At 48.3% G+C, this 141,292-nt stretch overlaps 4 protein-coding genes and 1 long non-coding RNA gene across 10 annotated transcripts in view; 3 read left to right on the forward strand and 2 right to left on the reverse strand.

Moving 5' to 3' along the window:
- Positions 1–10,329: 10,329 nt before the first annotated feature.
- Gmps (guanine monophosphate synthase) lies at positions 10,330–44,230 on the reverse strand. Its single transcript, XM_048347224.1, has 16 exons — positions 43,956–44,230; positions 33,907–34,088; positions 32,913–33,027; positions 29,593–29,690; positions 28,208–28,311; positions 26,829–27,022; positions 26,432–26,597; positions 24,430–24,581; positions 23,532–23,705; positions 21,984–22,089; positions 19,841–19,956; positions 17,782–17,907; positions 15,362–15,477; positions 12,622–12,752; positions 11,576–11,748; positions 10,330–10,455 (listed from the first exon to the last, which is right to left on the reverse strand). The coding sequence occupies exons 1-16, from the start codon at positions 43,980–43,982 to the stop codon at positions 10,354–10,356; spliced, it is 2,082 nt and encodes a 693-aa protein (XP_048203181.1). The 5' UTR covers positions 43,983–44,230; the 3' UTR covers positions 10,330–10,353.
- On the reverse strand, positions 39,366–42,792 carry LOC125352042. The gene is made up of 3 exons (XR_007211087.1): positions 42,782–42,792; positions 40,755–40,758; positions 39,366–39,796 (listed from the first exon to the last, which is right to left on the reverse strand). It is a non-coding gene; the product is annotated as an uncharacterized LOC125352042 (long non-coding RNA).
- Positions 44,231–48,513: 4,283 nt separating the features above from the next.
- Positions 48,514–66,175, forward strand: Slc33a1 (solute carrier family 33 member 1). 2 transcript variants are annotated; one of them, XM_048347225.1, is made up of 6 exons: positions 48,526–49,651; positions 53,811–54,001; positions 58,888–59,072; positions 59,383–59,500; positions 62,971–63,186; positions 64,178–66,175. In XM_048347225.1, exons 1-6 carry the CDS (start codon positions 48,877–48,879, stop codon positions 64,343–64,345), a joined length of 1,653 nt encoding a protein of 550 aa, XP_048203182.1. In that variant the 5' UTR covers positions 48,526–48,876; the 3' UTR covers positions 64,346–66,175. The 2 variants fall into 2 exon arrangements, with proteins under 2 accessions (XP_048203183.1, XP_048203182.1); XM_048347226.1 differs by lacking the exons at positions 53,811–54,001; positions 59,383–59,500 and having other exon boundaries at positions 48,514–49,651.
- Positions 66,176–67,788: 1,613 nt separating this feature from the next.
- On the forward strand, positions 67,789–72,969 carry C5H3orf33 (chromosome 5 C3orf33 homolog). Of its 3 annotated transcripts, none has more exons than XM_048346032.1 (5): positions 67,789–67,958; positions 69,499–69,558; positions 70,260–70,407; positions 71,426–71,586; positions 72,173–72,969. In XM_048346032.1, exons 1-5 carry the CDS (start codon positions 67,845–67,847, stop codon positions 72,572–72,574), a joined length of 885 nt encoding a protein of 294 aa, XP_048201989.1. In that variant the 5' UTR covers positions 67,789–67,844; the 3' UTR covers positions 72,575–72,969. The 3 variants fall into 3 exon arrangements, with proteins under 3 accessions (XP_048201989.1, XP_048201990.1, XP_048201991.1); XM_048346033.1 differs by lacking the exon at positions 67,789–67,958 and adding an exon at positions 68,222–68,281; XM_048346034.1 differs by lacking the exon at positions 67,789–67,958 and adding an exon at positions 68,452–68,474.
- Positions 72,970–89,489: 16,520 nt separating this feature from the next.
- Positions 89,490–141,292, forward strand: part of LOC125352045 (1-phosphatidylinositol 4,5-bisphosphate phosphodiesterase eta-1-like) — an 89,468-nt gene continuing 37,665 nt past the window's right edge. For 2 of the 3 annotated variants that reach the window (XM_048347230.1, XM_048347231.1), the window contains exons 1-2: positions 95,854–95,996; positions 101,797–101,921. In XM_048347230.1, coding sequence (XP_048203187.1) covers positions 101,843–101,921 — 79 coding nt within the window. In that variant the 5' untranslated portion in view covers positions 95,854–95,996; positions 101,797–101,842. Of the gene's footprint in view, positions 89,614–95,853; positions 95,997–101,796; positions 101,922–141,292 lie in introns of those variants that run through there. The other variant, XM_048347232.1, reaches the window with a different exon arrangement.

Below are 141,292 nucleotides of genomic sequence, written 5' to 3' on the forward strand. Positions count from 1 at the left end.
ATTCTGTCCAGACCTGCCTTTGCCTTCAAGCAGACAACAGCTGGGGCTGGGAATATGGCCTAGTGGCAAGAGCGCTTGCCTCGTATTCATGAAGCCCTGGGTTCAATTCACAGCACCACATATATAGAAAACGGCCAGAAGTGGCGCTGTGGCTCAAGTGACAGAGTGCTAGCCTTGAGCAAAAAGAAACCAAGGACAGTGCTCAGGCCCTGAATTCAAGACCCAGGACTGGCAAAACAAACAAACAAACAAGCAGACAACAGCTGAGCCCACAGGAGTCTCAAAACATCTTAGTAACAAAGGAAAAATCACATTTAAAAGATATTAAATAGCTTTACAAAGATGATCAGACCCCAAATCCACTGCAGAAGGACCTACTGCTGCTCTGGGAAGTGCAAGTGTGGCAGCCATCGTGACGAACAGGATTACCATCCTCTGGTCAGGATGAACTGGGAGATGGAGCTTGCCTTTTATACTTCCCAGCATCATTTCCTCAGCCTGCGAGTCAGCTGCAGAGATCATGTGTATGTACTACTCATGCTGTGCCAGTAGACGAATGGAAGTTACAGCCTACACATGACTGTCCCTCTAAGGACAGGAGAACACAGGACCTAGCTAGATGTGCTTACTCTGCTGTTTTTATTTAGGAAAGGTATACACACCAGTTGTACTAATGCATGACTCCAATAATCAATGAATCCCTGCTTATTAGAACTTTGCGACACTTATATTATGGTTTGCCTGTATCTTGAGAGGAGATATGAATTAATAAAGTTCATTCTCATCAGTGTATTGTTAAGAAATTCAAGTTATTGAGAGGCTTTGAGGTGGTTAAGAAATAGGCTTACTTTGCTGGCAGGAAAGTCTGAGACTCTTTTGGTTTAGGTTTTGAGTTTGTTTGCTTTTAACTGTATTTTGTTTTGTCTTTTTTTGGTACTGGGGATCAAACTCAGAATGTTGTACTTGCTAGGCAAGCACTTTGCCACTGAGCTACATCCCGGCCCAAAAGAGAGTTTTGTTTTGTTTTGTTTTTGTGGTACTAGGGATCAAACCAGAGTGTTGTACCTGCTAGGCAAGTGCTTTGCCACTGAGGTGCATCCCAGCCCTCTGTGAAACTCTTTTATCTCCAATTAACCACTAAAAAACCTAATTACAACTATGGCTCAGGTTGTAGAGCACTAGCCTTGAACAAGAAAGGCAGGAACAGAATCCTGAGTTCAAGCCCCAGGACTGGCACCAAAAAAAAAAAAAGAAAGAAAGCTTTGCGATTTTTAACACATCAGTGAAAATAATGTCAGACCAGTTCTACCAGAACTGCAAGGGAATCAATTTGTGTCACTTTATGACAGTACAGTTGTGGCATATTATACCAGAGATAATACAAAGCAATGAGTTGGAAATAACCTAACATCCAATAAAAGAGGCTACTGAGAAATGATCAGGATTGTGCAAAAACAAATGCTAGTTGGAAACAGCCAAATGTCCAATATAGAACTGTCAAATGGTCTGATACGTTTCCAAAAGAGCAGGTGTGGTTTTTATCTTTTAAAAAAGTATATGCGTGAAAATGATCTGAAAGGTTACTTAAGTCACTGGAATAACCAATAGGTTTTCCTCACTGTGGTGAATCCTACGGTGAGTTGCAGTGGTCCTAATATTTTTGTAATGAGAAAAGGCAATCGATGAAAGATTTAAGCAATGAAAGAAATAGCATTATACAGGAAAAAACTTGGAATTCTGAATAGCTGGAGTGGATTGTTTGGTTTCTTAATTTTTAATTTATATGCACGAAGCCTTCCCTGTGCTACTTTGTTCAGCGATGTTTTCAACAACTTTTATGTTTTTGTAAACTGGCTGAAAATGAATATTTCTAATCTCCAGTTCACAGTTTACAGTTCTTGTATGCTCTACACACATCACATTGTATAGGAATATTTACGTGCCACAAGACATATTTCCTGCCAAGAAATGATCTCTTCGCTGTTCTAAGTCCACAAAACTAAGAAAAATAACTAGAAAATGAAGTAGCATACAATAAAACACTGAGTTATAGAGGTACAGTTGATGTGTGCTCATTCATGGCACCACACACCACCAAGATTTCCAAGGAAGAGGAAATGGGGCCAGAAGCTGCTGGTAGACATTTGCTGGAGACTCTTGTTTCAGGAGAATTACACTGGTCAGACTGTTTTTCTGGATTGTTTTTGTTGTTGTCTTAAATAAAAAATTTTTAAAACATGACATTTGATTGATACTTGTCAGATTCTTTTCAGAAGAAATGCTACTGCTCAACTTGCCAGAAGTGACTTCCACATATGTGTCATCATCCACGTAGGGATGAATTATCTATCTACTTCTGTGTGCAATAAAGCAACATGATTTACCACAACTGTTCTCACCTCCTGAGCCAGCTCGGTCTCTGTTCTGCTGTTGGCCACTGAGGCAGAATTAAAGTAGTATTGGGGAGTAACATTTGACTCTACTAATGAAAGGTGAAACCTGTACTTTGCTGGATGAGTAGCCTATCTGGGTGTTCAAGCATAGCTCACTGAAGCAGATTCCCCTCATTCACAGTCGTGTTCTCCCAGTGATCATTAGTTGAAAAAACAGATGTTATCACAGGACTACCTGAACCACATATACTTTTGAAACCATTATCACAGGAATGTGTGGCCAAAAGAAAATGTGAAGTTAATGCAATCAATACACACAGTAATTTAAACTATACCACAGCATTCTATTTGTCTGGTTCTCTAATTCAATGAACTACTCTATCTTCAGGCCGAGCCAGGTTTACAAGTCAATGACCCACACAGACACAGGTTTCTCTAAGGACTTGGCAGTCTAAAGAAGATGGGTGTGATGAAGCTTTCTAAATGGTATTTCTAAAATGCCTGGAATACAGCTACTTTTACAAACCACTACCTCCCCAGAAGATAGTGAAACATTATTTATGGTATTAATTTTCACCACTTATGCAAAAAAGGGTTTGCGAGGAAACCTTAGATGGTGTGTGGCATTACAAGTACATGGAACCCATGGTAGGAGATGCCGTGCCACGTGGAAGCAGGAGAGCTGCACGTGCAGGCCTGTCTGCAGAACGCCCACTGCCTCCGCCTTAGGTTCTCTGACACTTTAATGGTCTTTAGGAAGCAAAGGCAGAACTAGAAGGGGGAAAAAGCATTTATGTCCCTTTCTAAGTTATAGGAACCATTCCACTACTGGGATTTGGGGGCATACTCCCTGCGCTAAGAGTAAATACAGATCTGGTACTATCTGAAACATGTCCTTTTTATTTTTGCTTCATTTTGAGTTGCTACTATATTTCTATAGTTAGGAGGAATTGTGACCTTTCTTCCCAAGTTCCTTCATATTGATGTATTTGGTTTGAGTTTGGAAAAAAAAAAAAAGCTAGGTAGTGTGCTCCTCTTCTCAGTAATTATATCTCTACCTCACCTTTCTCTTTTTCTCCTCCAAATAAAGCTCCATTAGTCTTTGGTATAGATGCAAACATTAGAGCACAAATGCAAACACGTTAGTACCCAACGTGTATGTAGGAATCTTAGACAAGTAGTAAGAAGAGGAAAAGGGACAAAAAGGAGGTACGATATCACACCTTTCATTTTCCTCTCAATGGTCAGTGGAACATAAGCGTTTAGTGACTCCCTTCCTCTTAATCTCAACAGTCCTACATTCAGTCTCACAGCTGTCCCTCCTGGCTTCAAAACTAAGTTTTAAGCTTTGCTCTGTTTCAGGAGTATGTTTGCGCCATCTTTAAAAACTGAAGAGGCTGAGAATGTGGCCTAGTGGTAGAGTGCTTGCCTAGCATGATGAAGCCCTGGGTTCAATTCTTTAGTACCACATATACTGAAAAAGCCAGAAGTGGCGCTGTGGCTCAAGTGGGTAGAGTGCTATGAGCAAAAAGAAGCCAGAAACAGTGCTTAGATCCTGAGTTCAAGCCCCGGGACTGGCAAAAAAAAAAAAAAAAAGAAAGAAAGAAAGAAAGAAAAGCTGAAGAAAACACATGCAGATAATCCACATATAGTGGGGCTGAATGAAGTAAGAATGTTTAATATGTTTAAAAACATTTCCAATGTAGTAAAGGAAGAAACCTCCATTTGTCTTTTTTAATTGGGGTTGTTCGTTTAAGGGATGTCTCTCCCAACCCCCAGCAAAAATTAGAGAGGCTCTATCTCAAAAATAAGCTAAGAGTGGTGGCAAATATCTTAGGTCCTACCTACTTGAGGCAATAGAAGGGAGAACACAGCAGGTTGAGGCCAGCCAAGACAATGTCAGTTCTTAGTCTTCTTCATCACTGTACACTGCTCCAATCCACTGAACTGGTTTCACTTTACTTGATCCTCATTAGTTTCTAAAATAAAATCATTCACATATTCTTAGATTTGAGGGAAAACCATAGCTTTTGCTTATAATGAAACTATCTTTTAAATGCATCCAAGATACACCATCCCCTTCACAAGAGAGAATTCTGACTTTCCCTTCAGAGAAAATGGACAAATTATCTAAAAGCATCCTTCAAAAAAAATAAATCACCAGTAATTATGCTGTTCCTCCAGACCATCTGTCACATTGATTTGACAGAGTTTAAACAATACGTAAGTGTGGGCTAGGAATGTGGCTTAGAGTGCTCACCTTGCATGCAGGAAGCCCTGGGTTTGATTCCTCAGTACCATATAAACAGAAAAGGCGGGAGGTGGCACAGTAGCTCAAGTGGTAGAGTGCTAGCCTTGAGCACAGAGAGGCTCAGGGACAGTGTCCAGCCCTGAGTTCAAGCCGCAGGATTGGTGGCGAAAAAAAACAAAACACAACAATGTATAAAGCAAAGAACATTGCTTTCTCCCCACATTCTTAGGTATCACATCCCAGATGTACTTTAATCCCCCGTATTATCTAAAGTCAGGATTCAAGTGTACTTTAAGTGTGAAAGAATCTAAGAGGGACTCCCAGGAAGGACCCAGGGAGGTAAGGAGGTAACAGGGTGACTCTGCCTTGGTGTTGGGCAGACCTGTGGTTGGCAGGGAAGTCCAGAAATGGAAAGCACACTCACCCTTCACACGTCTGCAGGAGCTGTGCGCTGCCTGAGGGGCCTCCATCCACACACCTCTGCTGCTAGGCTTGGTTTTGGATGTTGGCGTTGATTGTTTTGGTCCTGTAACTGAATTCCTTCTTTCCAGGTAAGAAGGCAGAAAAGCAGCCCTGCTGGGACCCAGGAGCCAAGCACCGCCCGCCGGCACCCCCCCCCCCCCCCCCCGGCCCCTTTACACAGCACTCTCAGCCAGGAAATCCAGTGCAGGGCCAATGGACTCCTCTGCATACAAACACATAATGAGGAAACATCGCCCTCTTCTGTCCACTGTCAACAACTGCTGCTCCTTTGCCTCCCCCACCCCCCAAGAGAGCTGCCCACCCCCACCCCCACCCCCCACCCACCCCACCCACCCCCCCCCCAACCTCTCTGCATCTCCCATGGGAATCCCTGGGTTAGAATGCCTGCCTTTTGTGGTGTATGATCCTGGTTTCATCCCCAGTACTGCAAATAGAGGGGGGAAAAAACCCTCAGGGGCTTTAGACATTCTCAGTATATTCTGTGTGTTACTTTTCCTGTGTATTTTATATGTACCTGTCTTGCATGCACTGACTTTTCCTTCCTAACTATTCATAGTGCTTTGTAATCTCTGGCTAATTCTTTCAAGAATAGTCAGTGCTTCTGTTTTGACTTTGTTTGGAGTGGGACGTGTTGAGAATTGAAGCCAGAACCTCACATGTGCTGATAATCAAATGACCACTGAATTACACCTCAAACTCTTTAACGTTATCTCTTTTCTTAAATACAATTACTATCATTTCCCAACTTTCCCCTAATACTACATACTGAAATATTAAGAGTGCTAAGCACATACTGACCTCTAAAAAAGTTTGATAACTTAAGAGAGCTCACTTTAGGGCTTTGAGCTGCAGAGTAACATATGGTTTTCAAGCAGGAATGGAAGGAGCTTGGATCCAGCCTAAGAACAAGTAAAAAGTTGAGTAAGTGCATGCTGGTGACTCACACCTGTAATCCTAGCTACGAGAGGTTGAGATCTGAGGAGCAGGGCTCAGAGCCAGCTCTACAGAAAAGTCCATGACAAATGTAAGGTAAGTTTCGTCAGGTGGGAGATTTTTCAACTGGGTTTCCATCCACTTATGGAAGAGCCCTCCTAGCATGGCTAAGAGGTCATACTGCTGAAACACTAAACCTCTCCAGTTTCTGCCCACCTCACAACTTATTTACTTACAAGTGATACATGATAGGCTCATATCTTCAATTTAAGCTACTTTGGAAATAGAGATAGGTGAACCATATGGTTCAAGGCCAGCCTAGGCAAAAAAGTTAGATCCATTTCAACCAAGAAGCTATGGTGGCTGGTGGCATCACACTACAAGGGAAGAAAAGGTAGGAGGATCATACTCCAAACCCAGGCAAAGACAGGATGGCTACAGGGAACTAAAGGCTGGCAGGCACAAAAGGCTGAGGGCATGGCTCAAGTGGTAGAACACATGCCTAGCAACTATGAGGCTCTGAGTTCAAACCCTAGTTAAGACAAAAAAAAACAACAAAAAGTGATTACTTCAAAACTACATTTAGTCTTAAATAAAGTGAAAGATAATGTAGTCTCCTGCTACTTCACAGTCACCAGGCTACCCCCCAGCTTAATACTTGATCAGGCTCAAAAATAAACCACAAAAACACCTATGACCTTCACCCTAGTAGGTAGTGAACTAGCATTCCCACTACAAAAGGTGGGGGAGGTGGGGTCCTCTGTGACCTTATTACCTGGCCTGTCCGAAAACTCTGTACTACTTACCACAAGTCTTCCAAGTTTCTAAATGAGACCTAAGCTGTGGGGTGGCCAGGCTGAGCACAGGCACCGTGGGAGTTGTCTAGACCACCACCATTCTTGAATGTTTGTAGTACCATTTCCCTGATAGGAAGGCCCTTAACCACTCAGCCTCATTAAAAGAGTGAGTAAATCTCCAATAACTGCCTGCTACAATGTACAATTCAAACAGAACCTACTGAAGAACCAGACCATCTGCCTAGAATTTTGGAAACATTAATTGAAACCTAGCACTGAACTTAAGGCTGTAACCCAGAAAGGCCGGAGCCACAGAAAATGACACACAATGATTTATTTTAGTGATATGGTGCAGAAACAAGGGCACAGGCTGGGTACCGCCTAGGTTTAGCTTCTTCACTTAACATGCAATGCTTGTAATTCTATTGGACCCTTCTGCCTTTGAAGAAAGCCTAGTCCTCTTCTTGTAGGTCTTTATGAAAAAAAAAAAAAAAAAAAAAAACTCAGCTGCGTGCCAAAAGCTCAGGCTTATAATCTTAGCCACTCAGGACTAAGACCTGCAAAGTTGCTGTTCAAAGCCAGTCTAGGGAGAAAAGCTAAAAGACTCCATTCTCCACTTAACCAGCAAAATGGCAGACTTAAAGTTACAGTACAAGTGGCAAAACACCAGCCATGAACAAGAAAGCCAAGTGAGAGTGTAAGGCCCTGAGTTCAAATTCCAATACTGACACACACACACACACACGGAATAAGTAGAAACGCCTTAAAAGAGGTAACAAACTTGATCATTAATACTTTACTTTAAGCTCAATTATTCAATTTTTATATTTTTATAAACCAATCTCAAAGTGTTCCAAGGTGAGTAAGTAACTAGCCAGGTCTTCAAAATATTTAAGAACATACAGATGAGTCACCAATAGTCTACAAAACAAAGTTTACCTGTGAGGTTAAATACAGCTTTTCAAAGAAGTGTTTATGAAGGAAGTCACAATCTGCCTAGGATACGCAATAACAGATTTTATTAGTTAGAAACAAAATCAGTTAACTTTAGTCAAAAATAACTATGCTCTAAAAGTCTGTCTACTCTGGAAAGTGACGGCAGCATTTGTGACTAAGGAACCCACTCTCCTAGGTGGCTCGGTGGCAAGTGGCCAAGTGCAGAGGAAGCTGTGTGGCCCAGAGCAAAAGGGGCTCTGCAGGGGCAGACTCCAAATGCAGGGCACTTCTGAGGTCCAGAAAATAAGTTTAGACTGAAAAAAATGGTGTCACCTAGGTGAAGGTGTGTCCTGGACAAATCACTTTTCCAGTACTAAGGATTATATTAAAAAGATGTTTAGCAGAAGAAATATTACAAAAACTGTTAAGCAATTTTTTTTCCTCAGAGCTTTCCATCTAATGTGTCTTATGACAGTCCAAGACGCAAGGACCAAAGAATGCATGCGCAGAAGCACACTTCTGCTTCTGTCATGAATCGGTACTGATGAGCAGCACGCCCCTGCTTCTATCCTGACCCAGGATCAATCTGTCCCTACTTCTATTGTAACCTACCACTGCTGCATAATCCTCGGTGGAGTAGTGTTACCTGTCCTATACACTCTTTCATATTCCTACTTGAATACAAAACTGTAAGACATTTTTGCTGGAAAAGGAACTTTTTCATGCATTAACATAAACGTAGTGTTTTATAGGTTGTCCATTCTAGTTCTACAATAACACACTACAAAGCTTGCTAAATAAAATCCATGAAGACCACAGCACCACCATATCACTTAAGAGTAGAATCTCTGGGCTGGGGATATAGCCTAGTGGCAAGAGTGCCTGCCTCGGATACACGAGGCCCTAGGTTCGATTCCCCAGCACCACATATACAGAAAACGGCCAGAAGCGGCGCTGTGGCTCAAGTGGCAGAGTGCTAGCCTTGAGCGGGAAGAAGCCAGGGACAGTGCTCAGGCCCTGAGTCCAAGGCCCAGGACTGGCCAAAAAAAAAAAAAAAAAAAAAAGAAGAGTAGAATCTCTTATCTGGGTGGACTGAGCCCTTCACACACCAGAAGGCAGCCTCCGTGCGGAAGGTACAGAGGCTATGACACCAGAGAGGAGTCTGCTAGCCTGGCCATAGCTTCTAAGTGTCCTTGGGACTAGCCAGAATGAAAAGCCAGTTCTGTCCTACATTCTACTGTGCTGTACCTAACACTCAACTACAAAACAATGGAAGCTGATTAATGTAAAAGATCTTCTAAACCAGGTAACAGATGACAACCTGAGGTAAAATTGGTGAGAAAAGGAGAAACAAAAACCCTGCTAATTATTCTGTAAGATTTAATTCTATTTGTTTTTTCATCATGCTTATCTGAATATTGTAAAAGACCTGTCAGAGAAACTGTCACCAAGTCCTGCCCTGGTCCTTGAATCTTCTTATAGCTTAGTGGAAAGGATTACAAGATTAGCTTTTGACTAAGCCTGGTCAGACTTCTAAGCAGTGATAAGTCTGCCTATAAACTAGTTCTATCTGTGAGATGTCAGAACTCTTCTCTAGGTATGGTAACTGTTTTCCCTCTCGGGTTTACAAGCTATGAATGTGCATTTCCACAGCTGTGACCTCAGAGCTCCTGTGACAGCCAAAGAGCGTAACTCTCCCTTGAACTCGGTCTGTTCTACTCTAGGCGTCCCTGGGGAGCTAAAGGAATGCTGTCTGTAGACTGTGGGAGCTGGGAGGATGAAGCTGCCTCCTAATTAGCGGGTAATTAGTAGATGGCATCTATGTGGAACACGGTTTGAGGACCTTTCAGTTTCTTCCTGATGTTGCTATGGTACCACAGGACTCTAGTCCTTTTACAGCAAACTCCTAGTATGTTCCATCTTAGGGCAGCTCTCATCCTAAAGCCCCAGGACTCAGCGCAAGTGTCTGGAACAAGCTCGCCCACACCTGTACCTGACATGTCGTTCCTGCTCTCTAGAGAAACAAAGGTTCTTGCAGGAAAACACGATGTCATACTCAACCACGTGGGGCAGAAGCCGATTGCCATCCAAAGTCACCCATCTTCACCAAGACATCAATTCTACTTTGACCTTACCAGAAACAGTGAAGCAGAGGCAAAGCAGTTCTGATGGGACGGAGCACAGGCACAGTGCTCCCATGACCTACCACACAGGCTCCCAGTTGGTGAGCCAGTTACCCTCACCAGCTCTCAGTGCCTTAGCCACTTATCCCAGTCAGCTCCCAGTCCCTTAGCCTGTTACCCCCAGCAGCAATCAGTCCCTTAGTCACTTATCCCCATCAGCTCCAGTTCCCTTAGCCAATTCCTCAGTCAGTTACCACCATCAGTCCCCAGTCCCTTAGTCAGCTAAGCCCATCAGCTCCTAGGCCACAGGCATCTGCTGTGGAGAACTCAGATGTGAGGGGGCTCCTCCTGACCTTCCCAGCACTCTATGTCAGTAACAAATGGCTTCTAATGAATTTCAACTCCACAGGTGGTACTTTAACAGAAGACCAAGTTTATTACTCCCATTCAGTGGTTCCTGGGGGCTTCGATGTTAAGTCATACATAATTCGAGAAATACCAGGAATCTTCTTAATCTCAGTGACCATCTTTAACACCACCTGTTATAAAAGAAAGATTACCGGTGAAAGAGTTAGCATCTGCTGTATATCAAATCCTGTAAGGCTAACATTTGCAATTTAAAGTTAAAATGTAACCTATTTCACTATTACCTTTCATGTACACCAAATGAGGTCACTTATCCATCTTATACAGTGAACCTCTATCTTGCTATAAAATCAGTACTACTTAAAGTACCATCCACAGACAGTTGCTTGTCTGCAAGCTGAGTTTGTTAACTGGCCCCAACAAGTGTTGAAATCACTTATGTAATCTGTCAATCCATGTATAAATTGCTGTGTTTTAAATTATCTAAGGCACAGGAAGCTCATGTTGGAAATCCTAGCTACTCAGGAGGCTGAGATGTGAGGATAGTGGCTCAAAGCCAGCCTCGGGAAGCAAAGTTTGTGAGACCAACCTCCAGTTAACCACCAGAAAACCGAAAGCGAAACTGTAGCTCAAAGTGGTAGTAGCTTGCTACTCTTGAGCAAAAGAGCTCAGGGATAGTGTCCTCAGTTCAAGCCCCACAACTAGGGGGTAAAAAGAAAAAAAAAAATTATCTAAGGCTTCAACAACACAGCTGAGACCACCATAATATCACATGATGTACTCTAAAAGTCACTGACGGTCTTGTCATATGACTGGCCAGAAATTTGGCAATGCTGATACACATTCACTGAGCCAGCTTTCTAGCTTTAACCAGAATTCGGGGTGGGGGGGTGTGGGGGTGTGGGGTGTGTGTGTGGGGTGTGTGTGTGTGTGTGTGTGTGTGTGTGTGTGTGTGTGTGATGGCCCAACTAACAGGCTCAATTTTACTCTGTTGGCACAACTTTGGGTTGACTACAATGTAAAGTAGGGGTTAGCAGGATTAGATGAAACTACAGATTACAGTGGGTTACTTTCTACATGGTAATTAGATATCTGTAGAGTATATTAAAGGCCTTTTTATGGATTAAGTAGTCAAATATGTGAATATATAAAGTGTGTGTGTGTGTATGAATCTTAGGAATAGAGAACAAGCCCCCCCCCCCCAAATATCAACTTTTGTACTACCTATCTCAATCACTATTAAAATGTCATGAGTACTGAAAATGTACATTAGAAAAGAAATAGATCAATCACCTCCACAGGGATCTCATTGCCAGGAGTTGCCGGTATACCGGTCATGAAGTCACTTGTAATGAAAGTCCGAATAACCACAGATCTCTGGCAGGAAGGTTGCTTCTGTAGTGGGTCCCGATCAAAATGCAACGGTGTCAAAATCACTGGCATCTGGCTGATTTTCCCAACGTACCCTAGAGAAAGAAACACAAGGCACCAATCACCACACCTAGAAAAGCACCCCAACCTAGGGCAGGCAAACCCTACGGACACAAACACAACTTGATCAGTGCAGCAATGTGGCACAGTGTAGGGATAGTTACACAGTCGCCCCCCGCTGTGTCACAGTTCACTTAATGCTGCTTCACTGTACCTGGGGCTGTTTTTTCTTTTGCATACATAAATAGTGATCCCTCACCTATCACGTAACACCTACGACAGGTGAGAGATCACTGTACTCAGTCTACACTGTGAATACGACAGAGCAAGCACTAAGAAATCAGGGCTAGCCTCCTGCAGCCTCCAGTCATACTTTTACCAATTCATCCACACAAAACCATGTTTTAAGTGGACTCTGTTTAAAGACACATTAATATTTATTGTAGGTTCACTAACATTAAACTAACCACAAGTAACACCACAAACCATGTGTCAATTTACTTTATATGTGCTTTCTATCACACAGATTTCCTCCTCAGAAGGAGATCATAGCCTTCTCGTGCTTAGGAACCCACATTTGAGTGCTATGCTTGAGAGCTTAAGGAGCACTTCAGGGAAACCTTCAGCAGCACACACCACAAAACTAACGTGCACCAACTGCACAGTGAAAGGACACTTGAGCGCTGACACAGGCAGAGCCTGGTCCACTTCTGCTGATTCTCTGGTCTGCCAATGGCCACAGAGATAAGTTAGTTCTATGTAGAAAGCAGTGTTAAGGAGCCATTCTTTACAAACAGTAACAGCAACAACCTCCAGAAAAGCAAAAGCTACTTCCAAGTGCTAGACACCATAATGTCAAGCTTCCAACAACAGTCAGTGTGGTGTGAATAAGCCAAACGACAACTTACCAGACTCCCTGAGGATGTTATGGGCCTCGTAATCAGCTTGGCGCAAAGTACTGAGCACCCCAGTTGTCAAGAAGGTGGGAGTGACATCTGTAGGAGGTTCTTTAACTGGTGGGCCAAAGATATAGACAACTCTACAAGGAAAGAGGTAGAAGTAATACAGAAGTCATGTTAACATGAGAAACAAGGCATTTATATTTAGGCTTCTCTCCTCACTTCAACTTCTTCAATCAGGCAGAATATACTATTACAGAATGAGCTGTGGTTTATATGCATAAACCTAAACCCTGTGTTCTCTGTGGCAGTGATAGCACAGGATATGAAAGCATGTGTGATCATGAAAACCTATCACGTGATATGCTAGGCTTTAATGTCCCCAGAACTTCCATATCAACCCAGGACCTGTGGCTGTAAGGAGACATGATGAGGTCAAGATGAAGCATGCTGGATTGGGGAACACCATCACCCAATGGCCACTGCCCTTCCCAAACCAGGAGACCATGGAAGTGCAGACCCCCAGAGCAGAGGGCTGTGTGAACACAGAGGAAGGAACTGGAATTAGGCTTCCACAAGCCAAGGGCTAAGCAGGAACCACCACACATGAGAAATATCAGATAAAGAAAAACAAGAAGGCAGAGAGAAAGAAACCAGCACATAAAAGTTTAAACAAAGAATGAACATCTTGGGCAAAAGCAAAATAAAAGAGACAAAACTGTAAGAATGCTGTGAAACTGGAGCTGGGAATATGACCTACTGGTAGAGTGCTGGCCTTGCATGCATGAAGCCCTGGGTTTGATTCCTCAGCACCACATGAACAGAAAAGGCTAGAAGTGGCGCTCAAGTGGCAGAGTGCTAGCCTTGAGCAAAAAGAAGCCAGGGACAGTGCTCAGGCCCTGAGTTCAAGCCCCAGGACTGGCAAAAAAATAAAAAATAAAAAGAATGCTGTGAAACAAAAATATAATTAAGCAATGGAAATAAATTCAGAAGGAAATTTCTGACACACAAAGTTTACAGAGGCTGGGTGTCGGTAGCTGTTATCCTAGCTACGAAAAAGGCTGAGATCTGAAGATCGTGGTTTAAAGCCTGTGAGACACTTATCTCCAATTATCTACCAAAAAGCTGGAAATAGTGATAATGGCACTAAGTGATATAGCATTGGTCTTGAGCACAAAAACTTAAGGAGAGCACCAAGGCCCTGAGTTTAAGCCTTAGGACTGGCACAAACCAAAGGAAGTTTACAGAGGTATTAGCATTCTTCAGAAATGAATATCCTGGTTTTGAGTATATTGCAGAGTAAGTGTTTCTGCATTTGGGGGCCTTCCAGGAAGCACTGTCTTTTATCTAGAAACATGGCTTCTCTCTTTAATTACATAGACCCTGCTAACAATACTAGCAGGTATGTTTCTAGTTTCTGCAGCCAACTTAAGTAAATGAAGCCTGAAGTAAATATTTTTGGTTGTTAGCTGACTGATAGCTTTCAAGAAAATTGGAAAGTCAACTATGAAATAAGAGCATTAAAAAAAAAGAGCATTTAAATTAGCAATCTGCCACTTAAAGCAAGGGACATTTTTGAGATGCAAATGGAACACAACTGATTGGTTATAAACAGGTTATAAATCATCTGGTAATATATGTAAGAATTTAATGTGCAAATAAAAGGAAAATTTGGTCTATAAAATGTAAACCCTAACTCAAATGGAGCTAATTCTAATACCTGTCATATGCCCCCCCTTTTTTTTTGGCCAGTCCTGAGGCTTGGACTCAGAGCCTAAGCACTATCACTGGCTTCTTTTTGCTCAATGCTAGCACTCTACCATTTGAGCCACAGCACCACTTCCAGCCTTTTCTGTTTATGTGGTACCGTGGAATCGAACCCAGGGCTTCATGCATACTAGGCAAGCACTCTACTGCTAAGCCACATTCCCAGCCCGCCTTCTTTTTTTCTCAGACTGTAATTATGTCAATTAATTTAATTCTGTAACATACAAATCTTTGGTCAATCATCCTAGAATAACACATTATCATAAAAGCAGCTGCATAGCTGTGTGCCAGCTGCTCAAGGCTGAGATGTGGAGGACTGTGGTTCTGGGTCAGCACAGGCAAAAAGACTGTGAGACTTCATCTCAACAAGAAAGGCTGGGCAGATGCAACCACTTCTCACCCATTTATGCAAGAAGTTTAAGTAGGCAGAGCATGGTCCAAGCCAGCCTGAGCAAGGATCAAGTCTACCATAAAAACCACCAGCAAATGTGACTCAAGTAGCAGTTTCTGTCTAGTAAGCATGAAGCCTGGAGTTCAAACCCCAATACATCTAGATAGACAGACAGACAGACAACCAAATAGCATAAGCTGCTAAACTGGAAGATAGGCTGTTATACTTTATACTAAAATAAAAATCCTTTCCATTTCCTTAAATAGCAATTTTAAGTCAACAGAATTACACTGTGATGAAGGATCATAACCTAAGATAATGCGAAGTACCACCTAGCTAACATCACTCAAGCACCGAAAATAGAAAAGGAAAAGAAACGTAAGCCAAGTGCTGAATTATAACCAGAAGTGTAGCTACAAAGAGAGCCGCTGACTCCTATCTACCATCTCTTACTTATACATGTCTCGAGTCATTTGGTCATTCATTAGTATATCCTTCCCTTCTACTTCACCCATGCACCCTCCCCCCATCCCACAGAATATACCTGAACTTCACCCACACATCCTCACCTATCCACCCAGCAGAACACACCTGTTGATGTTGTGACACATTCGAGGTATGAGCCTAGCAAGGAAAACAAGAGATTCCCAGTCAGGCTCATCTTTACTGGAGAGTCCACACACATAGCTGTAGGAACGGCAGTCGCCCTGAAAAACAGAAAATCAACCACTTTTAAGAGTTTTACATGTTCAAAAGGTGGGATGAAAAATATTTTATACATAATGATCCTGTTAAGTTCGTATTTTCCTTTTTTTTTTTGGCGGTACTGGGGTAAATCCAGGGCTTTGTGCTTGCTAGGCAAGCATTCTACCACCAACTGAGCCATGTTTCCTGCTCTTTTAAGTTCTTTCAAGTTAAGTTCTCACTTTTGGCTAAAGCTGGTGTAGGACCACAATCTTTCTCTATCTATGGCCTGGTGCAAAGCTGGGATTATGCGTATGCACCATCACTCCCAGTTTATTAAGTAAGTTGGGATATTACTTTTTCCTGGCTGGCCTCAAAGCCTAATTCTCCTGATTGTCACCACTCAAGTGGCTAGGATTTCAAGTATGAGCCACCAAATGCAGCTCATTTCAAAAAGTACATTGAAGACACTTCTTTAATGATTTAATCAAATCTCAAATTAAAATCCAACATTAGGGCTGGGAAGGTGGCTTAGTGGTAGAATGTCTGCCTAGCATGCATGAAGCCCTGGGTTCAATTCCTCGGTACCACATAAACAGAAGGGGCTGGAAGTGGCACTGTGGCTCAAGTGGTAGTGCTAGCCTGGAGGAAAAGAAAGCTCAGGGACAGTGCCCAGACCCTGAGTTCAAGCTCCAGGACTGGCCAAAAAAAAAAACAAACCCAACCCACATTAAACTGGATCTAAATCAGTTTTGATACAAAGAAAGCATCATGGTACAAGAATTTAGTTAATATATCTCAGAAGTTCACTAGGATTTCAGTTCAAATGCCTGGTCTACTGTGACTGGCCAGCATAATTTGACCACCAAGTTCTACCTACGTTTACTGGTAAAGGATTAAGTGGGAAACAAAACAACTCATAGACATTTACTTACCAACTTGTTTAAAAGTAAGCTAAAAATTTAAACCTGAGTGGATAATGGAGGCAACTTAAATATCCATCAACTGATAAATGGACCAAAAATATGTAGTATCAACACAGTGAAACACTACTAGTTTATGACTACTAGTCATAAACAAGGATGAAACCCTGTCATCATTTATGAGAGTGGAACTGAAGGTCATTACATAGAGTGAAATAATTCAGACATAGACCGTATGTGGAATCATAGAATTTGAGCAGAATGGTGGTTACCACAAGCCAGAGGACAACTGGAGAGCAGGAAAGATGTAGAAGGTTGATAAGTGCTACAAAGTTACAGTTAGATAAGCAACAAGTTCTGGAATCCTACCACACTGACAAGTGACTACAGCTAACAAGTGACATACTATATATTTTGAGAGTTTAGATGGCTGCACATAGAAACTGTAAGCGTATCAAGGAGGCAGGTGTATTTACACAGATTTGAACATTATACAATGTACATGTGGATCCAAAATCAGATTGTATCCTACATTGTAATGTTGGTGTCAAACATTTGAAAAAAGTCAAAAAGTGAGTAACTGGCTCTCTTCTTGAGGTCTACTTATTCCAAATTACTTTATATAAATACAAACTTAAAAAGAAATTTTTATAAAAAGCTTAATAGATACCAGACACAAAAGTACTGTCTCCCATCAGAGGTGAAGCAGAGGCACATTCAACACCAGAACTGGAAGAAAGGAGCATTCAACAGGCAGAAAGCAGTGGTGCTGCGCAAGCTGAGAGCAGCATCGGGGCAGTGTGGCTTCACCCAGGGCCTTCCTGCAGTTAAGGAGAGACTTCTACGTGGGGGGACGGGGTGGGGAATTCTTGGGGCTTGAACTCAGGACCTGAGTGCTGTCCCCGAGCTTTTTTGCTCAAGGCCAGCACTCTACTTGAGCCATAATTCCACTTCTGGCTTTTGTGGTGATTAGTTGGAGATAAGAGTCTTACAGACTTTCCTGCCTGGGCTGGATTTGAATCACAATCCTTAGATCTGAGTATCAACAGGCATGAGCCACCAGGCGGAAAAACTTCTTAAAGTCACTGTCTTTCACACTTTAAACTACAAATTTGGACATGGCCTAAATTACCAGTCCTTTTGAAAGCAAGCCAGATTTGAAGCAAAGAGTTCTTCCAATTTTTACTTTTAGTTAGAGTAGAAAAAAGCATTCCAAGATTATGAGGTTTCTGCCAGAATATTTAGTTTCTGTAGCCTTATACAATCTACAAACATGCTACAAAATTTTGGTCATTTCATTTTTCTATTTAGAGTATAGGCTCGCACAGACCTCCCTCATTCCTACGTAATCCCTAGTCCCAGAGGTGACGAGAGCACTTAGCCAAGGCTAAGTCCCTGACTCACCTGCACACCCACAGTCTTAATTGGCAGCAAGAAGGCGTTCAGTGAGTGCAGACTGGTAATTTGCATCAGCTTCTCCTGATCCTCTTCTGTCGTGCAGGCTTTGACTCTTTGTAATAATGTATGAGGCTGAGAAAACCAGGGATGTTTGGTCAGTTAAGAAACCCGGCACTGGCTCTTCCTTTATCCATTACTATCCTCGAACCTGTGCTCACAGCTCCTTAACATCCTGTGGCACTTCCCTAACTGCCTGTCCTTTCCTAACTCGCTGTACACTACACAAATGCCAAACATGCATTTGAGGCTGCCCTTCAGAGTCAGTAACAGATCAAATTACATACACCAAGACATTACTGTGTCTTTCCTTTGGTTTGAGCCAGTCCCTTCATTCAGCTCACTCCTTTCTCCTGTACTAAAGTTAAACTTTCTATATATCCATTCTTCCACAGTTCCGCAATACAATCAGTCTTTCTGGCAAATTAATACAGGCATTCTTAAAGCTGTACATATTGTTTTAGACTTTAAATAGAAAAGGTCCACCAACACTTTAGTATTTGATAGTGTGTTTGTTTCTTTTACCATTTCCTTTGCTTATTAATCCTTCTTGAACACCCAAGATACTCTACTGGGATGTTTACTTCTCGTGAGATGGGTTCTTTAAAATGCTGGTTCTTAACCTCGGCTGCTCAAATTACTCAGGGCATCAGGTTCCACTGCTGTTCTACTAAATCAAAGATGCTAGGGAGAGGGAACAGACCTCCAGAGCGCCCTAGATAGCTGTTCTTTAGATGTTTAGTGGCAGTAAGTTTTATCAGAAAATTAATTTATTTCAAGGTTTTGCTCATTTCAATGTCATTCTTTGTAGATTTTCTACCATTTCTATGTAGCTGCTTTGTCCCTGACAGTCTATAACTTCACTAGGATATGGCAGCCAGGTGTCATCATCTTTCCTTGAGTCATGTCAAATGAATCTAAGTGTCATCTTTCACCTGCATGGACAAATTTACTGACTTACTAATTCCCAAAATGGATAGTAAAGATGACCTCTTAGGCTGGGAATGTGGCTTTGCTATAGAGTACTTGCCTAGCATGCATGAAGCCCTGAGTTCAATTCCTCAGCACCACATAAACAGAAAAAGCCAGAAGTGGCGCTGTGGCTCAAGTGGACAGTGCTCAGGCCCTGAGTTCAAATCCCAGGACTGGCAAAGCTGACATGTCATTCCTATTTGAAGCTCTTTTAAGCACTCTATTTTTTGCCAGCCCTGGGGCTTGGACTCAGGACCTGAGCACTGTCCCTGGCTTCTTTTTCCTCAAGGCTAGCACTCTACCACTTGAGCCACAGTGCCACTTCCAGCCTTTTCTGTTTATTGGTACTGAGGAATGGAATCCAAGGCCTCATGCGTGCTAGGCAAGCCATATTCCCAGCCACACTAATGTCTTTCAGAAGATTTACCCCTCATTCCCAAATAAGGTCTTCACATCTATCTCCAAGTCCATGATTCTCTTTTCAGCTACTGTTATTACTTTCATTTCCAAATCTACTCAGTCATTTTTAGTAGTCTTATGCCATATTTTTATTATCAATACCTTTTGTTTCTATTTTCTTCACGTATTTCTTAGCTTGCAGTTTTCAGAGCATACAAGTTACAAATGAATGCCCTGTTCACTCACTCAGACTGGCAGGTGCTTCTGTTCTGATCAATTTGCAGCTCAAATGTAGCCCATGAGAAGACCTCTGACTGAATTCCAGACATTCAGAGGCCTAAGGTCTGACAAGTCAGGAGCAGGCCGCTGTGCTTCTAGACCTGATACTTCAGCTCATCCCTAACTCCCAGAATCTCCCTGCACATAAAGGAGGGTTTTATTGTTTTTTAGATATATAGTATATATCCAGTTTTTCTGGAAGGAGAAGTCTTCATTTCAGTCTCTACAACATGTTTTCTTCAGTCATTTCAAGGTTTACTGCTCTGAATTTTCCAACAATGAAATGCTAACAAATTAGCAGGTATAAGAGTACAGAAGTATTCCATTCAGTTACTCATTAGATGTGACAAAGGATTACCTTCTTAACACTTGCAGAAAAATCAGCTACTATTTTCAAAATGTTGTTTGTTTCAGGAAAGTCCTTACAAATATAAGGTTCTTCTGCACATATTACTCGGATTGCTAGGCCGGGACCTGAAATTAGAGCAATACCAGAAAACTCTTAGAATCCTTATAAAAGTAAAATCTATCTGCCATCCAAAAGGGTTTATAAGGTGCTATGGATCAAAGCCAAGGCCTGGCCGCTGATGTGAACCTCAGTTCGGAGCCAGAGGTACAGCTCAGTGGCACAGCACAGGCATGGGCTCAACCTAACTCAACCTCCCGTAGGTAAACCAAGTATGTAATTCCAAATGTAGCTACTGGGATCCTATCCAAAGCACTTTAAAACAATACTCCAAGGGTCTCTTGACACTTGTATATCGATGCCTTCTACTTCCTACTTTTATGTTCTTTACATATATTATTTTCAATTCAGATTATATATGCCAATTTATAACAGATACAAAAAGGAGAACAGTATAATGAGCCACTTTATGTTAAGAAAATGCCTGAGTAAACTAGTACATACATTTTACCAAGTCCTTAACAGGTGATAAAACCACAAGGTATGTAGGAATCTCAGAAAACCTGGAATCACTATTCTGCCATGCAGGAAGTGCCTGATTACAGGCAAATGCTAGCCATATCAATTAATTATTCCCAGTCTCAGTGTCTGTCTTTAGAGATGAATAGCTAAAGGTTAGAAGGTTAGTTTTTAAAGGAAAATAATGAAACCTTACATGGCAGAAAAGGAGTCTAGCTGAAATGACAACCAATGAATGGCACGACAGCACACCCCCTCCCTTCCCCCCCCCCCCCCCGGCTTCTCAAGACTCACCACCATCCTTTGCCAGCACATACACTAAGGACTGGACCTTACATTGCTAGATTCCACAATGTAACACTGCTTATGAGGGGAATACGATGATTCACAGCAAAGGCTCTGATTACTAGGGATAGTCCCACCTCTACACCTTCTATTCTGTATAACTTGGCAAATTAGCCTATCTCTAAATTTCTTCACCGGCAAAACAGGATAATACTAGTTTCTACTGTGAGGATAATACATGATAATATTTTCCAAAGCAGAGTGCGTAGCACATACAAAGTATTTTAAATGTTAGTTATCACTATGTTTTTAGTCTAATTTAATTAGATCTCATCATCACTTAAGTACTACACTGCTAAATCTGAGATTCAAGTCTTGCCAAGCTCAAAATAAAACACTTTAAAGGCCTCAGTCCTAACTTTATCATGTTGAATTTTTTTCTACCTATCAACAGACGACTACTTTTAATCTTTGTTGTTTTTGCTCATGAATTAGATACAGAGCATGGTGCAAAGTGTACAAATAAATGCAGTGGTTAATTCATTCAAATGAATCAGAGAAAAAAAATCTTAAGATTATTAAGCCAAGTACAGTGGTACATAGCTTTAAGTCCCAGCTACCCAAGAGGACTATACCCAAGAGGACTATAGGGCTTAAACATAGGAATTTCAAAGCAACCAACCGTGGAGGGGAGAATCTCTAATATTTTAGAGAACCAAGTTTAAATTGTCAGTTCTTCTACGGAATACACGATACACAGAACCAAAGAACCCATAAATCCTAGCTCTACCCTTAAGAATCATAAAGTAATAATATTATCTATGCTTTGGTTTCTCATCTGTATGCCAAATAAACTTCTGTATACTATCTAAATACAAATACAATGGAAAATGAGAATAAAAGGATGTACATACAGTAGACATTCAAAAGAAACCCAGCGTTCATGGTTCATGTCTGTAATCCTAGCTATTCAAGAGGCTGACATCTGAGGATCCCAGTTCAAAGACAGCCCAAGCAGGAAAGACCTTGAGACTCCTATCTCCAACCTACCACCAGAAAACTGGAAGTGGTTCAAAGTGGTAGAGCACCAGCCTATAGCAAAAAAACTCAGGGAGAGCCCCCAGACCCTGAGTTCAAGCCCCATGACTGGCAAAAAAAAGAATTTGTTCCCCATCCATCATTTCTCTCATGTTACAAACTCCCCAAATGATGTATCATTCAGAATTGGCTGGACTAAAGTAACATGAAGGGCTAAGGACAAGTCAACAAAATCCAACGTATTTTTCTTTACCTGGAAATGGATGCCTGGAAACTAACTCTTCTGGAAGTCCAAGTTCTCTGCCTAAAACTCTCACTTCATCTTTATGAAAATCTTTCAAAGGTTCTATTACTTTTCCCTGTAAGAGACAAAAAGGTCAGCCAACACAGGCTGGTCATCAAAATGGCTTCAAAAACAAAAGGGCAGTAAGTAACTGATTTTTCCTGTTGTTATTTTCCTTAAATGTCAAACTGGGAATGATGGTATATACTTGTAACCCCAGCACACAGCCTAAGGCAGGAGAATGGCAAGTTCAAGGCCAACCTAGGCTATACAGCATGTTCCAGGCCAGTCTGAACTACTCTTACCTAAAAACCAAAACCAAGTCAGACAGATAAAGAGAGACAAAGAGATAGATAAAAGAGATAGACAAGAGAGAGAGCAGATAAAAGAGATAGATAGACAAGAGAGAGAGCAACAAAGATACCCCTCCTCTCAGCATCTGGGGTTGCTCCTCCAATCAAGTGACACACCCATTAAGAAAGTTATCATTCAAATAAAAAGAAATAAATATAGCAAATAATGAGAAGATGTGCAAAATGGTGTAACTATTACAAAAAAACAACAAAAAAAGATAAAAGTAGAACTACCATGTGATCCAGCAATCTGCTTCCTGCTCTGTACTCAAGAACTGTAAACAGACATGGAGTGGTAGCTGTACACACACTTTTTCACTATTCACAACATCCAAAAGGTGGAAGCAATCCACATATTCATAAATGAATAAATGGATGTGTACTTGCAATATTATATTACTCAGTCTTTAACAGGAAATTCTGTCATGCTACAACATGACGAATCCTAAGGACATTATGCTAAGTAAAGTAAGCTAGTCACACAAAAATAATACTGCAGGATTCCACTTATCTAAGGTAGTCAGAAAGTGTAAAAGCCAAAAAGTGGAAACCCAGATGTCCATCCAGTGATGAGTGGATAAATAAAATGCAGTATGTCTACACAATGAGTATTGCTTGAAAATGAAAACAATACAACACGGTGGAAGCTTGAGAATACAGTAAAAGAGGCCACAGTCACACACATTTCTATGAATCAGTTACATAAAGGATATCCAGAATGAAAAAAAATACAGAGACAAAAATAAATCAGGGGCTGGGAATGTGGCTCAGTGGTACAGTGCTTGCTTGGCATGCATGAAGCTTTGGGTTCAATTCCTCAGTACTATATACACAGAAAAAGCCAGAAATGGCGCTGTAGCTCACGTGGTAGAGCACTACTCCTGAGCACAGAGAGGCTCGGGGAAAAGCCCAGACCCTGAGGTTCAAGCCCCACAACTGACAATAAATTAAATAAATAAACAAACAAACAAGTAAGTAGTGAGTGGTTACCCAGGGCAAGCGGGATGGTTGCAGGCGGAGAACAGAGAATGAAGAGTGACTGCTAATGGGTATGACGCTCCTTTGTGTGTTCTAAACTCGGGGGGTGGTGATAGTTGCTCGGTGGTGGATACTGGGAGGGAGGAAGAGAAAAAGTCCTTTGTGGAAAAGTTTTCTAAAGGTTTACCTCTTCTCTCAACTTCCTGATCAGTTCTGTGTCGTTGTGGTGGGTCTTGATGAGTTCAGCCTTGCCGCTGGCGACAAGGGATGCACTCTCAATCAGATCAGGCCGTAAAGTACCTTGAGCAAGGAACACCTCCTCGGGCTTTAAATTCATCTCTCCAATCACTTCATTGGCAATCTAGAACCAACAGAAGAGTATAGTTGAACCTTCAGGAAACTGTGGCATTTCATTCTTCCAGTGCAGTTTCTCAGTGGCCTTTTGTAGCCCAACCAGGAAACTGATCCATCAAACTCTAAATTCCTAAGAACACCTGCTTTCAGATGGCTCTAAAAGTCAGCAAACATTTCCTTCATTAGCTTGAAATCTATAGCTGCTGAAATATTCAATCAACAGTCCCTAATACCAACTGAAAGCAGATAAAACAATAGCTTAGCAACATTCTTCTAAAAATTAAGTTCCTGAGCCAGGTGCCAGTGGCTCACATCTGTAATCCTAGCTACACAGGAGGCTGAGATCTGAGGATCGTGGTTTGAAACCAGCCTGGTCAGAAAAGTACCTGTAAGACTCTTATCTCCAACAAAATACTCAAAAAAAAAAGCTAGAAATGGTGCTGTGCCTCAAATGGTAGAGCACTAGCCTTGAGCACAAAGAGGCTCAGGGACAGCACTCAGGCCGTTGAGTTCAAGACACAGGACTGGCAAAAAAAAATTAAAAAGTTCCTTTTTGTCAATATACAAGCAATATATAGTAAACGTCTGTTTGACTCTCTCTTTCTCTCACACACATCAAAATAGCAATTTTGTTATTTGATACAGTAAAAAAATACAACTACTAAAAAATTCATATATAAGTACAAACATGTTTGAGTGTGTTGAGCACATGTTGAGGATATTAAAAGTACCTTTACAAAAGTATCACCAATGATTTTCCTTTTTTCCTCAGGGCTGGTGGTCATATTTAATGTCTTGCTGATTCTCTTCCGTGGGGTTCTGTCTTCTTCTGATATTGGCAAAGTAGTTGTTCCATTGTAAAAGGAATGAGCAGCATTGATCACTGAAAGAGATGGCAGACATGTTAGAAACTATTTCATTTCTTTATGTTGTAAGTAACAAGTCAAACTACATAAAGAACATGCATTCAGGCAGTGGTGGCTCTTGTCTGTAATCCTAGCTACTCAGAAGGCTGAGATTGGGCTGGTAATATGGCTTAGCGGTAGAGTGCTTGTCTTGTGTTCATGAAGCTCTGGGTTCAATTCCTCAGTACCACATCAACAGAAAAAGGCGGAAGTGGTGCTGTGGCTCAACTGGTAGAATGCTAGCCTTGAGCAAACAGAAGCCAGGGTCAGTACTCAGGCCCTGAGGCCAAGCCCCAGGAATGGCAAAAAACAAAACAAAACAAGAGAAAGCTGAGATCTTGAGAATTACAGTTTGAAGCCAGCCCAGGCAGAAAAGTCCATGAGATTCTTATCTCCAATAAACCATTCCGAAAAAGCCAGAAGTAGCGCTGTGGCAGAGTAACAGCATTCAGCACAAAAAGCTCAGGGAGAATGTCCAGACCCTGAGCTCAAGACCCAGGACCAGCACATACATACGCATAGGGAGACAGACTTAAGGTCTTATTACTATTGGCCTTTAAAATAAAATTAAAGACTTTTTTTTTTTTTTTTAAGATAGAACTGGGCAGTCCCAAACTCCAGAGCAAAAATGATCCTCCTGCCTCCACCACCAAAATAACTGGAGATTACAGGGGCACATTCTCACACCTAGTTGACTATTCTCTCAATCTGCCTTCTCTGTATAAGCCTGTCTAAATAATAAGGTGTATATTCAAACTAATGCAGAAGGGTTTGGTGGTCGCATGCATAAGTGAAGGTATAAAACAAAGAGAGATGGTAACTTTAGAAGAGAATAGAATTGTAGTTGAAAATGGGTGATTTACCAATTTAAGTGTAATAGTAGTAATAATCATGATAGAAATTTATTAGGACCTGTCTTGGACAAAAGGAAATTACAATACAAAACCCTGAAGTATTTCCTGTCCTGAGCTTATTGAGAAAACTGCAATTTATTAAAAACAATGTGCTCACTGTGAGAAAAACTGTCTTTTCTATCAAATTGTTTTGCTTAAAAATTCCTGCTTTGGCCTAGTGACTTGGCTATTGTTAAAGAGTAACTGCTTTGAGACAAGAAAGGATTTCTAAAATGTAAGGTTTTGTCTTAAACTAGTTTCTTTTCAAAATGGAATCATGGCCTGACCCAGACTGTTCAAGAAATAGCAGAGGATATAGGTATGTCCTGAGATTACTTGTGAACTGTTAAATCTTACTTCATCACCTTATGTAAATACATTTTACCCTACTCAAACTAGCCATTACAAACAGATAGTGAGCCTGAGCTCAACCAATTTGAGCAGAAGGGCAGGTCCTTCGGCATTTGGAATAAATACCTGAGTTGACTGCCTGCTATGTGCTTGCTTGCCAGATTTTTTTGGCTGATGCCAACCCCCTTCAGTGCACAAGTAAATATTGCCTTGCTGAGAGACAATTCCTTTTTGTTTCTATTGTGGTGACTCTAATAGTTCTTAGAAAAGTATACTTATAACATCATTTAAGAAACAAGACTTGGGGCTGGGAATATGGCCTCGCGGCAAGAGTGCTTGCGTCCTACACATGAAGCTCTCGGTTCAATTCCCCAGAACCACATATATGGAAAACGGCCAGAAGGGGTGCTGTGGCTCAGGTGGCAGAGTGCTAGCCTGGAGTGGGAAGAAGCCAGGGACAGTGCTCAGGCCCTGAGTCCAAGGCCCAGTACTGGTTTAAAAAAAAAAAGAAAAAAAGAAACAAGACTTGATCTGATTAAAGCAAGCCGTATGTGTACATTAAGTGTTTTGTGGTTCACTAATACCTTTGACTTGAATCCCAAGCTTCTTAAGGGCCTCTTCAACAGACTGGCTTTCCCGTTTTCTCATAAAGCCATTATCAATGTGCACAGCAATGACCTGATCTTGGTTCAAAGCACGATTTAGCAAAGCTGTACAAACGGTTGAGTCTACACCACCACTGAGTAAAACCTATAAGGTAAAAGGAAAAAACGAAACAAAACCAAAACTCAAAGAAAGCACTATCACCTTTATCACTACCTACAAGACCTGTCAGAACTAAAGGTATGTATGGTAACTGAACATCACAGAAGCAATGCACCATATACACAGATAAAACATAAGGGCTATCTTCAGGAATTCAGCCCCGGGTTCCAACATTACTGACATAAGTTTAACACCAACAGATGACAAATGGCTTACCAAAACTTTTGACGTGCCTACTTGCTCTTTGATTTCTCGAATGCATTGAAGTTCTCTGTTTTGCACAGTAAAGGTCCCGCTGCACCCAGCAATATCATATAGGAAATTCTTCAGTATCACTTTACCATTTTCTGTAAGGCCAACTTCAGGGTGGAACTGAGCTCCATACAACTTTTTAGATTCATTTGCTATACCTTTATAGAGAAAACAAGCAAAGTATTTAGGCTTGACATTTTAACCGAGCTGTACAGCTGCACCCCAGGGACTCATGCCTGCAATCCCAGCTACTCAAGAGGCTGAGACAAGAGAATCACAGTTCAAAGCCACCTCATGCAAGAAAGTCCATGAGACTCTTATCTCCAACTAACCATCAAAAATTAGGAAGTGGAGTTGTAGCCCAAGTGGTAGAGCCCCAGCCTTGATCAAAAGCACAAGGACAGCACCCAGGCTCTGAGTTCAAGCCCCAGGACCAGCACAAACACAAAAAAGAGCTTTACTGGCTAATGATAGTGTGCTTGCCTAGCATGCATGAGGCCCTGGGTTCTATTCCTCACAGAACCACGTAAACAAAAATAAGTAATTTTATTTTAAAAGAGCCTTACTGATGAACTCACATTTTTCCTTTAGGGATTTCCAGTATTTTTGTGACTATTTAAGTAGTTATTCAGGTAAACAAGTGTAGAATTCAAACTAACAGAAAAATCAATTCTTATTTCTCAAAGAAGTAGAGGATAAAATAGTTATTATAAAGAGGCAGATAATGCTAGGCCCAAGTAGCTCACACCTGTCATCTTAGCTACTCAGGAGGCTGAGATCTGAGGATCACAGTTCAAAGCAAGCCCAGGCAGGAAAGTCTTCCCGAGACTCTTATCTCCAATTAACCATCAGTAGCATTGTGGCTTAAGTGATAAGAGTGCTAGCCTTGAGCTGAAGAGCTCAGCGACAGTTTTCAGGCCCTGAGTTCAAGCCCAACTGACAAAGCCAAAGGCAAACATGTCTTATGTCCTTGTGGGATTAAGGTGGTTGTGTTTTAATACTTTAATAATGTAAAAGCATTCTTAATTCCTGGAAGTACACAAATGGGCTACAGGACAGATATGATCCATAGATCATGATTTGCCAACCCTGGTTCAGAAAAAAATGTGCTAGGTGCTTAGCCTGTTTGGTAGGTCCAAGACCCAGGAAAGGCATAAAAAACCCAAACAACTGAAAGCACAATATGGTAGGATGATGGAAAGTTCTCAAACTAACGTTTGACAAGTTTATAATATGATGAACATTTTACACCAAACCACTGTATAGCTTGAGTAATCCCTTCTAATATTAAATTCTCTTAATGTCTTTTAATTTTTAATGAGATCTACAGAATTCAGTTTTACCTGCTACAATGTTCCCAGAGCGCGCCACCACTTTGAACCCATCAGCCACTTTGTCCACACTGTCTCCATGTGTGAGCAAGACAATTTCTTCCTTCTGAAGGCCTCTAAGCAAACAAAAGTGCAATGTCACAAGCAAATCCTAATGGAACTTAGGAGGGACAGGTTATTTTGCTTGTCCTATGCGTAGATCAAGAGAATAAAGTGCAACCTGTCATCCTGCACATTATCCTATGTAGAACTAATAAAGAAAACTGAATCTCAAAAAAACAGGAATCGGGGCTGGGGATATAGCCTAGTGGCAAGAGTGCCTGCCTCGGATACACGAGGCCCTAGGTTCGATTCCCCAGCACCACATATACAGAAAACGGCCAGAAGCGGCGCTGTGGCTCAAGTGGCAGAGTGCTAGCCTTGAGCGGGAAGAAGCCAGGGACAGTGCTCAGGCCCTGAGTCCAAGGCCCAGGACTGGCCAAAAAAAAAAATAAAAACAGGAATCCTCACAAGCAGAAATGTCTGCAGTTTCATCATACAAAGAAAAATTCCCCAAATAATAAAATATTAACATTGCAGTTCTAGTGAAATTTATCTTAAGAGACAACTCCACTACAACACCCAATCTAACAGTCTTACAATACTGAAAATATCATTCTAGATACATATGTAAAGTATAGGTACACATGAATTGTAGGTTAAAATAAAAGCTATTAATGAAAATAGCAACCAAAATTTGGCTAAGAGTAAAAAGGCACAAAAAACCAAAGAAGTTAAAATAAAAATTCTATCATCTTCCCATTGGTCTACATCTAGTACAATAATATATAAAATCATTCTTCAAACAGTAGAAAGCAGGAACTATAAATACTGACAGCATAAGACATGGGGTTCCAAGACCACACAATCCTCCAGGCTGATTCACATGAGCCTTTTCACTCCTACTTAACTTCACATCATTCTGTTTTACCGCTTTCTGGGCACTCAAAGTCAAAGCCTAGTAAGGCAAGTACATCGAGTGGCTACAACTGTGCTTTTAATTTTGTGAACTAAAGAACTGGCAACTCCAAAAATAGCATCAACTCTACTTAAGCCTCCTACAAGGCTGGGAATATGGCCTAGTGGCAAGAGTGCTTGCCTCCTATTCATGAAGCCCTGGTTCGATTCCCAGCTCCACATATACAGAAAATGGCCAGAAGTGGTGCTGTGGCTCAAGTGGCAGAGTGCTAGCCTTGAGCAAAAAGAAGCCAGGGACAGTGCTCAGGCTCTGAGTCCAAGGCCCAGGACTGGCAAAAAATAATAATAATAATAATAGATAAATAAAATAAAATAATGTAATTTCTCTTTAAGAAAAAAAAAAGCCTCCTACAACTCTGCTTCATTTGAAGGTAAAATACCTGAATAAGGAGCATGTATTATCCACACTAATGCTGAAGACTCCATCTTCTCTAACATTTTTTTTGTGTACAGTACCGCCAAATACTTTATTCATCATCTGCTCAAAGAGAAAATCCATTGATATTAATAAGAATCAAAACAAAAACTCATTGTTATGCTGACTTACTCATATTCCTTGCTTTCAGAATACCCATTGTTTTCCCCAAAAGAGTCTGATAAACATGTAACTCAGTAACACTGTGTTATTACTAAGTTATTTAGACAAGACTATAAGCCAGGTGCTGATGGCTCCCACCTGCAATCCTAGCTACTCAGGAGGCTGAGTTCTGAGGATCATGGCTCAAAGCCAGCCCAGACAGTAAAGTCCATGAGCCTCTTATATCCAATAAACTACTAGCAAAGGCCAGAAGTGGCACTGTGGCTTAAATGGTAGAGCACTGCCCCTGAGCAAACAGAGGCTCAGGGACAGCATCCAGGTCCTAAGTCCAAGCCCCAGGACTGGGGGGGAGACATGATTATAAAACAAAATTGGGTTAGAAAAGTGGCCTAAAGGGGCTGGGAATATGGCCTAGTGGTAAAGTGCTCGCCTCGTATACATGAAGCTCTGGGTTCGATTCCTCAGCACCACATATATAGAAAAAAGCCAGAAGTGGCGCTGTGGCTCAAGAGGTAGAGTGCTAGCCTTGAGCAAAAAGAAGCCAGGGATAGTGCTCAGGCCCTGAGTCCACGCCCCAGGACTGGCAACAAAAACAAAACAAATGGGCTGGGGATATAGCCTAGTGGCAAGAGTGCCTGCCTCGGATACATGAGGCCCTAGGTTCGATTCCCCAGCACCACATATACAGAAAACGGCCAGAAGTGGCGCTGTGGCTCAAGTGGCAGAGTGCTAGCCTTGAGCGAGAAGAAGCCAGGGACAGTGCTCAGGCCCTGAGTCCAAGGCCCAGGACTGGCCAAAAAAACAAAAACCAAATAAACAAAGAAAAGTGGCCTAAAGTTAACACTGGCAGATTTTCCATTCAGGGTATTTCCATTCATTTGTTAAGAACAGAACTTTCTTTAATGCTTAAGTTAGAGTTTAATTTAAAAGCATACAGAAGTGGAGGAAAATGCCAGAGTAGACAAGGACTACATGATGAAAAAACAAATTCAGACAAGAACAAAGACCATAAAAAGAATCTCTGATCATGTCAAAGCAAGCAATGTCAAAGTCCGTGCTGTGGAAGGGGAGAGGAGAGGCTGGGTACCTGCCTTCCAAGGAAATACACCTGTTCAAATCCCTCACCCCCTTCCCCTTATGCCAACCGCACTTCATTCTGCCCTCCTTAACCCATCTTCTTTTTTTTAATTAATTAAATTTTGTTGACAAGGTGTTGTGCAAAAGGGGTACAGTTACATAATAGGGCAGTGAGTACATTTCTTGTGATATCTTACACCTTCGTTTTTCTTTCCCTTCCCTAGATCAGGTAGGCATATATACAACACCCAGTGTACCAAAATCATATACAGTAGCCACGTTTAACCCATCTTCTTATTCTTACATATGCCCAACGTCCCCACATCAAATAACTACATGTGAGATCTGTTCAAATGTCAAATATGCATTCATGTGGTCACTCCCACTTAGCTTGCGACAGCTGTGTTCTACAACAGGAGTCATTAATGTATGCGGGGTCACAACACACAACACTGAATAACTCAGTGCCCAGCAGAGGTAGCCCTAGAGCTGGTTAAAGGTCAGGTGTTATAATTCATAGTAGCAAGTTATTCAACCCCTTCTATTCTCTGTTCAGGCACAAAAACAGTTTTGAGTTATGTCTAGCCATAAAGAAACCTGCTAAGTATTTCCTAAATGCTAGACTCAGACATAGAACTTTCTCTGCATCAATTGAAGAGTCTAAGTAGAGTCTTAGTAGTTCCTTGCCTCTAGTCTCGTCCATCTTCTAGTCCACATTCTAGAGATTCTCCAGTGTGATCTACTAAAATGTGAAAGTAACTGTATTAGCCTATGAATATATTCTTCACAGGCTGTTTAGCATCTATACAACAGGGATTGGTAACTTTTTGTGATGGAAAAGAGTACGTATGTTCACCTAAGTGGGTGGATGGCAATATTCTATTTCCTACTATAGCTCAAAAGCATCCACAGACAATACTTAAAGGAATGGATATACTTATACTATATGAAAGTACTTGTAGACACTGAAATTTGAATGTCATCACATGCCACAAAAATATAATTCTCTTCTAAAATAACTTTTTGTTTTCAGTTCGTGTAAAATGAGTGGTGGCCCATACTTGGCATGCAGATGGCTGGTCTACAGGATCAAGCTCAAATCCTTCACATCATCAAATGCAAGGCTTGTCACTACACACTTCATCCAATTTTCATTTCAATTCTCATCCTCCCTTCATTTGCTCATTAAACCATTCAAACTAGTATGGTTCTGAAAACACATGACCTTCCCCCAAATCTTTGTCCCTCACAGCCTCAGTGTGGGACAGTCATTCATATGTACTGAATGAAAAACGGATGCTTTCTTCATCTTCAATGAACCTCCTGCACTTCTGCCTCAATAAATTTGTAGTTCACAATTAGAGATAGCTGAAAGATAACCGAAACTGTTGTAACTCTACACAATTTAAGAGTCTACAGTCTACCTAAAAGCTACTTTCTACAAAGCAAAGGGCTTTAGGTTCTTAGGAAAGGCAAATATGTCCTGAGCCCAGGTACTCACACCTGTAAGAGATAAGAGGACTGCAGTCTGAGGCCAGTGAGACCCAATCTCAAAGAACAAGGCAGTGCTGCATACAGCTCATATCTATGTGGGAGGCAGAGGTAGGAAGACTGTGGCATGAGGCTGCCAAGGGCAAAAAGCTAGAAACCCTACCCGAAAAATAACTAAAGTAAAAAGGGGTAAGTGTGCTTGCCCAGTAAGCAAACACCACCTTGAGATCAACCTGTGAACTACCAAAGCAATAGGGAGGGAGATGTTAATAATGCTATTTTACTTGTCTGGTAGATCTGTAGTACTCAACATTAAAGAAAGCCAGAAGGCCAAAATCTATAGTACAACACAAAATGCTAGTGACGGTGTACAAAGAGGACTCTTATTTTAAGCCTTTGACAATGTTTTGTAACAGGAAACACTGCATTTACTTCTTACCATGGATTCCCTATAACAGATCTATACTGTCCCATTAGTATAGTAATTCAGTAATATACAAATATCTAACTAAATACCATCAAGAGAAAAGTAAAATGCAACAAGAGTTACAAAAAGCATCAATGTAAGTCATCAGAGCACATCTTCAAGTGTACCTGCATGCCATAGCAGATGCCAAGAACAGGCTTGCCAATCGTGAATATTGCTGGATCAAACCAGGGGGCATCTTCAGCATACACAGAGTTGGGTCCTCCAGAGATGATGACCGCACTGTGCATGGAAAGAGGGGTCAAAAAGGGACTTCTAAGTGCTCCTCTTAAACAACTTTATTTCTGAAGCTCTTAATACCCTCAACAAGCCTCCCAATGAGCCTGTATACCTTGCTCCCATAAGTCAGGCAATATTTTAAGTTAGCTGTATTAGAAACTACAAAACCATCTGAGCCTATTTTCCTCACCTGCCTCCTAACACTCTTACTTGGCCCTCAAAATTTTACTCAATAAGTTTAAAATAGTTTAATAATAATAGAAACAGTGTTTTAATAATAGCAAGTCGTGAAAATGTGTATTTCTAACAACATACTAAGTTTTCAGACACTTGTTTCTTTTGTCTTGTCTTTTGGGTCAGTGTCTGAAAGGCCTACACTGGCCTAAAACTCTACATGCCTCTGTCTCTGGAGTGCTAAGATTATAGGCATGTACCACTACATGCAGCTAAACATACAGAGTTGAAAAATATCACACTTTAGAGACAAGTCTCTTGGGATACAAGATAAAAGAGACTATTGTATATCTGACTTCTTCCCTGAGGTATCCTAACCAACTATCTGTACATTTTCCTTTGAATGCTTTAGTGTAAATAAATGATCACGCTAACTACATCTAACTCTGACCCACAAACTCTATACAATGTAAAATAGCAGTTGGACAAAAAAAAAATTATATCATGGTAGACTGGCACCAGTAGCTCATTCCTGTAATCCTAGCTACTCAAGAGGCCAAGACTTGAGGATTGCCAGCCTAGGAAGGGAAGTCCATGAGACTCTTATCTCCAAATAACCACCAGAAAACTAGAAGTGGTACTGTGACAAATCAGAAATCCCACAATCTAAACTTAATCTCCTCATACAAACACTAGCAAAAAGTCTACCGGAATCCTTGTTCTTTGATGGCAAATGCAGGTGTTTCCAAAGGAAAGATCTCAGACTGCACAAACAGCTCTCTCACTCTCCGGTCTATGACTTTTCCATACTGAGCCCCAGCATCCAGAATGACAACAGCTCCTTCATAGTGGTGACAGCCATCCTTAAGGTCTCCTCCGGCGCTCTCCAGCTGCAAGTGTAAATATAGCACAAATCACAAAACAACTACATATAAAATGGAACCACAGTCAGCTCCCCAAACACACAGGAAACTGTTGAGAACTTTTTTTTTTTTCCCTGCCAGTCCTGGGGCTTGGACTCAGGGCCTGAGCACTGTCCCTGGCTTCTCTTTGCCCAAGGCTAGCACTCTACCACTTGAGCCACAGCGCCACTTCTGGCCGTTTTCTATATATGTGGTGCTGGGGAATCGAACCCAGGGCTTCCTGTCTACGAGGCAAGCACTCTTGCACTCTTCCCAGCCCCTGTTGAGGACTTTTAAGTAACCAGTTTATAACATGGGTCTTATGGGGAAGACTGTGACGCACAAGCCTCCCTTCACATGCAAACCTAGTAACAGCAGCCATTCGCTGCTGTGTGCCAGTCCCTGGCATGTACATGCCCTCCTGTTCACTGCTGCATGCCAGTCCCTGTGTGTACACACCTCTCCTGTTCACTGATGTGTGCCAATCTCTGCATGTACACATCCCTTCCCCATTCACTGCTGTGTGCCAGTCCCTCACACACAGGAGCTATCGGCTGGATAAAGACATTACTCCACACCGCCAAATAGTCCTGACTGACCCTCATTACACCAGTCAGTCACACAATCACCTTGATTCAGCATTCATAGCCTTACTGTGAGGGAGGTCCTGATGAGGAAACTAAAGGTAAGTTCAGCCAAATTCATTTTATTAGGATTTTTTCTAGGATATAAGAAAAATTAAATACATGCATCTGGCCCACAAGTAGGATTTCAAGGAGGTGTTTTTAAATCTCAGCCTTGCCTAGTATACATTTTTAATGCTTTTTAGGAAAACAGTGGAGCAAAGTGTGAAGCTGCTAACTACTTGTCTGGAACTGCAGTCAAAATATCCACAGCTAGGTGGACAACCTGTTCTGACCCCCCCCCCCCCAAGCATGGTGGGGTGACCAGTGCAGGTGTCTCTCTACCCAGCTCCATTTCTCCCTTTTCTTCCCTCCCTGCTCCCTTTCTTTTCTTTTCTTTCATGTGAGAATGCATCTCAAATTTTACATAATGAAAAGCATTAAAAATGTGTGTACTTTGGAAATCTTCTTAGGAGGATATATAACCAATACAATCTCATTTTAGCACATTTGTGTAAAAGTTGAAAAGTGCATGTGTGCAGGGTGACATACACCAAAATACCATCTAAATTTTTCTTTCTTTGCAGTATTCAAAGTAATCTAAACACTTATAGAACTATTTTTAGAGGCCTTTTTCATTATAAAATCTGAATTTTTAAAAAGGGTATTGGGCATGCCTATAATTATACCTACTCAAGAGGCTAAGATCAAGGCCAGCCTAGGCAGGAAAAGTCAGCTGGGACTCTTATATCCATCTAACCAGCAAAGTAGAATGACTCAATAGTCTTTATATAAACAAAACTATTTTTTTTAAGTCAGTTATGGGGCTTGAACTCAAAGACTGGGCATTGTCACTGACCTTCTTTTGCTCCAGGCTAGCACTCTAGCTCTTGAGCCACAGCACCACTTCTGGCCTTTTCAGTTTTATGTGGTACTTAGGAATCAAACCCAGGTCTTCATGTATGCGAGGCAAGCACTCTACTACTAAGCCATATTCTCAGCCCATAAACAAAACAAAAAAGCGTAGTTGTTACACAATTGCTTGCTTCATGTAATAATGAACGTGTGATATGCCCTTAGGAAATGGTGTTTATACCCAAGAAAACTCCAGAAGCCATGAACCATCCTGTGATACAGTAACACAACACTACTTTACTTTGTCATTACTACTAGTCAATTGTTCCATGTTGCCTGAATCATGATCATTGACTTTTTGTGTATTTGTCTTATTTTTAGTGCATGTGTAGGGAGATGTTACAAATCACACACTCAGGAAGGCTAAAGCAAAAAAGTGACAGGTTATGTAGCTTCATAACAATTCAAATAATCATCTCCCAACCCAAACGTGCATAAAAGAACACAAACAAAAAGCTCTAATCACTTAATTCATCTGAGGGCACCTCACCCCTTTAATCTGACTGTGATATGCATACTACTGGAATTGCTTCAATTAACTGCTGCTGTTAGGTTGTGTGTTTTCACCAAGTCTAGGGAATCCAGATCTAGAGACATAAGGTGCCATTCTAGCCACTGTCACTGATCCAGTTAAGAACTGGACTAGGAGAAAACCACTGATGCTAAAGATAATTCACAGCAGGTGTTTTCTTCTACATCTGATTAGTGTTTCCATCTTTTAACTAAGCAGACATTTCTCCTGGGTTTTCAGCCACCCAGACCATACTACATATTCACCTGGACTCAAGTCCTGAGGGGGAAGGACAATCTGAGAGTATGATCTCAATCAGTGAATGGGAAGCAGTTTGGCTCTAACTCAAATATTTCTACATCCTCACCCTAGAACATGCTCATATTTACTTATACTAGCCATGAAATCAGCTGCAGAAATCTACCTTCTCAGATAAACTACAGTTCCAGTTACTGCAATCTATACATTATAAAAACATGCTGAGACAATAAAACCATGCTAGACGCCGGTGGCACATGCCTGTCATCCTAGCTACTCAGGAGGATGAGATCTGAGGATTGCGTTGTCAAGCCAGTCTGGGCAGGAAGGTCCACGAGACTCTTATCTCCAATTAACCACTCAAAAGCTGGAAGTGGCACTGTGGCTCAAGTGGTAGAGCGCTAGCCTTGAGCAGAGAGGCTCAGGGACAGCTCCCAGGCCCTGAGTTCAAGCCCTATAAACAACCAACCAGCAACAAATAAACAAATGACTAAGAAAATTTGAGTGTTAGCTAAAATCAAGCTACATGATCTTTGCATCTCACTATACAGCCCAGGCTTCCTGGAACTTGAAATCCTCCTGTTTCAGTTTCCAGTGTGGGAACTGCAGACATGTACTGCCACACACAGATTTAAAGTCTCTAAGTGCTTTATTATAGCCAGTTTTTCCTATCCAATAATAAGCACTAGCCAAGTAGGCAATTTTTTTCCAATTTTTATTATCAAACTGATGTACAGAGAGGTTACAGTTTCATACATTAGGCATTGGATACATTTCTTGTCCAAGTAGACAAATTTAAGCCAGTGCTAACCTGTATATTTCTACAAGTTGGCAGAAGATTCAATGACATCTGTCACAACGCTACCTACCACAGGAGAAGGCAAGACTCTGAACTGTACGCAGAACAATGGTTTCTGTGCAAGCTTTTCACAATGACCTTGAATTGTCCTCACTGATTGATATGTTCTTTCTACCAGCAATATGTCTTCTGAAAGTGAATGCAAGCATGTACATGAGTCTAACCTGTTATCATGAACAAGGACCAAAAGTTCTTTGTAAAAATGCAAACGGGTGGTATGAAGAAAGCAAGGGGGCGTGGGGTGAGAAAAGGAGGGTGAAAAATGAGGAAGGGGATAACAAGTATGACAAGAAATGTATGCATATTCATTACCTTAAGCATGTAACTATAACCCCTCTGTGTATCATCTTGACAACTAAAAAAATGCAAACAGGTGGAAACAAAAACTTAACACCCAAGGGGCTGGGAATGTGGCCTAGTTGTAGAGTGCTTGCCTAACATCCTCAGCACCACGTAAACAGAAAAAGCCAGATGTGGCACTTTGGCTAACGTGGTGGAGTGCTGCTAGCCTTGAGCAAAAAGAAGCTCAGGGACAGTGTTCAGGCCCTGAGTTCAAGCATCCAGGACTGGCAAAAACAAAACAAAAATTTAACACCCGAAATTTAACTTTCTTTAGTTCAGTGTCCAAAAAACATTTACGTAATTATATAGCAATTTTATAATAAACCCCTCACACACGCATTTCTATCTAGGAATAAATTTACTCCAAGTGAAGAAGCTCTATAGCAAAAATTACAAAACACTGATAAAAGAAGTTGAAGCAGATGCCAAGAAAATTTTTAAAAAATTAACAAGTACCCTCCCCCCAATATGGGGATGGGGACAGAGGGAATCCCATGTCACAGATGAAAAAATTCTGTAAAAAATGTCATACTTCCCAACGCAATTAACAGATTAAATACCAATGACATTCTTCACAGTACTAGGGGGGAAGAGATCCTAAAATCCACAAGGAACCACCAAAAAAAAAAAAAAGGGACACTATCTACTTCAGAGAATATTACAAAGTTATCAGACTTGAAACGTGGTGTGTGGGTACAAAAACAGGTATATAGACCACAAGAACAGAACAGAAAACCCAGAAATACATTTATGCACCTAGAGCCAACTGATTTTTTAGGAGACTCATTGGACAAGAGCCCTCAGTAATTGGTACTGGGGAAAAACCTGATATCCACACTAGAAGAATGAAACTGGACACCATCTCTTACCAGTTGAGGCAATCAAATCAACTCAAATGGTTTGGGCCAGAAACTGTGAAGCTACCAAGAACACAAAAAAGGACAAAGCTTCAGAGCACTGGAATGACAAGGATATTCTTATACGAAAGCCCAAAGCACTGGAATCAAAAGCAAAGTAAACAAATGGGATTTCATCAAACTAAAATGCTCTGCATAGCAAAAGAAAAAGAAAAAAAAATCTGAGTGAACAGACAACCTACAGAATGGGAGACAGAACCATCTGAAAGAGTTCAGAAGCAGCACATACAAGAAACTCCAAAAACAAAACAGAAAAAAATAACAAAAACCGGGGCTGGGGATATAGCCTAGTGGCAAGAGTGCCTGCCTCGGATACTCGAGGCCCTAGGTTCGATTCCCCAGCACATATGCAGAAAACGGCCAGAAGCGGCTCTGTGGCTCAAGTGGCAGAGTGCTAGCCTTGAGCAAAAAAGAAGCCAGGGACAGTGCTCAGGCCCCGAGTCCAAGGCCCAGGACTGGCCAAAAAAAATAAATAAAAAATAACAAAAAACTATTAAAAAGAAATAGATATTTATAGGTAGATACTACAGGACAGTGGTTGAAGGCATAGCTCAGTTGGTATAGCACTAGCCAAGGTGTCAGGTATAAAGTAGGAAAGGAAAAGAAAAAGGATAAAGAAAGATAATACAGGACAGAACAAAACATTTATTAAGCATGTGCTGAGTGGCTTGTTACAGACCAAGAACGAGTACGGGTACCAAAATCAGAAGCAATGGGGCTGGGGATGTGGCTTGGTGGTAGAGGGCTTGCCTACCATGCATGAAGGCCCAATGCAGGTATTACCTGAGTTAATTCTTCCAGTTTTGGAAGTGATGGTAGAAATACGAAGCTGCTGCTGCTGCTGCTGCCACCAGCCTCTTATATACCTATCAGGTGCCTGAGAGTACCACACCAGCTCCTCAGTGGGCAAGTCCTGTAGTATACTGACTACCCAAGTGGGACTCGAACCCACAGCAACAAAGTCACCAACACTGAATCGGGCTAGGAGTCTTTAGCTGCACAGCAACTGCTCCCCACCATCAGGATAGTGGAGGAACAACCCTGAGCTTCAGTAGGGCTGGGTTTTTAAAGGCAACTACCGTGCACAGGCAGCAGCTTATGTGAACGCAGCAAGCAGGTGTAGAGAAGCAGAGGTAGCTGATTACAGATTATTAAAATTCTGTTAAACCAGGAAATACTGAGCAGAACACATTCCAGGTTTTCCTTTTTGGATGTAAGACCAGACCACATTCCAAGTTTTCAGGCTCCTCTTGAGGTTTACTGGTGTTTGACTCCCTAATTTACATTAAGTCTCTATTTCTGGAATTTCCCCATCCCCAATAGGGCTTTTAATTGGGGGGGGGGGGGGGCAGGGGTCATCACAGGCTGGATGTCACAGTCCCTTGGCCATCATAAGAGGAAATGTAGGAGCTGGGAATATGACCTAAAGAAAGAGTGCTTGCCTCCTATACATGAAGCCCTAGGTTCGATTCCTCTGCACCACATATATAGAAAAGGCCAGAAGTGGCGCTGTGGCTCAAGTTGGCAGAGTGATATCCTTGAGCCAAAAAAAAAAAAAAGAGGAAATGAAATTATTTGTAAAATGTACTCAGAAAGCGATTTAAGCCAGGCACTGGTAGCTCATGCCTGAGTCCTACCTACTCAGAAGGCTGACATCCAGAGGATATCAATTCAAGGCCCAATCCACCTATCTTCAAAATAACCATTAATATTCAATGCATATCCTATGAAACTAGAAAAATTGAAGGAAGGGTTTGGTGTGGGAGAGATGGGGGGGGGGAATTATGAAAGAAGTAACATTTTGATCAAGATGCACTCTGTATTTACAAACTGACATGTTGAATGGTAACGCCTTTGCACAAATACTTAAAAGATAATAAAAATACAATAATTTTAAAAACACTAAAAATTAGAGCTGGAAGTGTGGGGTCAAGTGATAAAACTTGATTCAAGTAAACTTCAGCAATTAAGTTTAAGGAAGCTGGAGGCCCTGAGTTTAAACTCAGTACCACTAAAAGAGAAAAAGGGGCTGGGAATATGGCCTAGTGGTAAAGTTTTCGTCTCATATACTTGAAGCCCTTGGTTCGATTCCTCAGCACCATATATAGAGAAAAAGACAGAAGTGGCGCTGTGGTTCAAGTGGTAGAGTGCTAGCCTTGAGCAAAAAGAAGCCAGGGACAGTGCTCAGGCCCTGAGTCCAAGGCCCAGGACTGGCAAAAAAAAAAAAACCAAACTCCTACACATCACTATAATGTGCAGGTATTGGGAATTTAGTAAGAACACATTATTATAATGGCTAATCTGAAGAATTTTATAAAGATCTAACTTCCTCTTGAGTCCTCAAATCCATAACTTGAATCTCTGGGGAGTGTCTCCAACAAGAAAAAAATCAACTGCCATAGTACTAACCAGAGCAAAACTATTTTCAAACCACTGTGATTCCTGAACAGATACAGCCATGTCTCTAGTAGATAAAAAGCATGAGGGGGGGGGTAGATACTGTATATAACTCATAATTATAAAAACTATACTTTGTGACTCACAAACCACTTCAGAATTATGTTCATTTTAAGCATCTAAACAGAGTCTAGATTGAGAGGCATGAAAACAGAATTTAAGTTGCATAGTAGAAAAATGTTGTTGCCCATAATGGCAAATAATTTATTTCTTACATTTAACAGCATCCTTGAGAATATAATTCACAAAGAAACCTAAAAGCAATGGTGACTTACCAGGGCCTTGAGTAGCTACTTAAGAGACAGATCTGAGAATGGGAGTTTGAAGCCAGCCAGGAGAGGACAGTCCATGGGACTCTTAGTTCTAATTAGCCACCAAAAAGCAGAAAGTGGTAAAGCGCTAGCCTTGAGCAAAAAAATCTCAAGGACAGCACCCAGGCCCTGAGTTTAAGCTCCAGGACCAGCACAAAAAAAAAAAGCATTATTTGTCTGACGTGACAAGTTGGCCCAATCTAAAGGTAATATCATCTGAGGTTCCTGGATGACTTTCAAAAGAACTTTCTAAGAACATACTATAATAACATTCCTTTTTTTCTTATTAAATACCATTCTTTTTGTTTGCCAAAGCTCTTCTGTTTGAGTTGAACATCTTAACAGAACAAAATCAGAAAAACATCATCTTTGACCTCTAAAAAATTTTCCATCAAAAGTTGCAAAAGGTTAGTTAACTCCCAAGGCATCCCACATAAAAACCTCAGGCTATTTCTATTCAATTCAAAACCTTAAGCTGGTGCTAGTGGCTCATACCTGTAAATGTAGCTATTCAGGAGGTTGACACCTGAAGATTACAGTTAGCAGCCAGCCCAGGCAGTAGAGTCCATGGTGAGTCTCATATACTCATATCTTCAATTAACTATTCAGAGAAAGCTCAGGGACAAGACCAGGCCCTGAGTTCAACCCCCAGGACTGACATGCACACAACCTTAAATTTGGAAAGTTCTAAATTTTGAATTAACACAATCAGATACCACTAGAGAGTCTATATGACCAACAGTATGTATTTATAAAACAACTTGACCTAAGTATGGTACATCCTGGTCACAGTATCTCCAGTAAAGGCAGTGAGGAACAGGTGTCACCTCTACTCTAACCAAAAGAATTCGAGGCCTGGGGACAAATAATGAGCGGGTTGACAAGTGATCCAGAGGACATAATGATATTGCCTTAAAAAAAAGTTATGTCGCATAATAGGTTTTATGAAAAAGCTGACAGTCTGCTCTCACAGTTAATAAAGAAGGCCTTTAAATAAAGCTTCCTTAACCAAGGTCTCTGCCTTGGATGGCTAACCAAAATAACTAATAAAAGTTGGCTCTAATCCAGCTGTGTGGTTTACTTTAGGAAGTTCAAACATGAATCTTTTCCAGCTCTAAAATGTAAACGGAACTAATGAAAACAGCCCCAGATGCTTTTACAGTTTTCAGGCACCATGCAAAAATGAAATATAGAAATCCTAGCAAATGAGATGTGCTAGAAATCTTCCCAAACTTTCAACTTATGATCTAGGATTAAACACTGTGCAGTCCTGGAGGCCCCTGAACTTGTCAGGAAGGGCAATGGCGGTGAGCAGCTGTGCTGATGGCCAGCCATGAAAATATACTCGGGTCCAAGTGGACCTCTCAGAAATAACTTACTCCAACTATTTACTGTGAGCAGTTCCCGTATTTAAATCTTGGCCTTCCTGATGTCACTTAATTGTGTGAAAACTCAAATACACTGTCATTTCAGATCAGGCTTGAATACTTCCAGTACTCATTCATCTACTAAAATAACAATGAACCACTGAGTTCACAGGTTCAAATTAAAGGCAAAAACTAGTGCTTTGTCTACTAGTGTACAAGTTTAGAGAGGTTGGAGGAACTACAGATGTGTCTTTACCATCCTACTCTTTACCTGAATTTTGTAACTGTCACCCCTCTGTACGTGACCTTTATAATAACAATCACTAATAACAGTAACAGTCGAGTACAGCAACTACTCAGACTCTTTACTCACTTGTAGTAGTGAGTCCCAGAGAGGACCCACTAAAAGGCGCCTCTGTGGTCAGAATATTGAAACTCGGCATTGAAAAGCAATTCCCGCCCAGAAGTTGGGAATCGACGAAATTAAGGAAAGCTGTTTCCTAAATCCAGCCCGAGCACAGCGCCGGGGCGCAGCACCTGGTCAGGTAGGTCCCAATTCCTAACTGCCATTCGCGCCCGCCGCGCACTCCGGGGAAGCGAAGCGTTCCTTCCAGGCCAGGCCAGGGGGCCGGCTTCCAGGCCGGGCTGGGAGAAGGATCCGGAGACCGGCGAGGCTGGAGGAAGGAGAAGCTGTCCCCGCCGGGCGTCTCATCCTTCCCCCGCAGTGCTGGGGCTCGGGCGTCCGCGCTGCGGCTCCGGGCGGGGGACCCCGAGGGCGGGAAAGCGGTCCCGCACGGGGAAACGGAGTCCGCCTGGGTGGCAGCCGAGGCCGGGCGTTTTCCGCCTCCCGCGCGCCCACCGGCCCAGGAGGCCCCAAAGGCCTCGCCGGGACGGCCGGGAAGCCCACAAGGCCGGCCCGCTCGACCCCGGAGACCTGGGGGGTTCCCCACGGCGGCCCCCCCAACGGCCCGGGGTCCCCACCACCGTCCCGGGGCCGACCCTAGGGGCCCGCGGTCCCCAGGGCGACCTCCCGACCCGAACGGACACGACGGCCCGAGGTCCTCACGGCCGCCTGGGGGACCCCGGGGGCGGCGGGCAGCGCACCCCGCCCGACCCCGGGCCCCCCAGCGGCACAGGGGGACCGCGGGGCCGGCGAGGCAGACGAAACCAACAAAGCCCACCGCGGCGGAGCGAAGCCGCCGCAGGCCGGCGGGCCCCCGCGGAGCGGCCGGGGAGGAGCGGCGGGGCCGCGGCGCCCGCCGGGCGGCGAGGCCCGGACCCCCGGGGGCACTGACCTTGGAGTCCCCGTTGCACAGAGCCATCGAGGCGGCGGCCGGAGCGCGGGGCGGGACGGCACGGGAAGGGGCGGGAGGCTGGCGCTGAGGGCCGCGGCCTGGTCAGGGCGCCCAACGGCCGGGCGCGGAAAGAAGCCAGCCGGCCGCCGTGAGGAGGCGCCGAACCCAAAAGAAGCTGTGAGCGGCGGCCCCGGCGCGCCAGCGAGGGAGAAGGGAAGGCCGGCGGCCGCGCGCGCTCGCTCCCGCCTCCGCCTCCGCCTCCGCCTCCCGCTTCCGCCCCGAGGAGGAGCCGCACGCAGGCCGCGCGAGGAGCGGCCCGCCTCCGGGGGGGAGGAGTCCCCGTCAAAGCCACGCCCCTCTCGTCAGGCCACGCCCCCGGGAACGGAAGCCCGCGGCCTCGCGCTCCCTGACCCCGCCCCCCGCGGGGAGGAGCCGTGCGGAGCCAGCGCGGCCCAGCGGCCCGCCTTCGGGGGAGGGGCCGAGTGGAGGCCACGCCCCCGCCTCGTGGCCACGCCCTCACGTGCTGGCACCGAATGGGCATCCCACCGAGGAGTCGCTCAGCGGCCCCGCGGCCGAGCTTAAGGGTGCGGTGCTGACCTAGCATGCAGGAAGCCCTGGGTTCGATTCCTCAGCACCACATATACAGAAAATGGCCAGAAGGGGCGCTGTGGCTCAAGTGGCAGAGTGCTAGCCTTGAGCAAAAAGAAGCCAGGGACAGTGCTCAGGCCCTGAGTCCAAGGCCCAGGACTGGAATTTAAAAAAAAAAAAAAAAAGTTAAAGCCGGATAAACTAGGGGAAAGCGAGGTATAGAAAGCCTATAGCAAATACAGGAGATATCCATTCATCTACTTCCCTTAAGATTAAGGAACCACGTCATTTAAGGGGGAAACAAGGCCTGGTGAAGGTAAGCAATGCAAGGGGCCAATCCCTGTAATCCTAGCTACTCAGAAGGCTGAGGTGTGAAGACAGCCCAGGCAGAGAAGTCCACGAATCTCCAATAAACCACTCAGAAAAAGCCAGAAGTGGCGCTGTGATTCATAGTGGTAGAGCGATAGCTTTGAACACAAAGCGGCGCAGGGACAGAGCCCAGGCCCTGAATTGAAGCCCCAAAACCAGAAAAAGAGAGAGCAGGATGCATTTCTACCTGAGAGATGCATTTCTCAGTCCAAGAATTAACATTTGTCTGGCAGTATGTATACTTTCCTGAGAGAAATGCTTCCCCCCAAACATACGCACGCTCCTACCCAAAGTGCAGACAACAGGCTCCCTTCCTTATCTCAACAGTAAGCATCTGTCTTATGGCAGGATGCAGTGTAAACTGGAAAGAATGCCCCAAACGTCCAGAAACTCAGAAGGTAACACCAGGAATAATTAGAGCAAAGATAAAACACCTATCTTTGCATAAGTCAGGCACACCCCCCCTTTGCCATATAAATCCCCCTAAAAGCCAAGGAACTATGGATGTGCCTCTGTCTCCTCTGTCTCTCCTCTAAAGCACCCACACTGTTATGGTGTCTCTACCTTTCCATTTGCCTTTATGTCTGCTTGTTCACTTGCTTACTTACTCAATAAAGCCCTGCCAAGTTTTCTTACCATGGTGACTTGTCCAGAAGTTCTTATTCTGTGATCAAAGTCAAGGACCCTAAGTGAAGAGTCTAGAGGGAAATTTCACAAACCCTCACCTGCATCCGGTGACACTATGACACATGGTATTTCTAAAAAGAAGGGAGTTTGGGAGCTGCCACTGGGCCAGGCACTGGGGCTGAGCTTTCGCTACAACAAGGAGAGTGCTTTTATTAGGGTTGTTTGAGAGGGATAAAAGTCCCCAGCCCAGACAAATGTTACCTTGGATTTGAGTAACTGGGGTCCCAAATCCAAGTTGAGAAGTTACTTGAAGCTGTTAGGTCCTCTCCCTGAGGGCTCCATGTAGATGCCCCCACCTTATTAAGTCTCCACCCAGTTACCTGGGTAACCCGCAGACCTGGAGGCAGTTACCTCCCCTTTCCCTGGGGTCACATCCTAATCCACCTGGCCACACCCCTTGCCCCTGCCCTAGATATAAGGCAGGGCTGGGTGGGGGTCCCTCTCTCTCTCCCTTCTCTCCCGACACGGATCATCTTGGCCACAGGCCAGCAGTTTGGTAATAAACTTTCTTTCCTGCCTGAATACCACGTGGCGTTCTCCTTTACCGGCTACCGACTTTAAAAACCTAACAGAAGCCAAGTGCCAGTGGCTCAAGCCTGTAATCCTTGGTACTCAGGAGGCTGGGACCTGAGGATCACAGTTCAAAGCCAGTCTAGGCAGGAAAGTCCTTGAGACTCATCTCCAATTAACCGCTTTGCCAGAAACCACGATGGCAGCGCCTAACAACAACGCTCAGCTGCTGCAAGTGTCTTTGGTTATAACCCAGAGGCGGTTCTGTGGGTTGTGATGCCCCCCCCCCCCCCGCCCTTCCGCCCTTGATGGACAGCTCCTGCCTCCCCTTACAGTCCCTAGATAGGTGCACACCCCGCCCCTTCCTGCCGATCTTAGACCTGATTGGCGCCTGTGCCTTATATTAGTGGCACATACTTCCCCAATAAACAAGATCTTGCGCTGACTTGACTCCCAGGCCGTCTGCGCTGGGTGCGGGCAGTCTGCTGACCCTTCCTTTTCTTGGCCTGTCCAATCAGGGCGTGCCTTTTCCCATCTGGGGGAGCACAGGGGGGCTAAAAACCCCGACACACGTAGACATCCAGGTACAAAAGAAAACCGAAGGACTGGCAAGACCCGTTCTCACCAGGGAGAAGTGAGAAGTGCCGTCTATTGTCTGGGGTGACCTATATAACCTAGCAGGCCTTGAAGGTGGGGACGTTGGTGTGGACATGCAGAGCAGGGGCTTCACCATGTCAGCCTAGGGTTTATGGCTGGTGCCCAAATGGTACGTGAGGGGTCCTGCAGCTGCCCAGGCCTGGAGGTCACTCTAAGGGGATCTTGTTGCTTTATATATGGTTATAATTGCCCCCAAAGGAATGCCATCTCAAGGTAAAGGGGGTGAAGGCTGGTTATTTACTGCCCTCACTAGATGGGCCTAGTGTTGCCTAGGAAAGGGGCATGCTAGGCTATGGACGAGGTGGCTATTGAGCTTACAACCACCAAAAAGCCAGAAGTGGAGCTATGGCTCAATTGGTAGATCACCAGACTAGAGCAAAAAAGGCTAAGGGACAGTGTCCAGTGTAAGGTCCTCTCCCTGAGGGCTACATGCAGATGCCCCCACCTCATTAAGTCTCCACCCAGTTACCTGGGTAACCAGCAGACCTGAAGGTAGTTACCCTCCCTTTCCCTGAGGTCACATCCTAATCCACCTGGCCACACCCCTTGCCCCTGCCCCAAATAAAGCAGGGCTGGGTGGGGGTTGCCCCTTCTCTCCCAGTTCTCCCTGTTCTCCCCTCTCTTCTTCTTCCCCCTCTCTCTCCCTTCTCTCCGGCCATGGATCATCTTGGCCACAGGCCAGCTGTTCAAATAAACTTTCTCTCCTGCCTGAATACCGAGTGGCGTTCTCCTTTACCGGCTACCTACTTTTAAAAACCTAACATCCAGGACCTAAATTCAAGCCCCCAGGCCCAGCAAAAGAAAATTAAAAATATTCAGAAAGGCTACACCTTAGCAAAGGGTTAGATGCTAGAACTCAGCCCCAACCACCGTGTTCATCATGTCAGGGTCTAGACCAGATAGGAGGAAGCCAACACTGCCCAAGCACACCTTATCCTACACAGCCTATCAGCATCGTGAAGTAGGTTTGATACTCTTTGACGGGTCGACACTGCCCCCCCCCCCCGCACCCTATTCTCCCAGGTGCTGACAGGTACCAGGCAAAAACCCCAGGTAAGCACGGGCCTGCTTTGATGTGCAATTCACCTGAGCCCAGCTGTAAACAGTCCGTGTGGGCCCCACCCCAGAGCCCCCCCCCCCAACTTCCTAGACCTAAGGGCTCTTTCACTAACCTCTGCCTCCTCGCTCAGAACCCATAAGCCTGATCCCAAACTGGCTCCCACCCGCAACCTTCCAAACCCACAGGAAGGCGTGTGGGGCGCGGAACCACGGGAGCCACCGCTCCACTTCCGGCCTCCTGCCGGTTTCCGGGAGAGCTCAGTCTCCGGGGTAGCTAGGTTTATAGGCCGGGTGCGCCAGGCCGGTCAGCACCCTCGGAAAGATCGTTCCGCGGCCCGGCGTGAAGGCACCCGCCGCCCGCGCAGGCGCGGTTACGCAGCGCGCGGACCCAATCCCCAAGGCCCACGCCGTCCAGGCTGGCGCATGCGCTCAGGGAGCCCGAGCTCGCCCGGCGCGGGTGGGCACGTTTGAGTGGAGTCCTCCGGTATGAATCTTCCCCAGAGTTCTGGTCCTCCTCGATCTAGGGTTCCGGAGAGCTGGGCTCCGCCCCCCGGCCGCCGGAGCGTGTCCCGATTGGCTACCTCTGAGACGGAGTGCCGGAGCGTGTCCTGATTGGCTGAGTCTGAAACGGGCCCGAGGACTGATTTGAGGCCGGGACCACTTCCTGGAACGCGGGGCAGGAAGTTGGCTGGCTCCTCGGGAGTCCCGGGGAGCAAGTGTTCTCGGCCGTGCCGGCTCGCGGTGGGCAGGTGGACGGCAGTTCGGTCCCGCCGCCCCTCGGAGCCCGTTTCCATCGCGACACCACGGCCCCCTCCCGCAGCCCCGAGCCCGGTGCGGCTGCCCGGGCGGCGCCTTCCGCCTCCCCGAAGCCGCTCGTCGGGGCCACGGGCCGGAGACGGGGACCCCTCCCGGGTCGCCTCGAGCCCCGCCCGGCCGTCGCCTCAGCCCCCCGAGCCCCCGGTCCAGCGCGGCTGCCTGGGACCCGGGACCGCCCGGATCCAAGACGCTCGTCCCCGGGCCACCCCCGGCGGGGCTGTGCGTCGCCCTCGACATGTCGCCCACCGTCTCCCACAAGGACAGCAGCCGGCAGCGGCGGCCGGGGACCCTGAACCACTGTCCGGAGGTGCGGAGCGGCCCCCTGCCGCCGGGCGGCTGGGACGACGGCCCGCTGGACGCCGCGGGCGGGGAAGGGGACCGCGAAGCGCTCCTGCGGGACGCGGATCCCGGCGACCCGCCCAAGGGCCCCCGGAGCTACCGCGCGGAGCTGGGCAGCATCCTGCTGCTGCTGCTGCTGTACGTGCTGCAGGGCATCCCCCTGGGCCTGGCGGGCAGCGTCCCGCTCATCCTGCAGAGCAAGAACGTCAGCTACACGGACCAAGCCTTCTTCAGCTTCGTCTTCTGGCCCTTCAGCCTCAAGTTGCTCTGGGCGCCCCTGGTCGACGCGGTCTACTTCAAGAGCTTCGGCCGTCGCAAGTCGTGGCTGGTCCCCACCCAGTACGTGCTGGGGCTCTTCATGATCTACCTGTCCACGCAGGTGGACCATTTGCTGGGGAATACCGACGGCCGGACCCCCGACGTGGTGGCGCTCACGGTGACCTTCTTTCTGTTTGAATTCCTGGCCGCCACGCAGGACATCGCCGTGGACGGTTGGGCGTTGACCATGCTCTCCCGGGAAAACGTGGGGTACGCTTCCACTTGCAATTCGGTGGGCCAAACCGCCGGCTACTTTCTGGGCAATGTCTTGTTTCTGGCCCTGGAATCTGCTGACTTCTGTAACAAATACTTGCGGTTTCAGCCTCAGCCCCGTGGAATCGTTACCCTCTCAGGTAGGGTCTGGAAACGTAACGCCGCGGGGTCGGTTATCGCAGGGTCGGGCATCGTTTTTGACAACGCGTGGAGCCCGTTCTTTCAGGGGCTGGGAATCATTGGGGCGAGTGGCTCGAAGTATGTTTTATGATTTCGGTTAAAAAGGACGGTTAACCACACAGAGTGTCAGTAAAGCCAGAGAACTACATAAGAGCAGTCGTTGTTGATCTGTCAATGGACAGGAAGTGTAAACAGATAAAAATTTAAAAAAAAGAACTGAGCCAGAGTTGGATGGGACTATGGCCTAGTGGTAGAGTGCTTGCCTCGTATACAAGAAGCCCTGGGTTCGATTCTTCAGCACCACATATATAGAAAGAAAGAAAAAAAAAAAACTGAGCCAGAGATCCACTGGCATTCAGGAGTACACGGATGTACATTTGGGCAGAAAAAACAAAAAGTCTAATTCATGTGGTTCACCTTTTTCCTTGTGTGTTGGTTGCATTGATTCCTCTCTTCCTACTCTCCTTGCCCTTCTTATCCCCATGCCAGGTGTCCTCATCTCTCCATTTGGCGAAGGCACCGGGCCAGTTCATTCAAAGGAGAATGAGAGTTGGCCGAGTGACAGGGTTCTGAGTGTGGCCGCCTTGAGGACAAGGAAAGGGGAGATGGAGACTTCTGGGGAACTGAAAGTGGCCAGCCATTGGCTGCTTGAGAGGGAGTAAAAAATTCTCATTTTCAGATAGCATTTGACTTTGCTATTTGTGAGAGTTTTATTAAGACTAGCTTGTTCTTTTGTCTATTTTGTTTGAATGAGTGTGGAATTGAACTTTGTTCTTCAGGACATTCTAAGAACCACTTTTTTAAAGTTTAACTCTGTGTCTGTAGACAGTTGACTTCTGTTTTTGGTTTAAACATTTTGGTTAAGTTAAAAGAGTTCTTAGGCAATGTAGACTTGCCTAACATATGTCAGGCCGAAGCACTAGGGATTAAAAAATAACAGACTAGAGACTTTCTGTTCTCTATTTTCCTTTTAATAATTATACATATCATGTTGATGAGTAAAAGACTGCATGGGATTCAACCAGCATTCTTATATATGAGGCAAATGCTCATTGGAGATTGAGTATAAGTCCCAAATCCTGACCTGTGGTTGTGAGGGATTTTGAACAGAAAGACCCATAAACTCAGCATAGAAAAGGAAAGGAAAGGAAGAAAATCTGAGTATTAGAAGGACGTATAACTTTTTAAAATCTAAATGTGCACTAGTGTTAGTACTGTTTTGAGTATTGCTAGTAAGTAGAGATGGAGTATACTGAGAAAGAAGTTCTTGACATCTAGAAGGCAGAAATGTTGTGCAAGAGGATAGGATGAAACCTGAAGCCCTTAGAACAAAGCCTCAATTATGCAGAGCTTGGCTTTTTCTCGTTTGCAGGACAGTCCTGAACTCAGAAACAGGCCTTTTCTACTATCAGGAGTCTTCTCTACACTCTTTCCTCTAGAGACCTTTTGAGGTACAAGAAATGATAAACCCAAAAGAACAAAAAGATTAGAACATGAAGTTTCATTACCTGAAAAGATCGTGTAGTTCAGTTTCCTCATTCTTTGTAGATGAGGAACTGAGGCCAAGGGAAGACAGGTAGAGGTAGACTTGTAGTTGAGGCGCTTCTGATTCCCGATCTCATGTTCCTACATTTGATAAGAAGGAAACTAGGAAAAACTTCCAAGAAAAACCCTTGAAACCTAGATATAAGGCATACTGACTTTCATTATTCTTTCTTTCTCCCTCCCTTTCTGTCTTTATATTTCTCTTTCTCCCTTCCTGTTTTCTTTCTTTGTTTGTTTGTTTTGTTTTGTTTGCCAGTCCTGGGCCTTGGACTCAGGGCCTGAGTGAGCACTGTCCCTGGCTTCTTTTTGCTCAAGGCTACCACTCTGCCACTTGAGCCACAGCGCCACTTCTGGCCATTTTCTGTATATGTGGTGCTGAGGAATCGAACCCAGGGCCTCATGTATATGAGGCAAGCACTCTTGCTACTAGGCCATATTCCCAGCCCTCTTTCTTTCTTTTCCTTTTTTTTTTTTTTTTTTTTTTGCCAGTCCTGGGGCTTGGGAACTCGGCCTGAGCACTGTCCTTGGCTTCTTTTTTCACTCAAGGCTAGCATTTCACCATTTGAGCCACAGCGCCACTTCCAGCTTTTTCTGTGTATGTGGTACTGAGGAATCAAACCTAGGGTTTCATGCTTGCTTGCGGGGTCTCTCTCTCTCTCTCTCTCTCTCTCTCTCTCTCTCTCTCTCTCTCTCCTCTCTCTCCCTCTCTCTTTCTCTTTCTCCCTCCCTCCCTCTCTCTCTCCCTCTCTCCCCCTCTTTCCCCCTCTTTCCCTCTCTCCTTCCCCCTCTCCCTCTCTCTCTCCCTCTCCCTCTCCCTCTCTCTCTCCCTTTCTTGCCAGAGGAAAAAGTATTGTGACTCTTGATGTCTGTAAAACAACTACTCCAAGAGCGCTTTATTTCCAGAATTGACAGTCTTGTTTTTAATTTTTTAACTACTCTGGGCCTATTTTAACTACTGAATGCCTATTTGGCAATAGGATCATAAGTGTTATAATTTAATTAAACCTGGGAATTTTCTGCTTCCAGGAAACTAATAGTTTATTATGTAGACTTCTAAGCCACCATGATGAGCAGGTAGATGAGTAATGTGAATAGCAAGGAACTTCTATTCTAATGAATTGTTTTACTGTGTCAGAGGGATCCCAGGATTGCTAGATCTTACATATACTCTGGAAGAGATGATAACTTCCTTCTTGTTTATTTCCCCCAGTTTAAAAATGCTAGTTAGGCCCATATAAAATATGTCATTAGGCCAGACCCAGTCTGTGACTGACTAGTAGCTGAGATCAGTGATACAGAAGCAGTAGTAACTATAAGGATTAGAAACAGCATCTGGAATAGCAAGCAGCAGATGTGAGCTTAGGGGCAGTTACACCCTGCTAACACATAGAAGAGAAAAGAGAGAACTAGACAGTTGAGTTTGTAGATCTTTTTTTTGTTGTTGTTCTTTTTAAAGTTTTCTGTCAGTACTGGGGCTTAGATGCAGCGCCTCATGCCCTTGCTTAGCTTTTTCACTTAAAGCTGACCCTCTTCCACTGGAGCCACAGTTCCACTTCCAACTTTTTGCTGGCCAATTAGAGATAAAAGAGTCTTTAGGACTTTTCCGACCTTGCTGGCTTCAAACTGAATTGCAATCCTTGACCTCAGTCTCCTGAGTAACTAGGATTACAGTTGTGAGTCACCAGCACCCAACTGAGAGGAGGAAAGGAAAGGGAAGATGAAGGAGAGAGGACAGGAGGGAGTGAGGAGGGGAGAGGAAGGGAGAAGGAAAGGAGGAGAGGAATGTGGAATGGAGGAGAGTGGGAGGGAAGGGAAAGAAAGAAGGAAAAAGATGGCATCTTTAGGGTGTTTCCAGCCAAATTGTGTTACTTGACAGGTGCAGAAGCTGAGAGGAGAGGTCTTCAGTACTTTGTGGTAGCTAGTTAAGATGCATTTTTCAGGGAGATTAACAAGGTCCAGGTTTTGACATCAGGCATCAGGTCACAAGTTTACCTCTCAGAATGTGGTTTTAGGTAGTTTGATCTGGGATGGGGTTCACGAAAGCCAAATAGGAAGGGTTGTGGTTAAGGTGATGGTACCTGTAAAACACTGGCGCACATGGTGGCATGCATATGATTAGCGACTGTCAACACCAGCTCTCACCAATCAGCTGTCTTTCACTGTAACAGCTGTCCGACCTGCAGGTACGAGGAAGTTACTTGTCTGCCACTGCATTAAAAGAGGTATTAGTCTTGAACAGATTAAAAAGTAATGTGTTCTTTATTGTCTGAGTTGCTGAAGGACTATAGTGGTCGAGGAATGTAACTGTGACTTGACTGGTGGATGTTACATGCTTTGTCTGAACTGGCATGGTATGCTTTTGTTTCATTCAGCACGGTCATGCGCTACCTGTCTATAACCTTCCTTTTCCTTGGTAAGTATCACTATTTTGAGTCAATATAGTAAAGAGGCAGGACTATTAGTCTGTCATGCCTTGAACATAAGCACCTATGTCCTTGGGGAAAAGTTGTGTATTATTTACAGTAATTCTTCATTTCAAAAGTTAATTACAGATTTTAAAATTCTTAATTTCAGATTTTCTTTTTTTCTGGGGAACTGTATTTTTAATCACAACGACATTAGTTGCCCTTCTGAAAAAAGAAAACCGAGAACTACCGATAGCGAAAGAAGAGACACAAGGCATCACAGACACCTATAAGCTGCTTTTTGCAATCATAAAGATGCCAGCAGTCCTGGCATTTTGCCTTCTGATTCTAACCTCGAAGGTAAGAGCTTTGTGAGCACACTTCCCCTTCTATGGCAGTTGCTAGCTTTGTGGAATACTGTAGAAGTCAGTCCTTTGTACAAGCTCCTTCCCACACCATGAGGATTTAACAGTGAAAAACTATATTTTTTATTACATATACTTAAAATTATGATGATATCAAGTATAATCTTATTTTATTTTATTTTTGCTAGTCCTGGGCCTTGGACTCAGGGCCTGAGCACTGTCCCTGGCTTCTTTTTGCTCAAGGCTAGCACTCTGCCACTTGAGCCACAGCGCCACTTCTGGCCTTTTCTATATATATGTGGTGCTGGGGAATCGAACCCAGGGCTTCATGTATACGAGGCAAGCACTCTTGCCACTAGGCCATATTCCCAGCCCCTCAAGTATAATTTTAAAGGAAGCTAAGTAAGTGACTTGGAATTTTGAAAAGAATCACATCACTTTGAAGAACTGCTAGTAAACATGAATTTTATTAATGTTATTAATGGTTGGGATGGAAATGAATACCTTGAAAATTAATAACTCCCTATTGTCAAAATGAGTACACCCTTAGTAATATTGGGAAGGTAAAATTATCCATGAGAATATGCTTTACAAAGACATGGAAGTGTATGTGTGTTGAGAAGTGTATTTAAAAACCCATTTAGGGCTGGGGATATAGCCTAGTGGCAAGAGTGCCTGCCTCGGATACACGAGGCCCTAGGTTCGATTCCCCAGCACCACATATACAGAAAACGGCCAGAAGCGGCGCTGTGGCTCAAGTGGCAGAGTGCTAGCCTTGAGCGGGAAGAAGCCAGGGACAGTGCTCAGGCCCTGAGTCCAAGGCCCAGGACTGGCCAAAAAAAAAAAAAAAACCCATTTAATTGGGCTGAAAGTTTGGTTCAATGGTATAACAACTGCCTAGCAAGCACAGGCCGACAATAAAAGAAGTCCATTAAAATATTTATATGTATTTGTACTAGTCCTGGAGCTTGAACTCGGGGCCTGGGCACCATCCCTGAGCTTTTTAGTGCAAGACCTAACACTCTACCACTTGAGTCACAGGCTTTTTGATTGTTAATTGGACAAAAGAATCTCATGGATTTTCTCTGCCTGGGCTGGCTTATAACCACGGTCCTCAGATTTCATCCTCTTGTATATGTCAGATTATAAGTGTGCGCTACCTGCACCCAGCACTGAATTCTTTTTTTTTTTTTTTTGGCCAGTCCTGGGCCTTGGACTCAGGGCCTGAGCACTGTCCCTGGCTTCTTCCCGCTCAAGGCTAGCACTCTGCCACTTGAGCCACAGCGCCGCTTCTGGCCGTTTTCTGTATATGTGGTGCTGGGGAATCGAACCTAGGGCCTCGTGTATCCGAGGCAGGCAGTCTTGCCACTAGGCTATATCCCCAGCCCTGAATTCTTTTTTTAAACACTGACATATGCCATAAAATAAATGAGTAACTGGTAACTTACTCTGCATAAAGATGGCTCAGTTTTCTAGTTTTAAAACATTTATGAGATGTGATAGTAGAAGGGTAAGGTTACTTTACAGCAAGCTACCGCTCCTATGATGAGTACTTCATAGGAATTCATTTGTATGTTTGGGCCAAGCAGCATGAGGACTTAACAGCGATCTTTTAACAGCCCTACCAGAAGCATGCCTTTTGTTTCCATTTCTGTCAGTGAGTTCTTGGGCTAGAGATGTGACGGAGCACCCACATAATAAGTGCAAGGCCCAAACTGCAAATCCCAGTACCGCCACCAAAAAAAAAGTTCCTATTCCTCTTTAATGACAGAGGAGGGGAGTTTAGGTGATACTAAAAAACAAGTGTTTAATCACAACACTTAGAAATGAACACTGTGGGCAGCATGTTTGGTGCAGTTCTTCTGAGCCTGTACATGTGCGTCCATGCTTGCGTCCTTATACACTTCATAGACACACATACACTAATTTATACAGTGTTTTTCCAGACACGTTCCTATATCATAACCATAATATGTAAATTTGTTGTAATCTTACCCGTTTTTCTGTTTATTTGATTTGCTTGTCTTTATTTTTCCTCCATTGTTTTAGCATCAGTCAGTTACACAAAGGCTCCATTCTGCCATGTCCACATGCACAGGTTTTACTTTGATCAGACTTACGCCAGGAACTCTTTCTCCTCTCCCCTTCCCATTTCCCAGGTGAATCTCAACAAACAACGTTGTTCTACTTTCACACCTGTACATGAGTATTTCCTTTCTCTCTCTCACTAGTGCCCACACCCTGAGCAGACCTGCTTTACATTCCTGTTTTTCATTTTTGTGTGTATATGTGTTAATTGTTCATAAGATTTTCATTATGATTTACAGTACATGTACTGCACTTTAATCAGATTGACTCCTTGCTATCCTCATTTTTTCCTACCCCCCCATTTCTGATTGTGCTTATGTTTTTTAATTATAAAAATGCACTAGCGAACGTTTAAAGTGTTGATAAAGGCCCTGTACAGTGTGTATTTTTGTTGTGGGGTTTTTTTTTTTTGAGAAGTGCATCCAGCTCCTCTGCTCATATGATCTCCCAGCCTCTGAGGAGGTAGCACTACAGACATGCTTCTGCCGCCTGACTATTGGGATGTGGATTCTGTGTCTGATGCCTGTGTCCTTCCAGCTCTGCCTTCTGTGAAGTGCATTCACGTGGTCACTTTTTTCATCTCATTATATGAACATATTCCTTGGCACGAATAGGCCACTAGCCATTGTGGTTTGAGGAGTGGGCTACAAGCGTTCATGTTCAAGACTTGAGGTGAGCCTGGGTGTACAATTACGATACGGAGGAGCAGAGTTATTGGATCACAGGGAACTTACAGCTTGCACTGTGAAGAACCCAAGTGGGCCCCGTCTTCCAGCCTCTAGCAGTGTGTGTCGCTTCATACCTTTGAAAATGCATAAATCTTGTTTTCCGTTTTAGTATTTCTGATGGGTATGTAATGATATCTTTATTAATGATATTGATTTGCATGTTCCTGATGCTTATAAAGTAGAAAAATCTTTTCATATGGTTGTTGGCCTTTGAATATTCAGAGATGCCTTTTTAAAAGAACTTACTCTCTTATGTTAGTGTTTCATTACATATATCTCCTACTATAAACCATTGTTTTTGTTTCTTGTCGGTCCTAGGGCTTGAACCTTTTAAGAGTAAATGTTGATAGGGTTGGGAATATAGCTTAGTGGTAGAGTGCTTGCCTTGCATGCATGAAGCCCCGGGTTCAATTCCTCAGCACCACATAAGCAGAAAAGGCTGAAAGTGGTGCTGTGGTTCAAGTGGTAGAGTACTAGTCTCAAGCAAAAAGAAACCAGGGGCAGTGCCCAGGCCCTGAGTCCAAGCCCCAGGATTGTCAAAAAAAAAAAAAAAGTAAATGTTGAAGTACATTTATATATCTCATATCTCATTTTTACCAAGAGAATGGATAAAATGTAAGTGAAAATTCTGGAGTTACCGGTACAACTTTGGAATTTAAGATGTTAATAGTGCTAGGTACTGGTGGCTCACACCTGTAATCCTAGCTGCTCAGGAGGCCGAAATCTGAGGATCATGGCTCGAGGCCAGCCATGGCAAAAAAAATTGCACAAGACTCTTTTTTTTGTTTGTTTTGTTTTTTGCCAGTCCTGGGGCTTGGGCTCAGGGCCTGAGCACTGTCCCTGGCTTCTTTTTGCTCAAGGCTAACACTCTACCACTTGAGCCACAGCGCCACTTCTGGATTTTCCTATATATGTAGTGCTGAGGAATCGAACCCAGGGTCTCATGTATAGGAGGCAAGGACTCTACCACTAGGCCATATTCCCCACCCTGCTTGAGGGCTCTTATCTACAATTAACCACATAAAATCCGGAAATGAGGCCATGGCTAATAGTGATAGACCACTATCCTTAAGCAAAAAACAAAGGCGGGGGGGTGGGGGGGAAGCTCTGGGGCAATACTCAGGCCTTGACTTCAAGCCCCATGACCAACAACAACAAAAAACTGTTTATGGTGAAGTTTGTTCTTTGGCCCCATCCCAAGAAGGTAAAATGGCTGGGTGCCGGTGGCTCACGCCTGTATTCCTAGTTACTCAGGAGGCTGAGATCTGAGGACCACAGTTCAAAGCCAGCCATGGACTAAAAAAAAAGCCAGAAGTGGAACTGTGACTCAAGTGGTAGAAGAGTGCTAGCCAAGAGCACAAAAGCTCAGGGACAGAGAGCCTAATTAGGCACACACAAAAAGTTTATTTGTAATTCTGTATGTTATGTATAATTTGCTTTAAAAATATGGTATTATTTCATACTTACTGAAAATTTTCCATCAAAGGGACTTCCTAGGTAGGCTTTTAGAGTCTAATTGATAAGGATTTAACTGTTTGTTCCATTCTTCTGAAATGTTTCTCGGAGTCTTGGTGTCCATTGTGTACCCCTTACCCATAAGTAACTTAATCATGTATTCCAAAGAACAAGATTCTCTGTCACAAAACCAAGCCCAGTAAGAAATTAGGAAGTTTCAAATTGATAAAAATTGTTTTGGGCAGTACTAGAGCTTGAACTCAAAGCCTCCAGCTCCACATTATCTTTTCTTTTTTTTTTTTTTTTTTGGCTGAAGGCTGGCCCTACCACTTGAGGCTCACAGCTCTGCTTCCAGCCTTTTTGATCGTTAAAGTTAAAATACAGAATCTCCTACGTGGGGGGCCTGAGGGTATTGGGCTCTTTATTTTTAGTTGTTGTTTGAGCCACTGGTAGTTCCTGTCAGTCTCAAGTCTTGGGTCGCCCTCACTGCTCATAGGAGATGCTGAGGCGACGCCCCCCAGGACTTGTCCCCCCACCCGCCCGCCCACCCGCCCTGCTGGTTCTCATCGGGGAGCACCTGACTCAGGGCTGGTTGTTTTCCCCGTCGCAGATTGGCTTTTCAGCGGCAGATGCCGTCACGGGGCTGAAGCTGGTGGAGGAAGGGGTGCCCAAGGAGCACCTGGCCCTGCTGGCCGTGCCCATGGTGCCCCTGCAGATCGTGCTGCCTCTCGTCATCAGCAGGTACACCGCCGGCCCCCAGCCCCTGAACGTGTTCTACAAAGCCATGCCCTACAGGTAAGTGCGGCTCCAAACCAGATGGAGGGGGAGGAGGGGGGGGGAAGAGGTGGGGATGTGGAGCTGACCTCAGCCTGGAGTCCCCCCACTGCCCCTTCCCCCCAAGCCAGCCGCCTGGGGGCGGCCGGGTGACAGGGCGGGGACTTGTAGGGGGCATGGAGGGAGAGCCCAGGGAAGGGCGACCAAACACTTTTTTAAGACGTGGGTCGGCATGGGGGTTGTCCCGCACTGCCCCCGCTGGCTTAGTGTGTGGAGAAGGCGTGGCGTCTCTCCCCCTTCCCCTCCCACACCGCCCCTTCCTCCTTGGCAGGTTACTGCTGGGGCTGGAGTACGCCCTGCTGGTCTGGTGGACCCCCAGGGTGGAGCACCAGGGAGGGTTCCCCCTCTACTACTACGCGGTGCTGCTGCTGAGCTATGCCCTACACCAGGTAAGCCGCCCTCTCTCTGGGAGGGAGGACGATGCGGACGTCCCAGCGAGGATAACATTGGATGGTGACTTTTAGTCTTGGGTCTTTGAGTAATGAGTTCTGTTATAGAGCTGGCTTGTTCATTCATTGTTCTTTTGAAATTTTCATTCAACAAGAAATTGTTACATTTCAAAGTTGTCTCCAGAGCCAGCTCACTTTCCCCTGATTTTTCTTTTTGGCATTATTGCTAGTTGAAATCAGAGCCTTGGGCTTTCTAGACGAGCACCGTACCACCTGAGCCACAACCCAGCCGTTTTTTGTTTCGTTTTCTTTGCTTTTTCTTTTTTTGGCTTTTGTCGTTGTTTCCTGATAGACAGGGTCTTCCATTTCTGTCCAGGACTGGCCTTGGATTGTAATACTTCTGCTTACGCATCCTGGATTGCAGGAGTGAACCACCATGCCATTGGTTGGTTGAGATGGGGCAGCACTAACTTTTTGCTGGGGCTGGCCTTGAGATGGGAGCCTCCTATCCCTACCTCCCCGTCCCCGGTGGCTGGGATTGTAGCTGTGGGCCACCACTCTGTCCCCAGCGGATTTCACTCTTGCCTAAGTAGTTGTATCCATGGATGTGGAGTCTTTCTTCAGCTCCCATGATCTGTTCATTTGTTTGTTCATTCTTTCTCTCTCTCTCTCTCTCTTTCTTTCTCTCTCTCTCTTTCTTTCTTTCTTTCTTTCTTTCTTTCTTTCTTTCTTTCTTTCTTTCTTTCTTTCTTTCTTTCTTTCTTTCTTTCTTTCCAGTCCTGGGCCTTGGACTCAGGGCCTGAGCACTGTCCCTGGCTTCGCTTTGCTCAAGGCTAGCACTCTGCCACTTGAGCCACAGTGCCACTTCTGGCTTTTTCTGTGTATGTGATGCTGAGGAATCGAACCCAGAGCTTCACGCATGCTAGGCAAGCACTCTACCACTAGGCCACACTCCCAGCCCATGATCTGTTCTTTCTGAAGAAATTGACAGGTCATGAGAACTGGATTAAAGGCTTCTGACTTTGACTTCGGTGTTGCCCTTACGCCTTCACATGTGTGATCGTGGCAGACATGTGCTAGGCTTCCCTCTCTTGCTGTGTTCCAAATGTAGGCTTGGTCTGCTCCACCCTCACCTGGGCTGCTGCTGAGAATGGGGGCTAGTTCTGGACAGACCGACATGAAGAGCAGCTTCCTTGGGCACAGCTGCCGCTATTGCTAAGGCGGGTTTCCTTTGGAACCTAGACTAAACACTCTGAAAGTCATGCGCATACACCAGCTTCTTCTAAATGGACCTAAAAGTAGCTACCAGCTCACCTGAGGAGGTTGGGTTGTCTTACTCATTGCATATGATCAAATCATTTCGAACTGTTAGTGGATCCCAACTGGCCATATATTTATAGGCATTGTGCCCCTACTCTCAGCTGTATCCACATAAGTGTTGATAATTCTGTTTTCACACACTTAGGTAATACTGGTCCACGCAAGGAGATGTAAAGGAGTGTTTGTGTTTAGGTAACACCTAGGTGTGGAGCAGGTGAAAGACCAAATGTTACTCCTTTGGCTTTAGGAAAGTTCTCAAAGTGTGTTAAAGAAATTGCAGCCGCAGACACTCATGGAGAAAAGGTACAAGGCCAGAGATGGAGAAACTCTGCAGGCGGGACTGCACACCTGGTCTGTCAGGGAACGCTCGCAGGGAACGCCTAGGGTACACCTGTATGAATCAGTCCCCAGTGCCGTCAGAGAGGGAGCCCTGGAGTGGCGCGTGACTTCATGCCTCCACACCCCGTTGGGCTTTGGAGCGCCCCTCCATGAACCCCCTTGGAGAGCTCAGAGGAGTGCTACTTAGAACGTGGCTTCTTAGGGCTTCCTGAGAGGGGATTCTTGGCTCTTAAAACAGTTTTTATTTCTTCTCGGTATTGTTTGCCTTTCATTTGTCAGATGAATTTTGGAATGCTATTTTCTTCTATATATATAGAAAAGATACATGTTCATGTTTCCATGATTGAGTGTTCATATAACTAGTACAGGCATATAAACTCAAACATACTTTTTTATTTTTGCCAGTCCTGGGGCTTGGACTCAGGGCCTGAGCACTGTCCCTGTCTTCTTTTTGCTCAAGGCTAGCACTCTACCTCTTGAGCCACAGCGCCACTCCCAGATTTTTCTGTTTATGTGGTACTGAGGAATCGAACCCAGGGCTTCGTGCATGCTAGGCAAGCACTCTACCACTAAGTCACATTCCCAGCCCGATACACACATTTTATAAATATGTGTGTATCAGTTTTTGTACTGTACCTAAATAGATCACATACATATCAAATAGGAATATGTGATAATATATGTGTGTGTATATATATGTATATATGTATATATACATGTATATATACATATATACGTATATGTATATATACATATATATGTGTGTATATGTATATGTGTGTATATATGTATATATGTATATATGTGTATATATGTGTATATGTATATGTATGTATATGTATGTATGTATATATATGTATATATGTATATATGTATGTATATATATACATATATATATACACACACACATATATCCCTGTCTAGTCATGGAAGATCTGGACTATCATTATTTGTAATACACTATGTATACTCGTATTTATAGTACTCTGCATTGTGTCATAATTCCATGTTCCCTGTTCCTCTAGCATACAATAAATTCTTCAAGCACTGTTTCTTACTCATCTTTGTATTGCCATAAAAACTTGGTTTATAGTATGTTCTTGCTGGATGTTTGTTAAATTCAGTTTAGAAAGGTCTTAAATATTAATTTTGAGGTTTATAACTTAGATCATACTTTTGTTTTGTTTTTTTTGTTTTTGCCAGTCTTGGGCCTTGGACTCAGGGCCTGAGCACTGTCCCTGGCTTCCTTTTGCTCAAGGCTAGCACTCTGCCACTTGAGCCACAGCGCCACTTCTGACCGTTTTCTGTATATGTGGTGCTGGGGAATCGAATCCAGGGCCTCATGTATACAAAGCAAGCTCTCTTGCCACTAGGCCATATCCCCAGCCCCTTAGATCATACTTTTAATAAGTCTTAACTATAGAAACTGAGGCAGATCTAACAGGACAGCTCCTGCTTGCTGCCTGAGACCTTGGGCCCAGTTTCCAGCAACCACTAGAACATAAGCCTAATCACACTAACAAGCTTTGTCTTTTGGTTTGGGAGGGTTTTTTGTATGCTAGTCCTGGGGCTTAAACGCAGGCCCTGGGCTGTGTGCCCCTGTGTCTTTTGCTTAAGGCTAGCGCTCTACCACTTGAGCCACAGCTCTACTTCAGGCTTTTTTTTTTGGTAGTTTAGTGGATTAAGAGTCTCACAGACTGTCCTGCCTGGGCTGCCTTAGAACTGGGGTCCTCAGATCTCAGCCTCGTGAGTAGCTAGGGTGACATGCGTGAGCCACCAGCACCCTGCTAAAGGTTTCATTTCCCCCACAGGTGACATTGTACAGCATGTATGTCTCCATAATGGCTTTCAATGCCAAGGTTAGCGATCCACTCATCGGAGGAACCTACATGACCCTTCTGAATACCGTGTCCAATCTGGGAGGAAACTGGCCTTCCACGGTGGCTCTGTGGCTGGTGGATCCCCTCACAGTGAAAGAGTGTGTGGGAGCGTCTGACCAGAATTGCCGAACCCCCGATGCTGTCAAGGTGAGTGTGCCTTAGTGTGAGCGCACGTCGGGCTCATGGGAGGACGCTTGTCTCTGCGTTTACCTCCGGGAGCAATCCTGTAAAAAAGTCACGCGTGGGCTGCAAAGGTGGCTGAGCGGTAGAGCGCTTGCCCAGCACGTGTGAAGCCCCGCATTCGATTCCTCAGCACCACATACACAGAAAGGGCTGGAGGTCTCGCTGTGGCTCAAGTGGTAGAGTGCCAGCCTTGAGCAAAAGAAGCTCAGGCCCTGAGTTCAAGCCCCAGGACTGGCAAAAAATAAAAAATAAACAAATCACACGTGTGTGTAGTTTGTATTGTAGAATCTCTGCCTTTTCCCTGTGACTGTGGTGGCTTCTTCACAGCAGAGGAGTCCTTCCCTCCCCCAGGGTCGCTGTGGGACAGCTCCCAGACTCCAGGAAAGGAACATTCCACTTGCTTCCTAATGATCATTGCAGTGTGGCTTGTCCACAACTCATTTCCAATTAACATTAATCTCCTCCTAGAACAGCGTTGTTGGCAACTTCCTCACATTTCAGAGAAGGAAAGACTGCATTTTGAAAATAAGCTCTCAGGGGCCTGGAATATGGCCTGGTGGCAAGAGCGCACGCCTTGTATACATGAAGCCCCGGGTTCGATTCCCCAGCACCACATATATAGAAAACCAGCGCCAGAAGTGGCGCTGTGGCTCAAGTGGCAGAGTGCTAGCCTTGAGCGGGAAGAAGCCAGGGACAGTGCTCAGGCCCTGAGTCCAAGGCCCAGGACTGGCCAAAAAAAAAAAAAAAAAGGAAAGAAAGAAAATAAAAAGCTCAAAATGTTTCAGATTTATAGTGCCATCGCAGACACTAGCATGGTTTGCCATTTGAAGGGAGTGAAATATTGAAATGTTTTTAACAAATGTGTCATGATGAATCTCTTAAATTGCAAAGTAAAATAATTGCTGTATACTTTTATTTTGAAACTGGATTATTCATTAGAATTTTATTTTTATAGCTTTGCAGAAAACTCGGTGGCTCGTGTGTTACAGCCCTGGATGGCTATTACGTGGAGTCCATTATTTGTGTTTTTATTGGATTTGGTTGGTGGTTCTTTCTTGGTCCAAAATTTAAAAAGTTACAGGACGAAGAGCCATCTTCATGGAAGTGCAAAAGGAACAATTAACGCACCATAACAGGCAGACATGCTAGAAGGTAACTGGGCTTAGTTTTGTTTGGAGAGTTGTGATAATCAGTGCGCAACACTATAAAATACTACTTAAAACAAGGAAATTATATAAAATGCCAAATAGTTGAAAAATAGGGACTAATTTATGTGTTTTATCATACTTTTTCCTTGCCTTGTTAATGTATTTAAAGTTTCCTTAAGGCCAGGAAATTGGCTCTGTAAGACTTTCCTGGGCATGTTATTTGATTTCTTGTACTGACTAAGCATACTCTCGGCTACAGCCCAGCGCTGATGTGCAGCTAAGTATTGGTATTGGTTCCTGTTGTTGAGCTGTATTTTACATTTGGGTACAGTGTGCTAAATGCAAAGCAGCTCGCTCAATACTTGGGACTGACTATAACTGGTTGAACTTCACTGGAAGTTAACATCCTATTTGAATTGTTAGCCAGTTAGAGTTGATGTGGAATTTCCTAGGAAGAGAATGTAGACCCCAGAAGCATAACTTAGCTGTTGTTTTTGTGACCATGACCACATTGTACAAAGGTGTTTAAAAAAAGAAAAAAGGAAAAAAAGACTATTTTAAGTGTACTTTCTGCTTTTGTAATCATTAAAAATTTATAAGACTATTCAAACTATTTTTTATAAAATTAAAACTATGATTTTTTTAAATTTATTTATTTCCTCAGCCCTTCCACCTTCTTGTAACTACTCTGATTCCTTGTTAACTTTGACCCTGTGAAGGTGACAGGTTTTCTCACCGGTGCAGCACACAGCACACAGCTAGCTAATGAGGGGATCAAATTTACTGTTCATGGCAAAGTTTTGAAAATAAAATATTCCTTAAATACTTGTTTTAATTACTGTGAAAAAACAGTTAGCTTTCTAACCGAGTGAAATTTAGATGAATAAAAAAGGACTTTTGGAAAGTAATGTTTTAAACAGTGAGACAGACGTCCCTGTGCCTTTGACAAATGAAGTCATGTGGCAGGAAAGTTTTTTAATGAAGCACTTTACTGATGAAAAGATGCTGTAATTGCTTTGTGCCAGATCAACTGTGACATGCCCTTTTGTTGAAGCTCAGCCTTGTGTCTTCTACATAAACTCGTTTCCAATGGAATATTGCCATTCCAAGAGCATTAAGCTTTGAATCCATTAACAAATCCCCACGTGTTCTGTACGTTACTCTGACTCTTTAAAAACTGCATAAGTCCTTCCAAGTTGGGAACAAAGAGACAAAAGTTATGAGTCTTAATGTTTATCTTCAAGCCAGGCACTGGTGGCTCAGGCCTAAATCCTTGATACTCAGGAGGCTGAGATTTGAGGATCATGGTTTGAAGCGAGCCCGGGCAAGAGAGCCTGCGAGACTCTAATCTCCAGTTAACTACCAGAAAACCAGAAGTGGCGCTGTGGCTCAAGTGGTAGAGTGCTTAGCCCTGAGCAAAAAAAGTTCAGGGACAGAGCCCAGGCCCTGAGTCCTAGCCCCACAACTGACAATAATAGTAATAATAATAATAATAATAATAATAATTTTATCTTCATATGAAAAACCTTATGCGTGTGAATTTTATAATATAGGTTGGATTTAGAGCGGGGTTTTTGTAAGTGATGGAGGATAACTGGGTGGGAGAAAATGGCCAAAAGCACCACAGCACGTGAAGAAGACTGGGCGTGGCCGCTGCACTAAGTTTTGCCGGGGGAAAGCCGACGTTGGGTGTCCAGGTCAATCCAAAGGAAGCCAGGCAGCGGCACTGGACCAGACCACAGTACTGTCACACGGTGATCCACGATCATGTATTGTAATCCAAATGCTTACTTGAATAAAGAAAAGAACCTGATGTGTGAAATGTATTTTCATTTTTAACTTTTGGATAGTAACCTTTTATTTCAGTAATGACCTTTTGGTTCACCTGATGGCTCACACCTGTAATTCTAGCTACTCAGGGGGCTGAAGAACTGAGTGAGAGTCCTGATTCAAAGCCAGCACTGGCAGGAAAAGTCCATGAGACTGTTACTTCTAATTAGCCACCAGAAAGCATGAAGTGGAGCTGTGGTTCAAATGCTAGAACACTAACCAGCCTGGAGCAGAAAAGTTCAGGGCAGCATCCCGGCCTTGAGTTCTCAAGCCCCCCCCCCCCCAGCACACAAAAAATTAAAATAGGCAGGCACCAGTGGCTGACGCCTGTCGCCTTAGCTGCTCCGAAGGCTGAGATAGGAGGGTGGCTTAAAGCCAGCCCAGGCAGGAAAGTCTGTGCCACACCCTCATGGGCAGTAAATGGCTCAGAAATGGCACCACCACAAGTGGCCCCCGGGCTCAAGCGGTAGACACTACTAGCCCCGAGCAAAAGGAGCTCGGGGACCGCACGCAGGCCCTGGGTTCCAGAAAATAATCTTTAATCCCCCCCCCTTCATATTCAAGATGGATGTACTTGAAGGCCTGTTGTAAAGCACAGATAGAGGGATCATGTTCCCAAGTTAACCCTGTGTGGAAATGAAGGCAGGCGGGAAGCACGTGGTGGAGAGCCCGCCGAGGCTCTCCCCGGTCCAGACCTCAGCACCGCCGGGGAAGTGATGCTGATGAGGCTCCCGTTCGCAGCCCAGGCCCTCCGAGAGCACTGGGACCACGGCGGGGACGTCGCTGATGTTAGGTTTTTAAAGTAGGTAGCCGGTAAAGGAGACCGCCACGCGGTATTCAGGCAGGAGAGAACGTTTATTACCGAACTGCTGGCCTGTGGCCAAGATGATCCATGGCCGGAGAGAAGGGAGAGAGAGAGAGCGACCCCCACCCAGCCCTGCTTTATTTAGGGCAGGGGCAAGGGGTGTGGCCAGGTGGATTAGGAGGTGACCTCAGGGAAGGGGGAGGTAACTGCCTCCAGGTCTGCAGGTTACCCAGGTAACTGGGTGGAGACTTAATGAGGTGGGGGCATCTGCATGTAGCCCTCAGGGAGAGGACCTAACAGCTGAGCGGTGGTCGAGCTCCTCCGGGAGCACTCACGTGAGGGGGGGGGCAGATCGTCACGGAACCAGGACCGTCCACGGCCACCCAGAGTGCGCGGCGCCCAGCCGGCCATGTCTGTGGGGCTGAGGACGTGTGGAGTGTGGGCCTGGATGCAAGGTGCATCTTTTTAGTGGGGGTGGGGGTGGGGGTGGGGGTGGGGGGGAGGGCCGGGGCGGGGGCCGGGGGGGGAGGGCCGGGGCGGGGGCCGGGGGGGGGGAGGGCCGGGGCGGGGGCCGGGGGGGGAGGGGGACGGGGCGGGGGCCGGGGGGGAGGGGGACGGGGACGGGACGGGGGAGGGGGACGGGGCGGGGGACGGGGGGGGGCGGGGGCCGGGGGGGAGGGGGACGGGGCGGGGGCCGGGGGGGGGATGGCCGGGGCGGGGGGCCGGCCGCCGCCGCCGCCGGGATCCGCTGCGCCACTTCCTGCGCTCCGCGGCTCCGCCGGCGGGGAAGGTCTCGCGGACCCGCCGCTCCCGGGCGGGCTTGGAACCCCGAGGCCCCCATGGCGGAGCCGCCGGCCTCGGGCGGGCGCGGGCGCGGGCGCGGGGCCGGGGCGGCGCCCAACCTGGTGTCGCGGCTTTCGCGGTGGGCGGACGACCACCTGCGCCTGGTCCAGGTACGGGGGGCGGGGGGGGGGGTGGGCGGGGAGGACGGGGAGGGGGCCGAGCGGGGCGCGGGGGCCGGAGTCGCCCGCCCCGTGGCCGTCTCCACCGGCCCTCGCCCCGCCCCGCCCCGTTTCCTAGGAGCCCGGGGGGCTGCGTGCGCGCGCGCGCGCGGGGCTCGGCCTGACCCCTCCGCCGTGACCCGGGTGACACGCCGCCGCGCGCACGCACGCACGCGCGCACGCGCACGCGCACGCACGCACGGGGGCACGGCGGGGGGGGGGGGACTCCTAGGAAGGATCCAGAACCACGTGTCCAGGAAGCAAAGCGAAGGAAGGTTCGACTTTCTCCAGCTGTGCCGGGCAGTGGGGGAACTGGGGGTTGGAAGCGCTCTGTGGCCCACCAGCCCGAGGGAGGCCGGGGCCTGCGGCGGGCACCGCCCCGTCGGGGCCCACCAGTGGGGCCCAGCCTCACGGCTGTGCCCGGCCTCTGCCAGCTTTAGGCTTGCCTGCAGGGATGGCTGACAACTGGTAGGTGGACACGTACGTGCAGATGCAGATGCCTATGCAGATACATTAACAAATTGATGAAGAAGCTTCTCGCTCATCAAGAATAGATACATAAATCATGCCAAGTTAAACACTGGGGGTATTGCTTAACATGCATGAGGTCTTGGGGTCCTCTTGGTAATTACCCCCCCCCCCACACACACACACCCCAGTGTACGTGACTGACCTCAGAAAGACTGGAAGGAAACCATATCCACAAGGAGAAGACAGTATGGGCAAACCTGCCGCAGAACCCAAGGAATACACCTTATGCGTGTGTTCAACTGCTTTCTTTTTTTTTCCTTTTTTTGCCAGTCCTGGGCCTTGGACTCAGGGTCTGAGCACTGTCCCTGGCTTCCTTTTACTCAAGGCTAGCACTCTGCCACCTGAGCCACAGCGCCACTTGTGGCCATTTTCTATATATGTGGTGCTGGGGAGTCGAACCCGGGGCTTCATGTATACGAGGCAAGCACTCTTGCCACTAGGCCATATTCCCAGCCCCTTCAACTGCTTTCTTGATATACCAATTTGTAATCCCTAAAGGAAAACAGGTTAGATTATTATTCTTTGAGAGCGTTTCAGTTCTCTTAATTTTCTTTCCCCTTCTGTTCCTAAATGAAGCAATTTTAAATCATCGCTCACTATTTATTCATTTGCCAAGATGCTGTGTGTTTTAGGTCTTTCTATGAAACCCTTCCATGACCAGTGCATTGTGGGTGCGTTCTTCTGGCGATTAGTACAAGAAGTACTGAACTGTGCATAGCTTAGAGGAGCTCAGGTGAAGAGGTACAGTCCCTTCACTGTGCATGCACGGTGTCTGGAAGAGACTCAGTACCGCAGCTCTAAGGCAGGAAGATGTGGGTGAGTGGAAGGCTGAAGTTTTGGGGCGCGATGGGCCCTCAGTCATTTGAGTAGTAGGCATTTTTTGCATGGTTGTCTTATTTTCCTCCATCTTCTAGTAAGTACACTTACTATTGTGAATTAATCATTGATTCTCTTTCCACAGAACATCAGCACTGGCATGGCCATAGTTGGAATAATATTATTTCTAAGGAGCGTTCGACTAGTAAGTTGAACATGAAGTTATTTGGGAGATCTGGGGTGATGAAAGGGGTGACACGGATCGAGGTGGATTGGGTCCACGTCCTCCGTCATTGGATGGCACCTCCTTTGTACAACTGAAGATGAAAGTGGAAAGGGAAATTTAAATGAGTTGCAGTTAATTTAGTCTCTCAGGTTTTACTCTCAAGCAGTGTATCATTTAGTTGTTCAGATTGTAAGCTTTGTTTTGTTTTGTTTGTTTGCCAGTCCTGGGCCTTGAACTCAGGGCCTGAGCACTGTCCCTGGCTTCTTTTTTGCTCAAGGCTAGCACTCTGCCACTTGAGCCACAGCGCCACTACCGGCTTTTTATATATATGTGGTGTTGAGGAATCGAACCCAGGGCATCATGTATACGAGACGAGCACTTTACCACTAGGCCATATTCCCAGCCCCTCAGATTGTAAGCTTTAAGAAAAATGAACATACTTTAGAGGTCTCTGTTAGGATTTGGAACAGGGGGACTGGAGGCACTGCTCACGCGGTCAAACACCAGCTCAGCAAGGGGGAGGTCTGGCGTTGAAACCTCAAAGCATTAATGTGAAATTAAGCAACATAATTGTTCAATTGTCACATCTCCTTAGCTGTGTCGATAACAGCCTCACATATTAAACTGAAGTGAAAATGACCCTAATAGAAGGTTCCGTTTCTCTCTTCGCGAACCAACAGACATCCAGGTTCACCAGCCCCTCGGCCATCCCAGCCGAGTTCATCCGGAAGCGGGTGAAGCTCCGGGGCCGCCTGCGGCGGGTGACCGAGCTGGGCCTGGAGATCGAGCACGTCCCCATCGCCGTCCCTCTCCTGTCCTCCTGGAGACGTGAGTTCCCGCGCACACCACGGGAGCACCAGATGCCGTTGCTGGAACAGCAGACGGGGCTCGAGCTCTCGACCCCCGCAGTGTCTGTGAAAGAGGGGTGCATGAGAAGTTCCACCCCAGCCGTGTGGCAGGGGCAGGGCCCTGAGGGAGAGCCGCCGGGGTCCAGCCCGCAGCCAGTGTGGACCGGTGTGGATGGGCCAGCGAGGGGGACCATGGCCGTCACTGGTGTTGCTGAGGCTCCCAGAACGCGGGTGGCGGAGGGGAAGGTCCCCCGCTACGGCTGCGGGAGAGGGTGGCTTCCCTGACCTGGATGCTGGGAGGGTGCTTGGCCTCAGTTGGACCCGCACTTGATGCGTGAGGCCTCTGCCTGGTTGTCACTGCTTCTCCGTTCCTTCCCTTCCTTCCCACAGTCACTCCTGCAGGTGTCCTGGGTCGGGGTGCACCCTGCCCTCCGCTGAGAGCTCTGCTGTGCACCCTGCTGGCAGGCGGGAGGCTTTCCCTCCTCACCTTGGACTTCATGGTCCCTGGAAAAATACTTATCATGTAATAGGGATGGGGGGAAATGTATCAAATGAACGACCTTAATCTTTTTGTTCATTTGTTTCTATGTAGTCAGGTTGGCCTTGAGGCCCAAATCTCTCTGTCTCAGCCTCTTAACTGATGGGATTACAGATATGCGCCACCATGCCTCGTTTAATTATATTATTTCATTATTATTAGTTTTAGTTTTATTATTATTATTTTATTATTATCAGTTTTCTGGTAGAGTGCTAGCCTTGTGCAAAAGGAAGCCAGGGACGGTACCCAGGCTCTGAGTTCAAGCCCCCGGACTAGCAAAAAACAACAACAAAAAAAAGTACAAGAAAATGGGCCTACATAGTCGAAATTTTGATTATTTATAAATAAGTACCGGGCATTCCAGCTTTTTCACGGGCCTGGGTGGGGGCGCGGGCGCGTGGCTTTGGCGTCATCTGCTTTCATGGCTGCTCCTGAGGTAAGCCCACCCTGTCCTCCTCAGAGGAGCCCTGTGGCGTGCTGCTGGTCAAGCTGGCTGGGGTCCAGCTCACCGACTCGGGAAAGGCCTGGCTGCAGAGCGAGCTACAGCCCTCCCAGCACCTCTGGTTCCAGCTCCTGGGCAAAGAGGACTCAGCCCTCTTCTGCTACCTTCTAGTCGACAGGGTAAGCGGGAGAAGAGCTGTCTTCGGCCTGAGTGTACGAGGGTGGCCAGCACTGTGCGTGTGGGCGGGACTCAGAGGGTCTGGTCTTCTTAAACTGCAGTCGCCCAGCACAGTGGCTTAGCCCTGTACTCCTAGCTGCTCAGCAGGCTGAGATCTGAGGATTGCGGTTTGAAGCCAGCCCGGGCAGGCGAGAGAGACTCTTCATGTGGCGTAGGGGTGCTAACCTGGAGCAAAAAAAAGCTCAAGAACAGCACCCAGGGACTGAGTTCAGAGCCCAGTACCACCAGCATGCACACTCACACATACACATAAATACCGTTAGAAAACACACACAACCGTTAGAAAACAAAAATATGAGAAACTCTTTATAAACTACGGCATTTAGAGTAACGAATTGATGATATATCCATATATATCCGCATCTATACAGATTGAACTGTGTCTAGATATGGATCTATCAAAAGGATCCTTAAGTTTTAAATTTTTGGCCTTTCTTGGGGGGACTAACGTTACTGAATCGTAAGATGACATGGCAGGGTATGTTGACGCTAACTTGGCATAATTGGGTTGTGTTATTTTTGTTCAAGGGTGGATTCTTTAGTGTGAATCTGAATGAAGAAATTTTGAGAAGAGGACTGGGCAAAGCTGTTCCTGTTAAGGGGCTGGACTATGATTCTAAAACCTACTGGAAAATTCACAGAAAGTTACTGAAAGCTGAACTGACAGCCTTGAAAAAAGGAGAAGGCATCTGGAAGGAAGAATATGAAAAGGAAACTTATTTGGCAAAATTCAGAGAGTCCTGGAAAGAAATATGGAAAAAAGACGATTATTTAAAGCCCGCTGGATCTGATTCCAACTTGAAAACCCGAAGTTACTATGACAAATTTAGAAGCACTTACGATACATGGAAAGATAGTGTGAGCAATTTCTCCTTAGTACTGAAATTCAGGGAACTAAAAAGTCGCCTGCACTTCCGCAGAAAAGGTTGAGGACTCCTGAGACGAGCGCAGCGTGTAAACATGTGGACACTTTCATTGAGTCACAAATGGAAATTTCACCAAGCGATCAGAATAACCTACAGTGAGTGCGAAGTACTTTTATGAAAAGGGAGACACTGTACCCCGGGTGAGGGACGCACGTGTGTGTTGTGAACATTTTACTCCACATCTCCAGTGGTGAGATTCAAACCTAGGGCCTCGTGAACCCGAAGCAGGTGGTCTCTTGTGGGGCTACATCCGCAGCTCTCCAGTTCTTATATCGAGGAAGGAAAGCTCAAGAGTTGGCTGTTGGGTTACGCTGGTTACTTTTTATTTTAAGCAAATACTAACTTTCATTTCCAGTTTAATCCGACTCGTAATTCACAATAAAGGACCTGCATCCCTCATGCGCAAGGCCTGTTTGTTTTTTCTCCCAGCTGCTTTCGGACTGCTATCAGAGTCCCCGAGACCCCTGGGGCACTAAAGAGAGAGAGGGGGAGGGAGAGGGGGAGGGGATGTCCACATAGCCAGCACACTGAGGACCAGGACAGAGGAAGAAAGGATGGCTGAGGATGCAGCCCAGCCCCCTGGGCCGCAGAGTAGCAAATGGTTCTTAGTCCTGCTGAAACCCAACTGTGGGTTTCATTGAGTGGGGCGGGCGGGGGGGGGGGGGGTAGGGAGAAGAAGTCGGAGGGGGGAGAAGGGGAGGGGGAGGGGGAGAGAGGGAGAGGAGGAGGAGACTTACTGCTGCTCCCTGTCATCCTTGACTGTCGCCAACACAGTTCTGAGGCTTGGGGTTCCGGTTGGTGAAGGTTCCCCTGCTTTGTGGCTTAGGAGCGATATTCCTAAATACCTCTGTCATGCCTCCCCGTGTTGATGTGTCTTGTGATAGGTGTTGGCCTTGAACCTTGCAGTGGGTTAAGAGAAGGCATTTAGTAGCTCAGAGGGTCTCACTGTGTTGGCCCAGGCTGGTCCTGAATTCCTGGCTAAGCCATCACTTACCTGCTTCGCTCTCCCAAGTGTCTGGGACTAGAACCATGGAAAGCCTCACCTGGAAAGCTTACTTTGGAAATATACCAAGTGAGTTTCCTGCCCTCCTTCCTGCCCTCTCTCTCTTCCGCCCTCCCTCCTTCCTTCTCTCTCTCTTCCTCTTTTCCTCTCTCTTTCCCTTTCTCTTTTTTTCTCTCTCCCTCCCTCCTTCTCCTCCTCTTTCTTTCTCTCCCCCTCTTTCTTTCCCTTCCTTCCTTCTTTCCTTCCTTCCTTCCTTCCTTCCTTCCTTCCTTCCTTCCTTCCTTCCTTCCTTCCTGTCTGTCTGTCTGTCTGTCCTGAGGCTTGAACTCAGGTGGTTCTGTCTCTGAGCTTTTTTAGTTTTAGGTTGTGGGACTCAAACTCAGAGCCTAAGTGCTGACCCTCTTGCTCAAGGCTAGCGCTCTACCACTTTGAGCAGAGTGCTACTTCCGATGTTTTGATGATTCGTTGGAAAATAAAAGTCTCATGGACTTTCCTGCCTGCCCTTGCTTTGAACTGTGACTCATCAGATCTCAGCCTCCTGACTAGGAAGGATTGGAGGCATGAACCACCAGTACCAGGCTCCTCAGCTTTTTGGGGGGGATCAGGGGCTTGAACTTGGGGCTGCAGTATCCTGGCCACCCAGGACTTGGACCCACAACAGGAGAGTCACCAGCACTCAGTCAATTGGGTGAGGAGTCTTTATTCAGCTGTGCACCTTTGGGATGGTAAAGAACAGCAATGAGCCACCGCAGGGCTGGGTTTTTAAAGGTAGCACAGACTCAGGGGGTTCACACGGGGTAGAGCAAGTCACAAGTGGGTTAAGCAAGCTGTTTACAGAAGCAGACTTTCCTCAGTCAGGCTGACCTAGTACCAACTTTATTTTAACAATTGTTACCATGTTTCCCTAATATCAACTGGGCAAGCATGAGCGGGCTAAAACTATTCAGTACTCAATCATAAGTGAACCAACCTGACAGTCACCATGGCGTTTCTGTAACTACTACTATGGTTGCTACCTAGATACAGAGAGGAACAAGGGCTACATACAGATGTCAAACCACAAGGAACCAGTCTCACGGGTGGGGACGCAGCATGGAGTCACCAGAATGCAGGTATAGAAGCTGAGAGGAAACTCTAAGACAGTGAAAACTTACAAGCCCTGTTGTTTCTAGGAGCTCGGGAGGTCTACACTTTTCCCCGGGTTTCACAGGGGCTTCGGTGCTGTCCTTGAACTCTTTCTGCTCAATGCTAGTGTGCCACCACCTTTGAGCTGCAGTGCCACCTTCAGTTTTCTGGTGGTTAATTGGAGATAGGAGTCTCATAGATTTTTCCTGCTCAGGTTGGCTTTGAACTGTGATCCTCAGGATTACAGGCATGAGCCACCGGCACCCAGTGTACTGAGCTGCTGCTGCTTCTTCATTTGTTCTTTGTTTGTTTGTTTTTTGGTTGGGCTTGAACTCTGGGCCTGGGCATTGTCTCTGAACTCTTCAGCTCAAGGCTAGCACTTTACCACTTGAGCCACGGCACCACTTCTGGCTTTCTGGTGGATAACTGGAGATAAGAGTCTCATGGACTTTCCTGCCCAAGCTGGCTTTGAACTGCGATCCTCAGATCTCAACCTTCTGAGTAGCTAGGATTACAAGTGTGAGCCACTGGCACCTGGCTACTGAACTTCTTTTGATCAATGTTAGCGCTCTACTACTTCAGCCACCGTTCCACATCTGGTTTTTTAAAGTTATCATTAACTTACTCTCTTGGTATTATAGAGGTGACATACAAAGGGCAATTCTATGAGTCAGGCAGGGAGTAAATTTCCTTTCACACAGGGCCTTCTAGTCCACACTCTCTCCCAGTCCTTCCCTCCCCTTTCCACCTAGGAGTCATAGAGCTCACGTTCATCACTGTCCAGTCAGCTCTACCGGTGCACTTTTTCAGCCTTTCCCCCTCAAGTTCGGTGCCCTCCCCCAGCCCTTCCAAAGACGTACACTTGAACACACCATACATAAGGTAAGGAAGAGTCACCCAAAACTAAAAACAAAGAAAAAAAAGAGAGGCCTCTTGTTTCCGTGTCTGGGAGTTCATTTCAATGTGTATATTATTTTATATAAATATGAAGAGGCACTTAGGCCTCTCCTAAGAGTATCCTCTTTTGGTCTCACTGTGTGTATCTAGAATCCTGCCTAATTAATTTGTCATATCCCAGTATATTTTAGGTCTAATTTCTGCATATGAGAGAAAACGTGCCATTTGTCTCTCTGAGCTTGGCTTACCTCACTTAATGTGATTTGTTCTAGTTCCATCCATTTTTGTGCGAATGACATTATTTTATTCTTTCTAATGGCTGTGTAAAATTCCATTGTGTATAGGTAACACATTTCTTTGATCTCCTCATCTATTGTGGGGCATCTGGGCTGTTTTCATATCTTGGCTATTGTGAAAAGTGCCGCAATAAACTTGGAAGTACAGGTGTCTTTATCATGATATTCAGGGTAAATGCCCAAGAGTGGTATAGCTGGGTCATAGGAAAGGTCTATGTTTAATAACCACTAAACTAGGAAGACAGCCAACCATATGGGAAAGGATCTTCACCAGCACAGCAACAGACAAAGGCCTACTATCCATCATCTACAGAGAACTCAAGAAACTAGCCCCCTCCAAACCCAGTAAACCAATTATTAAATGGGCAAAGGAGCTAAAGAGAGACTTCACAGGAGAAGAAATAAAAATGGCAAAGAAACATGAGGAAATGTTCAACATCCCTGACAGTAAAGGAAATGCAACTAAAAACAACCCTGAGATACCACCTCACTCCAGTTAGAATGGCCTATACTCTGAACTCAGGCAACAACAAATGCTGGAGGGGGTGCAGGAAAAGAGGAACCCTTCTCCACTGTCAGTGGGAGTGCAAATTAGTGCAACTTTGGAGAACAGTATGGAGGTTGTTCAATATAGACCTACCCTATTACCCAGGCATCTATCCTGAACAGCAGGTCCCAAGATATCAAAAACGCATTTGTACTTCCATGTTTATCGCTGCACAATTCACAATAGCCAAAATATGGAATCAATCCAGATGCCTCTCTACAGAAGAATGGATCCAAAACTTGTGGTACCTGTACACAATGGAATACTACATAGCGATTAGGAATGGTGAAATATTGTTATTCACAGGGAAATGGTCAGAACTTGAACAAATAATGTTGAGCGAGACAAGCCTAGAACATAGAAAACAAAGGGGCATGATCTCCCTGATATATGACTGTTAAGATGGGGTGATGGAGAGACAGTAGAGACCAGGTCTGTGAAACAAAAAACCGCTTGTCAAATGGTATTTCCCACAGGATTGGGTCAGCGACCCTACATTATGTAACTAAAACCAAACAACTACTCAACATATAAAGGTCAAAAATTGACCTCTCAGTGGAATACAATAGCTCAAAAGCTATGTATGTATGTTCATATAAGACTACTGTCGACATATGGTCTAATTTCGACATTACATTTAAAGCCCTAGGCGAACTTTCTTGGGCGTGGCCACGTGGCTACTGTCTATGTTCTTGATACATTGTGTATTGTATATATGTCTACCTGACCTAGAGAAGAGAAAGAAAAACAGGGCATAAGATATCACAAGAAATGTACACACTGTCCTACTATGTCACTGTACCCTTTTTGCACAACACCTTGTCAAAAAATTTGTGTTCAATTAATAAACAAATATTAAAAAAAAAGAATTAAAACAAGACCAGTCCTAGTAAATGAGGAGAATGAATATGCCTTTCATAGCCCAACATAGTCCTGGTTAGTTACAAGGTCTCTAGGAATGTGGCCCTCTGAGTTAGGAGGTGTCCTCAAGAGAAAGTTGCCTGGAGTGACAAGTGCACAAAGGAATTTTCACTGTGGAGGTCAAAGCCATCCATTGAAAGGCCAGTCCAGAGAAGCCAGTGGGGATGGCAGTGCAAACCTAAAGAGACAGAGGTGTTTCACCAAATGTGGGGAGCAGGACAGCAGGAAGAGGAAAAGTAGGGAAGACTCAAGAGACCCTTCCTTCAGAGCCCCTCGCTTTGGGCTGAAATGTAAGGGTTGAACTGGTTATCTGATTTAAAGGGGGCATATGAATAAAACTCCAGCTTCAAGAACTGATGAACCAGAGGACACTGGTGATCATCAACATGGTGTCTCAGCTGAGCATACGGCTACATGTGCCAAAGCTACAGCACAAAGCAAGGATTAAGTCTGATTGAAGACCCATGACACAGAAATGAACAGAACTTCAACTATGACACTGTAACCTAAGGGCTGCAGTAAGACTGACAGGATGACTGGAGATGGGCAGGTGTTTCTACCATAGGATTAGAAGGCATTGTAGCCGGCAGGGGCAAGGCTAAGCCTACTGATGGAAGGTCAGGGGGTCTGGCCCATGGGGAACTGAAGTATGCAAACGCTGGGCTGACAGCTACCATTTTATAACAGATGATCTGCTAATTGCATTTTATTAAATACCAAAAAAAAAAGTTGGATGAGTAAAAGCATAAATAATACTCAAAATGAGAGTACTAACCATAATAAAGGCATCCAAAGTCACAGGAAAATATTTTTAAGGACAAAAATATATACCATCACAGCATATATTTCAAATTTCCTTTCTGCTCAGAATTAATGTTTTAAACAATGATTAGTATAACGATCAATATTCCAATGGTCTTCAAGTTAATGCATACAAATATCAAATTTTGTAAGGTTTACATAGATAAGAAATCCAAATTATAAGCTGGTATAACTGTGGTAGATATGGAGTACTACAAATTCTAGCAATAAGCAAATAAAGTAAAGGTAAACTCTTGAAAAAAAAAAGACTACTGTCGACATATTGTCTAATATCGACATTACATTTAAAGCCCTAGGCGAATTTTCTTGGGCGTAGGCCATGTGGCTACTGTATATGATCTTGGTACATTGTGTATTGTATATATGTCTACCTGACCTAGGGAAGGGAAAGAAAAACAGGGTGTAAGATATCACAAGAAATGTACACACTGCCCTACTATGTAACTGTACCCTTTTTGCACAACACCTTGTCAAAAAAATTGTGTTTAATTAATAAATAAATTACAAAAATAAAATAAAAAATAAAAATACAAAAAAAAAAAGCTCAGTATAGACCTACCCTATGACCCAGCCAGACCATTCCTAGGCATCTATCCTGAACAACAGGTCCCAGGATATCATAAAAACATCTGCACTTCCATGTTTATCACTGCACAATTCACAATAGCCAAAATATGGAAACAACCCAGATGCCCCACTACAGATGAATGGATCCAAAAAATGTGGTACCTATACACAATGGAATACTACATAGTGATTAGAAATGATAGAATAATGGTATTCACAGGGATATGGTCACATCTTGAACAAATAATGTTGAGCGAGACAAGCCTAGAACACAGAGAACAAAGGCGCATGGTCTCCTTGATATATGATTGTTAGGGGTTGGGGGGGGGAGGGGGAACAGTAGAGACCAGGTTTGCAAAATAACAAACTTCTTTTCAAATGGTATTTCCACATGTTTGGGTCAGCGACTTTACATTATGTATCTAAAACCAAACAACTACTAAGCAAACATAAAAAGGTTTAGGATAGACCTATCAGTGGATCACAATAGTTCACAGCTATGTATACATGATTATATAAGATGAGGATAAGCAAAAAGAACTCCAAGAGAAGGAAACAGGAGGATTTTATTGTTGTTGTTACATTTAATGTTCTAGGTGAATTTACTTTGGCCTACCCCATGTGGTTACTGTATATGATTTTGGTACACTGGATATTGTATATATGCTTACCTGATCTAGGGAAGGGAAAGAAAAATGAGAGAGAGTGTAACAAATATGACAAGACATGTACTCACTGGCTTATTATGTAACTGTACCCCGTCTGCACATTATCTTGTCAATAAAATTTAATTTAAAAATACAAAAAAAAGGGGCTGGGAATATGGCCTAGTGGCAAGAGTGCTTGCCTCCTACACATGAAGCTCTTGGTTCAATTCCCCAGCACCACATATATGGAAAATGGCCAGAAGGGGCGCTGTGTCTCAGGTGGCAGAGTGCTGACCTTGAGCGGGAAGAAGCCAGGGAAGGTGCTCATGCCCTGAGTCCAAGGCCCAGGACTGGCCAAAAAAACAAAAAAACAAAACAAAACAAAACAAAATACAAAAAAAAAAAAAAAAGGTCTATGTTTAGTTTTTTGAGGAACCTCCAGAGTGCTGTCCAGAGTAGTTGTACTAGTTTACATTCCCACCAACAGTGCAGTAGGGTTTCTTTTTCCCTACATACTTGCCAACATCTGTTTTGTTGGAATTTACAATGTTGGCCAATCTGCCTGGAGTGAGATGGAATCTCAAAGTTGTTTTGATTTGCATTTCCTTTATGGCCAGGGATGGTGAGCATTTCGAGCATTTCCTCATGTGTTTCTCTGCTGTTCTTTTTTTTTTGCCAGTCCTGGGCCTTGGACTCAGGGCCTGAGCACTGTCCCTGGCTTCTTTTTGCTCAAGGCTAGCACTCTGCCACTTGAGCCACAGCGCCACTTCTGGCCGTTTTCTATATATGTGGTGCTGGGGAATTGAACCCAGGGCTTCATGTATATGAGGCAAGCACTCTTGCCACTAGGCCATATTCCCAGCCTCTCTGCTGTTCTTATCTCTTCTTTAGAGAACTCTCTCCTGAGCTCCCCTGCACATTTAGTGATTGGTTTATCGGGTTTGGGAGGGGTTTGTTTGTTGAGATCATTGAGTATATTGGATATTAGGCCTTTGTCTGATATATTACTGGTAAAGATCTTCTCCCAGTCTGTTGATTGCCTTTCTAGTTTAGTAACTATGTCCTTATCTGTGTAGAAATTTTTATTTTGATGTAGTCCCACTTGTCAAGTCTCTCTCCTACCTGTTGTATCCTCTGGGACTCTTTTCAAGAAGTTTCTACCTATACCTATAAGTTCTAATGTTTCTCCTATTCTCTCTTGCAGTACTTTTGTTTTGTTTTGTTTTTTTTGGCCAGTTCTGGGGCTTGGACTCAGGGCCTGAGCACTGTCCCTGGCTTCTTTTTGCTCAAGGCTAGCACTCTGCCACTTGAGCCACTCTTGCAGTACTTTTGAAGTGCTGGGTCTGACACTGAGGTCTTTGATCCACTTTGAATTGGTATTAGTGCGTGGTGACAAACAAGGATCCACTTTCAGTTTTCTGCCTCTGACTGCCTAGTTTTTCCGACATCAGCTATTGAAAAGGCTATTTTTCCCCACTGTATGGCTCTGTCTCCCTTATCAAATATCAGATAACTGTAAGTGTATGATTTTATTTCTGGGTCTTCTAATCTGTTCCATTGATCTAAAGGTCTATTTTTTTATGCCAATGCCAATCTGTTTTTGTTACTATTGCTCTGTAGTAGAGCTTGAGTTCTGATATTGTGATATCACCCAGTTGGGTTTGTTCTTTTTTTGCCTAGAATTGCTTTGGCTATTCTAGGTCCTTTGTTGTTTCATACGAATTTTTGGATTATTTTATCTATCTCAGTAAAGAATATCATTGAGATTTTGATGGGGATTGCATTGAATTTGTCTATCATTTTTGGCAGTATGGGCCATTTTCACAACCACATCTGGCTTTTTTTTGTGGTTCATTGGAGCTAAGAGTCTCACAGACTTTCCTGTCTGGGCTGGCTTTGAACCACGATCCCTAGATCTCAGCATGCTTTGTAGCTAGGATTACAGGTGTGAGCCACTAGCACGCAGCAACTGCCTTATTTCTAAAGGACTGGACTTCTTTGCCCTTTACTATCTATTTTTTTAAGTCGGATTTTCTGTTGGCAGAGTTATTATTCATTTTCCAAAGAAATAGAAGGTTCTTAGTGAGCGAGATGTTGCTAGCAAGGGCAGCTTTGTCATAACTGGTGGGGTGAGGGTGGAGGCCACCCTGCACTTGTGATCCAGCCCCACCACCATTTGGCAACAACCAGGGAAGGAAAACGGGCAGCCAAGGTTGTCTTGATGTTGATGTGTTCACTGGCAAGGCAGGAGTCCCTGTGTGCTGGCCCCCCTCCCCCCCACAGGCTGTCCTCTCACAGCCCCCCTCCCCCCCCAATCTGGACCCCACCCTGTGTGCTGAGGAAAGTTGGCTGCCATCACCTTAGCCATTCTGATTCTGCCCTGTCCGTTCCTTTCCCACCACACTAGCTGTTGACAGGACACTTGCATATTAACATAGGAAGCCACGGGAGGCACGGCCCACGTCTCAGAAAAATGATGCACGGACAGGTGTGTGCTTTGGCAAGTTTCAGAGCGGAAGCCCGCAGCTTCAGCAGTGTGGTAGGAGAGGCGGCACAGTCAGCCTTGTAGAAAGAGGATGGAGGAGCCAGTGAGGGCGAGCCTGCCTCGGGGTGATGCGAGAGGGGACTGCCCCTCTGCTCACCCCCAGATCTCTTCCTGAGTCTGTCTAAACTTCCGACCACAGCAGCTGGGAAGGATGGGGGTGTCTGTTGCCTGTCATGTCATGTCTTCCTGTCTGTAATTCATCTCTCTTTCGCAACAGAAACGGGGTAACTTGATGGTAGGTGATGGGGTGACAGGTTACGGGTGATTCAGTGATGGGCAACTGGGTGACAAGTGATGGGTGACTGGGTGGTGGGTGACTGGATAATGGGTGACTGGGGAACAGTGGCAGGTGCGCTGGTGGCAGATGAAGGGTGACTGGATGATGGGTGATGGGTAACTGGGTAGTAGTGATTGGGGGACGGTGACTAGGTGGCAGCTGACAGGTGCTTGGGTGATAAGTGATGCAGTGATGGGGTGCTGGGTGACTGACTGGGTGAGGGGTGAGTGGGTAATGTGTCTGGTGATAGGTATTGGCATATTCACTCCTATTTTAGGTTGGGTCACCCACAAGCCAGGCCTGGCCATAGTCGCCCATTCCCACCCAAACTGCACCTACCCACAGCCCCAACAGCGTCAACAACGTGCTGCTGCCCAGGGTGAGATGCTCGACCCCAGTCCCGTGGCTATTTCTAGTGTACAGCTACAAGAGGTATTGTCCCGGCTACGTGCCAGACATAGAAGGTATTGTCCCGGCTCTATGGCAGATAGAGGATGTTTTCCCCAGCTATAAATCACCTATGGAATGTCCTGCCCTGGCAGTCTGATATCTCCAGTGCCCAGCTGTGACTACAGAAGATTTCCTGTCCCCAGCCCCTTCTGCCTTCAGCCTCCTTGATACTCTATAACCACCTCCCTGCCTACGAGCAGCTGCTACTCTCTACCCCGGGAGAGCTGGCCTGTCAGCTCCGGCTGATGTTAAATTGCTTTCTGTCTTCTACGTGGCTATGAGTCCCAGTGGTGTCTGGGTTGGTGCTCACAGTGGGTGCTTGGGTAATGGTGAATGGGTAACAGGCACTCTCCTGTTTGTCTGCATTGGTTCTCTTGCCTAGTTTAGCATGTGGGCTCATTAGGGTGTAATGATTTTTAATTACCTCGCTCTTGTTGTCCAAGGCATAATGAATCCTAGAACTCCAACCAAAGGTCTCAAGTATGGATCATTCCTCTCTGTCGATGGTGCTTAGATCAGTTTCCCACTCCTACTGGGAGCCCACTGAGGTCTAAAGCCCTCAAGCTCCTCTGCGGGGCGCCCCAGCCCTGGCTGTGACCAGAGCCTGCTCCCATTCGTATTGCCTCCCATACACTGCGTCCTGAGGCTGTTTCCTTTAAGTGACCGGAAGGAGCATTTTCTAAGCTTAAGTTTTCAATGACAATTATTTTGGTTGAGTGATTGTCTAGTATGTGTGAGGCCCAGGTCCCACTGTGAGACACACACACACACACACTTAAGACAAATGAAGCCCTCTAAAGACAAATATAGTTGAAACATGCAAACAAATAAAAGAAGTCCAGTTTTCAAAGGGCAGTCCTCTCTGTGTCCCTGAGGGGGGGGGGGAACCCTAACCATTTGTTGTCTGGCTATACAACACAGGTGTTAGGAATGGACTGGAGGCTGGGCCCCTCAGCAATTCCAAATGGTGAAGCCACAAAAGATGTTTCCCTGTGGTGGAAGTCGACTTACTTTGTATTTACGTCTTAAATTAGCTTCCATTAGTTCTGCGGAGGGCCAGTTGGTTGTTGTGTTAACACACAGGTTACAATGTGTTCCATTCCGTCTCATCCTGTCCCTGCCTTCCCCCTTCCCAGAACAATTCCAACAGGTTTCCTTTTCTATTTTCTGAAACCTGTACAATGCTTTAAGATTTGCATTCTAACGTTTTTCTCACTTTCTTTTGTCATGTGCTCTGCAGAATTTTTGCTAAACTTTTGTATCATGTCCATAAATCAGTCCATGACTGATTGATTAGAAGAATGGTCCATCATTGAAGAGATATGGAAGATACATTCTTGCAGAAAAAACTTAATGTCCACACTGGAGAAGTCACCCATTGCACTCCATGATGGGAATTCCCAGGCTGACTCGAGAGAGGCTGAAGTTGTGCTTCAGCCTTCAGACTGCTGGGATTATAGGCATATGCCCCAGCACTTGGTGCATTCTTTCCCCATTCTCTGTGCCTTTCCTCCTTTCCTCCCAATATCCCCCCTCCCCTCCCCTACCTCCTCTGCTCCTCTCTTTGGCCCTTTCCTCCCCTCTCTTCTTTCCCTCAGCCTCTCCCCACCTCCCTTCCTTTCTCTGTGTGCCATGCTAGTGGTCAAACCCGGTCTCACTAGTTAAGCTAGGGCTCTCCTTTTGGGCTGTAACCCCCAGACTTCCAGTAGCTCCAGTGAGCCCGATATTCCTATCCCCCCTTCCCTGTGAGTGTCTACAGTGAAGGTCTGGCCTTACAGCACTTGGCTCAGCACGACTAACCTGTATACATGGAACCCACCCAAGCCAGCTCAGTTAACCCCTTCCTAAAACTTCCTTACAGATGGTAAAAGCCAGGCCTCTCGTCCTCTGAGGTCACCAGGTACCACGAGGGAAGGAAGTCCTGTCTGTTCTCCCATGGAGGAACTGTCACAGGAGGGTGATTCCTATTGAACAGAACCCAGGGAAGAGAGAATGGAAAGGAGCAATAGTGAGGAGGCTGGTCACTGGTGGCTCACGCCTGTCATCCTAGCTACTCGGGAGGCTGAGATCTGAGAAGCTCCGTTTGAAGCCAGCCCAGGCAGGAAAGTCTGTGCGACTCTTATCTCCAGTTAACCACCGGAAAACCGGAAGTGAAATTGTGATTCCAAGGGATAAAGTGCTAGCTTTGAGTGACAAAGCTTAGGGGTAGCGCCCAGGCCCCGAGTTCAAGTCCCACAATGGACAAGAACAAAAAGTGACAGGGAATAATACACAGGGACAAAACCCCAGTTTCTGAAATTTCTCCTGGGCCCATCCTGTACTTGCTTGTAAAACCCGGCTTTTCAACAGAAAGCCTGCTAAGTCTGTTTAGCCTCGGCTCTGATGTCTGACGACACTGTCTATCTGGTCAGGTCTCTCCGTTTTTTTTTTTTTTTTTTTCTTAATTTTTGATGTTTCCACTGGTCCTCCACAGGAATCCTGTCAGGTTGGTCTGGCCAGAGTCCCCCTTGATGGCTGATGGTTCTTTCCTCAATCATTTTCCATCGGCGGGTCATCCCTCCCCTCCGCTATGATGCTTGCCTTGGTCCAGGTAGTTGTCTTCCTTACCAGCTTCATGGAGTAGTGTACTACTTCTTGAACCCGAGTGAAATGAGTCATCTAAAGCCCATGTGCTAAGGCAACAGCCAAGACATCAGTCACTTAGCTAGTTTCACTTGGGGTTTTATTATTTGAAACTAGAGAAAAAATTGGTCTACACATAGCACAGGGCTGAATCCCAGCTAAGCCTGCTGCCTCAAACCTGCCCCGCCCAGCAAACACCAGAACGTGTGCGGCCGGGCGGTGGTGTCTCTTCTTTTCCGAGGCAAGCACTGTACCACTAGGCCATATTGCCAGCCCAGCTCTCTTCTTTTCCTTCACTCCCTGGGCACTGGTTCATACAGGGCACTGTTTAGGTCTCTCCCTCCCTGGCTCGCAGATGCGCTGCGTGGTTATGGCTGGTTAACCAGAGTCTGGTAAGCGTGCTGTTTCTGCAGTACAAGGCGTGGCTTTTGCACAGCTGTTGCGTTCTGAGTGGGATCCCCGGGGGCCATTTTCTGTAAGCTCCCAAGGCCCCCCCCCCCCTCCGCACGGTGGCTTCCCACCAGCGCTCTGCTCTGCACCAGACCCGCTTCCAGGACTCCTGCCACCCTGATGTCAGCGCGCCTGCCCCTTCAAGGCTGACAGCCATTTAGAAGATGTCCCAGCACAATGAGCGAGCTGAGCCGTGTCCCTCACAGAAGGGGGTGGGGAAGATGTCTCTCACAGGCCAGTGGCATGCAGGGAAAAATGGGGCTCCTAGCAGTCAAAGCGGGGAAGGCACTGGGTCCGAGGACCCTGGTGAAGGGCTTCTGTGGTTACTGTGGAGACAGAGTCTCTGAAAGGGCTGAGTCCACCCAGCCTTCTCAGCAGGAAAACAACCCCCCTGGAAGGTTACAGGGGAGTGAGGGGGGGGGGGACCATCCAGAAGGAGACATTGTCTAGGATACCGGTTTAAAAGAAAGTGTTCAAGTAGCTCCCATTTTCTGGAATTCCTCTGGACCCCAGGAGGTAAGCGGGCGTTACAATTCCTTTCATTTTGTTGTTGACTCTGTGGTAGCCACAAATAGTCTGTGTAGCCTGGAGAGGCCCTGGACAAACCAGCCCCAGTGGGGTCCTGCTGTCATGCCCTCCAACCCTGCACAGCGTTCTGTTAGCCCTGCACAGCGTTCTGTTAGGTGTCTGAGAACTTAGCAAGGTGACGAGTTGGTTTTCGGCGAGTGCTTTTTCTTTCCTTACTCATAGTAAAAGGTGAGGGAGGCATCCCAGGGCATTTAAGAATGTGAGTACAGGAGGTGCCTCCCTCCTCAGAACTGTTTCATCAGTCCTGGGGGCTTGAACTCACAGCCGGGGCACTGTCCTTAAGCTTCCTTTGCTCACGACTAGCAAGCACTCTACCATATGAGCCACAGCACCACCTTTGGCCTTTTCTGTGTATGTGGTACTGAGAAATCGAACCCAGGGTTTCATGCATGCAAGGCAAGCACTCTACCACTAAGCCACATTCCCAGTCCAGGCAACGGGCTTTAGGTGTAACTATTTATTTAAAAACAAAGGGGTGGGCAGTGCAGGGGTATTGTATGGTGTCTTTTTTTTTTTTTTTTGGTAGGGTTCTTTGCAACACTGCTTAATTAAAAAATTAAAGTTCACAAAATTATGGGAATGAAAATGATCAGGGCTGGGATGTAGCTCAGTGGCAAAGCGCTTGCCTAGCAAGTGCAACGTCCTGGGTTCCAAAAAAAAAAAAAAAAAAAGACAAAAAATACAGTTAAAAAAAAAAAAAAGAAAATGATCAAAATCGGGACCGTTACAGCCTACTTGTGCTCTTGCTATGAACCTGGGTGGCTGACCTGTCGGTCTGCATCTTTTCCATTCCAGAAAGACAAACACAGGGCTTGGGACAGCCTACCCTTGATGAGAAATTACCTGGGGGTCTTCTTCTTCTTCTTCTTCTTCTTCTTCTTCTTCTTCTTCTTCTTCTTCTTCTTCTTCTTCTTCTTCTTCTTCCTTCTTCTTCTTCCTCCTTCCTCCTTCTTCTTCTTTCCTCTTTCCTCTTCACCATGGAGATAAACCAGCCAAAACAAATCTCTAAACAAAAGCACTTCTCTACACAACAAAAGCAATTTTGAGGCAGAGAATTTATTGAGCCCCCTTCCCCCTCCCCTTGCTGGCAATGGATCCAAGGACCTCAGAGCGAGCCAAGAAGCTCCACTCCCAGCCCCACTTAATGTCTTGTAAATTGGGAATTTGTCCCTGATCGGTGGGGGGGGGGTGCGGGGGTGCGGGGGGGGGGGGCAGAGGGGAGAGAGAAGAGGAGGTGGGAAAAGGAGAAGGAAGGAAAAGAAAGGAAAGGAGATTTGAGTTTTTTTTTTTTGTTTGCGTGGACCTGAAGACTTCTTCTCCCCCTCCACACATCACCCCCCCCCCCTTCTTTCTTTCTGAGAATCTGGAATTGCTTTCAGGATAAAGTTTCTCCTTGCCCCGGTGCTTTGCTGTGACATTGTAATTGCCTCGACTGGATTGAATAATACAAATGGGTTGTTTCTATGGTATCGGCTGAGCGGGATGAAAAGGTGAAACCCTAGACGTGACTCTGGGTCACAATGCCACACACACACACACACACACACACACACACACACACGCACACACACACACACACACACGCACACACACACACCCCGTCCAGCCTGTCCAGTCTCCCAGCACTGGGCTGTAACTTCCCGGGCAAATTCACGCACGAGCGAAGCCAACGACTTGGGTTTACGCGGTCACCTGGCCCGCGGTGCTGTCGGCTTGACGGGCTCTCTTATTGGAGAGTTTTAAATGGAAAGGTGAGCGTGGAGCCGGGTCCGGGTCCCTCCCTCCCAGCCAGGCTTTGAACTAACAATGGGGCAGGTTGAATGGAGACTGGTAAAAATAAATCCCGGAGTCCCCGGGCCCGGCCCGGGCTCTCGGCTGCGGGAATCCGGGTTTGGTTCGGTTGCGGGGCGCGATCCCCCGCCGCCAATGGATCCGCGGAATGATCCTATCGACGTGCCAGGGGGGCGCCTCGAAGCCGAGCCGGGAGGTGGGCGGGGGGGGGGGGGCGATAAATGGAAAAGCGTTTCTAAGCCTCCCTTCCGCTGCTCTGCGGACCCCGGCGGCTCGCAGCTCTCCTTCGGGGGCGACCCGACGTGGTCCCCGCTGCGCACCGCCCGCACCCGCACCCGCACCCGCACCCGCACCCGCACCCGCACCTTCCCTCCCTCCTTCCCGAGCCCGGGCCTCGCGAGGATCGGCCTCCATTCATTCACCCACCCTGGATTTGGGAATCTGTGAAACCTGCGGGCGAGTGGGGAAGGAGAGGGCCTCATACCCGGGCCCCGCGGAGGGGTGCGGGCGGGAGGGGGGGGGGATCCCCGTCCACAGGGGCGCGCGGAGGGGTGCGGGCGGGAGGCCGGGGATCCCCGTCCACAGGGGCGCGCGGAGGTGATCCCCGTCCACAGGGGCGCGCGGAGGGGTGCGGGCGGGCGGGATGGGGGTCCCCGTCCACAGGGGCGCGAGGAGGGGTGCGGGCGGGCGGGATGGGGGTCCCCGTCCACAGGGGCGCGCGGAGGGGGGCGGGCGGGCGATGGGGATCCCCGTCCACAGGGGCGCGCGGAGGGGGGCGGGCGGGCGGGGCGGGGATCCCCGTCCCCCAGGGCGCGCGGAGGGGTGCGGGCGGGCCATGGGGATCCCCGTCCACAGGGGCGCGCGGAGGGGATCCCCGTCCCCCAGGGCGCGCGGAGGGGTGCGGGCAGGGGGGGGATCCCCGTCCCCCAGGGCGCGCGGAGGGGTGCGGGCAGGGGGGGATCCCCGTCCCCCAGGGCGCGCGGAGGGGTGCGGGCGGGGGGGTCCCCGTCCCCCAGGGCGCGCGGAGGGGTGCGGGAGGGGATCCCCGTCCCCCAGGGCGCGCGGAGGGGTGCGGGCGGGGTGGGGTCCCCGTCCCCCAGGGCGCGCGGAGGGGTGCGGGAGGGGGTCCCCGTCGCCCAGGGCGCGCGGAGGGGTGCGGTCGGGGGTCCCCGTCCCCCAGGGCGCGCGGAGGGGTGCGGGCGGGGGTCGCCGTCCAGGCCTGGCGCCCGGCCGGCCCGCGGGGGCGGCCTCCAGTCCGCGGTGGTCCAGTCCCTGGTTTCCGGGGAGCCGCGGGGCGGGGCCGGGGGCGGGGAGCCGGGGATTTGAATGCGCGGCCGGCGGCTGCCCGGCTCTTCCCAGCGCCGCAGTCCGGCCGGCCCCGGGGACCCGAACCCGGAGCGCGCGCTCGCCGCCGGCGCGGCCCGGAGGTCACGGCGGACCCCGGCTCTGGGGACGAGGACTCGGGGGTGCCGAGTCGCCGGGGGCTGGACCTGAGGTCGGTGCTGGCGGGAGAGGGTCGGGAGGGAGCGGCGGGGAGGGGTGTGCAGGGGAGGGGTGTGCAGGGGAGGGGTGCGGGGAGGGGGCGCGTGCGGGGAGCCGTGGGGACCGGGCCGCCGGAGCCCGCTCGCGGCTCTGGGGAGCAGGTGGCCGCGGCCCGGGCGGCCTGGGGGTCCCCGCAGTGTGCGCCCTTGGGTTGGCGTGTCTGCGAAAGTTGTGCTCCGGGGGAGGCCGGGTGGGCGCAGCGCCGCGGCCCGGGGCCCTGGAGCTCGGACCGCCGCGCACCCCCGAGGGCTGCGGGCTCCGCGGGGTCCACGCACCGGCGGGGCGCGCTCCGCTCCCGGCCCGGCCCGGAGACCGGCTCCCGGGGAGGCGTGGGGGGCGGGGCGGCGCGCTGCGCCTGCGCCGTTCCCACGGCAACGGCGCCGCCGCGGCGAGGGGGTGGGGGTGGGTTGGCCGGGGCGCGGCACCTGCAGAGCCCGCGTCTTCTCTCCGCTGCCCTCTGCCCTCTGCCCTCTGCCCCTTCCCTCCCCCGCCTCCACTTTTCCTGGACTGGTGGTTCTGCTTGTAGCGTGTAGTCCATTTACGATCCCATTTGAGTGTGTGTGTGTGAGCATGTGTGTGTGTGTGCGCATGTGTGTATATGTGTGAGCATGTGTGTGTGTGTGCGTGTGTGTATGTGTGTATATGTGTGAGCATGTGTGTATTTGTGTGTGAGCATGTGTATGTGCATGTGTGTATGTGTGAGCATGTGTGTATGTGTGTATATGTGCGAGCATGTGTGTATGTGTGTGTGAGCATGTGTATGTGCATGTGTGTATGTGTGAGCATGTGTGTATGTGTGTGAGCATGTGTGTATATGTGTGTATATGTGTGTGCCCGCGCGTGTGTTTGGGTCCTGGGGCCTGAACTGCCCCTGAGCTTTTGGCGTGCGTTGGAGAGTGTCACAGACCTAACTGCCCCGGCTGGCTTCAAACCCAGATGCCCCAGCTTTCAGACTCTGGAGTAGCTGGGATTAACAGACGTGAGCCACCGGCACCAGGCTGCTTTTTGTTTTTATTTACTTATTTTTAAACCTCAGGAGTTCCGTAGCAAAGTCGGAAGTAACTACATGCAAAGCAGAACAAAATCCAAACCTTGTCGTCCCTGTCCCCTGTTACCATTGGATCGCTGGGGGAAATGGTGAGACGCTGCTTAAGGGAGCATTCGTTGAGGTTCTGAGTAAAACGGAGGCAAATGAAACACTGGTGTTTTCAGAAGCATGGCACACAGAGATGCTGGTCCCAAGCGTGGGCATGCGTCCTGGGCTGACACCAGCCAGCTCCAAGAGGACCCCAGCAAAAAGCTAGGAATCCAGACAAAGGCTCTCCCCAAAGAGCCCTCGACTGAACAGCCTTTATCTCATCCTGGGTTCATATCTTCTGCAGAGTCAGTGTTCTAGAAGCTTCATAACAGACCAGTTTTCTTCCTTCCTTCCTTCCTTTCTTTCTTTCTTTCTTTCTTTCTTTCTTTCTTTCTTTCTTTCTTTCTTTCTTTCTTTCTTTCTTTCTTTCTTTCTTTCTTCTTTTCTTCTTTCTTCATTCCTTCCGTCCTTCCTTTCTTTCCCTCCCTCCCTCCCTCCCCCTCCTTCCCTCCCCCTCCTTCCCTCCCTCCCTCCCTTCTTTCTTTCTTTTTGTTGGTCATGGGGCTTGAACTCTGGGCCTGGGCGCTGTCCCCGAGCTCTTCAGCTCAAGGCTAGCACTCTTACCACGTTGAGCCACAGCACCACTTCTGGTTTTCTGGTGGTTCACTGGAGATAAGACTCTCACGGACTTTCCTGCCAGGCTGGCTTTGAACCGAGATCCTCAGATCTCAGCCTCCCGAGTGGCTAGGGTTACAGGTGTGAGCTACCGGAGCTCGGCCATACCCATGTTCATAAGCCATCTGTACCAAAATCAATCTCATGAAAACTGTGAGCCTTGGCAGGTCCATGCCCTGTCCGATCCACCTGTGCACACCCAGGGCAGCGTGCCCGTGGCTTGTGCAGGGGTGGATAGGGGGAGTGTATGTGGGGGTGGGGGTAGTGGGAGCATATTTGAAATGAAGTAACTTTTCCTGGGAGGAAGTGCAGCCTCGGAGGGCGTAGCAGGATGATTCTGACTTTGCTTTGGTGCAGTTCTGCCAGCGTTTACTCGTAGCAAGTCCGAGATGACTTCATTTCTTGTCATCAGCCGATGTGGGCAAATACAACCAGCCCGTTCCTTTTCAAATCACTGGTGGACACCGGTTCCTCTCCCCTCCGTCAGGGATTGCCGCGGCATTGTTCCGTCGACCTAGCTCACGTAGTTTCAGAAGTCCATCTGAGTTTCTCTGTTTTTCTTTTGAACAATCAGAGCACCTTAATTTTCAGGTTCAGGCAGTTGGTGACCCTGTCTGGCGGCCTGGCCTGCCCTGCGGCGGGCTTGGGTTTTCTGATTCCCAGGGCCAAGGCTCTGGGCTGAGGCGGGGGGAGGGGCTGGAGCAGACAAAGGAGGGGACGCCGGTGGGCACCGCCTGCACTGATAGCCTCACCAGATCCACAGCAAAACGCCACTGCCTCTCTTGCCACCTTCCCACTGCATCCATTCCCATCGTGTGGACTTAAAGAGCCCCCCTTCTGCACAATTCCAGGGGTAGAAACGGAAACGTAAAGCACGAAGGTGCTTTGTGTTAAGGTGCCCTCGTGTAAGATGTTGTGCAAATGGGTTTTATGTTTTGGTGATGGTGGTGGTGATGGGGTACTGCCAGTTTGAACACCAGCCCTTGCTAGACAGGCATCCAATCATTGAGCCACCCTCCCAGACCTAACCTCTGAAAACTCTCAATGAAATAGTTTGTATCTATTTATCCAGTCAACAAATATTGAGAACTTACATGTCAGGCGAGAAGAGCAATCCTGCCTTCAATGAGTTAAGAGTCGGAGTTTGTGAAATTATTCTAATGCTGCTTCACATTTTGAGGGAGCTCTTCCTCCTCTTCCTTCTCCTCCTCCTGTCCTCTTCTTCCTCTTTCCCTCCGCCTCCTCGTCCTCCTCGTCCTCTTCCTTCTCCTCTCCCGGGTCCCCCATGTGCTAGGCAGAAGCTCTACCATGGAGCCTCCCGCCTTTGGTACTCTTTAGAGAAAAATGGACGCGGTGCTTATTAGACTTCTCGCTTGAGAGACATGCTTAAACTTGGATTCAAGAGCATCGTCTCTGAGCAAGTCAGTCGGAACCATGTGTAGGCTGAGAAGCACTGCGGGCCCCGTGGGTGGACAGTTTGCTCACACAGACTTGTTCTCGGGGCTGTGGTGAGCTGGGAGCCTTCCTCCCAGGAGTCCGGCACGCACACGTGCGCGTGGGTGACTGCGGGCTCCTCTGCTTTGTCGGCTGTTTATGCCACAGTGACTCTCCTGCCACTTCCCCTCTGAGAAGAAAGAGCCCGCCGGTCGTGCTTCGGCGGTCAACGCTGTGCTTTCTCCGGGATGAAAAGGGATGTGCATTCAGAACTGCGGCCCGAAGAAAGGAACCCGGTAGAACCCGTGTGCATCTTGACTTTGGAGCCAGAGTAATTTCTAGGCACTTTGGGTAGTGAGTTTAGACTGCGGAAATGCGTTACAGTTGTTACAGACCTCCGGTTTCTATGTCTGGGAGACATTCTTCTCTTTTTCCTTTCTGGGATGCAGAGGGTTGGGGAGGCGGTGGCCCTCTTTCTTTCGTCGTCAGAGGAGCCTGAAGAGCGCCTCACTTGTTGCTCTTTGTCCAGGACCTGGGGCTGGGCTGCGGGGCCTGGGCAGTGTGCTTGCCGCAGCAGGTCGGCCCTGGGGAAGGCATCGGGCCGCCCCTCCAGGGGGGCCCCTTCCCAGGCCGGCTCTGGTCACGAGGAAAATCGTTTAGACACACTTCGGTGGACACTCACATCGCGTTGACACCCGTGACCCTTTTTGTGTTAGGAGGAGATCTGGTTCTGCCGCGGCGAGGGTGTGCCAAATCAGATATGCGTGCTGGCCACTCGGGGAGGAGTTTCCACAGCTTCACCTTTCGATGCTCAAGGTGCCTTATGGGAAAGGGGGTGGGAGGTGGCTGCCCGGGCTCAGGGCAGAGATCAAGATGCTCTTCCCAGCTCTGCTCGGGTGCAAGTCACTGAGCGCCTGCGCCGACTGTATGCACTGTCCTGTACCACACAGAGAGAGAGAGAGAGCCAGGTCTGCTTATTTATTATGTAAATTAGTAAACCAGGGCTCGTGGCTACACAATGATTGTTGTAAAAGATCATACACAGCTGGGCGCCCGTGGCTCACCTCTGTAATCCTAGCTACTCAGGAGGCTGAGAGCTGAGGGTCGCAAGTCCGGTCCATGCAGGAAGGTGTCCGTGAGACTCTCCATTTCTAATCAGCCACCAGAAAACTGCGTGGCGCTGTGTACGCAGTAGCACCTGTGGTAGAGCGCCAGCCTTCAGTGCCGCAAGCTCACGGACAGCGCTCCGTCCCCGAGTTCAAGCCCCAAGGCTGACAAAGTAAGAGGTGAATGCACCTGGATGAAGATGCCAGGTGCCTGGTTCCACTTGCACAGGGTGTGTGTGTGTGTGTGCACGTGCAAATGAGCCTGCCCCAGGTCATACACACCCTGGACCGCTAGTGATCCCGTTTGCTCGCTCCGTGGGTGTGCACGTGCCACGAGCCTGTCCCAGGTAATGCAAGGTCGTGCAAGTGCAAATGAACCTGCCTCCGGTGACACACACACCTTAGACCTCGTGGCCAGAGGAAGCCCGGCATGAGTAAGATCAAATACGAGAAGGGATGGTTTTTCTGGAACTCTCCAGCCTAGTAAGTGTCTTCAAGGGTTCTGCAAGAAAAGAAAGGAGTGGACATCTATGTCTAACGTGTGGCTACAGGTTTCCTGTGTGTCTCACCACAGCCCACCACAATGAAAAGAGACAGGAATTATGAGCCTGTGTTACTGAAGAGGCTCAGAGAAAACTGCCTTCCTTCTTTTCCCTCCTTCCTTCTTCCTTTCCTTCCTTCCTTCCTCGCCCCCTTCTTCCTTCCTCCCTTGCTTCTTGTGTGTATGTGGCAGTCCTAGGGCTTGAACTCAGGGCCTGGGTGCTGTCCCTGAGCTTTTTGGCTGGTGCTCTATCACTTGAGGCACACTTGCCCTTGCAGCTGTTTGCTAGCTGTTTACTCGAAGATAAGAGTCTCAGGACTTTCCACTTCACTGGCTTAGAACATTGACCCTTAGATCTCAGCCTCCAGAGTGGCTAGAGTTTTAGGTGAGGCCACTGGTGCCAGGCAGAAGTTTGTTTCTTGTCCAGGATCTCATTCAGCGCAGACCGGACATGAGATTTGAACTGAGGTCTGCCCGTCTCTGTGTTCTAGTCTAGCCCGCCATGTTACCACTGGGGGATGCAAGACTGAGTTTACAAAAATGAGTAGGTTGGGCTGGGAAGGTGGCTTAGAGGTAGAGTGCTCGCCTTGCATGCACGAATCCCTGGTTTCGATTCCTCAGCACCACAGAAACAGAAATAAGCTGGAAGTGGCGCTGTAGCTCAAGTGGTAGTGTGCTAGCTTTGAGCAAAAAAAGGAAGCCAGGAACAGTGCTCAGGCTTTGAATCCAAGCCCCAGGACTGGCAAAACAAACAACAACAACAACAACAAAAAACCCCAAAAATGACTAGGTTGGTTTTTATTTTCAAATTTCTCCCATTATGCTAAATGCCGAGGGATGGACATATTTTCAACCTGCTGGTGAGGAGTGGAGAAGCTGGTGGATAACCGTGGGACGTGGAGAGGCTGGCGGGGCGTGGAGAGGCTGTTTTGCCTTGGGGGGGTCTGGAGGTGATTAATCGAGGCCTGGCTCCTTGGAAACACTGGAGATGGTGTGCGCGCGGTTTCGCGTGCTTGCCTCTGCCCCACCGGCCCTCTGGTCACTTCGCCACCTGGCTCTGTGGGTGGAGCGGGCCGCGGTTTCCACGCCTGGCTTCTCCACGTCTGGCAAGCGCCTGGTTTTGTCGCACAAGCTCGGCCCGCTTGCTTCGTGGGAGACGGCCGCTGGAAGGGCCTGGCAGAGGCCTGCGCACCCCTCTCCTGGCTCTTCTTCCCTCTGGCTGACTCCGGGGTGCAGGGAACACCTGTGGCTTGGACACAGGAAGACCTGGTTCAGGGCTGGAGCAGCTGAGTCACTGATTAACCCTGGAAGGTGCTCAAGCCTTTTTTCCAAGCCGCCTTCACTTCCTTCTCTGGGAGACTCGGGCCTTCCAACTCAGCCCCACTTTGCCCTTCCGCCTTCCCCCCTCCTCCTCCTGACCTCGGGACACACCTGCCCCCAGCGCTACCAGAACCTCTGCAAACTGGGTTTGCCGGGCGCCAGACTCCTGGGCCACACGCCAAGTGAGTTGACGCTGGTGATTGGCTGCGTGCTGTGCAGTTTCTCAGACTGACTTGTGCTTGCCTAATGCTTCCTTCCTGACATCTAGCGAGGCCAGAGAGATTGAAAGGAGAAGTCGCGGTTTCCAAGCGGATCCCTTTACAGAGGGATTTACCGGCATGCCAAGTTCCTTTGATTTTTCGTTTCTATTTAAACATGGTGGGTTTCGTATAAGCAGAGCTGTGAACAAGTCTGTCCGGTGCATGTGCAGCCATTCTAGAAGAAAACATATATTGACTCTTCTGAAGCTAGAGACCAGAGGTAAATTATTCTCTATCGGATGCATACCCTTTGATGACCTCTGGATTTTGAAACTTTTCACTTAATACGTAAGATGAAACATAAGAATTTCAATAATGGGCTGGGGATATAGCCTAGTGGCAAGAGTGCCTGCCTCGGATACACGAGGCCCTAGGTTCGATTCCCCAGCACCACATATGCAGAAAACGGCCAGAAGCGGCGCTGTGGCTCAAGTGCAGAGTGCTAGCCTTGAGCGGGAAGAAGCCAGGGACAGTGCTCAGGCCCTGAGTCCAAGGCCCAGGACTGGCCAAAAAAAAAAAAAAAAAAGAATTTCAATAATGCAGGGAGAACAAGCCCCGCCCTCCCAGCTCCCAGGCACAGAGTTAAGGCCTGGAGGTGGGGTTAAGGGAAACGCAAAGCAATTCTCTGTCTTCCCAACCATCCCAGGCAGTGATTTCTGAAGCCAGTGCAGTCTGGATTTCCTGAAGGGGCCGGGAGTTGGTGCAGTTTTCAGATATTCCTTCCTTCCTCACCAAGCCTCCTGATTGGTTCCTGCCAGACCCAGTGGCCAATGAGAGCAGACTCCTGCATGGAGGAAGGCCAGTGCTGTGTTCAGCTCCCGCCTTCCTGTGCCTTCTGCTCCGGTCTGTTGGGGTCCACTGCCCACAGGCAGTCCTGTCGTTCCTGTGCTCTCTAGACAGTCCCTGAATGCAAGCGTCAGGGAGATCTCAGCAGCAGGGAAAAAGACGTTGAATGCAATGTTCCGTTTGGAACCCGGCCTTTCTCCTGTTAGACAGGTTGTGAATTGCAAGTATTTTTTCTCTGTTTACTGGGTAAATCATTAAAACATGGTCTTGGAAGAGAGTGAACGCAAACTGTACCAACTTATTGTTCATTTGTCAAGAGAGGGATGGGAAATCTATTGAGTGTCCAAGTTTCAGTCGGAGGCAGAAACGCAAAGTCAGAAGCAATTCTTAGCGCAAGAACATGGAAAGTAATGTGTTGTCTTACGGAGTTCTTATTGTCAGGTTAACTTGTATAATTTGGGAAGAAATAACTGAATAGATCATACATTCCCCACAGTTACAGATTTTAAAAAAACATGTCTTTTCATCCTCCTCCTCCCCCTCCTCCTCCTCCCCTCCCCCTCCCTCTTCTTCTTCCTCCTCCCCCTCCCCTCCCCCCTCCTTTTCTGAAGTAGGGCCTCTAGAATAATGGGATTACATGGTCGAGAAGATATTATGTGAAAAGTACAGACTACACATAGAACATTTATGAGACCTGTCATGCAAGTCTTAATGACCAGTTTTTTTTTGGCCAGTCCTGGGCCTTGGACTCAGGGCCTGGGCACTGTCCCTGGCTTCCTTTTGCTCAAGGCTAGTACTCTGCCACTTGAGCCACAGCGCCACTTCTGGCCGTTTTCTGTATATATGGTGCTGGGGAATTGAACCCAGGGCCTCATGTATACGAGGCAAGCTCTCTTGCCACTAGGCCATATCCCCAGCCCCTTAATGACCAGTTTTTCAAGGAAACGTTAATTTCAGTCGTCCCAGTTCTCCCAGGGGACAGAGAAACTGTGACAGCCTCAGGACAAAACATCTGGAAATCACCGCTGGTCTCCTTGAGGAGCATGCGTGTAAATCCCTCGCACCAACTTCAGGGACGTGCGATGGAGGTCGTAGGTTATGATGAGCCCGAGTTTGCCTGGAAATGGGCTTGGCATTGGACATTTCCCATCAGTCGAGAAGAGGAGAAACAGCAGTAGGCAGAAAATGTCACCGTCTTGTTTTGTTTTGTTGGCGGTACTGGGAATTGAACTTAGGGCCTGGTGGTTAAATGCTCTATCATTTAGGTCATGCCCCCCAGTCATTTTGCTTTTATTATCTGTATATTTGTCCGAGAACAAGGCTTGCACGCTTGATCTGATGCGTTCGCTCATGGGCTGGAGCTCTGCCACCCGAGCCAGGCCTCCAGCCCCCACTTTTGCTTTTAGTTTGTTTTCAGATAGAGTCTTGCCCTAACTTTGCCTGGGATCCTTTAACTGCCACCTCCTGAATAGCAGGTAGGTATGTGCCATAAAATGTTTCATATCAAATCATATAAAAAGTTTGCAGGCTGGGAATGTGGCTTGGTGGTAGAGTGCTTGCCTAGCATGCATAAGGCCCTGGGTTCAATTCCTCAGTACCACATACACAGAAGAAGCCAGAAATGGCACTGTGGTAGAGTGCTAGCTTTGAGCCAAAGAAGCTCAGGGCCAGTGCCCAGGCCCTGAGTTCAAGCCCCAGGACTGGCAAAAAAAAAAAAAGAAAGAAAAAAAATAAATGTTTACAAAGTTGGAACTGCAGGGAGCTTTCTAACATAAGAACAGGAATTTACAAATATGGCACAGCAAAGATTAAATGTCTTTTTGTTTAGATTGATGCAATGATATATTTAAGTTCTATGCAATATTATATTCATAATTATCGTCGCCTGTTTCTTGAACACTTGCCTATGCTCATTTGTAAACCCTGTGCAAACAAGAGTATTCATATATGCTTAGCAATCACTGCTGATCCCAAATGGGGCAGTCAGTCTTTTCATTTTTCTGTCATAAAACCACGCTACAGTGGGGCTGGGATGTAGCTCAGTGGCAAAGCGCTTGCCTAGCAAGTGCAATGTCCCGGGTTTGATCCCTAGTACCAAAAAAGAAAAGACAAAAAAAAATACAGTTAAAAAAATGCCACAGGGAATATCTTTGTGCTTTCGTTTTGATCTGTGTCTTTATTTTATTTTATTTTTGCTATATTTCCAGAAAAGATGAATTATTAGATCAAAAGATAGGGTCTCCTTTCAAGCTGGGGCTCCCTAAAGCCAGCCCCTTCCTGGGCAGTATCTGAGTCTTTGGAGGTTGATTGAACCTCATTGTCCCAGTGGCTCAGAGTGATTTCAGCTCGCCGTCTCTTTAAAGAAAAGAGAACACGCCAGGAACTTGGGGTTTACTGTGAGCCTTAAAACTGAACAAAGTACCCTTTTATTTATTCCCCTTTGTGTGGGTTGCTGGGAGGGGTTGGGCTGTGGAATTAGGCAGAGCACTGTAACCAGGGCCTTGGTGGAGCTTAGAAGCTGGGGTCGATGGGGAGGGGGAGGGGAGGGGAGGGGAGGGGAGGGGGGAGGGGAGGGGAGGGGAGTGGGTGACCTCAGGCTGGGTGGCCTGGGCCCAGCATGGGGGGGGTGGGCTGGGCCCTGGGCCCAGGAAGCAGTACCCCGCCTCTCCCCCCCCCCCCCCCCCCCCCGCTCTGGGTGATTCTCTGGGTAAATTCTCTCCTCTTGATGAAATCAGTTGGGAAAGCCTGAGCGGCAGAGCTTGGATGAGATCTTCGCTTCTTGGGGGGATTCCGAGAGGGAGGTGCGGGAGAGGTTTAGACGTTTCCTAAGCCCGCCTGTTCCTAGGGGCTGATGGGTTTACGAGCCGAGCTGTCGGCGGTGATTAGCTTTGCCTTTCATCTCCAGTGAGGTTCCGAGAGGAGAAATCAGCATTTCCCTTTATAAATTGCTCCTGGAGAGTCCTGTTAATTATGTCGTTTTTCAGGGTTGTTTGAGTGTATAATTGCAGATGGACCCATTGGGTCGCCTACCCTTCCCTGCTAACAGGGTGCAGGGAGGTGGGGGGGCCGGGCCCGGCCCGGGCTCTGGGGTCCATGCTCCCCGCCAGGCCCGCTTCCTGTGTGGAAGAGGCAGGGCTGTGGGCCCCCCTGAGAGCGGAGGGTCTTCCCCCTTCTCCCTTGGGCTGTCCATGACTAGAAGCAAGGGCCCAGTAAGGCGCTGGGCGCGGGGGGCTCACACCTGCTGTCCTAGCTACTCAGGAGCCCGAGGATCGGGGTTCCGTGCCAGCGCAGGCTGGGAAGCCCATGAGACGCTGACCTCCGAGGAACCACCACAAAGCTGGAAGTGGAGCTGTGGCTCAGGTGGTAGAGCACTAGCGTTGAATAGAAAAAGCTCAGGGACAGCTCTCAAGCTCCTAGTTCAAGACTCAGGACCGCCTTTTTTTTTTTTTTTTAGGGAAAAATATCATAACAAAAACCACAAAATGAAGTTGGTAAGGGAAGTGGTCATACGTAGAGGTAGGGATCTGTATTATAAATAATATCTATCTATCTACGTGTGTGTGTGTGTGTGTGTGTGTGTGTGTGTGTGTGTGTGTGTGTGTCCTGGTGCTCCCTGTGCTTGGAAAAAGGAATTCTTTATGAATGTAGAGGGCTCCACACAGGAAAAGTGCTAGAAGGAGACACACTGAACAGAGAGGGACGTGCGTTGAGGGAGGAGCAGACTTCCTCGAAAGGAAAAAGGCCAAATCTCAATACAGTCTGAGGTTTGAAGTCTGTTTAAAGACAGGTTCTTGGGGGGCCTGGCTGAGGCCCTGGCTCTGGAGGGCAGGGGTAGGGGGGCTGGCTGGGGCCCTGGATCTGGAGGTGGGGGCTGGCTGGAGCCCTGGATCTGGAGTGGGGGCTGGCTGGGGCCTTGATCTGGAGGGGGGCCCTGGCTTTGAGTCCCGCACAACAGCGGTGGGGGAGGAGGCACCGGTCCGAGCATCTGCTTTCTGAGTTCTCCCTGCAGCCACTGATCTCTGTGGATGGAGGCGGGAGCCCTAGCGGGTGTTGCTGGTTCCGTGTGCGGGAGCCCGGCCCGGCTTAGCCTCCGTCGACCTGTCTGCCAGCCTGTGTCCTGGCCGGTGCCCGTGGTCCCATACACACCTTCGAGGGGCCCGCCTGTGGCCCGGAGCTTTGTCACGGAGTGGCGGGGACGTGCCGATCATGCCCAGCCTCCGGGCCCCGGGAGTGGCGCCCACAGCCCACGCATGAGTGGGGAACGGTGGCTTCCCGGGCAGTCGCCAGGCGGCACTGTGTGGGGCCGGACACCCCAGTGCGCACTTCCTTCCCTGGCCAGCGCTCCCCGGAGGCCAGTGGGAAGTGCCGGGGCGGGGGCCCGTGTCTGGAGATGGGGTGGCTGCGTGCAGTGTGTGAGTGTGTACAGGTGTGTGAGCACCTTGTGTAAGCATGTGTACTGTGTGTGCATGCATGTGTGTATATGCATGTACGCATGCGCGTGTGCTGGTGTTGGTGGGCATGTTTGTGTGCTTGTGTATACTGTGCCTATAGGCATATGTGTATGCACATGACCCTAGGTGTCCAGGCAGGTGCACATACATAGGTACACACACATACCTATATACACACGCATCTCTGTGTGAAAGCATGTGAGTGTGTGAATACTGAGGTGTCCGCGTATGCAGATCAGTGTCTGCATACGTGCGCATGCGTGTCTGTGTGTACATTTGTGTATTGCCACCCACACCAGGCTACTCCGGGTGTATTGGCCGTGTGGGCATGTGTGGGATGCATGTGTATGTGTGCCAGTGCGTGGACGTGTGTGCACATGCGTGTACGTGTGTGTGCTGCTTCCTGTGCAGGCCCCTTCTGGCGCGCATCGGTGGTAGGCTGTGTGTCGCCCTGCCTTCACTTCTGCCCCTTTCTCCCTTGGCAGGGCAGCCTGGTGACCTGGCGTGGGCTGAGCCGGCCGTCCCGCAACGATGACCTACTGGAAGCTGGAGGAGAGGAGCCGCGTGCAGTACCGCAGGCATTTCCTGGTGGACAACAGCGTGTTTCACGGTGAGCGCCTGCTTGCGGACGGATGGGGTGGCCTCTTTCGTTTTGTTCCTGACAGCGCCTTTATTCTGGCATTCTGGAGGCAATATGGTGTCCTCGCTGGGTTGAACAAGAAGCCTGGGTTCATTTGTTTATGATTAATTACCTAAGGAGTCCCTTCGGTTTCTAGTAGGAGCCGCGCAGTTGTCATGGCCCCTCTGCCTTGCAGGGAGGTTTCTTTTCTTTTCTTTTTTATATCTTGATTCTTTTTTTTTTTTTTAATTGTAAAGGTGATGTACAGAGGTGTTATAGTTACATAAGTAATGGTAATGGTAATAAGTAAGGTAATATCACATTTCTTTTAGAACAGTGTTACCCCCTCCCTCATTTTCTCTCTTTTCCCTCCCCTGGATTCCCCTCCACCCGCCAAGCTGTAAAGTTTATTTCCAACATAGTGTCTAGTTCATATGGCTGTTGTATTGGTTTACCCTTTGTCACGCTGTTTCTGTGATTTCCCTTCCCTTCCCCAAATCAGACAAACTTATATAAAAGACAAAGAATACAGAAATCACAAACAGTGACCACAGGAATAAACCAGAGGAGAGAGAGAAAAATACGAATGACAAAAGAAATAATTGCAAATAGTACACTTAAAAAAAAAAAAGGAAAAAAAGAAAAGACAGCCACAAAACAACCCCTCATTTCCATATCGTGGAGATCATTTCGATTAGCATCATTTTATGTGGTCATATGTACATAGTTATTCAGCTACTGTGAATGTTTGCTAGGACTGTCCTAGGAATATACTAATTATTACCAGTGAGGGAAATCATGGAGCATATGTTTCTTTGGGTCTGGCTTTCTTTACTTAATATGATTTTTTGCAAGTCTTTCCATTTCCTTACGAATGGAGGGGCATTTGGGCTGATTCTATATCTTGGCTATGGTAAATAATGCTGCAATGAACATGGTTGTGCTGGTGACTTTAGTGTGGTCTTGCTTGTGGTCATTTGGGTAAATGCCCAGGAGTGGGGTTACTGGGTCATAGGGGAGCTCTATGTTTAGTCTTTCGAGGAACCTCCACACTGCTTTCCAAAGTGGTTGAACAAGTTTGTACTCCCACCAACAGTAGTAGGGTTCCCTTTTGGCCACATTCCCTCTAGCATCTACCACTATTTGTTTTCTTGATAATGGTGGAATCTCAATGTTGTTTTCATTTGCATTTCGTTTATGGCCAGAGATGGTGAGCACTTCTTCATGTGTCTATTGGCTATTCTCATTTCCTCTCCAGAGAAGTCTCTCTTTAAGTCTTTAGTCCATTTATTAGTGGGGTGGTTGCTTCTTTGAGGATTTGGTTTTTTTTTGGGGGGGGGGTGTTAATTTTTTGAGCTCTAAATATATTTTTGATATGAGGCCCTTGTCTGTTGTATGGCTCGTGAAGATCTTCTCCCAGGCGGTGGGCTTCCTATTTGTCTTTGCAGGGCCGTTTCTGTCTATGCCTTCCCCTTCCCGACTGTAAGAGGCCATGGTGGTCTTGGGTGCTCTTTTGGGCCGGGCTCCTCGTAAGGCATTCTGGGATTTTGTGGTCGCCTGTCTTTGCTTGTCCCTGCCATGATATGTGTCTTCCAGATGGTGAAGGTGCGGGGAGGGGAGGAGGGAGCCCTGTTTTAGACGCTAATGAAAAGAGGTCCCTTCACTTTGAAGGTGGGGCCTCTGGATGGTGCTGTGATAAACTGGGGGGGGGGGGGGCGGGAGGGGGAGGGGGGGGGCGGGAGGGGAGCACACAGGCTCTGGTGGACTGCGGTGGTGTGCTGTGCCATGCAGCCTTTGCTGGGAGCCCCCGAGCCTTGTTCTTGTCTTCTGTCTCACCCAGGGCTTGTTCTGTTAGAAAGTTATCTTGTTCACAAAATGGAGTCTCCTAGACTCAAGTGATTCTCCTGCCTCAGCCTCCTGAGGAGCTGGGACTATCACCTCATGGTAATGAAGGAAACAGGAGCCAGCTCTCACCTGTCTGCAACCCCAGCGGTTCCAGAGCCTGAGCTCTGAGGCTCATGGTTTGAAGTCAGCCAGGGCAGAGAAGCCCATGAGACTCTTGTCTCCAATGAGCCACCAAGAAGCCGGTTGTGGAGCTGTGCGCAAGTCGTGGGGAGCAAATGGAAGTGCGTGCCTCTGAGTTCAAGCCCCAGGACCAGCACAAAGCAGTAACAATCACAACACATTCCACAGGGCGTAGCAGAACTACTTTGATTTTTTTCCTCAAGCTCTAAAGTTCAGACATATGATTACGTTTTGTGTGTGTGTGTGTGTGTGTGTGTGTGTGTGCGTGCGTGTGCTGGTTCTGGGGCTTGAAACTGGCTAGGGCAGTTTCCTTGGGATTCTTTTGCTCAAGACCACTTGAGCTCCACTTCCAGCTATTTGCTTTTTTTTTTGCAATTTATTGGAGATAAGAGCCACGGATTTTTCTTCCCAGCGATCCTCAGATCTCAGCCTCCTGAGTAGCTAGGATTAGAGGCACGAGCCATTGGCACCCGGTTCAGATCTGTTATTAAGAATATCGATGAATAATAGCCCATTATTATTTTTTAGTATTTTAAATTTATCCAGCGAGTTATCCAAGGCGATCATAACTAAAATCAGCTTTAGTATGTTTTAATGGTTTAATACAGTAGGGGGATTCTGCGTGTGAAGCCTGGATAATTCCTTTCGTGAATCTTCGCAATGGTTTCTCATCCCTTTGTTGTGCTTAGGACCTGAGGCACGGGTGGGGGTTCACAGTGGTGATTTGAATTCAGACCCTGCTCTGCCTGGCTCCAGAGTCCCCCCCCCCCCCCCCCCCAGTTTTCTGTCTCTGGGCCCCAATTCCACTGCCATAAAGAAATCAGCACGTGGCAGGGCTAAGTTCTGTTCCGCAGAGTTTGCTGTGATGAGTGGTCAGTGCATGGGCCCCTTCCCCGGAGAAATAAGCACGTGGAGATGACATTTTGAATTTCTTTCCAGTTCTCTCTCAGATGCCTTTGAAGTCTTTCTAGTTACAGTCCCTGCGTCCTGTGAGTTACCTGGCAGCGGCCACAAGAGGGCGGTGTCATCCCGACAAATAGGAGCTGGTTACTTGCGTGCTCTCGGGGATTATTTCTGCAAGGATTTACACAATTTAAGTCCCCCAGATGAATAGGATAGTGTTCCCGCTGCTGTGACGTGTGATTGTGGACGTGCGTGTCTGACACCCCGTGTCGGAGGCAAATGCTGGCTGAAACGGGCACTGAGCTGCTCCTGCCTGCACTCCTAGCTGCTGGAGAGGCTGAGACGGGAAGGATAGAGTTTTGAGGCCAGCCCAGACAGGAAAACTTGAGGTAACAATTCTCAACCGAGAGCGGGGCGTAGTGGCTCACGCCTGTCACCTCAGCTACTCAGGAGGCCGAGATCAGGAGGAGAATCAAGGCTCAAGGCCGGTCTGGTCAGGGAGTTTGTAAGGTCTCACCGCAGCCAGTAGTTGGCCACAATGACACATGCCAGCTACCCGGGGACTGAGACAGGGGATGCACTCAGCTCCAGGTCAGCTGGGTGCACAAGTGAGAGGCATTCCGTCGCAACAGAAGAAGCTGGGATGGTGGTGCGTACCCGGAACCCCAGCTACCGCAGGAAGCCTGAAGTTAGAATGCTGTGGTCCAGGCCCCGGTTTGGACAGGAAGTAAGACCCTGCTCCAGAAACCATCAGCGAGTGTGGGAAAAGCTGGGGGAGGGAGGGAGGGGGGAGGGAGAGGAAGGCTGGTCACACCTGTCATCCTAGCTACTCAGGAGGCTGAGATCTGAGCATCAGGATTCAGAGCCGCCCTGGAGCAGGGAAGTCCATGAGACGTTTATCTCCAGTAAACCATGAAGAAGTCCAAAGGGGAGCTGTGGCTCAGGCGGTAGAGCAGTAGCCTTCAAGCACAAAAGCCCAGAGGCGGTGCCCAGACCCTGAATTCAAGCTCCAAGACCAACACACACACGCACGCGCACACACACACACACACACACATGCATGCATGCATGCGCGCATACACACGCACACAGGAGCTTACTGAACTTGTCGGGAGTCCTGGTGTATTTCCCCCAGGCTTGCTCTGTGGGTAACGTTTGCAGAGGACACAGAGCTGGGGAGGGGGGAGGGGGGAGGGACGTGCCATCAGCGGGTGTTCCGCCCTGGGAGGGTTTTGTAGCCCCCCCCCCAGGAGTGTTCCCACCCCTTTCTTGCTGTATACAGTCAAGTCATTGTGAATAAGAGGAAGAGACCATGTTCCATTCTCAGCAGAAGGGAACCATTTTCCCCGAGGGGCCTTGGGCTTCGTGTTTGCACACGTGGCTGCACGCTTGCACACGGGCCTCTGGGCCCCGCAGGCCCAGGCAGAGGCAGAGCCCCACGGTGCAGGGAAGGCTGGGGCTGGCGTGGCCGCGCTTGGCCGCCGCCTCGCCGTTGTTAATGCGTCCCGTCTGGTGTCCCGTCACCGCTGGTGCTGCGTGCTCATTGCAAACCATTTCCAGCGTGACCCACAGCCCAGAGCAGAAGAGACACCCCGAGGGCAGAGTCTGCTCTGTGCAGAACTGTGGCTGGATTCCATCATTCATTCATTCAAAGTGGGGTGTCTGCTCTGCAAATGTGGGGAGATGTCTGGGGTCCACACCGGATGGGAAAGTGTGCCCGGATCTGGTTCGGAGACGAGGGAAGCCCCCCAGGGACGGCTGCCGTGCAGTCAGAGTGGATGCGTGTGTGCAGAATGGCGCAGTGTGGAATCTTGCCTTAGAGCCTCAGACTCATGAATTCTTCTGATTTGGAAATTACTTACTTTAAAGGAAGATCCTCTCTCTTGGTTGTAGTGAACCACTCTGTTTCTTTCATCAACTGGCGCTCAGCGCCCTTGCGGTTCACACACAGTTTCCCGAGCGCATCGGGCTTTCCGGGCGTTTGAGCTTCTGAATGGAATAGAACTTTCTTGGCTACTTGGGGTTGTGGGTCCAACCCATTGTAGGGACCCCCCCCCCCCCCGCTGCCCCCAGCCTCTGGCCTGGGTGTGGGTGACGGCCGCCTGCTCGCTTTGGAGGAGCGTCTAAAGCCGGAGCCCCTGCCTGGGTGCGAGCAGAAAGGGAGCGGAGGCACCGCGTGAATGTGCTTGCGGGTGCTCAGCCCATGGGGGGCCCCCGGCTCCCCGTGTGTGCAGCGGCAGCCTTACCTGGACCCCCTCTGTCTCCATCCTGCAGCCGGGGACCCAGTGCCTCCCTCCAGCCGCCCCCTTCCCTGGCTCCCAGGTCCCTCCGGGTTGCCATGGCAGCCGGCCCCTCCCCTTGCCACCTGTGCTGCTTCTGCGCGTGGGGCTGTGGGAAGAAGACGAGTGTGGGGCTGCCCTCCCTCCCCACCTTCCCTGCAGCCTCCCCCCGCCCTTGGGAGCTCCCCCAAGCCCTGAGGCTGCATGAAGGTGTGTGTGTGTGTGTGTGTGTACGTACTGGGGCTCGATCTTAGGTCCTCACCCTTTTGCTTGGCTGGTGCTTTACTACTCGAGTTACAGCGCCACTGCCTGCTTTTCCTGGTTAACGGCAGACGAGAGTCTCAGACGTTCCTGCCCAGGCTGGCTTTGAACCCGCGACTCTCAGATCTCAGCCTCCTCATCGGCTAGGATGACGGGCGAGAGCTCTGTGCCCCGCCAAGGCTTCTGTTTGAATGGTGGGAGGGCGTCCTTGTGGCTGGACTTTGTCAAGTTCTTCTTCTTAAACCCGTGGTGCTCCGGGGGCCCAGGCGGACGGAGAGGCCCTGGTTCTCCTATTGCCTGGGCATATCCGTTTTCTAATTCATCAATTCTCACGAAGGAATAGCGTGTTTAATGAAGCCAACCGCTCCCTCTGCTGGGCCAATTCCTCCTGCTTGCGGCCGTGACTTGTTGAGAATCACTTCCCTTCAGACCTGAGTTATACTCCCAGCCTTTGTTCTCTGAGCCACATCTCCATAATTGCGATTAATTTCCATCTCACCCCCGCCGGCTCTGCACCTGAGGCGCGTGCCGTGACGGACAGGAGGTAGGACGTCGCCCCCAGTGGACTCGGCTCTTTCCGGGCACTGTAATTATTTAATTGAGTTATTATACAAAAGATCTAGATTTTACCTTGGGCCACAGTCATCATGATTAGTGATTGCATTTGTAATCACGAAAGCCTCTTATCCCCCATCTAGCAAAACAGAGATGAAATCCGTCAGCTGGTCCTTTTGTACTATATACGTGAAAAACCATCCCCCAGGGCTTGGGTTGTCTTGGTGTGTGTGTGTGTGTGTGTGTGTGTGTGTGTGTTCAGGGCCTACGTGCTGTCCGTGAGCTTTTTGGCTCAAAGCTAGTACCCTGCCACACCTCCACTTGCAGCTGGTTCGTTGGAGATGAGAGTCTCCTGGACTTCCCTTGCTAAGGCTGGCTTCGAATCTCAGGCCTCAGATCTGAACCTCCCTGAGTGGCTGGGATTACAGGTGTGCACACTGGCGCCCGGCCCTGGGGCATGTTTTATTTGAGGGCTCCTTGCACAGCTCATAGGTTTGGGGTTGTTACCAAATGTAGACTGTTGATTTCAAGGGAACATGTCACTTTCAACAGGGTGCCCCCAGCCCGCAGGCTCAGCCCCCTCAGGGCTGCACCCTCTGACCCCACCGCTGCCCTGCAGGTCCTGGACGCCCGCTCCGTCCTCGGCGACATTTCTGTGTCTCGTAGCTCACCGGTGTTTTCTCCCTGGCGGCTCCCGGGTCTTGCAAGTTGGAGGCTCTCCGCAGACTTCTCCTGACGAGGGGACAACTTCTGCATAAGTCCTAGCACCGCGTAACTGCAAAGGAGAGCCACATCTACGGAGAGATAGGGATGTCATTAGCTGTCTATTTCATCGTCTTTAGTGTTCTTGAAAAAGCAATTCTTTCATTTTTTTTCCCCTCCAAGGTCTTTCTTTAACAAAATTAGCCTCGGTAACTATTTCAGGCTCGTTGGCTGTGGATGACAAAGACTAACGAAGCAGAAAATTAAAATCGTTTTTGTGGTTGCTGGTTGTGAGGTTTGAACTCAGGGCCTGGGCGCTGTCCCTGAGATTCTTCCGCTCCAGGCTGGGGCTCTACTGCCTGAGCCACCGCTCCACCTGCAGCTTTCTGGTGGACAGCTGGACATAAGAGCGTTAGGACCGTCCCGCCTGGGAGGCTGTTTTCACGGCGTCTTCTGCCCCTGGCCCGCCTTCCGGAGGGTCCAGCCGCGTTCACGGCACCTGGGGGGAGCCTTCTGCATCGCCACGCTCCGGCAGCGTCACGCGGACGGGGCCCACGCCAGGCAGGTCCCTCCTGAGACCCCCGCGTCGACGTCTTTTTATCCGGATGTGAGTTGGTGAACCCCGACGGTCCCTGCAATGTCCCCATGTCCCGAGCCCCCACCCAGGCCGGCCTGCTTTGCTAGAGCTGACTCTGAGCACCCCACCCCATCTTGGGTTTTCTCTCGACTTACCCGGACGCCTGCCGGTGCCCACCTGTAGGCTTAGAGTGACCGGATCAACCGAGGCCACTCGGAAAACAACCCCCCGAAGAACAGTTTTCTCTTAAAGCCAAGAGTCTTGATGGAGAGATGGATAAATCAGCCACGAGAGCTCCTTTCATACAGGTGATGGGTTGAAGAGGCTCTTCTCTGTTCCGGCAGCAGAGCAAGGTTAAGTACGGGCAAAACCCAGTCCACTTAGGGACGCGGACTCTTGGAACTAGGTAGCAATTACTGTCCGCTGATGCTGCCAAGCCGCTCCGGGCTGGTTTATTTGACAAGGACGTGTGGTGTCCAGGGCACGTCCCACGTCCCAAGAAGATGTAGGGAGACCTCGTGCTGTGGTGATAAGCGGCCTGTGTGAGCCTGTCGTGAGCCTTTCTCAGCCTTCTGTGAGTGGCGTTGGATGGAAGCCTGCGCCTCGCCAGGTCTCCGCTCACAGTGTTGGCGCTCAGCGGTTCCTTTTGGGGAAAGCCAGTCCGTCATGGAGGGCGTAGATGTTACAAGCACCAGGGCTCTGTCCCTGAGCCTTTTTACTCAAGCTTGGCCACAGCTCCACTTCTGGCTCTGTGTGTGTGTGTGTGTGCGCGCGTGTGTGTGCGCGTGCACACGCGTGCATGTGAGCGCACACACACCAGTCTTAGGGCTTGAACTCAGGGCCTGAGTGCTGTCCCTGAGGTTTCATTTGCACAAGGCTGGTGCTCTACCTCTTGAGCCACCGCTCCACGTCTAGCTTTTCGGTGTTAGTTGGAGATAAGAGTCTCACAGGCTTTGCTTCCCGGGCTGGCTTTGAACTGCGGTCCTCAGATCTGAGCCTTCTGAGTAGCTAGGATGACAGGTATCTGCCACCGGTTCCCAGCTAGGTCTCTAACTCTTAACTGGTAGCTTGCTCGGTTGTGGGTCTATACACGCCGACTCGGTCTTACAAGAAGGACATTCTGATGATGTACACCCAGACACCTTTGGAATCGAGATTTCCCAGGAGTGCTGGAGAGAACGCAGCCAGGAAGTGGCTGCCCCCTGGGGTGGAGAGCTTGACCCCTGGGCGGCTGAGGGTGAACCAGATGGGAAAGGATGTCGCCGGCCGGCCTGAGGAGAATGGGGGTGTGTGTGCTTGAACCCCAGGGCTCACGGGGGGGGGGGCGGTCATTTGACGTTGGGGAGAAGGAAATGCAACAGAAGGCGATCGTTAGAAGGGGAATTCTGGGAGTAAAGGAGTTAACGCACAGACCGAGAGACCGGCGGCTTCTGTGTTTACCACAGTCCGTTGCTCGTGAGACGTCTCTGTGTTCTGTCATCTACCTAGCTCTTCCGAAGACAATTCAACTCCAGACAATGCCCTGATACTCTTGAAGGAAAACTGTTCATTCATACACTAGAAACCGACTTTTCCCAGACTCATTCATGCCATTCGCCCCGTCTTCAGGGATGTGATTTAAGAGCAAAACAAAACCAAACCTAGACAGATAGCTCTCACTGCATCGCAGTTTGGCAACTAATCTCGTGCCCTGGGAGCTGGACAACATTCCCATCTTTTCTGTGCTCGTTTCTGTGCTGGTTTTGTGTGTGGACGAAGGGCAGACACCAGGAAACCGTTGGAACGCATGTGTGTCCCCAGACCCTCCCAGAAGTAGGAGAGCAGCGCTCGCGTCCTCACAGATGTGTCCGTGTCGGCTGGAGCGTGTGCGTGTCTTTGTGCGTGGCGGTGTGTGTGCGTGCGTGTGCGTGTGTGTGTGTGTGTGTGCGTGTGCCTGTTCCTCGTCTGCATTCAGCCTGCGTCACTCCAGTGGAAATCAGCTTCTGTCAGTGGACCTGGGGAGGGGCAGGTTCAAGACGGATGCTTCCCAGAAATGAGATGCTGGGGTCTCCTGTGGCTGGGAGCCCCGCGCTGTCTCCTCCCACCGTGGTGCAGCCGCGGCCGCCCGCCCGGCAGACGCTGCAGGTGCCGGCTGGGCTTCCCGCTTCGGGATAAAGTTCTCCAATCCTAGCGCGTGGATTTATCCTCCGTGCCCGGCGAAGCCTGCTCTCCGGAGCGGGTGCCGCGGGGGGGGGGGGCGGCCTGAGCTCAGTTCTCGCAGCCGCTGAGCTCCCCCCCACCCCCACCCCCCCCCCCACCTTCTCCCCCTCTCTTTTGGGAAATGTGTGTCAGAGAGAGGCTTTGCCTTTAGAGAGGAGTCTCGCCGCTCGGGCAGAGCGTCACATTTAATGGCAGGACCTTGAAGTGTACAAAAACTTAAGTCCAGAGAAAGGTAAGACCCAACTGCTGATTTCAGGTAAGTGGAATACGTAGACGTTTCCTGGCGTTCTCTACTTGTGTGTGTGTGTTTGGTTTTCAAGATATATTTACATTTTTGACGGTATCTTGAGGTGTTATATTTCAATAGGAAATGAAGAGGTAGAGTCTGAGTAGATAATCATGCAGATCTTGCTGTTATGAATGTACCATTTTCTGAGTAGATTTTCCTTGAAAATGGGTATATTTATAACAGTAAGAGTCACATGCTACATCATTATCACTGATTGGTGATGTATCGTGTGTGTGCTTGGGGTAGAAGTCAAGGGCACACACATAAACACCTGCAATTTATTGGTCTGACCCTTAAAAGACAGTGGATTTACTGCAAATGCCAGATTCTGTTCACTTGGAATAGGATGGAGCGTGGAATCGTTCTTGGATCGTAAGGGACGTTGCTGCCTGGCCAGGCAGCATAGACGACATGGTGAGAAGTGATTTCCAAACTTGCCTTCACACCGGACGCCGCCTTGCATTTGCGGCTTTCCGTGTGTGCGGACCCAGCGTCACTTTGCCCTGCCGGCTCTGAGAGTCTGGCCGGAGATTTGGGGGTCTGTGGCCGTGGCCCTGGGCTGTCCTGCTGCGCTGTGGATGTTGGCTTTGTGTTCCAACACGTCAGCTCTGCCATGGTTGAGATCTCCTGCGAGGACCTGAGTTGACTGAGCGTGGGGGGCCGGGGGGGGGGGGTGGGAAGAGAAGGTGGAAGTAGGGAGGACTGATAACTGGACCGGCAGAGCAGTCTGTGCGGGAGCTGTGGTTTGCGGAACCTAGGAGAAACCTGATTTGCCTACCACGCTTACAGGCTTGCATGCTCGGTACAGCGTGGAAGTCATGAATGACTTCCCTCACTTTTACAACACGAGATCAGCCTCACGATTGCAGCTCAAAGGAAGCTGCTATTTTTAAGCCTTGGGGAGATTGGCATTCACTTTTCTTGATATAGAAGCCTTCAAAGCAGGTGATGCAAGATGTCTTATTTCAAGGCAGGTGTTTTAATGTACAGATGGTGTTACTAGAATCTTAAAGAACTGGGCACCCATTTGATATCTTACATAATTGGTTTTCTTTGATGTGTTTTCAATTATCCATTTTGTTGAGTAAAAAAATTCCATTTTAGTTTCCAAATGATCAAACATTGCTTAGACAGTAGCAATACCATTTTTTCCCCCCAAGCAATATTTCTTCTGGATTCTAGATCAATTTGGAGAAGAACAGCTTATGAGGAATGTGTGGAATTAGTAGATGCTGAATTTTTGTGAGGTCCGATTTGATTATGAAACATCCACGTTAGGGGCAGTAGTTTCAGTCGACTGGATTGCTCAGTTGGGAAATGCTTGGGGGGAAGCAAAGGAGGAAATCACTGTGAGTCGTGGCACACCTTTAGTCTCGAAGCATACCAAGTGGGAAATGTATGTTTGCTCCTATATTCGTACTTAGGATAGGTCTCAGGAAATTATCATGAATATATAAAATCAGAGCAAGCCTGAAGCGTACCAAGCTGGAGTATTATAACCTTGCTGTGTCGGTGAACCCCCAACTTTGTTTTAGCAACAAGGCACAGTGCTACCTCCCTTTGCTCACAAGGACTGTCATGAGAATTGTTGACGTAGTGTCCTCTGCAATAATTGGTTTGGAAGATGGAGAAGGAGTGTAGGAGCATTAGATGATACAGAAGTAAAGGACTTAGGGTGCATTTCATCTAATTTACCTAGAAGGAGATCGTGTCTGCTCTGCGTACCACTAAAGAACGCTTCGGCGGCACGTGTGGGGCCCTGCCGGTTCCCCCCCGGCTTGAGGTGGCTGGCCCGCCTAAGGAAGGGCAGATGTCACCGTGGGAGCCAGTCCTGGGTTTCTAGAACAGGAGGAAACTAGAGAGAGCAGTCGAAGGATTTCTATCCAAGGAGAACCAGAAGCAGCAGACAGGGAGAGGCTGCGTGCCTGAGCTGGAACAGAGCCGGCCCCCGCCCCCCTCAGTCCCCAGGTCCCGGAGACCAGACCCCCCTCCCCCCGCAACCTGCGTGTTACTTTGCTTCCAGGCAACCTAAAACATTCCGGCATTTGTGATTTTGCTTGTTTTATGCCGCTTTAATTCCAGGTGCACGGCCGCTCTTTGGGGGCGGGGGTGGGGGGGATTGGGTGTGGTTGGAATCGTTGGTTGGGGGGGGGGAGATTGGGTGTGGTTGGAATCGTTGGTCCAGGTCTGGGGCGAGCTTGCAAGGCTCTGGTTGGGGGACATGCAGAAGAACGAAAGCCTTTCCCTCTCCCAAGCCCCTCCTGACGCAGGAAACGCACGTGCTTGTATTCCCGGAGCCCCCGTGAAGAGAGGGGCTCCTTCCACCTTCCAGGGGTTCCCCGAGCAGGGGATCTTCAAAGCCACCCTGAAGGGGCGAGGGGGGTCTCGCTCCCTCGGGCTGGACCTGGGGACTTGGGTTCCCACGCAGACCTGCCCATCCAGGCCGAGGGATTTGGACAGTATTTAAAAAATAAAAATAGAAAAGGCGGCAGCAGGGTTTGAGCCGAGCAGAGAGGAGTCAGATTCGAGTTGTAGGGAGACCTGGGTGGCAGCAGTTTTGAGTGGGGGTGGGGCAGGGGTCCGGGGAGGGTACCGGGGGTGCCGAGTGAGAGGACGGGGGCGGGGGGGGGGGAAGGATGCTTGGGGGTAGTGATGAAGAGAGCAAGAGCGGAGGAGGGTGCTGGGGTACTGAGGAAGGGAATGGGGGGTGGGAAGGTGCTGGGGCACTCAGTGAGGGAGCACTGGTGTCTGGGGTGTCTGGGGCCGAGCCCCCTGGGCTCGCAGTACTGCCCCAGGGGCAGGCGGGAGCCAGCCTCCCATTTGCCCCGCCCCCCCCCCCCCTTGGTCCCTACCCCTTGTCGCCTCCTTGAGTTCGGGGTGAGCCCCTCCAGGGAAGCAGTGCCCTTAGGAAGGGGACTTGTGGTCCACGTGGCCAGCTTCCACCCCTCAGGTCATTTGTGTTTGTCCACAAGTACATGGGGGGAGAGGGAGGGGGAGGGAGGACCGTGGTCCTCTGTCACTGGAGGGGACAGGAGGAGCTGGGTTCTCTGTTCACTGGAGGGAGGGGAGGACTGTGGTCCTCTGTTCACTGGAGGGAGGGGACTGTGGTTCTCTGTTCACTGGAGGGAGGGGACTGTGGTTCTCTGTTCACTGGAGGGGAGGAGCCAGGGTCTCTGTTTGGGGGTGGGGAGGCTTCTGGCCGCTTCTTTGTTCCCTGGAGATGGGTGCACCACAAGGCTGTGTTCCACGGATCCATGGAGCCCGCCGTCCATTCGTGACCTCACTGTGAGCAATTCCTCCCTCGTTCTTGAAACACATTGGCTCAGCCAGGCCTTGGTGGCTCCTGCCTGGAGTCAGGAGGCTGACGTCTGAGGATTGTGGTTCAAAGCCAGCCCAGGCAGAAAAGTCCCCGTCAGACTGTTGCTTCCAGTTAACCACCAAAAGCCCGAAGTGGAGCTGTGGCCCAAAGTGGTGGAGCGCTAGCCTTGAGCAGAGGAGCGGAGGGACTGCGTCCCGGTCCCGAGTTCAAGGTGCCGGACCAGAAAAAAAAAAAAAAAAGAAAAAAGCTTGGTTTTTTGCTGGACTCCAGGGGCCTCGTGACCGTCATCCTAGCCACCTAGGAGCCTGAGATCAAAGCCAGCCTGGGCAGACAAATTCAAGAGGCCCTCCAAATAACCAGCAAAAGCCAGAGGTGGAGGCATGCCTCCAACGGTAGAGCACCTACCTCACAAGGGTTAAGTCCCTGAGTTCATAAATCAGACAGCCAATCGAAACGTTGAAGAACTTATCATGAAAAGCAGGACTCTCCGCCGTCTCCCTTCCTAAATGAACTTTACCCATCTATCTGCCTCGTCTCTCTGTGGTGAGCGCGTGTGTCCCGGAGGCTGCGCTTCCCCGGGTCCAGGGCTTTTACTCTCGCTGGGGCTCGAACCCGACGCCGGGCCTGCTGAGCTTAGCTCTTATCACCGAGCCACCTCCCAGCTGCCTTTCCCTGCTTCCCCCAACGAGAGCTGTCCCCTGCGACAGTCCTTCCTCGTATCCCTCCTAACTTTCCCCACAGCCGCTGTTCTTCTCGTCTTTTTTTCTGTGCCCGGGATTCCTCCTCCTCCATTTTGATCCTCGGCTGATGTGGAAATTCACATGACCGCGGCCTCGTCGTTCACGTGGGAATCAGCTAAGTGGTTTTAATTAAGGACGCCGCAGATCTTGGAGATTCTGCTCCCCCTTTTTTCCCTTCTTTTTTTTTTTTTTTAAAGGCAGGGTCTCGTGGAGTAGTCCAAGCTGCCTCCCATTCTCCATTCCGCCTCAGCCCCTTGCATGCTGGGATTGCAGGTGGCACACCCCGCCCCCCCCCCCCCCATGCCTGGCAAGAGCTTGGCGCTTTCCATGCCCAGCGATAGATCATCAACTTCATTAGAAAAAGCAGGGTGCCTGACGTTCACTGTGGCAGGCGCGGGGAGTGTTCTCACCATGGGAGGCTTCCTTCCAGAGCTCGAGGGACAGAGGGCAAAGGATTTGTGTCTCTCCCCACCCCCGCGCCCCCCCCCCCACGTCTAGGCCCGAGGGCAGCTTTGGGGTGGCATTCCTTCCAGAAGAGTCCAGAAGTATGGGGGGGGGGGCAAGAGATCCAGCCACCTGGCGTGAAAGATCCCGCGTCCACTTGAGGGGTTGCTTCGGCCTTCCCAGGCGGTGAACTCCGGCAGCCAGGGTTTGACAATGATCCGTCCCTCCTCTAATTACAAGTCAACCAAACAGAAGCTAGCTCCGGGGAGCTGGGCTTACTCGGGCTGTCTCTTTGAAGAGAGGTAAATGATTGCCTCTATCGATCTGTTTAAAGTGTAAGTCAGGGCTCGGGTGGGCGGGGGAGGAGGCTTTCCTCTAATCCAGTGGCCTGTTGCTTCTCGCTTCACTTGAAGATTGAAGTGTCCTCTCTTCTCCCAGGAGGAAAAAAGCTGAGATGTGACAGAGAGTTCATTCACACGGGACTTGGAGCGCCCCCCCCCCCCTTATTCCATCTCCCCCAAATGTGGACATAAAACCAGTAGAGAACGAGGGGCGGGCACCAATAAAAGCCCCCTCTGCACGATTGTTTCCTTCTCTTTCTCTTAAGTACCCCTCCCTTGTGGATACGTTTTCCCGATGTCTAAGGTCACCCGACATCATTTCTTCTTTAGGAAACTTGTTGAGAGGTTGCATTGATACCCGTGCCTTAAAAAGCTAAAGGAGCCACGATTGCTTCACCTAAGTGTTGACATTTCCCTCGGACATGGCCCCGCTTGGTACTTTGGGCACAGGGGTATTGGAATCCTTGCAGGGCATGTGTGCACCTATTGTGTGTGTGTGTGTGTGTATACGCATGTGTACATACATGTGCCCGCACCGGTGTAGATGTGCACACAGACACACACAGGGAGGAGCCACGCCGTGGCTGGAAGGTCTCCTAGAAGCTTCGCTGTGCTCCCAAAGCGTGAGGTGGTAAATGGGAACACGGCACCCCCCGACACTCCTGTCTCTGTGGTACCCCGGGGGAGACACAGGGCAGGACCTTGCATACAGTAAACATTCCCTCTAGCTTGAGCTTAAGTTCAATGACTTTTATACCTTCACCATCTTATTTCCTTGACTTCCTTTTTTTTTTTTGGCAGACCTGGAGCTTGAACTCTGGGCCTGGGCACTGTCCCTAAGCTTCTTTTTCTCAAGGCTAATGTTCCATCGTTTGAGCCACAGTGCCACTCCCAGGCCTTTTCTGAGTAGTTTGTTGGAGGTAAGAGTCTCATGAGCTTTCTTGGCCGGGCTGGCTTTGAACCATGATCCTCAGATCTCAGCCTCCTGGGTAGGAAGGATGACAGGCGTGAGCCACCGGTGCCCGGCAAATATCAGTTCTTTAAAAAGTGTGACAGTGAGACGCGTGTGGTCCAGCGCATGCCCTGAGCGCGCGTTGCTGCCTGTCCGCGCGCTGCCAGCTCGTCCGTCCTTAGCTCACATCCCTGCCCGTCCACTGCTTTCCTGTCTCCAGCGGATGCCTGTTTTCCTCTGAAGAAGCAGCAAATGAGGGCAGAACGTGTGCAGAGGGATGGGGGGAAATCAGTGAGTGGCGGGTGAGGCCCCCTTCTTCTTTCCCTGGCGCCTCTGGCTCCTCATGCTCCAGCATGTATAGTCCTCCTCCTCCTCCTCCTCCTCCTCCTCCTCCTCCTCCTCCTCCTCCTCCTCCTCCTCCTCCTCCTCCTCCTTCTCCTCCTCCTTCTCCCCCTCCCCCTCCTCCTCCTCCTCCTCCTCCTCCTCCTCCTTCTCCTCCTCCTCCTCCTCCTCCTTTTCCTCCTTCTTCCTCCTCCTTCCTCTTTTCCCTTTTTTTTGGCCAGTCCTGGGCTTGAACTCAGGGCCTGAGCACTGTCTCTGACTTCCTTTTGCTCAAGGCTAGCACTGTGCCGCTTGAGCCACAGCGCCTCTTCCGGCCTTTTCTGTTTACGTGGTGCTGAGGAATCGAACCCAGGGCTTCATGCATGCTAGGCAAGCACTCTTCCACTAAGCCAATCCATTCCCAGCCCCAAGTACCTCCTTCTTTCCTTGGTGATTCCAGCTTTTCCCCTAGTCCCTTGCTCTGTATTATTGTCATTATCATCATCATCATCATTAAGTTTATTGTCAAGGTGATGTACAAAGGGGCTGTAGTTACATAGGTAAGGTAGTGAGTGCATTTCTGGTCACCTTGTTTGTTGTTATGTTTTGTAGGAATGAAAGGGAGGATGGGTTTGGCTTCTAGGACCCCATGCGCGTCCATGAAGCCGAGGCTCCGTGGCCGTTAGCACGGGGCTCTGACTTGCGTGGCGCTGCAGAATGTTTCCAGGGCTTTGCTTGGTTTCATGTAAACCTAGAGACGTGTCATCAATAACAGAAGCAAAGCTACGCAAACGACAGCGGGTCTGGCGGAAACCCTGAGCTTTACTACGGACAGCCAGACTTTGGTGAGAACTCTGGAGTTGCTGCTTCTGAGAATTGCATTGGGTGTCCTACGGGCAATCCGCGAATCGCAGGGGTGGCAGCCGTCCCTCCTCCCTCCCTCTCTTCCCTCCCTCTTTCTTCCCTGTCTCCCTCCTCCTTCCCTTTCTTTGCAGCGCTGTAATCGAGCACAACGTTTCCTGCGAGTTCGGCCAGCACTGCCCCTTCCTCGCTTGGGTGCATCTTTCTTGACAAGACGGTTCCATTGGGTGACTGAATTTAGGAAGAGCGATGAGGGATTGTTTCTTTGTACCCCCAGTGAGAGAAGAGGGACACTGGGACCATTGGAGAGTCGAATCCAAATCTTCCTCACCCTTTGGGTGGGGGAGGAGTCGGGGCCTAGAATAGAATCACTACAGGAGAGAAATACAAGTTCTGACAGCAGCTTGCCTTTGAGTACATCTGGGTGGTCAGTTTTCTCGGACACCAATTTTCCTCCTTTGAAATTCAGGATTTTTTTTTTTTGGTTGTTATTTGTGAGGATACAGCATCTTAGGTCTTCTTCACAGTTACACAAGCCTGCTGTTTGGAGTTTGTCCTGTATACACAGGAGCATGCGTGCACGTGCGTGAGCACACACACGCGCGCGTGCACATACACACACACATTCTGTGCCTCCTCCTTCCTGTCCTCAGGTTTGACGTCTGCATCAGTTTTCTCCTTGTGTGTTTCCTCTAAGCACCCTGGTCTGTTTACCCCTCACCTGGTTACCCAGTAACCCAAGCCCAAACTAAGCGGAGCCTCAGAGAAAGGATGGAAAGAAAACTGTAGAGAAGCAGGAAGCTGAGTCCTCAGCTGACTGTCATGAGCCTGATGCTCGTGAATTAGGATACATAAATGCAGAAGGAGATTGGCAATTCTGTTCCACAGCCCCAGCTCAGGCCGGCCCAGCCTCGCTGGAGGAGAAGTAACTCTGTGTGGTTTCTGCCGTCTCCTCTCCTGCTTAGACCTTTAAGTCCACGTGCCTCTGCTTCCAGCCACTCAGCCAAATGGCATGAAGTTAGCACACTGGAACCTTGATAGAGATAATACATTTCTTTAGGATCATCTAGAGATCTGATGTTTATATTAAACATACAAGAGAAGGGACTGGGAGTGTGGCTTAGCGGTAGAGTGCCTGCCTAGCATGCAGGAAGCCCTAGGTTCGATTCCTCAGCACCACATATATAGAAAACGGCCAGAAGTGGCGCTGTGGCTCAAGTGGCAGAGTGCTAGCCTTGAGCGGGAAGAAGCCAGGGACAGTGCTCAGGCCCTGAGTCCAAGCCCCAGGACTGGCAAAAAAAACAACCCAAAACAAAAACAACCCAAAACAAAAACAAAAAACAAAACAAACACCCAAACAAAATCCAAGAGAAGAGGACTAAGATACTCTTGTGCTTTTCAAAAATTAAATAAGCAGGGGCTAAGGATGTAGATCAGTGGTAAAACATTCGGGTAAATACTGGATTCCAACCCCACCTCTGCAATGAATGACTGGAGATACAAACTGTATTGACTTACTAGATTGTTAAAGCACAAAGGAAGGAAGGAAGGTAGGAAAGAGAGGAGGGGGGAGGGAGGGAGGGAAAGAAAAGAGCAAGGAAAGAAGGATGCCAGTATCCAGCCAAGGGGTGGGCAAGTGATGTGTCCACACCTTGGTGATGGAGTCTGAGTCACTGTCACCTTTCTGTGGAGCAGGCTGACAGCCGATAAATCTTAGGGCTCAGTGGCCCCATTCTGGAAAATGTATTTTTCCAGAAAGATAACTATGAGAAAGTTATTGAAAGGATTTTTTTTTTATAATAGAAAGGAAAGGAAAATGACCTAAATGGATTCTAGTACATGTCTAATTTGGAAACATTCATAGTCTGAGTCAGGGCCCTGTGACTTCAACCTCTCATCCTAATTACCTGGGAGGCTGACGTGGAGATCACAGTTCCAAGCCAGCTCACGCAGAAAAGTCTGGGAGAGTCCACCTCAGACTTGTGGAGGTACACACCTGCCGTCTCAGCCCCAGTGGAAGGCCAAAATAGGTGGATCACAGTCCAGGCACAAACCTTTGTAAGAAGTGACACTCTGTCTCGAAAACACAGAAAGCTAGAGGTGTGGCTCAGCAGTAGAGTCGAGTCAGGCCTGTGTTGACGGACGCGAAAAGGAGCTGGTTGTTCTGCTCAGTGGACATTATTACAGTCTTGTTTCCCCTAGTGCTTAGCAGGAACACGAAGTAAGTGCAGAGGTTTATGCTTCAACCTATTTATACGGGTTACGTGTGACTGTGGGATCGTTTGTGCCGTCTTTTCTCTGTCCTTCTTGTTTGCAAGTCCTCTCCTCTGAGTGCACACACGGTTTTTTTTCTGCCAGGGCCCACGGAGCTGCTGCTTCTTCTACCGCTCATTTAGGGTGATGTTTAGTTCGTTCTTTCTAGAAGGTGCCTTGCTTTGCCCGGCGGGTCCTCAGGCTCAACTGTGACTTCTCTGGCCATGGGAACCCCCCTCCTTTCATCTTGATACGCTGTCCACGGCTGCTGCCCCTGCTCTGCGGGCAGTGGGTGGTTCTGGATCGTGCAGACTGACGTCCTGCCGGCCTCGAACGCGTATGGTCTGGCTCTTTCCAGAAAATACTTGCTGACCGTTCCCACTGGACTTGGAGCGTCCTGGCCTTTATTCTTGCTTAGGGCATCCTTATCGAGGGACTAAAATCTCTTTTGAGAGCCTGAGGCTTAGACCTCAGGAAGGCTCTAGAAGGGGATTTCGGGAAGAAGGTAGAGAGAGGAGCTGGGGAGCTGGGAGAACGAGAGGAGAGGAAGCCGTGGTAGTGCTTACATAATGCAAATATTGGGTCAGAAGGTACCTGTCTGCACCGCGAGGCCCCCAGCGGCCCTTGTCTGGGCTGATTAAGGCCTCCTTTTGGAAGAGCAGCCTTTGGAGCTATATTTAGCTCATGATTTTTGTAGCTTTTCCCTTTGTGTTGTTTGCTTTGAGCAATTGGGCTTTAAAAGGATGCAGAAAACAGTCTGTTGTTGGAAAGCCATTCTAGCCTTAGCCCTGAGGATGCATTGCGTTCCTGCTCAAATTCTGAGTGGGGACGGTGCCGCGGTCCCTCTTCCTCTCAGAACCCACAGCGGTGTTCTTCGTGGAGCAGTGGTCAGTGGGTGTGGACTGGTAAAACACCAGATTAAAAAAAACAATAATTATTTATTGTCAAAGTGATGTACAGCGGGGTTACAGTGGGGACATTTCTTGTACTATTAGTGACCTCCTCCCTCATCCCCCCCCCCAAAACACCAGATGTTTATTGATGGAGAGCAAAGATCTGAGATGTCTTTTAGGAAGGAAAGAGAGGGAGGGAAGAAGAAATGAAAGGGAGGGAAAGAGGAAGGGGAGAAAGGAGGTAGGAAAAAATGAAGGAGGGAGGAAAGAAGAAGGGAGGAAGGGACAGAGGAAGGAAAGGTGGAAGAAAGCAAAGGTCTAACAGAAGGCAGAGGTGAATGAGCAACTCAGAATCGTCCTGGGGGCCAGACTATTAGGGGTGCAGGTCTTTGTAGTCTCGGCATCCTTGTTTCAGTTTGAAACATAAGGTGAATAGAAGAAAGCACGGTCATCAGCATTGTCTCCGAGAGTCAGCTGAGACAGTATGTCCGTGGAAGTGGCTTTGCCTTTCTGTGTACAGTTCCCCCAAGATGGAGGGAATGGATGGTCCTAGAAGTCAGGCCTGGGGGATTCCTCCTGCCTTGCAGGGCAGATCCCAGCGCCCCCCCCCCCCCCCAGCCGTGGGCACCAGACATGGCAGAGTCTGGTGAGGCAGAAGCTCTGCTCCCCAGTGGTGGATAACAGAAGAGGGTGAGGAGAGCTCTCGCCACTCACGGTGGTGGTCACAAGCCAAAAAGGAATATTCTGGAATTTTGAGGGTGGACATGCTCCTTGCTTATCCTTCCTGGGCCAGGCATTGGAGTGTGTCTGCTTCTGGCCCTTACACTCTTGTGTCCAGAGGGTTGAAAGAGGCTGGGAAGTCTTGGTTCCCAGGGAGCGAGGGGGGCTGTGTGTGTGGTGACTAAGGTTTGAACTCGGGGCCTTGTGGTCTTGCTTGGCTTCTTCCACTCAAGCCTGACACCCTGCCACTTGAGCCACAGCTCCATTTCCAGCTTTTTATTGGTTAACTGGAGATCAGCCTGGCAGACTTTTCTGCCTGGGCTGTCTTCCGGCTCCAATCCTCAGCCTCCCGAGTCGCTGGGTAGCTGGGATTGCAGGCGTCCTGCTGACACGGGGGTGGGAGTATGTGTGTGTGTGTGGGAGCAATGACCGCCCTTCACCTCTCCAAACAGTGCTGGTGTGACAGCCAAGGAGACCATTGGACACTGGCCTTGAATGTGACGCTGCCGCTCCATCTTGGCGTCTTCACGCAAGTCAGGGAGTTAAGTTGGTTTTTACAGTCCGCTGGGTAATGGTACTTTCTAAGTCCAATTAGCTTCTTAATTACTTCTGAAGGGGGAGCTGTCTGTCTTATGGAACTGTGATTGGTTTTTGGCAGGCATCCAAGGAGGAGAAAGTGGGCGATTAATTAAATGCGAGACTACTTCTTGCCCAGTGGGAAAGGCAGGCTTACTGGACCGTCGGGGAGGGCAGACTCAAAGATGAAGTGAAGTGTGGACAGACACACTCATCACATTCAATGTGCATACGTAAACATGGAGCTGGGTAAATTGAGGGGGGTGGGTGGGGTTGGGAGAGATGGAGGACGATGGAAGGGGTCACACTGATTCAGATGTGCTGTGTACTCAAACTGACACGTCGACTCAAAATCTCCTTGTGCGGCTAGCTGAAGGTAACAGAATGCTAAGGGAAGGATGAATAGAGGTTGACTTCAGAAACAAGCTTCTTTAAAAGCAGATTCTACGTTTTGAAGTTTTCGTGACATGCCTAGTTTGCACTTTTCTCGCAAAGCTTAAGGACTAAATGAGGGGATGAGGGGAATGGCTTAAATTTGTCAGAATCTTCCAGCTTCATGAATCCTTCGGGCATGACATGTTTTTGTGATGCCGTTAGGCTCGAAGCTGGGAGTGTGGGTTTCTCCAGTGTTTTTAGCGTGGTTCCTTTCGGGTCTTGGAGGAGAAAGGCTCTGTCTCCAGACTGCGTTGTCTGTGGCATCTCTGAGTCGTTTCTTCTCTGCTCAGAAAGTCCATTCAGCTCTTCCTGCTCTAGCGTCTGGAACACCTCTCACCGCAGGGAGATTTCATTAGATTCTCATTTTTCGAGGACCCTAGTTCTTTGTGCGCTGATACCCGAAGTCTTGAAACGATTGCTTCGTTTATTTTGTTGATCATGATTACTTTGTTCCTTTCAGGAGGGCTAGCAGTAGACTTCCCTTTCCCGAGCTGTTGTTTCATGTTTCATTTTCTTTGTACTTAAGGATCAGGTCCTTTTAGTTGCAGAAACTTTCCGTAAAAAGTTTTGCCTGACCAGCTGCCGGTGGCTCACGCCTGTAATCCTAGCTAATTTTATATCATACTAAATTCTTTTCTTTCTTTCTTTTTTTTTTTTCCCCAGTCCTGGCTTGAAGTCTGAGCTTGGGTACTGTCCTTGAGCTCCAATTTGCTCAAGGATAGGAACTCTACCACTTGAGCCCCAGCCCCAGTTCTGGCTTTTTCTGCGATTAATTGGAGATAAGAGTCTCATGGACTTTCCTGCCCGGACTGGGTTACAACTGTGACCTCAGCCTCCTGATAAGCTAGGATTACAGGCGCGAGCCACTGGAGCCCAGGTCTAAATTCTCTTATTTAAATTTTTGGTGATCTTGAGTTTTCCAGGTATACTATTATATCAGTTCTACATTTATAATTTGATTTATTTCCCAATTGTTATGCCTATCTATGTTTCTTTTTTTTCCCCTCATCTGCATATACTGGTTAATTCTCCTCTAATGCGTTATTAGAGAGAATGGCGCACTCACTTTGTTCAACCTTGGTTAAAGGTCTCTAATCTTTACGGAGCCAGCTTCATGTCTCAGGGACTTACACGTGCATATACACGTGAATCCCTCCCCCCCCCCCCACGTACCACACATACAATTTATTTCCTTTTTTCTTTTCTTTGTATTTCCCCTGATTATTGAGCTAAGGGCCTTCCTTGTACATGTTAGACACGCTCTCTACTACTGAGCTACAATTCTAGTCCAAATTTCCTTTTACTGAGTTTTTTTTTTTTTTTTTTTTGCCAGTCCTGGGCCTTGAACTCAGGGCCTGAGCTCTGTCCCTGGCTTTCTTTTTGCTCAAGGCTAGCACTCTGCCACTTGAGCCACAGCGCCCCTTCTGGCCATTTTCTATATATGTGGTGCTGGGGAATCGAACCCAGGGCTTCATGTATAGGAGGCAAGCGCTCTACGCTAGGCCATAGTCCCAGCCCTTACTGATTTTTTTTTTTTTTTGGTAGTATTGGGTTTGATCTCAGTGCCTCACTGCTTTTACTAGACTGGCATCCTACCACTTGGCCCATGCCTCCAGCACTGATTTTTGTTAGCTTTTTCTTTTTTTTTGCCAGCCTGCGGTTCGAACCCGACCCGGGCACTGCCTCTGAGCCTCTTTGTGTTCAAGGCTAGCGCTCTACCCCTTGCGCGACACCACTTCTGGCTTTTTCTGAGTAGTTGATTGGAGATCAGAATCTCATGGAATTTTCTTCCCAGGCTGGCTTTGAACCCCGATCCTCAGATCTCAGCCTCCTGAGTAGCTAGGACGACAGGTGTGAGCCACTGGTGTCCGGTGCTGTTCACTCTTTTTGAGATAGGGCCTCATGAACTTTTCTGCCTGGGTTGGCCTTAAACCACGATCCTTCTGCCCTCTTTCTCCCCAGTACCTAGGATTGAAGGTGTGAGCCTCCTTGATTTAAAAAACCAACCACAGAACAAAACACAGGTGTCATGGGCGTGAGGCAACAGCTCTGCAACTTGAGCTCCCTCCCAGCCCACGTCCATCCATTCTGCACTGTAGCAGTCGTGGCCGGTATTATTGAAGTCAGTGGGTGGCTCTGAAGGTCCCGTTCGCATCTCTGCAGATAATCAGCTGATTTTCCTCCTGACATCCGGTCAACGGGTGACAGGAACGGATATCTGAAACGGGAGCATCTCTGCGTCCTCTAGAATTTCATCTGTGCGTGCAACACTATTTTCTCGGCATGAACACACGCAGCATGCACGCACACGCGTGCGCACGCGCGCACGCGCACACACACGCCATCAATATTTGTAAGTGATGTTTGTCTCTGCCTCACGTGTTCTGTGCATTCTCTCATGGAATCACGTTGAGCTATCAGTGCTACATCTGCCTCACGAAACCAAGTCAGCTTTGGCCTCTAATGCCGGATCAGGACACACAGGCTTAGGGGGTCACCTGCTCTGTGGAGTTCTGTGGGAGTCCCTCCACCATCCCGAGGGAGTCCTCCCATCATTCCACCAGAGCCCTCCCCCCCCCCCACCATACCACAAGAGTCCTCCCACCATCCCACGTTTCTCTGGTGCGTCTTTGTGGTATGGTCTTATTTGGGGCGATACTTTCTCTATTCTGTGAGAATGGTACTCTCCCAGACAATCTGTATTCTCCTCAGTTAGGGAAAATATGTCTTTAAGGAAAACAGTTCATTTAATCTAGATTGTCTTTTCTGTTACTGCTGTTGGGTTGGTAAGTATTTGTTTGGTATTTTAGACCTATCTCTGATTCCTGTGGTTTCTTCCCATTTGCAGTTTAGTTTGGGTGTGCTTTCTTCTTTTTTTTTTTCTTGATTAGGTTTGTCATTTTTTTTTCCATTTATTTGGTTGATCCTCCCCCCAACTCCCAAAGATTCTGCACGCTGAACCTTGTTATTATTTTTACTCTTTTTTCTTTCTTTCTAGTATGGGGCGTGGACTCAGGGCTGGTGCTCTCTACACTTCCACTTCTAGCATTCTGCTGGTTAATTAGACTGTCTCTCCCAGCAGGCTTTGGATTGCCATCCTCAGATCTCCACCTCCTCAGTAGCTAGGACTACAGCGCCCGGCTTGACTCCTGGTTTGCTTTTGTCTTTGAACCCTTTCTGATGGCTTTCTTGGTTTCCTGGCTCTCTTGGATGAGGCCCTTTCTTTCTGTGGGAGGTTTGCACTTTCCACCACTCTGCCCTGCTCACCATGCCTCCCTTTTCTGGGTTCTCAATACAGCCACATTCTGGGATTGGTCCTGTTGTGCTGTTCTGTCCCTCACTTGCTAGGCAGGTGCTCGCTCTACTTTCGGTAGCATTTGATGACTTCTGAATGATTCAGTAGGGACAAAACAAATGGAGGATATAGGACGGGGGGGTGAGGAGAGTATACAGATGAAACTGTAGCAAGTGGATGAGGAGTTTTTCCACCTGATTCCTCAGGGGTGCAGCTAGAGTTGAAGTTTTGAGCCGGACAGCGTTAGAGATATGAAGAGAAACTCTGGTGTAGACACCAGCTTGGGTGATGGATGGGGGCCAGGGGGTGACAGATGTTTGAAAAGTAGGAAATGAATACGGAAGTCTCCTTCTCCCTTGTGTGTGGACACACAGGCCGAGTGGAGCTGGCCCCGGGGGGGAGGGTGGGGGCCACCAGGAAGCATGCAGACAGTTCAACAACAAGAACTTGGGATTTAGGACTTCCAGTGGGTCCACCTAGCCAGGGAGCAGAGGGAGGGAGGAAAGCCCAGTCAACACCAAGGGTTATCAGTCCACAGGGAATCTGGCCACGGCCTCCTTGGCGGTGGCAGCCGAAGCCAGGAAGCCAAGGAAGGGAGATAAGCCACCAGGAGTTGTCCCGGCCTGAGTACTCAGGTTGTACTTGGGAACGGCCCTTTCTGCTGCTTGGGGCTCTCCAGAACTCTCCAGAACATACGCCAGGCCCCTTTCCTGTGTGCATTAGCGGGTGATTCACAGGCCCTCAGCGCCCTGCCCTTACGAAGGTCAGTGCAATGCGGGCCTTGACGCCTCGGCTCTGCAGCCCGTGAGCCTTGGGAGGCGCAGGCCCCCCAGCGGGCCCCGGCTGACAGGCAAAGGCAAGCCCGGAGCTTGCTCGTCCTCCTGTGTGTGCATTTAGGCTGATGGGATCCTGATGCTCACCCAGAATGTTGAATTAATAAGCTTGTCCCTGGTGGCTAACTGTAGCATGATTTCATGCTTTCAGGGACTCCTGGGGGGAGGAGAGACCTGAGCTCTGGGCTCGGGGAGCCGGAAGCCAGAGAAATAATTGGGATGGCGAATCTGCCTATCAGTGGGATTGGAAGCGGGGAGGGGGCTGGGAGCCCTCGGGGAGGGGCGGAGGGAGGCTGCCACTTCCTGCGGAAACAGCCCCCCCTCCCCCGCCCCAGGAGTGGAGTGCGGCTCCGGAGCTATTTATTTTTCATGTTAAAGTATGCCTGTTGGTTAAAACATTGCAAGAAAAGTCCGTGCTCATCACAAGGAAATTTACTAGGTGTATGCAATACAGTATTGAGAGCCCTGTAATTAATCGCATCCCTCCAGTCCCTGGCTGTTTCTCCTCTCGCAGTGGATAGCTGGCTTCATTTCTTCCCAATTCACCATCAGTCCCCGCATGTACACGGTAATTTAGGAATCAAAAGCGAGTTATTGTGAATGACCTTTGGTGGCTCGGTTCTGTTTCCTTAATTAACTGTTTGGCACCGCAGAGGTTGGAGCTCAGGGTTTCCTGCTTGTCAGCAGGTGCCCGGCTGCTCGGGCTCCAACCCTCGCCTCGCCTCCTTGATTCAATGAGCACGCGTAGACGGATCGTTTTCATCTATACGTGTGAGCCCCTTCCCGTTGTATGCAAACCTCTGTCGGTATTATTATTATTTTTCCCCCTGTCGTTTTGTTAAGCATCGTGTTGTCTGTTCCATAATCTGAGAAATGAGGTCCTGATGGATGGATAGCCTTTGATCTATAAAGAATGCCATACCAGACTTCCGTTCACCCGCACCTTTGAACTCTTGCTCAAACAAGGGTTTAACAAGAGTTTGCCTGAATTCTAGCCCAGCCGGCCGTGGAGTAGCGTTGCCTAGATCTGCCTTTCAGACTTAATGTGGTGAGCATCCTTTTAGGTGTATTGGTCATTTCCTCCTTTGGATATGTCTGTGTTCTGTGACCTTTTTATACTGATGGCTCCCCCTCCTCCTCCCCTCCCTCCCCTCCCCTCTTCCTCTCCCTCCTCCCCCCTTCTCCCCTTCCTCCTCCCCGTCTGTCCCCCCGCTCCTCCTCTTGCTTTGGTGTGTGTGGCTTGTGTGATTATTGGAAAGTCACATCTCACAGCACTGCTTAGTAGTCACCCGATCTGCTGGGGGGAGGGGGGGGCTCTGTCCTGTCTGCATCCCTCCAGAGGAACTAATGCAGACAGGACCCCCCCCCCCCCCGCACTACCGGGAGTGTTCCTCTGGAGGGATGCTGGGAGGGAAAGTCTGAGGGAGAGCTTGGCAAGACTCAGCCCCCCCCCCCCCCACCTCCCTGAGCCTGTTTGTTCTTCTGCCTGGCCTCAGGGACTGCCTGTTTCCTTCTCTTCCCGGCGTCCTCCTCCCTCTCCAGATGAAAGCAAACATGGAGCTGCTCAGCCCAGGTGCCACGCGAATGAACGGCTAGGACAACTAGACATAGGAAGTGAGCGAGAGGCCTCCCTGCCAGGCCGCCTGGGGCCGTGGGGGTCCTTGTGCACTGTGCTACTTGGGGCACGCACACCACGTCCACAGTATGTGGGGCCCCGTCTGCAGGGTTCACGCCTGTCCCAGGGCCCTCTGGGCTCTCTGCCCATGGCAGCACCTGCAGTGGCCCTGTCTACCCTGTCCTTCCAGGGACTGCTCCCTCTGCCCTTCCCTGGCTTGGCCTCAGAGCCCAGTCAGTCCTAAGGCCCCCTCCACAGAGACGCCCTCCCAGAGATGCCCCTCCTAGAGGCGTCCCTCCCAGACATGCCCCTCCACAGACACGCCCTCCCAGAGATGCCCCTCCAGAGACATGCCCCCCCCAGGTGCCCCTCCCAGAGATGCCCCTCCCAGAGATGCCCCCCCAGATGCCACTCCCAGAGATACCCTCCACAGAGATGTCCTCCACAGGGACGCCCCTCATGGAGACACTCCTCACAGAGATGCGTTCCCCATTTGCCCTGGCTCTGTGGACCCACTGTCAGTGTTTTGTCCCTGGGTTCCTCTGTACCCGTTTGGTCAGTGAGGACAGACGCCCTGAGCTGCTTGGGGACCTAGCTTGCTGTCTCCCGTGGCTCGCCCTGAGTGTGGAGGCAGGCACGGCATCATAACAAAAACAGCCTGGGACTGGCACAAAAACTGACCCCATGAAGACCAATGGAATAGGGTAGAAGACCCAGAAATAAAGCCACGTACTTACAGCCAGATGACATTAGACAAAGGAGCCAAACACATACAATGGAAAAACAACAACAGCCTTTTCAACTATTGGTGCTGAGAAAACTGGGCAGCCACATGCAGAAAACTCAAAGTGGAACCCTGCCTGTCACCATGCACTAATATCAACTCAAAATGGGTTAAAGACCTCAACATTAGACCTGAAACCCTGAAACTACTGAAGGGCAGAGTAGGAGAGACACTAGAACTTATAGGCACAGGTAGGAACTTCCTGAACAGAGTCCCAAAGGCACAACAGATTGGGGAGAGACTCGACAAATGGGACTACTACAAAATAAAAAGTTTCTGGGAAAAGATCTTCACCAGCACAGCAACAGACAAAGGCCTGATATCCGTTATCTACAGAGAACTCAAGAAACTGACCCCTTCCAAACCTAGCAAACCAGCAAGGGAGCTAAAGAGAGACTTCACAGAAGAAAAAATAAAAATGGCAAAGAAACACATGAGGAAATGCTCAACATCCCTGGCAGTAAAGGAAATGCAAATAAAAACAACCCCGAGGGGCTGGGGATATGGCCTAGTGGCTAGAGTGCTCGCCTCGTGTACATGAATCCCTGGGTTCGATTCCTCAGCACCACATATACAGAAAATGGCCAGAAGCGGCGCTGTGGCTCAAGTGGCAGAGTGCTAGCCTTGAGCAAAAAGAAGCCAGGGACAGTGCTCAGGCCCTGAGTCCAAGGCCCAGGACTGGCCAAAAAAAAAAAAAAAAAACAACCCCGAGATACCACCTCACTCCAGCCTATACCCTGAACTCAGGCAACAACAAATGCTGGAGGGGGTGCGGGGAAAGAGGAACCCTTCTCCACTGTCGGTGGGAGTATAAACTAGTTCAATCACTCTGGAGAACAGTATGGAGGTTCCTCAAAAAGCTCAACATAGACCTACCCTATGACCCAGCCATACCACTCCTAGGCATCTATCCTGAACAACAGGTTCCAGGATATCACAAGGACATCTGCACATTCATGTTTATTGCTGCATAGTTCACAATAGCCAAGATATGGAAACAATCCAGATGGCCCACTACAGATGAATGGATCCAAAACATGTGGTACCTGTACACAATGGAATTGTACACAGTAGTTAGAAATGATAAAATAATGGCATTTGCAGGGAAATGGACAGGTCTTGAACAAGTAACATTGAGCAAGACAAGCGTAGAGCACAGAGAATAAAGGCACATGGTCTCCCTGATATGTGGATATTAGAAATAAAAAACAAAGAGACATGACAAAGAAAACAGGACCCAAGGTACCAACTTACAGGGAGTCCAAAAAAGGGGGGGCTGCTTTGGGAGAAAGGCACCCAGAAATGAAACACAAACTCTAAATTATATGTACATAAGTTCATATGTACATAATTTAATATCCAAGCTGTAAAGAACACCAAAGATAAAGAAGCAGAAGACTTCTTCGTAATCAATCTTAGAGAAACTAAAGGACCCCATACCCTTTCTTCACACAAGATGTACTCAGGTGCACATCTGAAAGAAGCCAGGAGGAGGACACAGAATGAATGGAAAACGGGGGAAAATACAGTAGAAAGGGCCCAACAGCTGCAATGGCCACTGATGAGAACAAACTAAGCAACTCCAGGGCAGTAGGGAGGGGGAAAATTAGAGAAAAAGAAGGAACAGAATGCATGAAGCAAAAGAAACGAGATGTGTATGTATGTATCACCTGATCTGGAAGGAATTGTCTTACAGTTATTAATCATAGAGGACATATGCATTGTCGACTAGAGAGACAGTGGACATTAAGGATAAGATGTCCGCTTTATATTTTGGTTTTTGAAAAGATAATTAAGAAAGCATGGGGGGTGGGGTAAGGGGCTGGACGGGAGGGAAGGAGGGAGAAAAACGAGGAAGGGGATAACAGGTAGGACAAGAAAGGTCCATGTAATCACTAGCTTAAGCATGTAGCTGTAACCCCTCTGTACATCACCCTGGCAAAAATAAAGAAGGGGGCTGGGACCCCAGTGCAGGGCACCGGCTCATCAGAAGGAGGCTGTGTGAGGCCCTTCTATCCCAGGCCTTCCTTCCCCCTTCTTGTCAAGACGGTTGCCATTTGTGTTAGCCGTCTTCCTCTGTCACTTTGTCTTTATCTGAACTTGATGAATGTAAGATTCAAGCTGGCTAGGAAATCTCCATCCTTACTGGTTCAAGCCTGTCATCCGAGCTACTCTGGGGTTGGAATATCAAGGGTCCAAGGCCTGGGACTGGGCGACTTTCAAGTCACTGTAGCACTGATTACATTTCGCAGGTTTTCCCTCTTGATCCAGAGGTAAAATTGTGTGTGTGTGTGTGTGTGTGTGTGTTTAAAGTTTCAGTTAGAAAATAGGTACAGATTTCTCTTCCCTTGCCTTTGGGTAGGCACGGTGGGGGAGAGCACAAATTTGCTCCTTCTGAGAACTGGACAGCTGGGCGCCGGTGGCTCATGCCTGTCATCCTAGCCACTCAGGAAGCTGAGCTCTGAGGACTGCGGTTCAAAGCCGGCCTGGGCAGGAAGTCTGTGAGGCTCTTATCTCCAAAGAATCACCATAAAACCAGAAGTGATGCTGGGGCTCGAGTAGTACAGCAGTAGCGTCGAGCTGGCGAGCATAGGGACAGCGTCCAGGCCCAGAGTTCAAGCCCCACCACCGACAATAAATAAATAAAAACACGGCCAAATTCTTGTAGGTGTGGTGGTACCAGGCTGAGGTCGTGGGGGGTGGGAGGGGCCTGGGAAGAGGTAGGGGTGTGTGAGCGGAGTGTTGGGGGGAGGGGGGCGGTTAATGTCAGACGTTAGGCAGGACTGGGTAGTGTGCTGTACAGGGTGACCACTGGCCGAGAGCCGGAACACCCCTTGTTTGCCCTGACGGCGATCGTTTGTATTTGTGTCGCCTCAAATGCTTTTAAGGAGTTTCTAAAGCTCTATCTGTGTCTCTTTCCTTCCCCTCCCTGGGTTTCTGAACTGGCTGTTTTGTTGATTTGGGGCGGGGGGGGGGGTGGGAGGGATGTCCTGTGGATGGTCTTTTGATGGGCCCGGGTTTCGGATGACAGTCGTGGCTGGGGCTACCTGGTCAGCACACCCTTCATTCACGCTGGGGCAGCCCAAGTGCGAGCAGGAGCGCCTCACATCGATGCTCATCCCTTAGGATCGGTGGGTTCATCTGCTTTCCTCATCAGTGCTCCGGAGAGGAAGGCGTGCGTTGGTGATGGCGGGAAGGCCTCAGGCCCTGTGTGTGTCGTCCCTGTGACGTGGACGGGGCTCACCCCAGGTCCCGGCAGGGGGGCCCTGTCACCCTTGTCTCACCCACTGAGTCTTCCCATCCACGTGGCCCCGGCTGACCCCACACACACAGGTGGCGGCGCTGGGCCAGCCGTCTGGTGTCCGCAGATGAGACTGACCAGCACGGCGCCCCGGTCTTCCTCCCACCAGGGCGATGGGGGTACAGGTGGGAGAAGCTGCAGTCTGCGCGGGGTGGTTTCTTGTTTTACGGTGTCAGTGTATCGAGGGATGTGGTGATTTCCCCCGCGCCCGGTGCTAGACTTTGAACTCAGAACCTCGCGCTTGCGCGGCTCGCCGTACGATTTGAGTCACGCCTGTGGCATAGCTTTTGCCGGTTGTTGGGGAGCGCCGTCTTCACGCGGAGAGCTTCCAGATCACGGCACGAGCCACTGGCGCCCAGCTAAGATGCAGTGATTTCTTTAATCTCAGGCTACAGCTGGATCTTGAGACGTTGTTCGCGGTGCGATGCAGACTTCCGCTCTGCCAGGTGCTGGTTCTGTAGTTTACCGTGGCTGTGGTTCCTTCTGCTTTAATAGGGAGATAATAAGAGGTACTCTCGAATCTTGTTTTGATTATTCAGTGACCCAGGCATTCCAAGTACTGTGAGAAAAATTGTGAGTACACATGAAATGCACCATAAATTTAGGAGCCCTATTTTTTTTTTTATTACGGTATCACTGCCCTCGCCGATAAGACATTGTTATCTGTACTTAACAACTTCTGTGCCCACAAAGTGGTTCATTTCATCATTGTTACCCTTTTTGTGTGAAAATTCAATCGATAAGCTTCAAGTTTCCTGTACTCGAGTTCCCACTGGCCTTCTTCATCCCCAAATTTTGACAAGTAGGTGAACATTTGAGTTTGCCATACAGAAATATGAAGCAGAGTAACACTTGTGACCCTTGAAGCCTAAGGAGAAAAAACAATCTTCACGAACAGATTATATGAAATACTTGAATTGTCAAGATCTTCAATTAAAAAATAAATGACAGTGAATAAATGGCCAGTGAAGTCATCACCACAGTGGTTTGTTTTGTGGTTTGTGTTTTCAATCAAGAGCCGGTTTCCACATGTATCCCGGGACATAGGTTGGTTGTGGTGTGAAGTGTCTGTGCACAGAGCTAAATTCTTTCTTCTTGCAGCTTCAACCTGGTCCTTGATCCAACACCTAATTTGCACTGTTTTAGTAACCTAATAATGGAGTTATATTTAGGAGAGCGAGAGCCCCACCTGTTAGAGGATTGGAACGATTTTGTGATATTCCAAGGGAGCCTCCAGCAAGTGTTACCGGTGGGCCCTTGCTCGTTGACCTCTGCTTTGTGAGGCTCTGGGTGGGGCTGGCCAACTCGGAAATCTGCCTCCGATGAATAATGGAAACTCTCCGGCAGTTTCATCTCCAGTACTAATGATTTAATTACACAGTCATGGTGATTTTAGACTGCAGTCTAATAGCTCATTAACGCTGGGTGACATAAAAAGACTTCTAGTGTCAATGTTTAGAGATGTCTCATAACATAGGCCCTTCTGAGGAGAAGTAGCTGGTCTAAGGTTTAGGTTATGCCACTGAGCAGAGCTACGTATGAGCAATGGCCCCTTTCCAGGACTGAAAACGGTTGAATCGCCACAAAATCCTTCTCACTGTGATCTTGTCTCGTTCCACCCCATGCCCTACTCTCAGCCAGAATGCTGTTTGTAAAGATGGCTACCCATGCCTACAACCCTCCATCCGCCCCGTTGCTCTGTCCCCCTCCTCTTCTGGGGGGGGCGGTCCCACCTGCCATTTTGTTATTCAGACATCATGGATTGTGGAACCCAAGGGTGACCAGGCGTCGCCCAAATCTGATCTGCGGTCTCCTTGGTGTCTGCCTGGCTGTCCCCTGCAGCCTGCCTTTTTCTCTGCTTTGGTGAGCTTGGAAGTGGCCACCTCCTAGCTGCTTTCCACGTCTTTCCTGCCCGACTGGTTGCTTAGATGTGACTGTGGCTCCGGTAGAGCCCCCTGAAGCTCCCTGACCCCCCCATGCCCGGTGCAGTGCTGGCCGCCCCATGGCATGGTGCTCCCAGACAGAAGCGGTGTGCGGCTGAGTCTGTTTCCTGTCACGATGGCAAGGTACCCGAAACCCGGTGCTTAATAAGGAGGCAAATGTAGTTCATAGCTTTGGAGCCAGACAGCCAAGGCTGGTGCCTTATCACAGTAGTGCTAATCCCCTCATGGCCCCCGGTGACCTCCCGGGAGTCCCCACTTCTTGTTAACATGTTGTCTTCCTTATCAAGTCGTTGTATAATGGGTTACAATTCCAATAATTCTTGACAGTGTCACCCCCCCCTTTTTTTTATTTTTGTCAGTCATAGGCTTTGTCTAGTTGTGGGCCTGGGTGCTGTCCCTGAGCTCTTCAGCTCAAGCCTAGCGCTCTACCAATTGAGCCATAGCGCTACTTCCGGTTTTCTGGTGGTGAATTGGAGATGAGTCTCACAGAGTTTCCTGCCCAGGTTGGCTTTGAACCACGATCCTCAGATCTCAGCCTCCTGTGTAGCTAGGATTGTAGGCGTGAGACACTGGCACCCAGCTCAATGCTTGAATCTTTGGACGACACGTTGATCTCCTATCCTAGCTGTCGCAGGAGTCCTGGATAGTCAACTCTGCCCTGTGTCCCTGCGTCCCCTCCCTCCCTACCACCTGGGGACCCGAACCCTTACAGAGAGAGAGACTTGGGCTGTGTGGTACTGGTGGCTAAGTCTGCTGGCTGGTTTATTTATGCACAGCTGAATGCAGCCAGTGCCTTTCTACCTACACGGTCTATCTTGTGGATAGCCTACTTTTACTCCCTCATTCGATACCTGTTTATTGATTTTCTAGTCATTTAAGAATGCTATAAAGTCTAGGTGTGTGGGATTGAATCATGTGTACTGTACAGTGTAATTTTCTTTTTTCGAATACTAACGTTAGCAATTTACGATGTGTCCACTGGCTTGGCCAGGGTTGTAATCCTTCATTCATGAACATTTTCTCCCAGATCTTGATTCACTATAATGATGGGCTGTCAAGCTCTTTTGTCATTTGCCTGTACAGACATCTGATTTGCTCAGAAGTTTTTTGCTTGTTTGTTTATGTTTTGTTTTGTTGGTACTGGGCCTTGAACCCAGGGTCTTGCATCTGATCTCTTTTGTTCAAGGCTTGTACTACTTGAAACAACCCTCAACTTCCTACATTTTGGTGGTTCATTGGCGATCAGAGTTTCAAGGACTTCCTTCGATCTCAGTCTGCTTAGTACCTTGGGTTATAGGAGTGAGCCACCGTGCCTGGCTTGATTTACTCAGTCATATTCATTTTAGTTAGAAGCAACTCAGTCGGTGAGTAGACTTGGTGAAAAAGTAGAAACACTCCAGCAGCAATGTTACATGATATTATGAGCTTGACATTAATTACATAAGAAGAGTCAGCTTCTGCGTAGTCTGGAAAGCTAGATGATGAACCTGGTGGCTTGCCCCAATACTTTCTGGAGCGGGGTGTTGCTCAGCATTCGGGACTTTACAAATAAACCCGTATATGCAAAGAAAACAAAATGGGAACAATCTTAACCAGAGTATGTCACAGCTGGCGGAGTCAGGAAGACGCAGGGCGGGCGATCTCCGCTGGCAATCAGCTATCAGCACGCCCGAAGCTGAGGGAGCAGAGGCAGAGAGAGAGAGCTCTGTCTCCATTTTCTGTCTGTGAGGTTTGCTCTTTGTGGGAGCTGGTCCTGGAGGAGGGGTCCCCAGTCTGGATGAAGGTACAGAGCGTTGTGATTTCCAAGTGCAGTGATGAGAGCTGAGAAGGGGGAGGGGGGCTGACAGGTAGGCCTCCCTGCAGAAAGACCCAGGGCAAACCCCCTTGCAGGGGAGGACATGCATGTGAACCCCCTCTCTTGAAATTGAGATTTACATAATAATCACCGAGGCCAGTGCATGATAAGCAATGTTTAATACGTGTTAAGGCTCAGAGTCCCTGTCCTTCCCTTCCGCCCTTCCTCCTTCATGCCCTCCCTCCCAGTCTGACTGGGGCTGGGGGGTTGAACTTCCGCTCCCTGGAGGGTTCATTCGGCACACAGAGTCCGTTTGACTGTAGAGTGATTTTTTTTTTTTTTGCTTTCAGGCCAATTTCATAATATTCAGGCCACACTCTGAACGCCTTAGCCTTCAGTCAGGTTGGGGCAGAGAACCAAGTGTCGTGTACAGGGACAGGGAGGAAATCTCCAGGTACATTCTGTGTCTGGCAGGAACCGTGGCTGTGTTCTTCCGTCTACTTCATCAGGGATTAGTGATTCTGTAGCAATAAATAAAATGAATACCATAAAAATTGATGACTAAAAATAAAAAAAAAAAACATAAACAGTACCAGGTCCAATTTTTATTTTTGTCAATCCTGGTTCTTGAACTCAGGGCCTGAACACCGTCCCTGGCTTCCTTTTGCTCAAGGCTAGCTGTCTACTACCAATTGAGCCACAGCACCACTTCCAGCTTTTTCTATATACATGGTGCTGAGGAATCGAACTCAGAGCTTCGTGTATGTGAGGCAAGCATTCTACCACTAGGCCATATTCCCAGCCCACCATTTTTTTTTTTAAATTAGACTTAACAAATATAAAGTTAGCCTCTCAAGTTTTTCTGGTAGGATGGGAGTTGTTTCAAATTATATGAATGGCCAGATGAATCTACTTACCTTGTTTTTGGCCAGTCCTACCCAGGCTGTAGACTGGTTAACTGCTCAGAAAGTGACATACTTTGAGACACCAATGTAATTAATTTGTTGGGGTTGAAAAGTCATATGTAGAAGCCCTCATTTAGGAAAAAATAACCCCCCCCCAAAACAACTTGCCAAGTTGCCTCTTGGTTTAAATTTATTACGTGAATAATTTTCCTAACGCCACTACCTCCGCCACACGTTTCTTTCCTTCTTGAAGAGCCTCCAGAGGCTGGCTCTACTCCAGGCCGTCTGGCTATCAGCCCGGCTCTGGGTGGGGGGAGTGTTGGTTGGACTGTTCTTCTTCCCTGGTGGGTGCTGGTGTGGGTCAGGACCGGACCCAGGCTGGCCATGTCCGTGTAAGGCAATGAGGGCACCACGGGTGAGGGGTCTGCCCTTTCCTCTTGTGCAGACACCCGTGTCTGGAGCCTCGGTGGCCATCTGGCAGCAGACCCAGTTAAAGTCACCAGACTAGAACGGGGAAGCAAAATGACGTTTGTTAACGAACTGCCAAAACAGACTGGGCCGTTTACTACTTTCCTAATGTCTGGAAACATATTGCCTCAGCGGTGTGTTCGCCTGTCTCTTGCTTGCGGTCCAGTGTGACTGCATGGTGGATTGCAAGTCGCTCCGGGCGCGCGAGTTGGGTTTCTGGGACGCGTGGGAAGGGACGGATGGCTAGGGATCTCTCCCTGTGTGGCGTTCTCCTGGGTGTGGGGCTTCCTCACGACACCCTCTCGGGCCTGCAGGGCCTCTGTGGGATTGGTTCCGCCAGCCGGGTGCTCAAGGGCTCAAGGTGTGCTGCCCCCAGCAGGACTCATACTCTGAGACGCAGGGCAGGGCCACCCTTTGGGCCGGAGGCGTGTGAGTGAGTCCCATCTTTGAGTGTTGGGGAGAGGTGGGGTTCTCCCAGAGCTGGTGTAGATCGGGGCTATGGGAAATGGCTTGGAAGTGCTCCCGCGGGCGTGGCTTTGAAGAGAATGGGCGAGGCCGACTCGGGCCTCCTGGTCCCAGACTAGAGATGGAAGGCAGAAGATCCTGCTTTAAGGACCGAACTTTGGAGTGTGAAATATTTAATCCCCACCTACAAGTTGCTTTACAGCCGGTTTGCTCGTGGACCCGGGTGAGCGTTCCAGAAGGGGTCGATGCTCCCTGAATAACTGTGAGACGCGGCCTTTGGTGTCAGGAGGCGGGGCTCTTTTCCTGGCGCGGGAGGGACGACAGTGCATTATGGGTGGATGGAGGGCTGAGGTCAGATGGCTTGGTGGGCCGCTGCTTGCGGCGCCCGGGAACATGCGTGCTCACGGGACCTTGGGCTGTCTCCTACCTTCCTGACCACCGTTCCGTGTTCCGGACCTCCAGCTCCCCGTGTCTGCCTCGGAGCTTCATGCCTTGTGCTCACAGGTGACTTACAAGGTCACGTACCGCCCGGCGCCCTCAGCTTTCTTCGGAAAGGCGGGTGGGGCGGGGAAGCACTTGGGACCCCACCGCGCTTGGTGTCTACGGGCCTGCAAAACCAGTATCCTCGAGCGGACGCAGGTCTACTTCCCGACCAGCCGCAGGGCTGCCGTTTGGATGGCCGAGGGTGGAGAAAGTTCACCCTCAGTGCACTCCGGCCAGGAGCCCTCAGGCTCCCCCATCAAGGGAAAGTCTTCCCCACGAGGAGCCCACCCATTTATACCTAGGTCCCGTAACCACGGGCCTTCCTGTTTTCCCCGGGGCAAAGTCCTTTTTCATGACACCGATTTCTCACAGCCGCACCCCATCTACAACTTACTTGTCTGTTATGGGGCCTGAACTCTGGACCTGGGTTCTGTCCCTGAGCTCTTTTTATTGTTGTTTTTCTGTCGGTCGTGGGGCTTGAACTCAGGGCCCGGATGCTGTTCCTGAGCTCTTTTTTTTTTGTGTGTGCTCAGTGCTGGCGCTCAGCCCCCGTGAGCCACGGTTCCACTTGTGGTTTTCTGTCGGTTAACGGATAGAGTCTCACAGACGTTCCTTCCCAGCTGGCTTGGAACCGCGATCGTCAGATCTCAGCCTGCCGGGTAGCTAGCTAGGGTGACAGGCGTGAGCCCCGGCGTCAGCTTTTGTCCGCAGGGAATGCGCGCCTTCGATGGGCACATCTTTCTCCGCTGCTGTGTTGGTTCCCCGTTCTCGCTAGAAGCCTGGTTCAGTGCAGGCAGCTGGGCCCGTGCCTGGTGCTGAGATTCCCGGAGCTTTCCTTTGCCAAGTTAGTCGCCTTCCCCCTCACCCTTGCGCAGTCCCTGGGCACAGACACGATGTCGATTTTCTTTTCCCTCTCTGGAGAGCGTACGTACCCTTTCTGGCCTCAGTCCCCGAGGGCGTCTTCGCCTCCACCGCTGACATTTCTGTGGGCGTGGCGGCCCTCCGAACCCCCTCTGGACCCCCTCCCGAGTTTGACCGGCCTCATTTTGGCCTACTCGCTCAAAGGTTCCCCATGCCTTTCCCCAGCTGGTCCGGAGGTTTCCGGTTGTCATAGCAACCATCCTGCTTCTCTGGTACCCATTGTCTGCGTTTGCTTTCTGGAGCTGTGACCAAAATACTGAAGAGATGGGTCAGGCATTGGGGCTCACGGGCTGCGGGACCCAGCATCGCCACGTGGGGGTTCGCGGGCAGGACCGTGCTCCCCTCGTGGCCGCTGGAAGGAGACGCAGAGGGAGGCCACCACCCCACGGTGCAGCCCCCCGCGGGCGTGGCCCCAGGTCCTCGTCTCCAGAGCCCCTCCACATGCTGATGGCCGCGCGTTGAGACCGTGAGCCTTTGCGGGAGGGGAGGGTGGGTGGCTTCCCGGCCCAGCCGGGCCACTCCCTTGCTTCCTCGCCACGCACGATGCTTTTCCCCCCGTCCCCCGGGCAGCTCTCACGTCCTTCCACGCTTTCCTCCGCGCCACTCCCTCCCCGCACCGCGGTCTCGGCCCCGGCTGCTGCCCCGGCGAGGAGGTGAGCCTGCCCCGCGCTGGGGGTGCGTGGACGTCCGTGCGGACGTGCACACACACACACCCCGGCCGTGCCGCGACACTGCGTCTGAGCCGAGGGACGGTCTGGAAGCCTGAGGGCTGGAGGGCGGTGGTTCAAATGCCCGCCCCTTCCCCTTCCCCTTCCCGCTTCCCGGAAGAGACCGCAGGGAACGTCACAGCACATCCAACCCCCCACCCCCCCACTTCCCGCTTCCCGCTTCCCGCTTCCCGGAAGAGAC

This window comes from Perognathus longimembris, chromosome 5 (assembly GCF_023159225.1).
Source record: "Perognathus longimembris pacificus isolate PPM17 chromosome 5, ASM2315922v1, whole genome shotgun sequence".
Lineage (NCBI taxonomy): Eukaryota > Metazoa > Chordata > Mammalia > Rodentia > Heteromyidae > Perognathus > Perognathus longimembris.

Bases quoted from the DNA above. Each gene is read 5' to 3' on its own strand.
- Slc33a1 (XM_048347225.1), top strand. From the start codon at position 48,877: ATGTCGCCCACCGTCTCCCACAAGGACAGCAGCCGGCAGCGGCGGCCG. The intron at 54,002-58,887 runs GTAAGAGCTTTG...TCCCCGTCGCAG, and splicing joins TTCTGATTCTAACCTCGAAG to ATTGGCTTTTCAGCGGCAGA. The intron at 59,073-59,382 runs GTAAGTGCGGCT...CCTCCTTGGCAG, and splicing joins TACAAAGCCATGCCCTACAG to GTTACTGCTGGGGCTGGAGT.
- C5H3orf33 (XM_048346032.1), top strand. From the start codon at position 67,845: ATGGCGGAGCCGCCGGCCTCGGGCGGGCGCGGGCGCGGGCGCGGGGCC. The intron at 69,559-70,259 runs GTAAGTTGAACA...GCGAACCAACAG, and splicing joins TTCTAAGGAGCGTTCGACTA to ACATCCAGGTTCACCAGCCC. The intron at 71,587-72,172 runs GTAAGCGGGAGA...TTTTTGTTCAAG, and splicing joins GCTACCTTCTAGTCGACAGG to GGTGGATTCTTTAGTGTGAA.
- Gmps (XM_048347224.1), bottom strand. From the start codon at position 43,982: ATGGCTCTGTGCAACGGGGACTCCAAG. The intron at 23,706-24,429 runs GTACTTTTAATA...TGTTGGTTCTAG, and splicing joins TTGGTGATACTTTTGTAAAG to ATTGCCAATGAAGTGATTGG. The intron at 22,090-23,531 runs GTAAACCTTTAG...TGTCTCTTACAG, and splicing joins TCAGGAAGTTGAGAGAAGAG to GGAAAAGTAATAGAACCTTT.